Genomic DNA, 144,179 nt, shown 5'->3' with positions numbered 1-144,179 from the left:
TACACTGACACCCCTTAGGTATCTCTAAGTCCCAATACTCTCTAGACCTGCTAACACCCTTGCTGACTTAGGCATCGGAGTGTCCTTGCAGGTACCACCCCCCATTCATTCATACTCACAAGTCGGACGGAGGCCCCCAAGGCGCAGACCCTCTCAAAGGCTTCCTCCCTCAGACGATTGGGCCAACCAACGTCATCCAACCCATTAATCTCCGGTTATCTACCGTAACATTGGCGCCGTTGCCGGGGACCCGAGAGATCAACCAGTGATGGCGGACAGATCCCCGGAGGAGGGTCATGTGGAAACAGATTCTGAACAAGAGAATCTGGATACCGGAAATAATGACGCGGACCTAACCCTCCATCAGGAAACCAACGATCAACACAAAGAAGGAACCTCCGGAGTCAAAACCCCGAAGGTGAATTCCTCAGAAGGCCGCGAGTCAGAGAAGGACGGACAGTCCCACGCAACTGAGCTTATGGGATTAGTCCATGTCCACCAAAGTCGTTTGGAACAACTAGAACAGGAACGGGAGCGACAAAGGGAGATAGAAAAGCACCTAAGAGAGGAGATGGATCGACGAAAAGAATTAGAGAAAAAACTCTTAAAGTTAGAATCCTCCCTCAAAGGTCGGAACTCCCGTGACGGTAGAGAAGAGTCACCCCTAGGGGGGAAGATCCTTTTAGTGAGGACATAATGAGGGCGAAAGTTCCAAGAAACTTTAGAAGCCCCGATATGGACCTCTACGACAGAACCACTGATCCAAAGCATCATTTGAGCAATTTTAAAAGTCGGATGTATCTGGCTGACGCTTCTGATGCTACGCGATGCAAAGCTTTTCCGACAACCTTGTCGAAAGCGGCGATGAAGTGGTTCGACAGCCTCCCCCCGAGGTCGGTTACCAGTTTTGAAGACCTCTCAAGGAAGTTCTTGATGAGGTTCTCTATCCAGAAAGACAAAGTAAAACATGCACCAAGCCTCCTGGGAATAAAACAGGAGGTCAGAGAATCCTTACGAGCCTATATGGAAAGGTTCAACAAAGCATGTTTAGAGATTCAAGACCTGCCCACCGAGGCAGTCATAATGGGGTTAGTCAATGGGCTCAGAGAAGGTCCCTTCTCACAGTCCATATCCAAAAGATATCCCATCTCTCTAAGTGATGTACAGAAAATAGCTGAAAAGTACATCAACATGAAGGAAAATGCTAAGTTGAGAGACCTGAGCTGGCGACCTGGGCACCCTCCCTCAACAAAAGAGAGGGAGAGGGAAACTAAGAAGAAGGAAGAACTCGGTCTCGATAGACCAAGAAAATATCACTCTTATACTCATCTGAAAGTTTCTATAGTGGATGTATACAGAGAGATTTGTAACACCGAAAGACTGCCACCCCCCAGACCCATTAAAAATAAAAAAGAGGGAAGCCGCAGCGACTACTGTGAGTACCATAAAATATATGGTCACTCCACAAATGACTGTTACGATCTCAAAAATGTGATAGAAAAGCTGGCTAGAGAAGGTCGGTTTGACAGATATCTCATAGAAAGGTCGGACAGCCATGGGAAGAGAAAGCGAGATGATGTGGATAGAAGAGACCCACCACCACAAACCCCGGAGAGACATATCCATATGATCTCAGGAGGGTTCGCGGGAGGGGGACTCACCAAATCCTCTCGCAAAAGGCATCTCAAGAGAGTCTACCAGGTCGGAGGAGAGTCATCCGACCTCCCCACCATTTCATTCACAAAAGAAGATGGGCAAGGAATAATCCCTGGACACGATGATCCAGTGGTAATAACTATGATCCTAGCAAATGCTCATCTCCACAGAACCCTAGTAGACCAAGGAAGCTCGGCAGACATTCTTTTCAAGCCCGCTTTCGACAAACTAGGGCTGGATGAAAAAGAGTTAAGAGCCTACCCCGACACCTTGTACGGATTAGGTGACACGCCAATAAAGCCACTGGAATTTTTGCCCCTCCACACCACTTTTGGAAAAGGGGAAAAATAAAAAACTCTAAGTATAGACTTCATAGTCATCGATGTAGGGTCAGCATATAATGCTTTAATCGGCAGAGCTACCCTTAATCGACTCGGAGCGGTGGTATCCACTCCTCACCTTTGTATGAAATTCCCGACCTCAGCGGGGATAGCAACGGTAAGGGGAGACCAGAAATTGGCAAGGAAATGCTACAATGAAAGCCTAAACCTGAGAGGAAAAGGCAGAGAAGTTCACACAGTAGAGCTCGAAGGCGCAAGGGCTAAAGAAGAGCTGCGTCCACAACCGGGAGGAAAAACAGAGGAGATACAGATCGGCGAAGAGGAGGAAAAAAATACTCACATAGGGGCCAACCTAGGGGAAATCCTAAAACAAGGGTTGACTAAGCTCCTAAGAGATAACTCCGATCTCTTCGCCTGGAAGGCCTCCGACATGCCTGGGATAGACCCCGAGCTCATGTCTCATAAGCTCTCGGTTTACCCGGGGTCCTGACCTGTACAACAAAGAAGACGCAAGCTCGGTCCAGAACGAGCCCTAATAGTAGAAGAGCAAGTACAAGCGCTCCTAGAAGCCGGCTTCATCAGAGAAGTCAAGTACCCAACATGGCTAGCCAATGTAGTGCTAGTCAAAAAACAAAATGGTAAATGGAGGATGTGTGTCGACTATACCGACTTAAATAAGGCCTGTCCCAAGGACCCTTATCCACTGCCAAGTATTGACACCCTGGTAGACTCCAGCTCAGGGTATCAATACTTGTCATTCATGGACGCCTACTCGGGGTATAACCAAATCCCGATGTATGAGCCAGATCAGGAGAAAACATCATTTATCACGCCCAGAGCTAATTTTTGCTACGTGGTCATGCCGTTTGGATTGAAGAATGCAGGGGCCACATACCAGAGGCTGATGAATAAGGTGTTTGCCTCTCACCTTGGGAGCCTAATGGAAGTATACGTCGACGACATGCTGGTAAAGACCAAGAAAGAAGTCAACCTCTTGGCAGACCTCTCACAAGTCTTCGACACCATAAGGTTACACGGGATGAGACTAAATCCCTCAAAGTGTGCCTTCGCGGTAGAGGCAGGAAAATTCCTAGGGTTTATGCTAACACAAAGAGGGATTGAAGCTAATCCCGACAAGTGTAGAGCTATCCTGGAGATGAAAAGCCCGACTTGTTTAAGAGAGGTTCAACAGCTAAACGGCCGACTTGCAACCCTCTCCAGATTCTTGGCAGGATCAGCACTAAAATCCCTTCCACTGTTCTCCTTATTGAGAAAGGGATGTCAATTCGAATGGACTCCTGAATGCGAGAAGGCGTTCCAGGAGTTCAAAAGATTCTTGAGCCAACCTCCTATCCTGACCCGACCTACAGCTGGGGAGGACCTCGTCCTATACTTATCTGTAGCAGACAAGGCCGTCTCGTCGGCCCTGATAAGAGAAGACGAGGTCGGACAGCACCCAGTATATTTCATCAGTAAAGTTCTACAAGGCCCTGAGCTAAGATACCACAAACTAGAGAAGTTTGCCTACTCCTTAGTGGTAGCCTCACGAAGGCTACGACCTTACTTTCAAGCTCACACAATAAGTGTCCGCACGAACCAACCCATGAAGCAAATCCTCCAAAAGACGGATGTTGCAGGGAGAATGGTTCAATGGGCAATAGAGCTCTCCGAGTTCGACTTGAAGTATGAAACTCGGACGGCGATTAAAGCCCAGTGCCTCACCGACTTCATCGCGGAATACGCAGGAGACCAAGAGGAAAAACCAACTACATGGGAAATCTACGTAGATGGATCCTCAAACAAAACAGGAAGCGGTGCAGGCATAATATTGGTGGATGAAAGAGGAACCCAGATAGAAGTTTCCCTCAAATTTGAATTCCCAGCTTCAAATAATCAGGCAGAATATGAAGCCTTGATTGCTGGATTGAAGCTGGCGGAAGAAGTCGGTGCTACAAAAGTGATGATATATAGCGACTCGCAAGTGATGACCTCCCAGATAAGTAGAGAGTATCAGGCAAAGGACCCAAATATGAAAAGGTACTTGGAAAAAACTCTGGAACATCTTGGGCGCTTTGCAGAAACCGAGGTCAAACACATAACTCGGGATCTAAATAGCAGAGCAGACGCCCTATCCAAGTTAGCAAGTACCAAGCCAGGAGGGAATAACAGAAGCCTGATCCAGGAAACTCTCCAAAAACCATCGGTGGTAAAGGTAGAAGACAAAGAAGAGGTCCTTGAGGTAGTCGGATTAAACCTCGGATGGATGAACCCCTTGGTCGAATACATGAAATTCGACATCCTCCCCAAGGAGGAGAAAGAGGCTAAGAAGATCCGGAAGGAAGTACAACACTACACTTTGGTGAGAAATATCCTCTACAGAAGGGGGATATCAACACCATTATTAAAGTGTGTACCGACCTCAAGAACCACCAAAGTCTTGGAAGAAGTCCACAGTGGGATCTGCGGAAATCATCTCGGAGCAAGGTCACTAGCCAGGAAAGTGATCCGAGCTGGATTCTACTGGCCGACCTTGCAGAAAGATGCGACCGAATTTGTGAAAAAGTGTCAACCATGCCAGATGCATGCAAATTTCCACGTGGCTCCCCCGGAGGAGCTCATCAGCATCACTTCTCCATGGCCCTTTGCGAAATGGGGAATGGATTTATTAGGTCCTTTTCCCCAGGCGCCAGGACAAGTCAAATACCTGATAGTGGGAATAGATTACTTCACGAAATGGATAGAAGCAGAACCATTGGCCACCATCACCGCACAGAGAAGTCGGAGGTTCCTCTACAAAAATATCATCACAAGATATGGGATACCCTATTCCATTACTACAGATAATGGAACCCAGTTCACCGACTCTACCTTTAGAAGCCTGGTAGCCAGTATGAAAATCAAGCACCGGTTCACCTCGGTGGAACACCCGCAAGCCAATGGGCAAGCCGAGACAGCCAACAAGGTCATACTGGCAGGGCTAAAGAAAAGGCTACAAGATGCAAAAGGAGCCTGGGCTGAAGAGCTCCCACAAGTGCTATGGGCCTACAGGACGACCCCCCAATCCGCCACTGGAGAAACACCCTTCTGACTAGTTTATGGGGTAGAAGCCATGATCCCAACAGAAGTCAACGAGCAAAGCCCAAGAGTGATTCTCCATGACGAGATCGGAAATATACAGGGGCACAAAGAGGAGCTCGACTTGCTCCCTGAAGTCCGAGAAGAAGCCCAAATAAGAGAAGCAGCGTTGAAGCAAAGGATGGCCACAAGATACAACAAAAAAGTCATTCGAAGAGCATTTGCCCCGAACGACTTGGTCTTGATCAGAAACGACATTGGAGTCAACAAATCAGGGGAAGGAAAACTCGCTGCAAATTGGAAGGGACCGTACAAGGTCAATGAAGTCTTAGGAAAAGGTTATTATAAAGTAACCGACCTGAACGGAACCGAGTTACCGAGGTCGTGGCATGCTTGTAATATGAAAAGGTACTACAGTTAAAAGCGAACTCTACTCCCTGATGTACTCTTTTCCTAACTTCATGATTTTTTCCCCAAAATCAAAGGATTTTTTCTGGAGAAGGGTTTTTAACGAGGCATCATAGTAGGGGCTAAGGGAAATAGATTATCAAAAACCCTTAGTAGCAATGAAGTACCTCCCCAATTAATAAAGATCTTTTCATCTTACAAATATCTCTTACAAATTCCTTTTTTGTTGTTTTCTCTTCCTTTCGACGAAACGCGCCGACTTAAGCTCGACAAAACGTGAAAATCCCATGAACCGACCTAGACGGTCGTCAGGATAAAACGACGAGGTACAAGTCGGCGTAAAGAAGTTATAGAAGTTGATCATAATAAACTCGGAAACATCCCGACTCATAAGCCGGAACGGGAAACCGAGTAACACAAAAATGAATCACGAAAGTAGCCTAAGCCAGAAAAGCTCAATGAAACGAAATTGAGTACCAGGAATAACAAAAGAGAGATAGGAAAAAAACCCAAGAAAAGACTAAAAGGCTGTCCTAAAGATCCTTAAAACAAAATGGTTCAGAAAGGCAGACAAGCCAAAGAAAAGGTTTTTTCAAAAAAGATCAAGGGGAATTCGAAAAAATCGCAAATCAGAAAAGCATGCACGCATAAGGTAACTTAAACCCTTATCCAAAAAAGGGGTACTTATTTTTTAACTTAAACCCCTATTAAAAAGGGTATTACAAAGTGTTTTGTTTACGGCCTTAAAAGGCCAAAAAATTGTTCAAACATTACCAAAAATAAATAATGAGTTTAAAAAAGAGGGGACCCACAGGCCGGGCCCCCAAATAGCCAACAAATTACTTTTTTGCAAGAGGAGTAGACAGATCACCACCACCAGAGGCAGAAGAAGCGCTACCAGGACCGGGAAGAGAGGCATCCATAGGAGACGAAGAGGAAGTCGGAGGAACTGTAGAAGAACTCGAAGCATCCTTAGGGCGAGGAGGGGACTCTATAATTCTCTGCCCTCGAGTCTTCAATTCTGACTCGAAAATAATCTCGGGGACAGGGGGATCCACAATGGCACCATCAATGACAACTTTATCAGGATCTAAAGCGGAAAGGTCCAGGCCAGAAGCAATGACTCCGACCTGCTCCCTAAAGATCCTCCAAGCCTCCTCAGCCCCATCAGCAATAGAGTCCTCCAACTCGGTATAGGCCCTCTGAGAATTCAGCAGCTCATTTTTCACAGACACAAGATCGTTAAATAAACTTTGGTAGCTTTCTTGTGCTGTCTTCCTCAAGCCCACCTCCATGTTGCATTGGGCTTGCAATTTCCTCTCCTTCTTCCGGAGGCTATCCATCTCCTCCTTCAACTTGGCGACTTCCTCCTTCAACTCCCTCTCCTGCTCTTGATATAAAAGAAGCCTTCCTTCCAGCTCCTCGACCCTCGAGGTCATCCCTAAAGAGCTGAGAGGAGCCTTCTCAAAAATATCTAAGAGTTTGCCACAAACCCCCGCCGCCTTGAGGCTCTCCTCAACCAGAGTGGTAAGGTGGCGCCGAACAGAAACATCATCCATGCTTATACGAGCATGGGGATAGATGTTCTTTCGGACGAATGCAAGAGCATTCGCCTTAACCTCACCAGAAGAGCCAGATTCTAAAGCCTTGCGCTTCTTCTTCTCTGGCTCAGGAGAAGATCGAACGGAGGGGGGCGGCTGAGAGAAAGCTGAAGAAGAAATCACAATGGGCTGAGAGGGAGTCCCAACGTTCCGAGGAGGAGGAGGAGGAGGGATAACCGCCCTGGCGCGAGACCTCGCTTTAGCCTCCTGAACTCTCTGGTAAGACTCCTGAGCGTTTGTCTTCGCCATCTTTGAAAAGACAATAACTAATAGATTAGACAAGTCGGAAAGGTCAGTCAGACAAGTCGAAAATCTAACAAACAAATAAAAGCTACCTAGCTGTGCCTGGACAAAGGTCGGAGACCCCTGGAGAAACTTTTTTGTGTCCAAGTATGGGGCCCTCCCCCACACTTCTCGGAGGAACCCCACAATGGCTGCTTCTACCTCATCCAGGTCATCCAGACCATATTTCTCGTAGGGGGAGGCCTCCAGCCAGTACAAAGGAAAGCGGGGAGAAGAATTATCATCCAGGAAAAAGGGGTGGTTACCCTCTACAGCTTGAACTTTGAAAAAATAATTTTTAAAGTCATGGAAGGATTCGTCAAAAAGGCTAAAAACTCTCCGACCCTGTATGGCTCGGAAAGACACCCACTGTTGCTTATTGTTTAGCCCACTGAAGGGTTTGATCATATGGAAGAGATAGAAAAAAATCTTCAAAGAGGCCAGGAACTCCAAAGCTTGGCTAATAAATTGATAAATTTTCAAAAAACCCTAAGAGTTGGGGTGAAGCTGGGTAGGGGCAACTCGACAGTGATACAAAACAGACATCTCAAAGTCTGAAAAAGGAAGAAAAACACCCAAACGGGTGATCATACATTCATACATAAAGAAAAAATGAGGGGCCGCCTCATTGGCCCTCCCAAAGCAAACCCGGTCTTCAGGACCCGGGACTACCAACTCATACTTCGGCTCGTCCTCCTCGAAAGTACAAATTCTGTGGTGAGTACGAAGGTGGGTGATAAAATCAGTATTGACCGAGGGTTCCTCCCCTAGGACCGTGACATCAACCCACTGAGAAAGGACATCTACGGAAGCCATTTCTTTTTTCTTAAAAAGGTAACAAAAACCTACAAAGAAAAAAAAAGAAAAGAAAAATAAAAAACACGGTCTCTAAAGGGAGGAAATACGGAACTAAAATCTACAAACCAACCTATCTACAAAATAAAGGCATGCAAATAGAAAAGCATGTTCCAAAAAGAACTAACCTTTATCTGGAAATGAGGGTTGGAGGAAACGAAAGCCTTCGAAGATACAAGAATGCAGCACGAACGAATGAAGGGGAAATTTGAAAAATCGCAGAAACGAAACAATGAAAGAGAGGGAAAGTATTTATAAGTACGTTAGGGGCACTATGGTAAAAACGGGGCAGTCATTAATGAAAATGCACCGTTACCAAGACCAACAATCCCTACGCACATCCCTAACGGACACGACGCTTGATTAGACGTAACTGCCAGAACCAAAAGGTCACGAAAAGTCACGTCGGTTTCAGAGCATCACGTCGGTTCTCCAACAAGTCGGTTACATCCCCGAGTAGTATACTCGAACCCAAATCTTAAAGAGAAATTGGGCTCGAGTAGGGGCACTGTTCATACCCTGACCCAACGATTAAGGGTCCAGGGTCCAAGTAAAAAGGCCCAACCCAAAGGGTTGACCTCACCTTTCACTAGATCAGTCACTACGAAGTCGGTACTCGTCACGACTTGCTTTAAAGAAGTCGGGAACGAGGGTTAGCTGGCAGATAAGCACTCATTTGAATGAGTAACTGCCCCTAGAATCTCTCTAACCACTTCCACGAGCCATATCTTAACTTTCCTAAGATAAAGGGACGGTTAACACCCTAGAAAAGTGGCACCACTCCAACGGTGGTTATTAGTTCACCACTATAAAATACACCGACACCCCTCAGGTATCTCTAAGTCCCAATACTCTCTAGACCTGCTAACACCCTTGCTGACTTAGGCATCGGAGTGTCCTTGCAGGTACCACCCCCCATTCATTCATACTCACAAGTCGGACGGAGGCCCCCAAGGCGCAGACCCTTTCAAAGGCTTCCTCCCTCAGACGATTGGGCCAACCAACGCCATCCAACCCATTAATCTCCGGTTACCTACCGTAACACCATGTATCAGTGATAGCATGTATGTTGCAATTTTGTGAAACGGCATCGTTTTATTGTGCGAGGACTAATTAATATGTCATGTTTTAAAAAGTTACATGCTACGTGTGCTTTCGTAATGACCATGTCAGCACAACGGAAGCTACGTTAGACTTTTCCGTCGAGTCCAACAAAATCACTTTAACGGATGAATAAATTTGTCTACGTCTTAAAGAGATCAAAGACATGAATATATTTTTTAATCCTTAAAAACAAAAATTTTCGCAGAAAAAAAATTCAAAAACCTATTTATTATTTTCTCAAAAAAAAATCTCTATCTATTTATCTGTTCACATAAAACAATCTATTATGAATTTTATTTGTACCAAATTTTATAAAACTTTAACACACCAATAAGAATATATATATAAACTCATGTTTTTATACTTTTTAAACCTTCATAATATTATTAGTTACGATTTTTAAAGAATATATCAAATAATTTTGGATTGACGTAATAATTTTATAAATATGATTTATAATATACAAAGTTTTAATCGATAGTAGTTTATATAATGGCGGCCAAACATTATGTCGGCACAAATAGTGTTGAAGGAATATCATATTCATAGGGGTTACGAGCGTGACTTTGCTACAAACACAAATGTTATCTCATTCCATTGCATTTTGATTCTCTATATCTAGAAAGCATAAATATAATTAACGTATCCAATCTGATTATATATATAAACTAATAAAAGCACGCATACATACAACACAAGAACAACAAAACTTAGGATCATTAACGGCCACTAGTATAGAAAAACATTTATTTTATCAGAGTATTTTTTTTTCCGATCAATAATTATAAAAATTTGTAAAAAGGTATTTAATAATTTTCACGGTCAATAATTTTGAAAAAGGAAGTGTTCAAAATTTTTTTATGATGATTTAATTGATTGTAAAAGGTCTTTTTTTGTTGATTAAAAAAAAAAGCTTTATTGATGATACTTTTATAAATGTTTGTTTATTATTGATAATAAAAAAGCATCAATAAAAAATTGTTGAAAAATATTTCAAAAAATTAATTAAGCATATAGTAAAAAATACTTAATTGTTTTACCGTTATTAACACAATTATTGGTCATCAAAAATGCTGAACCCTTAGTCTTTAATAATTTGTACCCATTTAAAGTATATTTAGACATTTTTTTTATATAATTTTATTATTAGTTGTCAAAATTACTAATTTTTTTTGGACAATGATAGTAATTTTAAAAATTACTCTATCAAAATGATCTTTTTTTATGACCGACAAAATTGTTAATTTTATTGTATGGTATAATTAATATATTGATTTGATTATTAGAATGAATTTTAGGGTGTTATTAGAAAAAAAATAATTAATATTATTTTGACATAAGAATTTTTTATTAACAATGTATTGTTTCACACAATTTTATATATATTTTATATTCTAATATATATTTTATTTATTGATATAGTTAATTATATAGTAGTTGACTTTTTGTGTTTATATAATTTAAAAACATCAAATTCTTTGTTTTAAATAAAATAAAAATTTAAGTGCAATTAATTTTACATGAAATTAATAATTAAAAATTATTAAATAAAAATTAATTAAATTAATTAAATTATTTAATCACTTTTAAATATTAACTTTGTATAAAATTAATTGTATTTAAATTTTCACTTTTAAACAAATAATTTGAAATGAAAAAGGTTTTAAAATCGGAGCAATAAACAGTTAAACACATACTGTATGTATCCACGTGTCATTTATCCTATTGATGGATTTTTGTCATCTGTCTTAAAGTTTAGCAAAATTTGTCTATATTCAATTATTCAAGTTTCCAAAAATGAACCTATCATATAATTTATTATCCATAATAATTATTTATGATTGTTTCAGTGTGTTTGCGGCGCCCCTTAATTTGCACTTCACTATTTGTGTGCCCACATCTAAATATGACAGACATGATAATATGATGACTGTTTTAGATTATGGAAAGTGGAACCTCTCTTTGTTTATAATTTAATATTTGAATCATGTGCTTTTTTATCCCTTTCTCCCACTCCATTATTATTTCGAGCATTTGATTATGGATTGATACTCTAACTTTAATCATTTTGTTTTCAAGTCCAAGTTCATTATTTCAGATATAAATAGATTAGCACCAAATCCCCTATAGAACTGTTATATATTTTTCCGAAAATTAAGTAATTAATACAAACGTTTTTGACTTTTTAAATAAACACACAATTATTCGTCCTGCTGTCATGAAACAACAGAAACAGTCACTCATTATTTGATCGATTACTCTAGAATTAAGATATATGGTCTCAAAGTTATCTTTGTGATTGTCTTCCCCCTCAGAGTCCTAATGACTTTTGGACATGGTGGACTGCATCAACAGAAATGCTTAACCCGTTGAAGAATGCTGACCGTAATCCTCAATTGCTTGCCATCATTTGCTAGAACTGCTGGAAAGTTCGCAACCAGTTGATTTTTTAAGGTTCTACTTCAATGCCGTATGCCATTCTAGCAAGCTCTGTCAAGTTACTCCATGAAATCCAAAGAACTCCCAGTTTAGGTCGTCTTCTTCACGAGGCAAACTCTTAGTTTCATTTAATTTGATTTATTATTCTTTCTTCTTTAAGATTTTTCTTCGTTTTTCGACCATGCACCGTTGGATGAATACTTTCAGTGTAATATTTTTGGAAAATTCCATCTTTTATTATGCTGTCCTGCTTTTGGACATCTTTGTATTTCATTTTTTAATAATTAATGAAATATAACCTACTATCTTTGGAAAAAAAAAAACACACAATTATTCAACTAAAAAAAAAAATAAATGACTCTAACTAAAAATTCTAAATACTAAATAAAATATACAATATAACTCAAAATTCATAAGAATCATAATAAAAAAAAATTAGGAGCATAACTTAAACTATATATTGATTAACAATAACAGTTAAACTTAACATGTTTAAATGAATTTTCAATTGTCTACAATATAAATACAGTATAGTGTTGGTAAGCAACATACATGATGTTTTATAGGTGTATTTATTTCTGCATTATCACATTAACAAATAATTATATTTTTTATATTTATCATATAAATTATCATTTAAAAAAAATATAATTAAATAATTATATAAATATTTTATTTTATTAATACATCAAAATTAAACTATATATATTTTTCAACACAATTTTTTGTTCGATAAAACCCAAAAATTCCTATGTAATCAAGAACTTGGTTATGTTAAAGACTAGCTACTTAGTAGCAATAGACTTTGGTCAAGTGGGAGTTGATAATAAAAATAGACGGAGACCTTCAATCAATGATGATTTTTGAGCCGGATGAAATGGAAGTGGTATTTGCAAAAGATTTTAACAATCAAGTTAGTAGTTGTCCAAAAAATATAAAGATTAAAAAATATAACATATTTAATCTTTAGGTAGCTACTTCACCTTATATTTACGATGTATATATTCTCAAAGATATAAGGAGAATTTTTAGCAGATACATGTTACAAATTGGTGGGATATGATTTGAATTGAGTATCTCATATATAGCCTAGTTAAGCCAAAGAGAGATGTGTTTGGACCAAGAAAATATCTCAAATTTAGTATTCAGATCCTGGACCGTAACAAAGATAGACAAAAAAAACTTGTTTTTGTTAATCTTAATACAAGTATGGTTATATTTTTTAGATTTTTTTTCAATTTTTCTCTATGTATAACCAATTAAGGTATGTATATACATGCACAATCCGTGATCAAATCAACTTATCAAGTGTGGCGTTTCATGAATTAAAGTGTTGTATTCGTTGGCATTCACTCCTTTTGGTGAAAAAATTTAGATCAATAAACTATTGCAACCTTGTTAGTTAACCAATTGTTACTGGATTGTCAAGTTGGCTTCAAGCAGACCTTGGACCCACCCAATCACAGATTCTTCGTTTTAGTTTAAGGACGCGCTATATCTTAAATGACATAGTCTTTTCATCCTCGTTTAGAGATATCGAGTTCGAGCCTCACTCCTAACTTAAAAAAAAAAGTTAAGGCTCAAAAGTCTATACAAGAGACAATATCGGATGATCTCCCAAATATAAAAAGATACAATTTTTTTTAAAGACGGGATCCCGCAAATTAAATTTACCTATAACACCTTATATAAAGGAGAGTTCAGAATTTTTCTGGGTATAACAACAAGCCCTAACAGACTCTTATCTCTCAGATTTTTTTTGGGCATCAGAATATATTTATAGGCACTACTCCATCATTCTCAAATGTCGGATATCAACCTTAGAAAGAAGGTCGGAGACCGATTTTCCATTATAATAATCACAAGTAGATACATTTCTGTACACCAATTCATTATTTATCGACTTTCATGAAACTAACTCAACAACTACACTTACAATATATGCAACATTAGAGAATCATTATTTCATTCTTTTTAATCATTAATAATTGTCAATGACTATTGTTGAGTTTGAAGAAACAAGAACAATTATTTGATGATGACTAAACATTGTTATTAGGTTAAAAACCTAATTATGTGTGTGATTAATTTGTTTATTGTGCAGAAAATTATAGAAATTAAAACAGGCCCAATAACAAGCTGATAAGGCCCATAAGCACTCAACTCACTCATTTATGGCCCAAAGAAACAGTTACTGATCACTAACCATAACAACACATTCTCATCTGAACCAAAGCTAATGTAACCAAACTCAATCTCTTTCATCTCTATTCCCTTCCCACGTGATTACTTCTAAGAGAAAACAAAAAAAAAAGTAACTCTGATTAGGACTAAAATCAAGAAGAAAGAGTGATTACCAAAATCAAGAAACAAAAAGAAAAGAAGAAGAAAGTCAGAAGTTAGGGCACAAAAGTAAAGAATAAATCAAGAGGTGAATCAGAAAATTGTTTCTATTTCTGTGTTCATTGTTGCTTGTTGAAAATGCTTTCCTCCTACATGCACCAAACGAAAAACTTGAAGAAAATAGATGTTATGAAGCTCTGCTACAAATCAAGGGTTAAGAACCAAATTTGGAGCCAAAGTATTGATGAATGGTTCATATCCTTGAAGAAATTTGAAAAAGAAAGAAGGAGAAGTAGCTAGGTAAGAATGCATATTAAATTTAATCACTGTTGCTTAGGGGTGGCAGGAGTACCCGAACCTGCGGGTACCCGACCCGTCCCGGAGTGCATATATATATATATGTATTTAGGAATTAGGATTTTTTGGTTTGTGCCTCTATCACCTTCAGACACCATAATCTTCTTCTTTTTCTTCCTCAGAGAACCAAAGTCACCTGGCCAAAGTCTTTTTCTCCGTTGCTCAGCCCCTCAACCCCTTGCTATCGCTGCTCAGCTTCTCATCCCCTTACCGTTGTTGCCCACTCCTTGCCGTCGCCGCAACTCCATCCTGCCATCGCTACTCAGTTTTCAACTCTGTAAGACCGTAAGTTCCTCTCTCTCTCTCTCTCTCTCTCTCTCTCTCTCCCATCACATTGTGAGATCTAAGTTCTTTTCTTATTCTTCCACAAATTCATCGCTTGGTTGCCCTCGCTGTGAGCTTTGCTGTCGCTGTTACATGTGAGCCTGTCACCGGAGCCCCTTCTCTCTGATTATATGTGTTTGATTGAGAATTTTGTTGTAAATTTGTTGATTGAAAATTACTTTGTTGATTGCAATTTGTTTGTGTCTCTGATGGTAGTTTTTCATTTTGTGTTTTTGATTGAGCATTAGAGACTTTGTGATTGTAATTTTGCTTATATGTGTCTAATTGCTTTTAATTTTTTTTTATTTTGACTGAGAATAAGAGACATTGTATTTACAATTTTGTTTATATGTGTTTGATTGCAGTTCTTTATTTTTTATTTTAAATTGTTATCAGCTTTAGTTATTTTTCATGATGTTGGCATGTTGCAATTGGTTATGTATGTTGATTGAGAATGAGGCTGTCATATTCATGCTTTAGATCAATAGAACAAGAAAAATTTACTACTTCTATAGTTTATACTAGTATTTGTAATCTAATACTTACCTATACTATAATGCTTCTTTATAAAGTTTTCAAAGTGCTTCCAACTTTTACATTAGCAAAGATTCAAGAATTGAAGGATCTTGAAGAGGAAGCTAAGAGAAACCAATCTTTAAAATCTCTCTTGATATCTCCTTCTCGTGACTTTGTGATTTCTTCTTATGGAAATAAAGTAAGCTACTAATTAACTAACTTTGTAAACTAAAACATATGTAGCAGTTTCTAAATGTGATTGTGTGTATATTATTCATTCATTCAGATAGATATTTTTGAACTCGAGGGCAAGATGGTTGGGCTTTATTTCTCATCGAGTTCATATGAAAGATGCACTGACTTTACTTTCAGTTTGGTGGAGTTTTATGACAAGTTAAGGTCAGATGGGGAGAGCTTTGAGTTTGTGATGATACACCTCTTGATGAGTATGAAGAATCCTTTAAGACAGGATTGGAAAGGATGTCTTGGTTGTCATTGCCTTTTGAAGACAAGAACAGTGGAAAATGATCAAAAATAAAGATTGAATACTCTTTTATATTTAATGTTACAATTTTTTTTATTATGGTATTATATTTATAGTGATCAAACATTAGTTTTTTTTTAATTTTAAGTTATTGACATTGTATGAATCTTATGTTTGTATTTTAATTTATGCATAAATTTTAAGTTGTTACCTTAAGTTATACATGAATATGTAAAAATTAAAATATTATTTAATTTTTATAGGGGCGGGTAGGAGGCAAGTACCCGTAGGAGCGGGTAGCAGTGAAGTGAAAGGAGGGCGGGGCGGGGTCGGATAGGGTAAAAACCCACCCCTACACGCCTCACTGCCACCCGTACTGTTGCTGACCCATCTCTCTTTTGTGCTGCTACTGATGTGTTATTTGGGGAAGAAGAAGTCAAAGCTGTTTAAACCAAGTTTTAAATTTTGGAAGCTTTACTCCTCTATTAAAGGGATAAACAGCAAAAGATTGGAATAAGGAGTGAGCACATAAGTTTGGGTCTTCATAACTTTCAAGCTATCCCTTCTTCTCCTTCAAGAGTTTTCATTAAATTTTCTGTTCTTCAGTGTTCATCTTTATTTCTTTTCAATGAAAAAAGGCATTAAGTGAGGAATCAGTAAAAGCTTTTAAGAGAAAAGGCAAAGAAAGTTATAAGAAAAAACCAGAAAATTATGTCAAAACTCTTTTTTATATTTTTCTATTTTATACATATGATTCTGAGAGAATTTTCTTGCTAAGTTGGTGAGCACTTAATAGTTGCAAGTCTTAGGGAGTGAACCTACCCAAATCTAACTTGGGTAGAAGTTGGGTTTGTCCCAGATAAGATTAGGTTGAATCCTAGAAAAATTGGTGTTTGTAATCATTGTGAATAATAGTGAAAGTTCTACCATTATTGTGGGAGAGACTGGATGTAGGTCATATTATACATAGTGACTGAACCAGGATACATGGCTGTGTGATTTTTTCTTCTCTACTTTTCTTCTATTTTTCTTTGATATGAGGCAATAAAAGTGTCTCCTGCATTGCCTACCCCACATAAGTCACAGCTATTCAAAAGTAAAGAGTTACTCAGTTCCTGATCGCATCGTGAAGAGATAAACTAAAATTGTCTCCTGAAATTTTAACTTGACAAACTTAACAGCAACTAAATTCCAAATCCATTCAGAAACAAAAAGCAAAAGAAGTGCAAAAAAAAAAAAGCCATAGATTCAATCCCATTTTCTAGGCCATTCACAACGGAAAGAAGCCCATGACAGAGAAAGAACCACCCTTGTCTCCTTCTCCACGTTTTTTGTCTCGTCTACAAGGACGTTCTTCACCCTCGAGTAGAGCAACCAAAGGTAACTGTAGATTCTTTCTTAAATCTCTGAAAGAACTTGCGAACCCTGATCTTATTGGGTTCAAATCTCACTTCGGTAACCTTTCACACTTTCATTTTGATCCTCTTTGGTATGGTTTCTAACGGTTTTTTGTGCTCAACCTATGTGGCTGATTTAAAGACTCAGGTTAAAAAGGGGATAAACTTTGTTGATAACATTATTTATCTGGATTGGAAGAATCTTTTTTATATTCGAAAACCAGTTTACCTCGATTTAGTTTGAGAATTTTATGCCAATATGTACTATCATGAAGAATCTGTTCACTCGTATGTTAAAGGTTGAAAAATTCATTTGAACGAAGATTCTATTGGTGAAACCATAGATTACTAGTTGGTGTCAATGCCTGCATCACTGGTAAATAGGACAATGATCTACGTATTTTACAAAAGGATGTTTTGGCCAACATATGTGAGAATATTTCACTCATGGATGGTGTCACCCATAATCACTGAGCTTTAGGTCTTGTTAAAGTCCAGTTGCACTGTATCATTACCCACATTCTCCTGCCATGCGGTTCATATCAAAGGGTTGCTCTTTGCGACACCTTGGCTCTTTATGCCATTATCAATAAAACTAAAATTTCATTTGCATATGTGATGATGTATCATATGTATGACTGTATCCGAAGTGATAAAAATGTTTTATTACTAATGGCATATTTTTTACTTATTTTTTTTAGTACTTTGGTGTTGATCTGAATAATGAGACCCAGGAGAATAGAATTTCATCTCTTAAAGGTACAGTAAAACAAACAAAGGAAAAAAGAGACTAAGGTTGCAAAAGACATGGTTTTGGAAGAAGAAGATGATGAAAACATCCCCCTCCATTAACTGCCGGTACATCATCATCTAACAAGTACTTGGTCAATGGAATTGCGAAAAGCGTCTTATAGGAATTTGTGAACCTGACTAGGGGTGTTCAAAACCGATCCGGACCGAACTAAACCAAAGAACCGAACCGAAAAAACTGAAAATCAAATTAACCAAAAACCGAAAAAACCGAAAAAAATGATGTGTTGCTGTTTTTTTACGGTTCGGTTTGGTTTTCGGTTCTCACCACCAAAACTCTAACCGAACCGAACCGAACCGGTTCTTCCCAAAATCCTAAAAATTTAAACCTACCCCACCCCCCAGACCCAGACCCAGACGTGAGAGTGTGAGACGGCCACACCCCCACTCCCCCTGTCCCCCAAACGCGTCCTTGATCCTTCTCCTTCCCTAGACGGCAAACCCATGCGCGACAGCTTCCCTCTCCAAATCCCAGATCGAAGCCTTCCTCAGTTCCTCCAAATCCCACCGCCGAACAGAGGAGAACCCCCACCGCCGGTGCATGACCCAGCCTCCACCCAGCAGCGTTTCTGGAGCCACCTCTGACCACGCCACCTCCGACCTCGCCGCCTCCAGTCCACCCAGCAGCGTTTCTGGAGCCACCTCCGACATCGCCACGTCCGACCTCGCCGCCTCCAGTCCACCCAGCAGCGTTTCTGGAGCCCACCCACCCAGCCACCGATTGTCCGATTCAAGTGCATATGGAGCCCGAGCCATCTATTCAGGTAAACTTTGCTGATTTGTTGTTCAGTTTAGGCCTAGGGTTATAACTTATCAGTTTATTGATTTATTGTTTATTGCTTATTTATTGTTTATTGCTTATTTATTGTTTATTGTTCAGTTTATCAGTCTATTGATTTATCAGTTTAGCAGTCTATTGATTTATCAGTTATTCAGTGCTGGTTCTGTGCTTAATGATTTAAACTTCAGCTACTTGTTTATTGCTGGTTCTGTGCTTGTTTATTGATGGTTCTGTGCTTGATTTATTGCTGGTAAAAGTGCTTGTTTATTGCTGGTTTTGTGCTTGTTTAATGCTGGTAAAAGTGCTTGATTTATTGCTGGTTCTGTGCTTGATTTATTGCTGGTTCTGTGCTTGTTTATTGCTGGTAAAAGTGCTTGTTTATTGCTGGTTCTGTGCTTGTTTATTGCTGGTTTTGTGCTTGTTTAATGCTGGTAAAAGTGCTTGTTTATTGCTGGTTCTGTGCTTGATTTATTGCTGGTTCTGTGCTTGTTTATTGCTGGTAAAAGTGCTTGTTTATTGCTGGTTCTGTGCTTGTTTATTGCTGCTTAATGATCTAAACTTCAGCTGCTTGTTTCTGTGATTGATTTATTGTTAAGATTATCTGGTTTTGTTCAATTTATTGCTTGTTTATTGCTGGCTGCTGCTTAATGATTTAAACTTTTATTGCTTGTTCTGTCCTTGATTTATTGTATTTGTTTATGTAGTTTGACGCCAGTTCAAGTGAGAATATGGGCGACATTGGATTGCCTCCAGTTCCTTAATTATTATTGTTGTTGTTCTTCTTGTTCTTATTATGTAACTGTTTTTTTTTTATTTCAGGTTGGTTTGCATTAAGAAGTTTGGCTATTTTGTTGGAGAAGACACCATAACTTTACTATCAGTTTAATGACAATTTATTTTTATTTTCAGTTGTGTTGATTGTTGAACTATTAAACTTCTTTAATTGTCGTATTTGAATTCTGTTGTCGTTATATTTCATTAGATCAAGACTTTGTTACCTATTGTGTATTTCGGTTTGTCGATTTCAATGTTATGACTTTGCATAATAGTATGGTAGATTTTTTTGATTTGATTGAAAAAATCAAACAAATCGAATCAAACAAATCGAACCAAACCAAACCGATTTTAATTGGTTTGGTTTGGTTCGGATGATATTGAAAAAAACCGAACCAAACCGAATCGCAGCTTAATTAAACGATCGGATCGGATGGCTTTTCCTTCAAAAACTGAACCAAATCGCACCGCGAACACCCCTAAACCTGACCAAGCATATGATCAACTCGAGTTAACAAGTTAGGGAATTGGCTATTCAAAATAAAAATTCTTTGAGAAAATCCCAAAGACGAGTTGAGGTACTTTTAAAGTACATTAAATCCTTGGAAGATGACTAAATGATGTTTAAGCAAGAAGAAAAAGAAGATATCTTGAAAACCGAGGATGAGGGATCTAATATCTAAGTCTTTTGTTACTGCTGCCGATTATGTAAAACTATTTTCTGATGTTTAAATTATGTTACCTTGATACTTTTTAGTTTGTTTTGTATAATTGTAATAGTGATTTATAGACTTTTAACTCTGAATTGATTGAATTGATGCATTTCTTTAAAACAAACTTTTGTGCAGGAAATACTACCTTTTCTTTATAACAAGGGGGAATGAGTATGGAAAAGGAATTATTGGTTAGTTGGTGTTGCTATTTTTGTTTTAGCAGTAATGATTTTATTAGTGCTAATGACTTATTGAAGTTGCTGATAGTAATGATCATATTTGATGAAATATTTTTTGACCACTGTTTAGATTGATATATTGGTCTTATAATTGCTTGATATTGAATGATGATTTTTGAATATTGATAGCCATATTAATATTTTTCTGAAAAATGATTTATCAGACTAGTTCATTTGGTTTAATTATTACATAAGGTTGTTTGTATATTAATTTTAGATGTTTGGCATTATTTGTGAATATATTTTTCTGCATAAATTATGTTGTTGTTTTAATCACAGGATAAGAAAATGCTAACATTTAGGAAGAGCCAAAAGAATGAAAGAAAGGGAGAGTTTAACTTAAAGATTGTATCATCAAAGAAAAGTTTATTAAACTCTTCTCATTTCATTTATTTACAATTAATTGTATAATGTTTATTATCAAGGGGGAGATTGTTGAGTTTGAGAAAACAAGAACAATTATTTGATGATAACTAAACATTATTATCGAGTTAAAAACCTAATTATATGTGTGATTGATTTGTTCATTATGCAAAAAATTATAGAAACCAAAACAGGCCCAATAACAAGCTAATAAGGTCTAATAATGGTTTAGGCCCATAAGCACTCAACTCACTCATGCATGACCCAAAAGAACAGTTGTTGATCACTAAACATAACAACACATATCCATCTGAACCAAAGCTAATGTAACCAAACTCAATCTCTATCTTCTCTCTTCTTTACCCACGTGATTATTTTCAAGAGTAAGCAAGAAAAGGTAGCTCTGATTAGGGCTCAAATCAAGAAAAAAATGATTACCAAAATCAAAAAACAAAAGAGAAAGAAGAAAGTCAGAAACTAGGGTACAAAAACAATAAATCAATAGGTGAATCAGAAAATTATTTCCATTTTTGTGCTTTATTGTTGCTTGTTGAAAATGATTTCTGAAGATTTATAAATGGCCTAGAGAAAAAGGATTGAATCTATGGTCTCCTTTTGATAACCTTTTTGCTTCTGTTTTTGACTGGAATAAGAACTTAGTTGTTGTTTAGTCTGCCAAGTGAAAATTCAGAAAATAATTTTATTTTTTCCCTCCACAATGAGTTTAGGAACAGAGAAACTTTGTTGTTTGAAGATAGTTGTGACTTCAGAGATATAGATAATACAAGAGACATTTTTGTTTTGTCTCTTATCGCAGAAAATCAGAAGAGAGTCGAGAAGAGAAAATCACACAGCCATGTAACCTAGTTCATCCACCATGTGCAATATGACCTACATCTAGTCTCACGCCCCACAATAGTGGTAAAATTTTTCACTATCTTTAAAATATTACAAACACCAATTTTTTTAGGATTCAACCCAATTCTATCGGGGATAAACCCAGCCTCTACCCAAGCTAGATTTGGCTAGGTTCCCTCTCTAGCTTAGAACCACTAAGTGCTCACCCAACTTAGCAAGGGAATCCCCTCAGGATCATGTGGAGAAAACCAAAAATATATAAAAGAGTTTTGACATAATTTTTTGGTTTTTATCTGATAACTCTTTTTGTCTTTTTTCTCAATAACTTTTACTAATTCCTCACTTAATGCCATTTTTCATTGAAAAGAAACAAAGAAATAAGAACACTGAAGAAAAAAAAATTTAATGTAAACTCATTAAAGGAGAAGAAAGGATAACTTGTAAGCTATGAGAACCCAAACTGTGTGCTCACCCTTGAACCAATCTTTGGCCGTTTACCACTTTAATAGAGGATTAAGCTTTCAAAGCTTGAAACTTGGTTTGAATAGTTGACTTCTTCTTCCCCAAAATCAGCAGTAGCAGCGACGCAGAAGAGAGATGGGACTGTAGCAGTGATTTCAGCAAACATGCATCCTTACCAGCTATCTTCTCTTTCATCCTTTTTCAAATTTCTTAAAAAATCTGAGGCATTCATTTGTGCTTTGGCTCTAAATTTTTTCTTGACCTTTGATCTATAGCAAAGCTCCATAACCTCCAATTTTTTCAACTTTTTAGTTCGGTACTTGTGAGAGGAGAGCATTCTCAGCAAGTTAACAATAAAGCACAAATAAAGAAAGGATTTTCTTATTCACCTCTTGATTTTATCTTAGCTTCTGAATCCTAACGTTTAACTTGCTTGAATTTGGTAATCCCCTTTTTTGTTCATTGATTTAAATCCTAATTAGACTTTTCTTTTTCTTGCTTTCTTTTGTGATTTCATGTGGGTGAGAAAAAGAGAGAAGAGAGAAAAAAGAGAACTGATTCGGTGGCTTTGATTTGATTCAGATGAAAGTGAATTGCTTTTCTTCAATTTGGTTAGTGACTAGCAACCATACTTTGAGCCATTTGTAAGTGAAAGATTTGAATAAACTTGGGCTGATGCTTGGTTTTGGTCCATATTAATTTCTGCACACTAATCACACAAAATTGTCATTTCTTTAGGTTGTGTTAGCTTGTTTATTGGGCCATGATTGCTTTCTATAGTTCCCTGCATAATGAACAACCTAATCACACACCTAATTGAGCTTTTAACCCAATAATAATATTTAGTTATCATCAATTAATTTGTTATTAGTTCTTTAAACTCAGGACTTTCCTTTTACATGCATCGAACGAAAAACTTGAAGAAAATGGAGGTTATAAAGCTCTGCTACAAATGAAAAGTCAAGAACCAAACTTGGAGTCAAAGTATTGATGAATGGCTAAGATCCTTGAAGAAATTTAAAAAAGAAAGAAAGAGAAGCAACTAGGTAAGCATGCATATTAAATTTAATCACTTTGCTGACCTATCTCTCTTCTGTGCTGTTGCTGATGTGTTATTTGGGGGCAAAAAAGTCAAAGTTCTTCAAACCAAGTTTCAAGTTTTGGAAGCTTTACTCCTCTATTAAAGGGATAAACAGCCAAAGATTGGAGTAAGGAGTGAGCACATAAGTTTGGGTCTTCATAACTTTCAAGCTATCCCTTATTCTCCTTCATGAGTTTTCATTAAATTTTCTGTTCTTCAGTGTGCATCTTTCTTTGTTTCTTTTCAATGAAAAAAGACATTAAGTGAGGAATCAATAAAAGCCATTGAAAAAAAAAGGCAAAGAGAGTTATAAGAAAAAGGCAGAAAATTTTGTCAAAGCTCTTTTGCATATTTTTCTGTTTTATACACATGATTATGAGAGAATTTCTTTGTTAAGTTGGTGAGCACTTAGTGGTTGCAAGTTTAGGGAGTGAACCTACCCAAATCTAGTTTGGGTAGAAGTTGGGTTTTGTCCCATATAAGATTAGGTTGAATTCTAGAGAAATTAGTGTTTGTAATCATTATGAATGATAGTGAAAATTCTACCATTGTTATGGGAGAGACTAGATGTAGGTCACATTATACATAGTGACTGAACCAGGATACATGGTTGTGTGATTTTTTCTTCTCTACCTTTCTTCTGTTTTTCTTCGATATGAGACAATAAAAGTGTCTCCTGCATTGCCTACTCCATAGAAGTCACAGCTATTCAAAATCAAAGAGTTGCTCTGTTCCTGATCGTATCGTGAAGAGATAAACTAAAATTGTCTCCTAAAATTTTAATTTGACAGACTTATCAACAACTAAATTTCAAATCCTGCCAGAAGCAAAAAAGTAAAAAAAATGCAAAAAAAAAAGTTATAGATTCAACTCCTTTTTCTAGTTTATTCACAAACCTTCAACTATGATGCATCATTTAAATTTATAAAATATATATTTAGCAAATTTTGCGGACTTAAATAAGATATGTTCATATTTGATATTAGAGATATAATTATTTATGTGTTTCTATTTAACATTTTATTTTTTTAAAATTAAGTAATTTTATAATAATATTAAAAATTTTATGGTCACAAGGTTTAAAAATCGATCTTTGATATCCTAATTGTTCTAAAAATAAATAAAGAACAAATTTATGTATAAGGCAACGAAAAAGAGAAAAGGGTTATGCGTGCACAGGCTAAGTCATGCTTAAAATAAATTTTAAAAAAAATTATTTACATACGTGAAAAAGTGTATAGATATATAATTATTTGTATTTCTTTATAAAAAGATTTCATGACATATATTAGTCAAATTGCATATTATTATATCCCTCATTTAATGTAAAATTATAGAGGTGGACACGCTTTTATTTGTTCAGCTTATTAAGAAAACTTATCTTAACGGAGGATTATGTTCTTTAATCATAGGGCAAAATACCGACAAATCAAAAGTCATGCATCAATGAAATAATAAGATACGACCTGAAAAATAATTATAATGCTTTCTTAAGTTACTAACTCATCACATTATAGAACATGACATATATTATTACATAAATCAGTAGTTGTATATAAACAATCCAACATAATAGATATAGTGATACCTATTGCAAGGGTTTTACATGTTTCAAATCATAAGATGTGATTTCTCATAAATTATAATTCGTACTACATAAAGTAAACAGGTTTAAATTATTTTATATAAATTGTCCATCATCTCATAAAAGAAGACACATTATATCCTTGTCTCATTAGTTGTTGATTTTCTTAGCCCTAATCATGCAACACAATGAGATTAAGAAAACGACACAAAATGACAACACAAAATAATAAATAAATAAGAGTTACAAAAAATTCAATTAAGGTCTAGATTCCGGGGCAAGTGGCACGCCGCATATGGGATCGCTGTCCATCATGCATACGAAATGTTGCAATTTTAGATGCAAATAGAAAGGTTATTCCTCATATCATGTTGGACATATCCATGGATTTAAATTGAAGGTTACGGTCGCAATATTGCAGATGTGATCATCACTATTGCAAACGTATTTGGTCACTATTATTAGGATTCATGAATGAGAGAGAATTGAACTGATCGAATAAGACTTATTTTGTATTGTTGATCACACTACAAAAAAAAAAAAAAAAAAAAAAAAAAAAAAATTCTAAAACCGTGACCATAGATAGTGAAAAGGGTGATCATATGTTTATGGTTACGGTTTTTTATCTATGGTTACGATTTTTTTACCGTGGCCTATTCTGCTGTGGCTATAGACCTATGATCACGGTTTTTTTATTTATAGTCACGATTTCTATGGTCACGATTTTAGTGTTTAAATTCTAGCACTTTAGGCCATGTTTTTTTTACCGTGATCATAGGTTAATCTATGGTCACACATAAAAACCGTGACCATAGGTCGTTCTATGGTCACCCCACTTAAAACCGTGATCATAACCTTATATATGGTCATGATTTTCACCATGATCATAACCTTTATGGTCACCCCACATTAAACCGTGACTATAGACTTATCATTTTCCGTGACCATAGCCTCTATGGTCACCCCACCTTAAAACTGCAATCATAGTCTCTATGGTCACCCCTTCTTAAAACCGTGACCATAGTCTTATCTATGGCCACGGTTTTTTGCCGTGACCATAGTTTCATCTATAATATCTATAACATAGTTTTCCCATGCAACACTAATCACAATGCTAGAATCCAAGTTCTAATCTCGGTCATGTCTTGGCAACACTTGACATTGTTTATGATAAGAATTTTTGTTTATAATCTCAGAATTTTTGTTTATAAGTTCCGTAACAGTGTATGTTGTGTTAATTCACAGGACACTAAAGAAATAACACAAAGGCACAGTTAAAAATAAAGGCTTAATAATGTTGCTGAATATATTGCTTTGTCTAATTTACTCTAATCATCATTAAGTTTCTTAAATGATAAATATAGTAATAATAGAACCGATCATGCATTCTTTTTTAAACAAAATCTAAATTACTGTGTTATATATGAACTTTTTTTAAATTATGAATATAAACAACTTAGTATTATTATTCTAAGTGCGCACACTTTGTCCTAAATCTTCTCTTATTATTATTATTATGATATGATATTTCGTCCTTTTGCATTAGCCATCATAGAATGTCAATTCGAATTGTTGGAAACAAATGTCACTGCACTGAATAAAAGGGACATGCGCCCTCTCTCGATCTACAATGTATGTGTTGAAATGAAAACAAATTTCGCATCCGAACATTATATTAATTGAAATTTTATAAAGAATTTATTTAATTTCTTTTTTTGGTTGTTCGTGTGTTTGTAAATTGGTTTAGTGCTCATGTATGTATTTCAACAGTAATTATGTTATAAGTATGTAGGACTCATGCGGACTAAAAAGTTTGTGGTGCTAGGTACACTACACACGTTGCAGCAGATAGTAGCACTTTTGAAGTCAGATTGCGACAGTTTTTAACCGTCACAAAACAGATAACAGTAATTAACCAACTGCTCCAATATTGGGTGTCGCTAAATTATTAGCGACGGTTTCTGCAAACTGCTAGAATAACAGACACAAAGCAGGATTTTGTTGCAGATCCCCTTTTGCTGCGGTTTGTAACTGCAGCTATGTTCGAAATTAAAATTATTTATTCTTTAGTGGCAGTGTCAAACCGCCACGATATGCCAACAATGTTTAAAAATTTAGCGTTTGTATTGCGACTATTTTACAACCACTACTAAAACCAAAATATAAATATAACATTACAATGTTTTTGCAGTGGTTCTATAAATCGCCGCCAATTTCTTTTATTTTTGTTATTGGTCCTTTTTTGGGTTTAATAGACTTTTTTTTATTTCATAACCAATAATTTTTTATCTTTTATTTCGTGTATTTTTTATTTATGTTTAATTTATTAAAAAATAATTAAAATAAATAACATTCAATCAAATTAAAAAGTAAAATGCTAATAAAGTAAATAAATATATATTCAAAAATAAAATATAATAGCAATTTGTCATAAGTCTATCAATTTTAAAAAAATAGTGTATGGTAAATAAACAGTGAAGACAAAATCAAATATACATTTATAGTATCTGTTTCAGTTGAATCAAATTCATGGTTTTTTTTCAGGTCATGATTGCTGAAAAAATGACCTTGCGCGCAATAAAGTCGGCACTTCCCAAAGAATCCAATTCTATAGCAATATTAGGTGGCAAATAATTTTTTTACTGTTGAATGAAATATCTGAAAAAAATTCATCGTTTATCTTTTCATATTCTCTTCTGCTGCTTTTATCTTTAATTTGACAATCTATTTTTTGATACCCCTCTATTTACACACTAAAGCTTGTTTTAATTGTTTATATATAAATTATATATTCCAATGAGCATCTGAATTTTTCATACTCTAATAACCAATTCTTATATTTGTATTTCTCAGTTTTATTTAACTTAATAATCTTTAGTTATTTTCAGGAGTCCAAAAAAATTATATATGGCCAGTTTAATTTGTAATTATTAAGATCATGATATAGTTGGCCACTCAAATATGTGTAGAATTAAAATATGTGAGGAACACATTCTAATAAATAATACTAGCAAAATAAGTATATACGAAAGTAAAATCCATTATTTAAATGTATAAATATTATTTTCCAATTATTTGGAGTCTGAAATTAAATTTGTTGGGAGTATTTTCCATGTTTCTTTCTCCAAATTAAAATCTTCTCTATAATTTTTATTTTTATCAAAAATAATTCTTAATAGAAGATATATAATCAAAATTATGTAATTTGTATATATTTTAATAAATTTTAAATCATAAATTCTATACTTAATTGTGGATGAACAACACTTAGTCATCACATTCATCAGCAAAATGTGATGTGATGAGTAAACCAAAAAAAAAAAAAAAAGTGATGTGATGATGCCTTATCTACATTGTTTTTTCTGATTTTTTTCGTTTCCACTACTGTGTAGTGTTCAATGTATTATTGACTCTCTTTTTTATTGCAAATAGATGGTCGTGTGTGTTTGATCCTCATTAGTAGACAGTGGTTCTCTTTGATATATAATAAGAGTATTATATTTGACATAGAGGTTTTAACTTTTATTATATTTTTGTTATGCTTTTTTTTTTTTTGGTTCTGATCTTTGATACTCTCGGACTTGTCAGTTCACTTTTTTTTTTTTTTGGGGGTGTATAATAGGCTTAATTACTTTATTAATGAACCACCTTTGAATTATATATCCATGGTATGAAAATCTATCAACTAATAAAAAGGATATCTATATATCACATACATATATAATTGAAAGAAGTTTAGTATATAACTTTTTTGAAAAAAAAAAATTTCATATATAATATATGTATTGTTACTTTTATAACTTAAGCTTAAATATTTATTTAAAATATAAAATACTTAATATATTAAGAAATGTTATATTTTATTATTATTACATAAGTATGATAAGTAAAAACGTGGATTAATAATGACATTCTAATAATAAGTATTTTATAAGGACAAAATAATTAGTTGAAGTTAATATTCTATTAGCATGAGATGATATCATTTACAAAATAATGCCCTAATGTTGGATTGGGGTATAACATAAAAATAATACAGCTTAAGTAAAATTTTATTTGACGATCATCAAGTAGTTCAAAGTATTATTTGAACTATTCTTCTAATTTCATAAATAAACAAGGAGAGAGTTAAAATGCCATACATATACTTGGCTTCTGAGAATTCTTGAGTTAGTTATGTGAAGACGATGGACTACAAAACCATTCTTGTGTTGTAGTTCTTAAAGGCGTCGAATATTTTATTCTAAACGTTTAAAGGAATAGATATAAATATATAAATGATTATATATCTAACAAAATATTACTGTAATAATTATAACCACACTTAGATAAGATTTTTTTTACCCCAAAAAAAAGATCTATTTTAAATAGTTTTTAAATTATGGTTGTGGTTTCTGCAACTAGATTTTGCTTTTTGTTGTAATTATATATGTGGATTATTGCTACACATACAAGTCATTTTGGTTTACAAATTATACAAATTGGGTCAAACTTAACAAAAAGGACCCTCACTCATACGAGCGTGTCAATACGCGCGCTACTCAATGGTTTCTATAGCGCGCTTCGTGTTTTCCTCCTCCTTCCTCTTCTTCTTCCTTCTTCTTCTCCTTTTTCTTCACGTGTTTCATCTTTATCGTCGTCTTTTTACTATTGTTGTTGTTGCTGCATTTTTTTTCTTATTCTCTTTCTATTGATTTTGCAACATTATGTATTTTTTTATTTTGTCTTCCCAAGAAGAATTATGAGAATATGAAATAAGAAGATGAAGAAGAAGAAGCAGCAGAAGATGAGAAGAAGGAAGAAGAAGAGTTTTGAATTATGCAGAACTTATCGGAATAAAAATACACCCAAATATTTTCGTGTTACACCCAAATTTACTGCAAATATAGAAAAATGTTTCCTCTAATGCTGCATTTTTTTTTCTTTTTTCTAGGGGTGTTCATGGATCGGATCCGATCCGCATATCCGCGGTATTTATCCGAATCCGATCCGAAAATTGCGGATATAGATCCGATTCGCAAGACTTTCGGATCGGATCCACACACTAATCGGATCGGATTGCGGATTTTGTGTTAGTATCCGCATATCCGCGTATCCTTAAAAATAAAGAAATAAATAAGTAAATATTCTTTTTATGTTTTATTTCAACTAATAATTATCATATATGTTATATTATTTTAATTTATTATTTAAGAAAAGTATGTTTAATATTATTTTAAGAGTAAACATATTTAAAAGAATAGAAAAATGAATTTTATTGATATTTTTTTAATAAAAATAAGCCTTTAAAAATATTTTTTTTGTTTTGAGGATATATCCAATATCCGATCCGATCTGCAAATGTGCGGATTGAATCGAATCGGATCCAACCTTAAAAAATGCGGATATTGGATCCGATCCGATCTGATGATTTTAGTGCGGATCGGATCGAAATTTTGGCCATATCCGATCCGATCCGCGTTCACCCCTACTTTTTTCTTTATTTCTTTATTTCTTTTAGTTAAATGAATGTAAGTTCATCATCTTCCAAGTAATTTTATAGCATTATGTGTTTCTTCTTTTTCTTTGTTTGATTTTTTTTGTTTTTATTCTTGTTAAGAGAGTAAAACAAGAAGAAAGTTGAGAAGCTAAAACAAAAAGATAAAGATGAATAAGAAAAAAAGCAGCAGAAGATGAGAAGAAGGAAGAAGAAGAGTTTTGAATTATGTAGAACTTATCAGAATAAAAATACATCGAAATATCTTTGTGTTACACCCAAATATCTTCGTGTTACACCTAAATTTACTGTAAATATAGAAAAATATTTCCTCTAATGCTACACTTTTTTCTTCTGAATTGAACCACACCTTAGCCACTTGATTGGATTCAAAACAAGAATCAATTTCGTTCTGGTTCAATTGACAATCTGAACTTGAATTATTTATTATTTTCAACAACGAGATAACTAATGATGGAGGAGAAAGAGAAAAAGAAAGGAGGAGAAGAAATTCTAATGAAAAAAGGAGGAAGAGGAGGAGGAGGGAGAGGTGGTGTTGATGACGACGATAACGAAGAAGAAGAACGTACAGTAACGATACGAAATGCGTGAATATAAATGTCTTGTAAAGACTCATATAGAAAAAACATTTTTTTATTTTTAATATTAGGAAAGCTTGTGTGTAATACCCAAAAATGAGGCTCCGGGTGTGTTATGCATAGATATGGGATTGATAATTGGTTTTTTCAGAAATTGTTAATGTCGATTTTAAGCAAATCATTAATAGCATTCTCCATTAGGAGAGAGAGTGTTGAAAGAGAAGTAGGAGACGTTGGATCAGTTGGGAATGCTAGGACCAGTATAAAAAAATGAGAGTACCGATTTCATGGGGATGAGCACGTGGTGAGAGAGAAAGAAGGAGATGCTCCACGAAAAGAGAGGGAGACAGTGGATAGCAACCGCGCGCAGGATAGGCAATCAACAGCTGAAAAGAAGGAGATGCTCCATAGAAAGAGAGGGAGACAGTGGATAGTAACCGCGCGCAGGATGCGCAATCAACAGCTGGGACACATGAAGGAAATCGGTACTGCCGATTTGATGTTGTGTCCACGTGGCTTGCATGTGGTGAGCCCCTGTGCGGTCCGTGACTCATCTCTCCCTAGACTCCCTCAATCGTCATTCAGAAGACCAAAATACCAAAACACAAGTGTGTGTTAACTCTCTGTTCTTTGCTTCGGCTCTTTTTTTGAAGAGCCATTGTTTTCTTCCATTTGAAAGTTGCATATTTTGTGGAGCTCCAGATTTATTTTTTTCAAGATGGGAAAGAAAAAATTTCAATGGATAAACATATTGTGAAATATTTTGATCATCCTTCATATGTAAGTAATTTTTTTTGCCTATAAAATTATTTATAATGTTAACATCAATTATAAGTTGCTTAAATAAACTTAAATGGGTGTTATTATAGCATAAAAATTAGTTATAATAATATATTTGAGTGTAATAAATTAATGTGAACATGATAGTTAATCTAAATAAACGTTTGAGTACTCTGCTTTTAAGAATTTAGTGGCTATTTTATTTTTTAATTATTATTATTATTATTATTATTATTATTATTATTATTATTATTATTATTATTATTATTATTATTATTATTATTATTATTGAGATAGTTATATGTTTACATTATAGTATTATTATACTGATAGTATTATTATGAAGTAAAAATTAGTTATAATAATAGATTTGAGTGTAATAAATTAATATGAACATGATAATTTGTCTAAATAAATATGTGAGTATCTTGTTTTTAAGAGGTTAGTGGCTATTATTATTATTATTATTATTATTATTATTATTATTATTATTAGCAACCAGTTTTTTTTTAACTGATAAAATGTTATTGTAGTTAATATTTTGTTAATGTCACTATTATTACGTGCTTGTTTATGTTTACAATATTATTATTATTTTATCCTTGCTATTGTTGCATTGTGATATGTTATTACTAATATTCGTATGTATTCAAATTGTTAATTGAAAATAAAGATATTTCACTTCCAAGTGTATTTCGATACTTATTAACATTGATATTATTATTATTGTTGTTATTATCATTATTATTTGAACATTTATCACTATCTGTTGATTATTTCTGTCAGGGTTCTAGAGTAATTGGATTGGGACACTTATATGCTCCAGAACCATATGAATGGAGAATAGAACCCTATCTAAGAGTTGTTGGCTTTTACAACGTGTCTCAGATTTGAAAAATTCCAGGACAAACTGCCCTGATAAATGCTTTGGTAGAACGGTGGAATCCAGTGACTCATACGTTCCATCTCCCTATAGGTGAATGTACTATCACTTTAGAAGATGTAGCTTTGATCCTCGGACTTCAAGGAATTGGGCTACCAGTTACAGGGCCAACCAACAGTAATTACGGAGCTATGGTGCAAGAATGTCTGATGCACTTTGGAGTTGCACCAACAGCGAGTGAATGTAGAGGTAGCTTTATCAAGCTAACGTGGTTGCGTAATGTTAAACATGGAATAATGTTGACTACTCATGAGGCTATGGAGCATTATACCAGGTGCCACATTATGTCGCTATTTGGTAGGACGTTATTTGCTGACAAATCCGGTGCGAGGGTGCATTGGAAATTTCTACCCTTGCTGCGTGATATTCCCAGAATTAGGACATATAGTTGGGGATCAGCATGTGTTGCCCACTTGTACAGGTCTTTGTGTAGGGCCAGGCAATATGATTGCAAAGATTTGGATGGTCCGTTAACACTGTTGCACGTATGGGCTTGGGAGCGGATGCCTTTCCTTGCACCAATTCGCTATCCCCCGACTTTCCCGTTAGCTTGTCGGTATGAGCTTTAAGCATATTCATTATTAGTGTTTTCTTAATTGACTACGTACATGCATTTTACTGATGTAACATTATTCAATCACAGGTGGAATGAGTGGGATGCCCCTTTGATAGAGTTTACACGGTGGACACCTGCACATTTCAGGCAGATGCTTGATAACATTACAAATGCTAATATATGTCAATCAGTGCTTATGTTTAATTCCTCATCTTATTTTATACCATGTGTGATTTCCATTCTTAAGAGAGTTTTCCTATTGACACAGTTTCTGTGGGACCCATATAGTGCGCGACACCTCGGACCCGATTTTGTCCTGCATGACATGTTTGAGGATGCACGTATGTGGCTTGCACCATCTCCACTCATTTCCTTCGAGTGCATTGAGTGGTGCCCAACCGATAGGGTTAAGAGACAATTCGGGAGACGACAAGACCCACCGGAGAGTCCGAAGGTTCTTGGAGATGCACACAACATGTTGAGGGGTCCAAAAAATTTGAACTGGGCTCAGGAGTGGAGTGAATGGATAACTTTGTGGCAAGGCAGACAATGGGATGTGCTTGGTGCAGAGATAGTTGATAATTTGGACCCGTCAGATGATTACACAGATTGGCACCAAAAAGAATTTGCTGAACAGTTACAGTTGTCCGCTCGTGTGAACCAACCACAGCCGCACCCGTCACCCCAGCCACGTGCACGGTCACCATCGCCACAGCGACAACCATGTCCACTACTACCGACACCGCCACCACAGTCACATTCTGTGTCACCAGGACCACCACAGACGCAGCCACCATCGCAGCCTAGTGAAGGTGGATGGATTCCAACTCAGGGTGAAATAGCCTTACAAAACATGGCAATAGAACATCCGTATGTCCCATCATTCGATGCACCACATAGTCATTACAGTTCGCAATTGACAGAGGCAGTGGCAGAAACCACCTGGGATCAGATCATCAGGTTCATGAAAGATCGAAGTACGCCCCAAATGTTCAATGTGCTGGATTCGACCCAATATCCCATATACCAACAGGAGTTGCATCCGAAAGTGGTGCCATATCCGCCTTAGGTGGTGCCTGGTAGATTTTCATTCGATTCATGAGTACATCAACCCACCAATTCCTTATATTCAGCCACTAGAGTGTCACTTGACTCCAGCAGAAGCAATTGGGGTCAAGGTATTGGTCACGAGTACAACTCTAGAACTAGTGCATATATTCCAAGAATTGATCTTAATCTCATTGATTTATCGATTCAGGAGACAGATGAAGAAGACCAGTTTTCACAATGCAGATCCGGTCCATACCGTGATAAGATGGACTCAAGTAACGAGGATGATGAGTAAAAAGATTCAGATGAAAGTGAGGATGATGATGACAACGACGATAACAATAGGCAACCTAGGCCGACCAGAGGTAATTTAATTGTAATTATTACAGTGTGATGGTATTGTAGTGTATGTCTGTATTATTATAACTCTGATATAATTGTGATTTATGCTACCTTTATTACGTACAAGTACATTGAGATATGATGTATTCGTCTGCAGGTGTGAGTGGAACAGTAGCAAAACAAGAACGGGACAAAGGCTACAATTTGAGGATAGATCCACCCCGCCGCAGCCAAAAGAGATATACCCCATCAGCGATAAAGAAAGCTATGTCGAACAAGTACAAAAAAGTGGTGAACACAGTAAAAAAAATTTACAAAGTACGTGTGATGATTTGATTTTTGACGGTTTAGAATTTCACAAATGAAATCTCGTTGAAGTATAGTCTCTAAACCAACAATAATCCTTTCATGCAAAAATTTGTTTGTCACAAGTACAAACCCCTAAAATCTATAAACCGAAGTATTTAAACCTCGAGTCGTCTCTCAAAGGACTTGCAGGGTAGTGTTCTTGTTATTGGTTATGGACTTGTTTATTTTGGGGTTTTGGATGAGGAATGTGAATAGTAAATGGTAGGAAAACTTTATTCACAAAATGGTCTTGGCAAGGTTTGGTTGTCAAGGGTCTTCATCATTATCACTAGCCACAAGTATGGTAGTTGCAAGGATTACTCCCACTTAGTCATCCTTAAATCGATTAACAAAGGAAAGTCAAGTGAGTTATATCAATCCTAGTCCATAAGTCCTAGCTTTCCACTAATTGGATTAATGAAGGCTAGAGTTAATGGCTATCAACTATCAATCAATTGGACACTAGTGACTCAAGAAATCCTAAGTTACCTTCTCAAGCCAAGAACATAAAATTCTATTCTAACATTCTTCCAAGCATTTAATCAAACACTTAGAAGGCACAAAAGAAAAGTATAGTCAATCACAACAAGAATGAATTCTAACTAAAATTGAATGTAAAGAATTAACAACAACAATCAAGGAAATCACAATTATCATGAATTACCTCAAATTGCATTATTGAAAGAAAATAAAGAGAACAAGAATATCTCAATTACAAAACCTAGAAACAAAATAAGAGAAATTACAACAAGAGAATAGGGATAGAGAGAAGAACCAAAGTGTAGCAATCATCAATTGAAGGTAGAAGTAGAAGGAGACTTGAATTAAACCTAGAACTATGAGATCCTAATCAAACCCTAATTCCTAATCCTAATTCTAGAGAGAAGAGAGAGCTTCTCTCTCTAACTCTAACTACTTCTAAAACTAAACTATGACTAATGATTAAAGTATATCGATTCCTCTTCAATCCTTGGCTTAAATAGCATCAGAAATGAGTTGAATTGGGCCCACAAGGCTTCTAAAATCGCTGGCCACATGTTGCATTAAGTGAGTCATGTGCCACCAACGGCGCGTCCGCGTACCGTGCGTGTGCGCACCCCTATGCACGATGAAACTATGGCAAATCTTATATCGTTTCGAAGCCCCGGATGTTAGCTTTCCAACCCAACTAAAACCGCATCATTTGGACCTCTGTAGCTCAAGTTATGGTCAATTAAGTGCGAAGAGGTCAGGCTTGACAGCTTTTTGGTTCCATCATTTCTTCATGAGTTCTCAAACTTTACATGCTTTTTCTTCATTCCCTTAATCCAATCTTTGCCTCCTAAATCTGAAATCACTTAACAAACATATCAAGGCATCTAATAGAATCAAGGTGAATTAAATTTAGCTATTTTAAGTCCTAAAAAGCATGTTTTCACTCTTAAGCACAATTAAGGGAGAAGTTATAAAACCATGCTATTTCATTGAATAAATATGGGTAAAAGTTGATAAAATCCCCAAAAATCAATACAAGATAAACCCTACAAATGAGGTTTATCAACCTCCCCACACTTAATCCAAGCATGTCCTCATGCTTAAGCCAAGAGAGAAACAAAGGGTATCAACATTTATTCCATGTAAATGAACTATATGCAACCTAAACTATATGCAACTAAATGCAAAATGGTTTTACCTACTTGGTTAAAAATAAATCAATCCTCCAAGTCATACGTGCACAAGTAGGGCCAAGATCATATAACGATTCATGAATCCTACCAATTCGAATATCAAAATGAAGTTCAAGTAGACTTGCGAGAAGAACGCTCATGAAAGCCGGGAATCAAGGAATTGAGCATCGAACCTTCACCGGAAGTGTTTGCACTCTAGTCGCTCGGTGTTTGGGGTTGATTCTCTCAATTCTCCCCTAATCATGCTTTCCAAGATTTGTTTTTCTTCTAACAATCAACAATTATTCAATGCATACATACATGTATCATGAGGTCTTTTCTTTAGGTTGTAATGGGGCTAGGGTCAAGGTAGGATCATATATGGCTAGTGGACTTAGGATTTGAATCTTTGATTAACTTAAACTTTCCCACCTAACCTATATAATGACCTATACAATTAAGTACTAATCTAACTACCCATTCCTCACTTTTTCACATACTCATGCATTTTCTTTTCATTTCACAACACTTATGCATTGATTCTTATTGAGCTTCACTTTGGGACATTTTGTCCCCTTTATTGCTCTTCTTTTTTTCTTTCTTTTTCTATATACATTTTTTTCTTTTCTTTTCTTTTTTTCTTTTTCACTTTTATTTCTTTTTCTTTTCATTTTTTTTCTTTTTCTTTCAAACTATACACAAGAACATCAGTGCATAAGGTCTATATATTTAATCAATACATGAGTATGTACCAATTCCCCAATATAAAAATACAAAACACAAACACCCTTTTATCCTAACCAATGTCCCAAAGTTTTCCCACTCTTAGATGACACTCACACTCACTAGCCTAAGCCAATCAAAGATCTAAATAACGGACATTCATTGTTTTCCGCTTTAAGGCTTGTAATGTGCTAAAATAAGAACAAGTGGGTTAAGCGTAGGCTCAAAATCGGCTAACAAAGGAGAGTAAAAGGTAAGGCTATTTGGATAAGTGAGCTAATGAAATGATGGCCTCAATCATATAAATGCATGAATACAAGGAATAATGGGACATATAGATTCAAACAAATCAAAGATTACAATCATAGAAAGAGAACAATTACACGCAAGAAGGAAAATAAGTGGTTATAAGATGTAACCACACCATTAGGCTCAAATCTCACAAGCTTGTGTTCTTAGCTCAAAACCATGTTCCAAAATAAATTCTTTCAAGCAAGTTCAACAAAAATTTTCAAATTGGTAGGGTGCCCTAAAAACATAGTTTTTTTTTTTTTTGGAAAAGAAATCATCACCATAACCAAGTAGTCCTAATATGAAAGAAGTGGTAAGAATATGTACAAATTCTAACTAACATGCAACCTATCATGCAATGCAATAGCTACTCTAACAAAGAAAAAAAAATTGGTGTTGAAAAGGAAATTGTTACCCATGGAGATCGGTCGAATGACCTCCCCACACTTGAAGATTGCACCGCCCTCGGTGCATGCAAAGAAGAGCAAGGTGGACGGGTTGCTACAATTGATGAGCTTCATCAAAAGGTTGTGCGGATGACTTGTTCGTTGCCCCATTTAAAAGCTTTTCCGTTTCCTCCTTTCTTGGTGGCCAGCCTAAAAGGAGAGAAAAAGAAAGAAAATTAAGCCTACAACAAAGATATCAAAGTAAATAGAACATAGGCGGGGGCTAATGCCAAATAAGAGTATGATTCTCTATTACATGGTAGCTACAACATGTGAGTGAGAAATCAATATAAGCAAAAGGCATATCAACTGATACTTGATGCAAGAGTAAAGTTAAAGCATGGAGAGTATATTGAGCATCAAGATCAAATAAGAATTGACACAAACAAGATTAGTGATACGCATGAAAGCATTTGATTCTATTCTAACTCAATGATGAAGCAGTACAAGAAAAAAACAAAGGGTAATGAATTAGGAAGGACTAAAGCACTAATCTTGTGTGTTGACAAATATTACAATTAATGTAACAAGTCATGAAGCACCAAAACAAATGCAAGAAATTCTCAACAATTGAGTGAGAGAATTCAACACCATTATTAAAATGAGAAATTTAGAAAATAAAATGAGAACAAATAGAATTAAAATGCAAAGAATAAAAGTATGCAAATGTAATAGACAAAAGGAAATGGAAGAAGAGAAAAATTTTTTTTTTTATATTTTTAATTTTTTTAGTATTTTATTTATTTATTTATTTATTTATTATTATTTTTTTTATTATAAAAATAATTTTCCTTTTTTTTTATTTATATTAAAAGAGAAAAGAAAAAAAATCTTTCAAGAGAGGAAGAAGAAAAAAAATGAGAAAGAAAGAAGAAGAGAAGAGGAAAGAAGGAGAAAGGAGGAAGGAGAAAAGCAGGGTGCAAATCCGCGCGCGCGCGCACAGCGCGCTGACGCGTGGATGCAGCAGGGACGATCCGCGCGCGCGCACAGCGCGCTTACGCGTGGATGAGCTTGTGCTCCCAGCACAATGCTGGCACAACGCGTGCACAACTCTCTGGTTTTTGTACCAGAAGTTGCGGAAGTGCAATGTGCGCGCGCGCGCACAGCGTGCTAGCGCGCCGATGGCCTTTTTTTTTTTTTGCCCAAAAAGCAGAAAGAATGCCCAAGAGCTCTCTATAATGTCCAAAACTCTTCTTTATTCAATCAAATATCAAACAATTCACAAAAATGCAATTTGATTTTAGGATTTATTCATCTACTACTAATGAATACAACATACTAACAACCAATCTTTACAAACAAATCAATATGAAATGAAAATCTATCTACAATGGCAACTCAAATCACTTATTATACAAAACCAAAAGAGAATGGAAAGAGGTTACCATGGTGGGGTGTCTCCCACCTAGCACTTTTAGTTTAAGTCCTTAAGTTGGACATTTTGAGGGGCTCATTGTCATGGTGGCTTATGTTTGTACTCATCCTTGAATCTCCAAGGATCTTTGCCTCTCAATTGGTTGACAGAATATCCAACCGTCTTCACCAAGCTTGAGCAAAGTTCAACCCAAGATATGAGTCCCCATAGTTGGTCTTCATTCTTCGATCCGGGGTCCCATATCTTATCTTCGCACCGGTCTTCAATTTGATCTTCATACTTTTTCTTTCCGGGTGGTTGACATATAGAATTCTCTTTAGCACACCTAGCCTTCCGTCGAGACCCATGCAAAGTGGTATTCTTCCAATCATCGTTCCTATACCTTGAAGCTTTGACCTTAATGAGCCTAATTCCTAACTCGCAACCACTACACAACTCATTCTTGCTTTTAATTCCACAAAGAGCTCTAAGTTGTCCATCCGTTTCAATCAAACCATATTCAAGCGAGAAAGTAAAGCTTATGGATAAGAATTTTACCCACTTGAATGTTGTGTTAGATGGTGACTCGGGAAGGGAGACCTCCCCACACTTAGACAATGCAAGGTCTACTTCCTTGTGCTCTTCTTTGTGTATTTCCACCTCTTTGCGAGCTTCCTTGATTTCAACCTTTCCCCTTTTATCACATAGCTTGGTGTTGTCTTCAAGAACTTTGATTTCTTGCCTAATGGGAGGTGGTTCAATTTTGGATAGAAATTCATTGATGAATAAATCCATTTCTTGGTCAACCTCTTCATATTCTTCAATTTCGATATACACCATGCCAACATTTTCCTCTTGGTAGCTCTCTTTCGATTCACTCTCTTTCTCATTGCTCATCAAGGGTATGGGAGGTTGTGCACACTCTTCTATAATTTCAACTCCATGTCCAATGGGAGAGGATTCCATTGTAGAGAGGAATTCATCCATGATTGAATCCATCTCTTGATAAACCTCTTCCAAGTCTCCAACGACGGTATGCCTTAGAGGTTGCGCACCCTCTTCAACATCAATATCAAGCTTCTTGGAAGAGTGCTCCATGGTGCTACATTCCCTTGGACTTTTAACATCTCCTAAATATTCAACCACTTCTTCCTTTTCTTCAATGATTATAGCTTCCTCTAGTTGCTCCAATACAAAATGGCATTTCCCATATCCCCCACCGGAGTTTCCAATCTCTCCCTCATGCTTTGCTCTTCTTTTGCGGTTCCACATGTGGCTACGGAAGCACCTCGAATATTCAGACATTGGTGGGCTAAAGTGTGCACCACCTTGGTCAAATTGGTCACAAACTCAAGTGTATCCTGCTTCATAGCTTCTTGTCCTTGAAGTAACAAAGTGAGAGGATCGTCTATTGGGGCTTGGGATGGGTAGGAAGGTTCATCATTTTGGAGAGAGGGTTCATAGTAGGAAGGTGATTCTTCTTGGTAAAGGTATGGAGATGGTGAGTATTGAGGTGGTTCTTGGGAGTAATCTTGATATGGTTGTGGTGATTCTAGAGGTTCTTGCTCATAATGGCCATAAAAATATGGTATGGATGATTGGTTATATGATGGATATGGATCATAAGTTGGTGTTTGGAAGGCTTGTGAGTATGATTGAGGTTCATGTTGAGGATAAGAATCATAAGCATATGGTGGTGGTACTTGATCATCACAAAAGGAGTCACCATAGCCATTGAATTGACATGTATTAGGATGGTAATTATACCTATAAGTATCCGGAGGTTGTTGTCAATAGGAGTGATCAATTCCTTGAGGCTCCTCCCATCTTTGTTGGTTCCATCCATAATGAGTGTCATCATTGAAGTTCATATTTCCTACAACACAATTAGAACCAAACTCATAGCCAAGGTGAGAATTCATAGTGAAAAAGCAAAATAAAACTAACAAAAACTAGCAAATAAAGAAAAAAGCGAGATATTCACACTATTCACATATATACAATAACCAATAACACAACACCATTGCAAGTCCCCGGCAACGGCGCCATTTTGATGATTTGATTTTTGACGGTTTAGAATTTCACAAATAAAAATCTCGTTGAAGTATAGTCTCTAAACCAACAATAATCCTTTCATGCAAAAATTTGTTTGTCACAAGTACAAACCCCTAAAATCTATAAACCGAAGTATTTAAACCTCGAGTCGTCTCTCAAAGGACTTGCAGGGTAGTGTTCTTGTTATTGGTTATGGACTTGTTTATTTTGGGGTTTTGGATGAGGAATGTGAATAGTAAATGGTAGGAAAACTTTATTCACAAAATGGTCTTGGCAAGGTTTGGTTGTCAAGGGTCTTCATCATTATCACTAGCCACAAGTATGGTAGTTGCAAGGATTACTCCCACTTAGTCATCCTTAAATCGATTAACAAAGGAAAGTCAAGTGAGTTATATCAATCCTAGTCCATAAGTCCTAGCTTTCCACTAATTGGATTAATGAAGGCTAGAGTTAATGGCTATCAACTATCAATCAATTGGACACTAGTGACTCAAGAAATCCTAAGTTACCTTCTCAAGCCAAGAACATAAAATTCTAGTCTAACATTCTTCCAAGCATTTAATCAAACACTTGGAAGGCACAAAAGAAAAGTATAGTCAATCACAACAAGAATGAATTCTAACTACAATTGAATGTAAAGAATTAACAACAACAATCAAGGAAATCACAATTATCATGAATTACCTCAAATTGCATTATTGAAAGAAAATAAAGAGAACAAGAATATCTCAATTACAAAACCTAGAAACAAAATAAGAGAAATTACAACAAGAGAATAGGGATAGAGAGAAGAACCAAAGTGTAGCAATCATCAATTGAAGGTAGAAGTAGAAGGAGACTTGAATTAAATCTAGAACTATGAGATCCTAATCAAACCCTAATTCCTAATCCTAATTCTAGAGAGAAGAGAGAGCTTCTCTCTCTAACTCTAACTACTTCTAAAACTAAACTATGACTAATGATTAAAGTATATAGATTCCTCTTCAATCCTTGGCTTAAATAGCATCAGAAATGAGTTGGATTGGTCCCACAAGGCTTCTAAAATCGCTGGCCACGTGTTGCATTAAGTGAGTCATGTGCCACCAACGGCGCGTCCGCGTACCGTGTGCGTGCGCACCCCTATGCGCGATGCAACTATGGCAAATCTTATATCGTTTCGAAGCCCGGATGTTAGCTTTCCAACCCAACTGAAACCGCATCATTTGGACCTCTGTAGCTCAAGTTATGGTCAATTAAGTGCGAAGAGGTCAGGCTTGACAGCTTTTTGGTTCCATCATTTCTTCATGAGTTCTCAAACTTTACATGCTTTTTCTTCATTCCCTTAATCCAATCTTTGTCTCCTAAATCTGAAATCACTTAACAAACATATCAAGGCATCTAATAGAATCAAGGTGAATTAAATTTAGCTATTTTAAGTCCTAAAAAGCATGTTTTCACTCTTAAGCACAATTAAGGGAGAAGTTATAAAACCATGCTATTTCATTGAATAAATATGGGTAAAAGTTGATAAAATCCCCAAAAATCAATACAAGATAAACCCTACAAATGGGGTTTATCAACGTGTAGCAAATTGGTTTGTCATTTCACGATGTATTTTGTGACTACTAGATTCTAGTTTGATGTATTGGTTAATGACTAAGTCCATGATGTTAATTTTATTTATGTTCTACTAGATTCTAGTTTGATGTGCTAGGTAATGGCTATGTCCATGATTTTAAATTTATTTATGACCATGTTATGAGAAACTACTAGTTTCTAATTTGATGTGCTAGTTAATGACTATGGCCATGATGTTAATTTTATTTATGACCATGCTCTGAGAAACTACTATATTCACTAAAAATATCAATGCTTAACTTGGATGCATACTTTTTCTTCATTACTAGTACATTGTAATTGTCAATAATAGACTCGACGTCGTTTTAAACTCTTTAACGTACGCCCTCAGTCTTTCCTATAATATACACCTACGGTGGGTCTGACTCGCGTGCACTAGGTTCGGTGCGCTGGGGCACCTACTACGACTGTGACCTTCTACACCGCATAGCCTACAACGTCTTTGACCTCGCATTGATTGTGTATCCATCTCATTCAAGAAGCGAGTTTGTTTGGGACGACCTTTGGTAACTCTCTTAAGTAAAGGATTAGGTATCATCCGTGGCCCTCCGTACACGGGCCAGGTTATTGGGTTGCCCAATGGCCTAAATCTAGCTCTGTACACCTTTTGGATCTCATCCATCCGATACACCTCGTGAACGTTAACTTGCCAACCAAGACGTTGGTTTGCACAACATGCAAAAACATGATGACATGGAAAGTGATCTACTTGAAAATATCCACAGTCACAGTGCTTGCGTCGTAGGTCTACTGCATACTCTGCATCGGTGGGCATCTCCCGCACCTCGAAAACCTCATTCTGCCTATTGAAACAACTAACCATGATGTTTCCAGCCGCTATCAAATTTTGCTGAATCTTTTCGGTCACTGTTTCTGAGAATAAGTGTCCGACTCGAATACAAGTCTCAAGCATCATCCTTTTTTCTTCTAAACAACTCATTTAGTCTGTAAAAAGTCGCCTTTACAAGTGCTGTGACGGGAAGATTACATGCACCCTTCAACACCCCGTTGATGCACTCCACTAGGTTTGTCGTCATATGACCCCATCGATGGCCACCATCATATGCCAAAGAGTGTTGCTCACGGGGAATCCGATCTAGCCAGCGAGTGTATGCCTCACCCCGACTACGCAACCTCTGGTAACGGATTTCGTATTCAGCCACCATCCTAGAATAGCCTGGAAAACAAGATACAACGAAAACACACAACGATAACCACCATTGGAAACATAACCACAAGATGCATAAAATATTAAATAGAACACATTGTTAATTATCTATGTTCACAACAAGCTTTTGCATGAACGGTGCCTTGAACTTCCTCAAAAAGTTGGATGCTATGTGCTTAATGCAAAACATGTGTATGGCCCTTGGCGGCTCCCATGCTCCATCACAACGAGAAACTGCTTACCTAATAGACTTGTGTCGATCAGAGATAAGTCCCACTCCATCCTTCGTCACTACATGGGTTCGCAAATGATGAAAAAAAAGAACCATGCATCTGATGTCTCACCCTCTACAAGCGCAAAGGCAATTGGCACAATATTGTTGTTGCCATCTTGAGAAACTGCAACCAACAACGCTCTTTTATATTTTTCATACAAGTGTGTGCCATCTACCTGTACAACCGGCTTGCAGTGCCTAAATGCTCTAATACATGGGTAGAAACTCCAGAAAACTCGGTTTAGAACCCTGACATCCTGAGCCAATTCATCCCCGCAGTAGCAAGGTAACGTTTCATATTTGACGGCTACTGATGGCTATTTCTTCACCATTGCCTCAAATCATGTGGACAACGCTTCATAAGAGGCTTTCCACCCTCCAAAAATTTTTTCAACTGCCTTCTACTTAGCCAGCCATGCTTTGCAATAGCTAATCGTGTAGTTAAAGTTCGATTGGACATCTGCAATCACTGATCGTACCTTTATGGACGGATCGGCCTCTACCAATGGCTTAATTGCTTATGCAATAGTGTCTGAGTCCAACTTCAAATGATCCTGAGAAATAGTGACCCTAGTACAAGTATGGCTGCCATTGTATCGTCTAATCTCCCAACAGTACTTTCTCCACATCATGCTAACCTTGATAAGCTAATCATAGCTTTGCCCATATTGCACATATTTCGCATAAAATGTCGTAGGCTCAGACTCAAAAATCCGATAATGAACACCTCTGTGAATGGTATAATCTTTAACTGCCTTTATCATGGCCTCTCAGGAATTAAATTCCATCCCTAAGACAAATTCACCATCTACGACCACAGGTGGATCTACAATAACACCGCCAAACTATATTTACACAGTGCATAATATTAATACACAAACATAATATTTAAAGTACTAATCCAAATACGGTGTGATGCAACTACAAACCTGCATCGGCATACTCTGAAAATTCTGGAGCATTCATGGCATCAAGATCCAAAGCGCGCATGAAAGACGGTTCTTCGAATGGATGCTCACTTGCTAGTGCATTTGCGACGTCTTCTACGTCCGACTCAACGGTGCAGTCCTCTTGTTCCTCGTCTGCATTCGGATCAACGACATCGTAATTGCCTTCATATTCCTCTTCGCTGTCACTGTTATAACTTTCCCAATCGAAATCATAATCATGTTCTTCCACCATATTCGGTAATTGTTCGAACTCCACATACAACTCAATAACAGACACTTGTGATTGGGCTTGATAGTAGATTGAGAACATCTCTTGCAGACTTGTGTCATCATCGATGCACATTGCCTGAAATTGAACGAACCCACTGAATACTAATATAGGTCGTTTGTATAAAATATTTGTCACCCTCTTTGGCATATGAGGATCTATATTTTGACAAATACAACTCTTAAATTCTTCAAACGACACCATAAAAGAAAGAACAGATATACAAGGATTATTACACATAAATATCACACCTTCAGCTGTTTCAGATAAAATTTGATCATTATAATAAATTTTAAAACTAATATTATTATTCATTTTTGTGATCACGAAAATTATATTTCTATTATAATTTTTAAAACGAATTAACTAAATATCATAGTCTTAAAATGAATAAAAAAAATTTACCTGAAAATATGAAATAAAAAAATAGCTTGCACACAAGAAAGAAGAGAAATAATAATAAGAAGAATAAGAAGTAGAAGAAGAGCATTAGAACAAGGAGAATCGATCGAGAATTGCAAGACATTACATTCACGCACTCTATATATAGAGAAGTTAACAAACAAATCGTTACTCACGTTTATGAATTAAATAATTTCTAAATTTTTAGAAAAGGAAATCGGCACTAACGATTTCATGATGGTATAGATTCCAAACACATTTTTGTCCTACTTGAAATTATGAGTTCTATTTTCTATATTTTTTGTCCTATTTAAAAATCGTTAGTCTCATTTTCGTAGCAGTTTGTCCATTTTGAAATCGTTACTAACGATTTTTTTTATTGTATTTTCAATTTCCATATGGGTGCATTACACTAAATTAGCATAATATCCCTATATTACACTCATTTTTTGATAATATTTAAAAAAATTAACCTAAAAAAATGCTTATATGTAAAGAATAATTTATTTTTTTAATAGTTTCAATTTGAATTTAAATTTTTTTTTACTGTATTTTCTAACTCAACAAACAATTAACTAATTAATTACAAATCTAAATTCTATTTAATGATTGTTATTGATTAATAAATTATTACATATACAAAATAGTTAAACATACGAATAAGCTAACTATATCTCCAACCAACTTAAATTTGTTTGAATTTGAGTTCATGGGGCCAATTTAATCCGTTGCAATTTTAATTTGATGTGATATATGTTTTTAGGATACAATATAACTAAATCTATTCATTTTTAACTAATTAGCGTACAGCTTCACCTTCACATACACTCACATTATCACTGGTACTTTCCGTTCCCTTGTGATTTTACTTCAATTATTACTAGCTTTTTGTTTGCTTACTTTTGTTATTATCATCTTGTTCTTTTCCAAACTTCCGAATTTTGTGTTGTGTGAAATGATTTATTGGTGGCCCTTCACTCCACCATTTTGTCTGTGTGTTCATCAAAGCATATGAAGGGTTAAGTTCATGGGGTTCCTACTTGTCTCATTCACATTTTAATTTTATTCTGTTTAAACTCCAATAATTGAGGGAACGGTATATATAGCTTGAAGCTGGGGAATCTTGACTTGAATATTATTGGAGGTGAAAAAATGGCAAAATGCAACTATCAAATTAAACACATTCAGACACGTGACCTTATTTATTTTAATTAATTAATTTTCCATGCATTCTTGTCATTCTCCCTAGCCAAACATTATTCTTTCAATAATTTTTGTAGTAACTTTAACAAATATTATTATATGCACTATTTTTTTTGTCTCTATGTTCTCTATATATTTTTTATATTTTAGTATTGAATAAACACCAAAAATACATTCAAATAACTTTGTTGTTGACAAAAATGCACCTAAATTTTGCTATCGATAAAAATACGTTCAAATAATTTAAAAATACGACAAAAATATCCAACATTAAATATGAAAAGTGATTTAGATATTAAATTTTGATGCAATTTTTTGCAAGCATGATTAGAAAAATGAGGTATTATTATTCTTAAAATTTAGTGATTTTTCCCTAAATATATATATATATTTTTGTGATTTTTTAAAAGTATTATTGTTTGTTGACAAAAAATCACAAAAAAATATATACTTAGCGAAAAATCACCAAATTTTAAGGATAAAAATATCTCATTTTTTAAATTATGCTTGCAAAAAACTGCATCAAAGTTCAATCTCTAAAGCATTTTTTGAGAATAAATATTTAATGTTGGACATTTTTGTCACGTTTTAAAATTATTTCAGGGCATTTTTGTTGATAACAAAATTCGAGTGCATTTTTGTCAATGATAAATTTATACGAGTGCATTTTTGGCAGAATTATTTTTCATATGGAACACCCGCCGTTGGTGTTTTTACTCAGGAAGCGTGGTGACAGGGTGCGTCAACGGCGTGGCAGTTCCCTGGCAACATGCGGGGAGCGTGGTGTTGTGGTGGGTTCAGACGGATGACAGTTCCCTGGCAACACGCGGTGGGCGTATTGCCTTAGAATCCTTGAAGCGTTGTAGGGTTTTCGCGCGTTTCTGAGGAGCCTACAGCAACACAGGAGGAAGGGGCGGCCGGGGCATGTTGTAGGCGGTCTGCATGCAGGGGACAGTCCCTCTATCCCGGTAACCAGCGACGTAGGGAAGCTCTATAAATTGAGCTTCTTCGTGACTCATTCATGCATCATTTGTACCGAGAAAGAAGAAGAAGAGCGAGTTAGTAGTGTGAAAAAATATATGTACCGAGAAAGAAGAAGAAGAGAATGTTGCATCACCAACCAATCAGACTGAAACACGTGGCAACATGCTCTCACGTGTTGATTCAGCACGCCTTCCACATATTGCTTCACCAACCAACGAGATTGAGACACGTGTCAACACGCCCCCACGTGCTGACTCAGCACTCCCTCCACGTGTTGCATTACCAAGCAAGCAGACTTCGTCACGTGACAACCACGCCCTCCGCGTGCTGCTGACAACACACCCCCTGCATGTTGAAGCTTCCCTCTGTCACGTCCATCAATTTATAAATACACACACTACACCCATTTTCAACTAAAACACCAATAATATTTTCATTTTATAAAAAATTAACTCATTTTTGGTGGTTTACACTTTAGTATTTAAAGGAAAAGTTAAAAAGATCAGGGAATAAATAAAAAAAGTTATCTTTTAATATAAAAGAAGAAAAATATACATTTTAAGTAATATAGCCTTCTATAAAAACAGTATGCCAAATCTTAAATAATTAAAATTATAAACTAATATATTAATAGGGTGATGATAAAACCAACAAACAATTAGACGAATAATAAGTAATTTGGCCTCATGAAAATGAATACACAAGTTTATATAAATTCCTAAAACAACAAAAGCAATGTCTCCACTATATACTTATTATCAAGGAATATCATGTGATGACAAACATATTTATTTCCGAATATACACAAGATGAATTTCTCTTTCAAGCTTATTTTCATACAAATAAAGATAAATGATGATGACTTGTAATTTATTGGCACTCTTTCCACCGATTCCGATTGTCCTCTTCTGCATGCGTTAAGGTCCTCAACCTTCTTGTCTTTTATCATTCAGGAGACATACTATTCTTCGGTAAAATTTTAACTTAGAAAGTGATTCGACTCTCTCAATCTGAATTTTTTGATATAACATGTTTCTTTTTATTCATTTAAATTTTTAAGAGAAATAATATCATAATATAATATTAAAAGATGCTATTACACGAGAGAATATGTTAAAGATATAATCATTACTATCATGACAATCCAGAACCTCATTTTTATTATAGGATCGAGTATTATAATAATGGATATTGATTTGAATATGTTATGTATAAATCAAAGTAAACCACTAATCAAAGTAAGCCTATTTGTACGCTAGTTCATGGACACTAAACAGTTAGCTACCTTTTATCAACTCTTGGTTTTGTCCTTTAAGAAAAAAATGGAAATGCGGACTAAAATTAATTGGAGACTGGAAAAAAAAAAGGCCTGATAAGTTTGGTTACAGTTAAATTTGGGTGTCAAATTAATGAATAAAATCTTTATAAACTTTTCACTTTTTTTTTTTATTTTCTTGGATGTGTGACTAATTCTTTATATTCTTCACACTTACTAGTCAACACGTAGAGCTTTGGATTGTGGGTAGCTGCTGGTTGATGCGGTTTTGTCTCGTTGTCTTTCTTGGAGGTGTTTGGTGAGGGTTTGTTTATGGATTTGTAAGATCTTGGTGGAGTCATTATCATATCAGGAATACAAGGTAGTTTTTATTGCTGATCTGTATGGTTGGTCTAAAATGTTCCCAATCACAATTTTGCCTATTTTTTGTGTACACATATTCTTGAATTATAATGGTCCTACCAGCGACAATAATACTTATGGATTGCTTGTTATATGATTTGGACTTGGTGATTGCTTGTTTTTAGTTTGCAATTGTTTTTGTATAAACTCTATGTCTTGCACCTATGATTTATTTGTGTGTGTGTAATAAATCAAATTCAGAATAATTGAATAATAAATGAAATTACTTAAACAAATATAAGCTTTCTCAAATGCTGATAATTGAAGTATTTGTTGTCAGACTGCATCTTCAACGGGCTTCTTCTGAACAACATCACGCATGAGTTTGAGTGATTCTTCGAAATCATCACAAAGGAGATAAGGATCTGGAATTACACTTGGATCCACTGATAGAGAAATTATCATCTTATTTGCATAACTTTGGAAATGCATAGTCAGGGCCTGCAAAACAAATCCCAACTGATGAGTGGAATGATTCAATGGTCTCTGCCTATAAATAATCAAAGGAAAAACTCCTATTTTATTTTGATCTTTAAAAAAAAATTGTATCGGAAGTAACTAATTTGGTTTGAAAAATTAGAGATAATACTTAATTTAGTCCCTGAATTTACATGTAAGTTTCAATTTAGTCCCTAAAATTTCAATTGCCTTTATTTAGTCTCTAAACTTTGCGAACATAACTCATGTTAGTCCTTGAAACAATTTTCAACCTACAAACATTAACGGAACACTGTTGTGGACAGTCGGATGTTATACTAAACTTTGTAAAATGATGTCGTTTTAATTTTGGCACTCAAATAACCCAAAAACAATATCGTAAGTGGTGTTTATTGAAATTTTACCTAACAAAATAAATGATACGACGCCGTTTATGAGCTATTTGAATGTCAAAACCAAAACTGCATCATTTTACAAGTTTCAACGTGACATCTGACGGTCTATATCAGCGCTCCATTAATGTTTTTGTACTGAAAATCGTCTCAGTGACTAATGTGAGGCACGTTTATAAAGTTTGGGAATTAAATAGAGGCAATTGAAATTTTAAGAACTAAATTGAGACTCATGTAAGTTTAGGGACCAAATTGAATATTAACTCGAAAAATTATGATGACTTGTTTCAAAGCAAGTTATTTGCTTCTAACTTAAATCCAAGATTATTGAGGAGACAGAAACTTGCTTAATACTTGACTAACTAGCTATTGCTTAACAAAGAAATCAAATAAATTCTCGTTTAAAAAGGTCTATCCAAACTCAAACTTAATAGAAGGGACAACTCGAATCAAAAGTGTTGACGAATTCTTATTAATTAATGAAGCTAATCACAGACACAGATTATCATCAACTAGTGAAGCTATTACTTAGCACACAAGCAACCAATTCTGTTTCGCATGTAAACTGAATTAACAGAATCAGTTATTGCCAGTTATGCTCATCACGCGCAAATTGAGCTTTTTTTAAAATAATGTTATCTGGATTCTACTAACTAGAAGAAGTAACTAATTTGGTTCAAAAAACTGTGATGATTTCTTTCGAAGCAAATTACATACCTGTGGGTGTCCATATACACTAGGAGCAATGTATGCCACAGGATGACCATAGAAACTAACTTCCTCCACCGGCCCTGGCATGTTTGAGAATGCCAACGTTGTATTCAGCAGAACTCTTCGTATTATGAAAGCCGCCACCTATATATATACCCAACCAAATATTTTATGAGAATATATTAATTACTGCTCGAAACTCAATACCACCAATATATATGTCTTGTTATCGTGACGTACCTTAACCCCAAATAAACTGAGTACTAATTTGGCACAAGCGTAGGTGCTAACGGCTTCCAATGAGTGTTTCTTGCGGTCAATGGTAGCCTTTGCTTGGCGAATATGCTCCAATGGATCTTGTTGTGTAGCAATGGAGAAAGGGAGCATGATGTATCCAATCAAATTTCCCCATCTTACTTTGGATTTTTCAGCCATCATATCTGCTACATCCTGAGTAACGTAATTAATGTTCCACCAATCCATGGTTATTTACAACTTGCAACTTACTTTTACAACACAAAACAAAACGCTCAATCTTGCTGATCAAACAAACATGACTTAAAAAATCTATACATACACTAAAAATCAGCCACAAATTACTAATCTTATTGGAGAATATATCATAGCACACCTACAAATCTATTTATGTTAATTTGATAACAAAATTCACCTGGATTCCACCGATTGGTCGGAGGTTAACAAGAATGGCTGATCTAAGCCGAATTTTCTTCAGGACACTACTTGACCCCTTCTTTGCATTAGCACCTACAGATTATAGCAAAATAATGTTGGTAACAAATCTAGCCATTTTCTATTTCATGTGAAACTTTAATTTTTGGTAATCTAAAGAACCAAAAGAACACACTTACCGAATTCCTGTCGATTCAAGTAGCGAGTGATACCAGCTTGTGTTATTCCCAACAGAACATCATTGACGGTCTACTAATCGAAATGAGTCAAAAAAAAAAAAAAAAAAACACTTATTAAGTTGATTCCAACAAAAATCTATAAATTTGTTCATACCTGGCCCATAATTTATAAGAACTCACAATCAACCTTATACAAGTATTGTTCAGGTCTATACAATCTCATAGAGGTTGGACATGACGACATAGACTTAAACCTACTTATCTAAATAAGTAACTAACTCCTATTATCTCTGCTATTCATCTAAAAATGAGATCTCAACAATCTCCTTACCAAAAGGAAGTAACCAACCCACAATTAAATGTGGAATTACTCAAAAGATGGTTATTGGCTCCACCTCTACAATTATAAATACTCTGACACTCAGTTATTTTTCGAATGCCAATCTACTAAAAACATGTCTAAAATCCTTGCTAACTTAAGTATCGGAATCCTTTGTAGGTACCACCCCCAACCTCCTCATGAGGAACTCGGACAGCTCCATTCCTGCAGGAGAAGACATCGGATCTTTCACCTAAAGGCGTCTGGACTTCACATTCAGGTCCAAATCATCCTGGTTCTAGGTAAGCTTTGGAACATTGGCGTCGATGCCGAGGACCTGATAATTAATACCGTACGATGGCGAACGACATTCGAGAAGATGGACACATGACTTCCGATTCTGAAGCCTGAGAAGAAGAGCAATATAATAAGAACAAGCGTTAGTCATACCTCCTGGAATTGATAAAGGAAAAGGATTTGCCAGAGACACACATGAATCAAACCTAAAAGAACATAGGATAAGCTCAGAAATTCATCGATCTGAAGGATCCGGGTCAAGACATCCTACAGAAATTATGGGACTCATTCACGGACATCAAGGTCCATTGGAACAACTCGAGTAGGAGCTAGAGCGACAACGAAGATCCGAAAGAGCCCTGAGAAGGGAGGTACGACGACAAAGGGAATTAGAAGAAAAAATCTTGAAGCTAGAATCCGACCTCAGGAGTAGGAGACCCCGCATTGATTGGGAAAAAAACACCTTTAGGAGGTGAAAATCCATTTATAGAGGAAATCATGCGGGATAGAATTCTCAGAAACTTTAAAAGTCCGGACATGGACCTCTACGACAGAACATTGGCTAAAGACAACTATATCCCATTATGAGTTTTCCTTGTCGATGTCTATAGAAAGATCTGCTACACAGAAAAGATTCAACCTCTCAGACCGATTAAAAACAAAAAAGGTAAAAGTCGGTTAGAATACTGCTAATACCACAAAATCTATGACCATTCCACTAATTATTGCTATATAAAAAGAATTGGCTAGAGATCGTCGGTTGGATAGGTATTTAGTTGAAAGATTGGATGACCAGGGTAAGAGAAAAAGAGATGAAGAAGATTGGAATCGGCGAGATAGACTACAACAAACTCGTGAGAGACATATCCACATAATTGCTGGAAGATTTACAGGAGGAGGAGTAACAAAATCCTCCCGTAAAAGACATTTGAAAGAAGTCTATCAGGTCGGCGAGAAAGCTAAAACGTTTGATCTGCCCGCCATTACCTTTACAAAAGAGGATCACCAAGAGATAGCACCTGGACACGACGATCCTATCATAATCACGATGTTACTCGCCAATGCAAACCTTCACAAAAGCTTGGTAGATCAATGAATTTCGGCTGACATCCTGTTTAAAACTATTTTTGACAAGCTGGGATTAGAAGAAAAAAAATTGAGAAAATACCCAGACACTCTCTTTGGTCTAGGAGACACGCCTATCCGACTTCTAGGCTTTATCTCTCTATATACCACCATTAGTAAGAGCACAAAATCAAGGACCTTGAGCATAGACTACACTGATTGACGTAGCATCGACTTACAACGCCCTAATAGGTTGGATAACACTAAACCGACTTACAGCTGTAGTCTCCACCCTCCACCTTGGCATGAAGTTTTCCACTCCTAAGGAAATAGTCACTGTGAGAGGAGACCATAAACTGGCAAGAAGGTGCTATAATGAAAGCTTAAACCTACGAGGGTATACATGAAAAAGAGGTCAACACCGTAGAACTCGGCGGTGTCAGAGTTCGGGAGGAATTGAGACCCTAACCTAAAGGAAAGAACGAGGAGGTCCAAATTCGGGATGAGGTCGAGAAGACAACAAACGTAGGGGCTAATATAGAGAAGTAGTTAAAAGAGAAACTCGTTAAGATCCTACGGAACAATTTCGACCTCTTCGCCTGAAAAGCCTTTGACATGCCCAGAATCCATCCCAACCTTATGAGCCATAAGCTTGCTGTTTATCCGGGCTCACGACCTGTTCAGCAGAAATGACAAAAGCTTAGTCTTGAAAGAGCAAAAATTGTAGAAGAGAAAGTCTAGACGCTATTAGAAGCCGGGTTCATAAGGAAGGTAAAATACCTGTTATGGCTCGCTAATGTAGTACTTGTGAAGAAATAGAATGAAAAATGAAGGATGTGTGTCGACTATATCGACCTCAATAAGGTTTGTCCCAAGGATCCTTATCATCTTCCCATCATTGATGCTCTGGTGGATTCATCTTCAGGTTATATATACCAATCTTTCATGGATGCGTACTTAAGATATAATCCTAATGTACAAGCCGGATTAGGAGATGACATCTTTCATCACTCATAGGGCAAACTACAGCTATGTGGTGATGCCCTCGAGAAGTTGATGGAGGTCTTCGTGGACAATATGCTTGTAAAGACAAAATAAGAACCAATCTGCTGTTCAATCTTACAGTAGTGTTTAACACGATAAGGCAGCATGGGATGAGATTAAACCCCATAAAGTGTATCTTTACACTGGAAGATGGGAAGTTCCTAGAATTTATGCTCACCCAAAGAGGCATTGAAGCCAACCGAGACAAATGTAGGGTCGACCTTGAAATCCCTACCCTTGTTTTCAATCCTCAAGAATGGGTATCAATTTCAGTGGATTCAAGAATATGAATAAGCTTTTCAAGACTTCAAAAATTTCTTGAACCAACTACCTATCCTTACCCGGCCTGAAGAAAAGGAAGAGCTCGTATTGTACCTAGCTATAGCAGACAAGGCCATAGCCTCTACCCTCGTACAAGAAGATAAGGAGGGACAATGACCTGTCTACTTTACGAGTAAGGCATTATAGGGGGAAGAATTGAACTATCAAAAGATAGAAAAATTTGCTTATGCCCTCATTCTAGCATCCACAAGACTCCGACCTTACTTCCAATCCCATACCATTAGAGTCTGAACTAACCAACCCATGAAGCATATCCTCTAAAAGACAGATATTGTAGGCGGATATTACAACGGGCTATGGAATTGTCCGAATTTGACCTAAAGTATGAATTTTGTACAGACATCAAATCACAATATCTAGCCGACTTTTTAGCTGAATACACAAGTGAACCACAAAAAAGCTCTATAGCCTGACACCTATAAGTATATGGATCATCGAATAAAATTGGTAGTGAAGCAGGAATCATTCTTGAGAATAAAAAAGGGACTCGAGTAGAGCTCTCATTAAAATTCGAGTTTTCAGCTTTTAACAACCAAGCTGAATATGAAGCCATGCTCGGTAGGTTAAGGCTAGCCAAAGAAGTCGGGGCATCAAAATCACAATTTTTAGTGATTTTCAAGTGATAACCTCTCAGATAAATGGGGATTATCAAGCCAAAGATCCTAACATGAAGAGGTAATTAGAGAAAGTATTAGAATAGCTGGCCCAATTCCAGGAAGTAAAAGATAAACATATAACTCAGGAGCTCAGCAGATGGCCTCTCCAAAATGGGCAACACCAAGCCAAGGGACAATAACAATAGTCTAATCTAGGAAACTCTCCACACACCATCAGTTTTCAAAGAAGTCAACAAGTCGGATGCACTAACAATCTCCAATCTGAACCTGGGTTGGATGGCTCTCATTATCGAATATCTCAAATTCGATATTCTCCCTAAAAAAAAAGGGAAGCAATGAGACTTATAAGGGAAGCACAGAGTTATACACTAGTTCACAATGTCTTCTATAGAAGAAGAGTATCTACACCTTTACTAAAGTGCGTGCCGACCTCCAAGATTGAAGAGGTCCAAAAGGAAATCCATAGTGGCATATGTGAAAATCATCTAAGAGCAAGGTCACTAGTTAAGAAGGTGTTACGAGCTGATTTTTATTGGCTGACCTTACAAAGGAAAGCGACCGACTTCATCAAGAAGTGTCCACCCTGTCAAATGCATGCCAATTTACATGTGGCACCACCACTTCAGCGTCACTTCACCATGGCCTTTCGCAAAATGAGGTATGGATTTGCTCGGATCGTTTCTTCAAGCACCCGGCTAGGTGAAATACCTCATAGTAAGGATTAACTACTTTACTAAGTTAATAGAAACAGAACTTTTGGCCTCCATTACAGCTCAAAGAAGTCGAAAATTCCTCTACAAAAATATTATCACCCGATTGAATCCTGTTCCCCATCACCACTGACAATGGTACTCATTTCACTGACTCGACCTTCAGAAGTTTGGTGGCAAGCCTTAAGATTAAACATCAATTCACATAAGTAGAGCACCCTTAAGTCAATGGACAAGCAGAAGTTGCAAACAAAGTCATATTGACTGGGATCAAATGAAGACTACAAGATGCAAAAGGAGCATGGACTGAGGAGCTCCCCAAAGTTCTATGGGAATATCGGACAACTCCTTATTCTACAACAGGAGAATCTCTGTTTCGACTTGCTTATGGCATAGAAGCTACGATCTTTGCAGAGGTCAATGAAGAAATCCCAAGAGTAAGATTCAACAATGAAGTGGAAAATATCAAAGCTCAAAAGAAAGAACTCAAACTCCTCCTAGAAATCTTGGAGCAAGCTCGGATAAGGGAGGAAGCATTGAAACAAATGATGTCTACAGGGTACAACAAGAAAGTCATCAGAAGAAACTTCGCCACAAATGACCTCGTACTAATCAGGAATGACATCGGGGTACAAAATCGGGCTAAGAAAAGTTGGCTTCAAAGTGGAAAGGACCTTACAAGATCATTGAAGTCTTAGAAAAAGATTACTAAAAGGTATCTAACCTACAAAAGAACGAGCTTCATAGGTCGTGGCACGCATGCAACATGAAGAGATACTATAGCTAGAAAGTGAACCTTACTCCCTGGTGTACTTTTTTTCCCAACTTCATGGTTTTTTTTTGGAAAGAATTTTTTTAAAGGGATTTTAACGAGGCATCATAGCAAGAACTAGGAGTTAAGACACGAAAGCTCTTAATAGCAAACAGCATCTGTAAATCATTTTCATTAATAATAATAATTCATCATTTATTTCATTTTCTATGATTGATTGTTCTACTATACACACCAATTTAAGCTCGATAAAGCGTGAAAATCATTGTCCAACCTAGATGGTTGGCAAGATGAAGCAACAATATCCAAATTGGTGTAAGAAGTTATATAAGCAGATCGTGGTCTGACCTCACTAAACTACTCATACAAAAACAAGTTAGTAAAAGAGGCAAGCCTAAAACGAATCGCAAAAGTAACTTGATAAAACAAACATAACTGACCTCCCAAAATCGGTATTAGCCTTATTAAGTCTCTAGATTCGGAGAACAACTCATTACCAGACCTTATAAAATTTTTTAGGGTAAATAAGTGTATACCCTCACAAAACAAGTTATCCGACCTCATAGAACAACTCGACCAAAATGAGCTGAAATGAGGGTTAGCAAAATAACTTGTAAAATTTTTTTCATAAGTAACGAAAACTACCAATATCACGTACTTGGAACAACTAAAAATAATTCAAAACAACTGAGTTATGGAGAAAAAGGTTTGCAGGAAAGATAATATCTTTAAAATGTCTATTATCTAGAAAGCAAACAAAACTACTACTATGCAAATTAAAACTATAAACATTTATAACACCATAAAAATTAGTGTGAAAAGTTTTAAAAAGCTCAAACCAGGGCAAAATAGCATAAAAAAACTATGGCTATTACAAAATAAAGTGTTCAAAAGACCCATGGTCCGAGCCATCAAATACAAAAGAGTTCTAAATGAAACTAAGAGAAGGAAGGATCCTATTCAACAGTAACCATATGGGTTGCTTCGTCAACTCGAACGGAAGAGGAAGGAAGAGTTTCGGCAGTGGGAGTTGAGGTGTCCATAAGAGTTTCACCAACTCGGGCACCATAGGATTTCAAGTCCTCGGAAGGGACAATCTTAGTCTCAAAAGAAATAATCTTCCTGTCAACCACAGCCTTATCGGGATCAATGAGAGTAAGGTCGACCTCGTGTGCAAAAACCTGAAATTGAGCCTTCATATTTTCAACCATCTCATCCATCTCCAGAGCCACCGATTCCTCCAAGTACCCATGCTCCTCCTACAGCCTGGTAAGTTCTTCCTTCAAATCTAACTTCTCCCCAAACACGAGTATAACTCTCATCGGCCTTCTTCTGCAATCCCTCGGCTATAGCACAAGCCGCCTCAGACTGCTTCACCCTCTCGCGAAGTTTCAAAAGGTTGGAAGTAAGAGCCCTTTTCACAGCTTCCAATTCCGACTTGGCCTCCCGAAGAGAAGTGACCTCAACATGAAGGTCGATCAACTCTCTCTGGATAGAGCCAAGCAGAGTTTCCACTAATTGCTTTAAGAGGGTTGAACACACTCCTTCAGTCCGAATACCTTCCAGGACGAGTACCTCTAAGTGTTTTTTAAGAGAGACATCATCCATAATGAAGGATATGCTCCTCACAAAAGGCAATGGTGTTAAAACTCTTATCGTGAACGCTGCCAAATTCAAAAAATGGGGTTTTTCGTTTCCAAGAACGCAGGTCGAAGAAAGGAGGCATGGGAGGAATAGTTCGAGATAGAGGCTTCGTGTTCAAAGGTGGAGGAGAAGGAAGGACAATTCTGGCCTATTGAGAAGTAGACGAATCTGACTTAGAAGGAGAAGAAGTTTCGCCTGACTTACTAGCCTCTTTCAATTAGATAGCCCAAGCAGCAACATTCTTCTTCGCCTATTGAACTCTCTGTAAAACGTCTGAACCATTGGTCATTTTTGTTATAGAAAAACAAAAGCAAGAAAAGAGACTCAAGTTACATAATTCAGACATATGTTCACAAATGAAAAGCTAGCTACCTAGTTCCGTAGGAACATTGCTCGGCTTGCTTATTAAATTTTTTTTTGTGTCGAGATGAGGAGCTCAGCCTCAACATTCCGGAAACAGGGTTACTACACACTCTTCTACCTCATCCAGATCCTCAAGGTTATACTTAACAACATTGAACGCCTCTTCCCAATACAAAAAAAAAAAAAAAACAAGTTCATCCCTCTCATTAAAGAAAAAAGGTCGAACACCCTCTACAGGTTGGACCTTAAAGAAATAGTTCTTAAAATCATGAAAAGACTCATCAAAAGTGGAAAAAACTATCCTTCCTTAAATAACTCGAAAAGAAAACCGATGCTTTTTTGTTAGAGTTGAAAGGTTTAGTAAGCTAGAAAAGATAAAAGAAGATCTTGGAAGAAAGAGAAAGATCAAGCTCTCAGCTTATCAATTGACAAACCTTCATAAAGCCCCATGAGTTTGGGTGGAGCCGAGAATGAGCAATGATGAGCGGATAATTTATACGCTTTTTGGCATTGTTTTTAGTATGTTTTTAGTATGTTTTAGTTAGTTTTTATTATGTTTTTATTAGTTTTTAAATAAAAATCACATTTGTGGACATTACTATGAGTTTGTGTGTTTTTCTGTGATTTCAGGTATTTTCTGGCTGAAATTGAGGGACCTGAGCAAAAATCTGATTCAGAGGCTGAAAAAGGACTGCATATGCTGTTGGATTCTGACCTCCCTGCACTCGAAGTGGATTTTCTGGAGCTACAGAAGCCCAATTGGCGCGCTCTTAATTGTGTTAGAAAGTAGACATCATGGGCTTTCCAGCAATATATAATAGTTCATACTTTGTCCAAGATTTGATGGCCCAAACCGGCGTTCCAAGTCAGCTTAAGAATTTTGGCGTCAAAACGCCAGAACTGGCACAAAAGCTGGAGTTAAACGCCCAAACTGGCACAAAAGCTAGCGTTTAACTCCAAGAAAAGTCTCTACATGTGAAAGCTTCAATGCTCAGCCCAAGCACACACCAAGTGGGCCCGGAAGAAGATTTCTGCATTAATTACTTATTTCTGTAAACCCTAGGCTACTAGTTCTCTATAAATAGGACCTTTTACTATTGTATTTTCATCTTGGTTCTTCAGGTTCCCTCTCTGGGGCCGAAGCCAATGACCACCATTATCACTTTTGTATTTTCAACGGTGGAGTTTCTACACACCATAGATTAAGGTGTGGAGCTCTGCTGTTCTTCATGAATTAATGCAAAGTACTACTGTTTTTCTATTCAATTCATGCCTACTTCTTCTCTAAGATATTCATTCGCACCCAAGAACATGATGAATGTGATGATTATGTGACACTCATCACCATTCTCGCCTATGAACGTGTGTCTGACAACCACTTCCGTTCTACATGCAAACAAGCTTGAATGTGTATCTCTTGAGTTTCTAATCTAAGATTAGAACCTTCATGGTATAGGCTAGAATTATTGGCGGCCATTCCTGAGATCTGAAATGTCTAAACCTTGTCTGTGGTATTCTAAGTAGGATCTGGGAAGGGATGACTGTGACGAGCTTCAAACTCGCGAGTGTTGGGCGTGTGACAGACGCAAAAGGATCAATGGATCCTATTCCAACATGATCGAGAACCGACAGATGATTAGCCGTGCGGTGACAGCGTGCGTAGAACATTTTCACTGAAAGGACGGAAAGTAGCCATTGACAACGGTGATGCCCAACATAAAGCTTGCCATGGAAAGGAGTATGAATGATTGGAAGAAGGCAATAGAAAAGCAGAGGTTCAGGAGGAACAAAGCATCTTCATACGCTTATCTGAAATTCCTACCAATGAATTACATAAGTATCTCTATCTCTATCTTTATTTTATGTTTTATTTATCTTTAATTATCAATCCTCCATAACCATTTAAATCTGCCTGACTGAGATTTACAAGATGACCATAGCTTGCTTCAAGCCGACAGTCTCTGTGGGATCGACCCTTACTCACGTAAGGTATTACTTGGACGACCCAGTTCACTTGCTGGTTAGTTGTGCGGAATTGTGACAAAGTGTGATTCACGTTTGAGAGCTCCAATTCTTTGGCGCCATTGTTGATGATCACAATTTCGTACACCAAGTTTTTGGCGCCGTTGCCGGGGATTGTTCGAGTTTGGACAACTGACGGTTCATCTTGTTGCTTAGATTAGGTACTTTTCTTTTTATTTTTTTTCAGAATTTTTAAGAATGAATTCTAGAGTTTCAAGGTGATGTTCTTGTCATCACAAAAGCTGATTGATTCTCATCAATTTAGCTGCTGAATGTAATGTCCTGCTGAAGCTTGGCTAGCCATGTCGAATCTTTTTAGACTAAAGCTTTAGACTAACATTGCATGATTCCTGGAATTCTTATTAAAAGTTTTGAATCTCTTTATTCTCTTTTTCATATAATTTTCGAAAAGTCACAAAAAAAATTTATAAAATCATAAAATCAAAAATATTTTTATGTCTCTTGTTTGAGTCTAGTGTCTAATTTTTAAGTTTGGTGTCTTGCATCTCATTATTTATTTGATCTTAGTTGCATTTTTTATTGTTTCTCATCATTAAAAATTCAAAAATATTTTCAAAATTGTGTCTTTTCAAGTCAATAATACAGAGAATTGAAGATTCAGAACATTCAACAGAAGAATTAAACAGAAAAAGCTGGGCGTTCAAAATGCCCTGTGAAAAAGGAAAACTAGCGTTTAAACGCCAGCCAGAGTACCTGGCTGGGCGTTTAATGCCCAAAAAGGTAGCATTTTGGGCGTTAAACGCCAGAATGGATACCATTCTGGGCGTTTAACGCCAGGAGGACACTAGAGGGAAGATTTTATTTTTAATTCAAATTTTTTTTTCAAATCTTCATAATTTTTCAAAATCAAATCTTTTTCAAATCATATCTTTTCAATCATATCTTTTCAAAATCAATTTCTTTTCAATTTTTTTTATTTATTACTATTTTCGAAAATCCTTGCTACAATTAGTAATTTAATTCAAAATTTTCTAGTTGTTACTTGCCTATTAAGAAATGATCAAATTTTAAAGCTTAGAATCATATCTTTTAATTTCTTGTTAGTCAAGTAATCAACTTTAATTTTAAAACTTTTTTTTAATTTGATTTTCAATCATATCTTCTCAATCATATCTTTTCAATCACATCTTTTTCAAAATTAATTTTCAATCATATCCTTTTAATTTCTAATTTCAAAATCTTTTTCAAAATCACTTAATTTCTTTCCCAATCTTAATTTTCGAAAATCTCAATCAAATTTTCAAATTTCTTTTTATTATTTTAAAAATCTTTTACTTTAATTTCGAAAATTCTTCCCCTCTTCTCACATCCTTTTATTTAAGGGACTAACACTCCTCCTCAAGGTGCAATTCGAACTCTATCCTTCTTGACAAGTTCGAATTCTCTTCTATCTACCTTCTCCTTCTATTCTTCTTTTTCTCTGACACCTCAAGGAATCTCTATACTGTAACATAGAGAATTCCATACTTTCTTGTTCTCTTCTCTTTCATATGAGCAAGAGCAAAGACAAAGGCATCCTTGTTAAAGCTGATCCTGAACCTGAAAGGACCTTGAAGAGAAAGCTAAGAGAAGCTAAAGCACAACTCTCTCTACAGGGCCTAACAGAGCTCTTCAAGGAGAAAGAAGCCATGGCAGCCAACAATACAAGGAAGGTGCTTGGTGACTTTACTGCACCTACTCCCAACTTCTATAGGAGAAGCATCTCAATCCCTGCCATTGGAGCAAACAACTTTGAGTTTAAGCCTCAATTAGTTTCTCTAATGCAACAGAATTGTAAGTTTCATGGACTTCCATTGGAAGATCCTCATCAGTTCTTAGCTGAATTCTTGCAAATCTGTGACACTGTCAAGACCAATGGGGTTGGTCTTGAGGTCTACAGACTTATGCTCTTCCCTTTTGCTGTAAGAGACAGAGCTAGGACATGGTTGGACTCACAACCTAAAGAAAGCCTGAACTCTTGGGAAAAGCTAGTTAATGCCTTCTTGGCCAAGTTCTTTCCACCTCAAAAATTGAGTAAGCTTAGAGTGGAAGTCCAAACATTCAGACAGAAGGAAGGTGAATCCCTCTATGAAGCTTGGGAAAGATACAAGCAATTGATCAGAAGGTGCCCCTTCTGACATGCTTTCAGAATGGAGCATCATAGGTATCTTCTATGATGGTCTGTCTGAACTGTCCAAAATGTCATTGGACAGCTCTGCTGGAGGATCTCTTCATATGAAGAAGACGCCTGCAGAAGCTCAGGAACTCATTGAAATGGTTGCAAATAACCAATTCATGTACACCTCTGAAAGGAATCCTGTGAATAATGGGACAAATCAGAAGAAAGGAGTTCTTGAGATTGATACTCTGAATGCCATACTGGCTCAGAACAAAATATTGACTCAACAAGTCAATATGATTTCTCAGAGTCTGTCTGGAATGCAAGCAGCAACAGGCAGTACCAAAGAAGCTTCATTTGAAGAAGCTTATGATCCTGAGAACCCAGCAATGAAAGAGGTGAATTACATGGGAGATTCCTATGGAAACACTTACAATCCTTCATGGAGAAATCATCTAAATCTCTCATGGAAGGATCAACAGAGACCTCAACAAGGTTTCAACAACAGTAATGGTGGAAGAAACAGGTTTAGCAATAGCAAGCCTTTTCCATAATCTTCTCAGCAACAGACAGAGGATTCTAAGCAGAGCCACTCTGACTTAGCAACTATAGTCTCTGATCTAATTAAAACCACTCAAAGTTTCATGACTGAAACAAGGTCCTCCATTAGAAATTTGGAGGCATAAGTGGGTCAGCTGAGTAAGAAAATTACTGAACTCCCTCATAGTATTCTCCCAAGCAATACAGAGAATCCAAAGAGAGAGTGCAAGGCCATAAACACGTCTCACATGGCCGAACCTGGAGAGGAGGAAGAGGCAGTGATATCCACTGAGGAAGACCTCAATGGACGTCCACTGGCCTCCATGGAATTCCCTCATGAGGAACCATGGGAATCTGAGGCTCACACTGAGACCATAGAGATTCCATTGAATTTACTCCTGCCATTCATGAGCTCTGATGAGTATTCTTCCTCTGAAGAGGATGAAGATGTTACTGAAGAGCAAGTTGCTAAGTACCTTGGAGCAATTATGAAGCTAAACGCCAAGTTATTTGGTAATGAGACTTGGGAGAATGAACCTCCATTGCTCACTAAAGAACTGGATGACTTGACTAGGCAGGAATTACCTCTGAAGAGACAAGATCTTGGAAAGTTCTCAATACCTTGTACCATAGGCACCATGACCTTTGAAAAGGCTCTGTGTGACCTAGGGTCAAGCATAAACCTCATGCCTCTCTCTGTAATAGAGAAGCTAGGGATCATTGAGGTACAAGCTGCAAGAATCTTAATGGAGATGGTAGACAGTTCAAAGAAACAGGCTTATGGACTTGTAGAGGATGTCTTGGTAAAGGTTGAAGGCCACTACATCCTTGCTGATTTCATAATCCTAGAGACTGGGAAGTGTATGGATGAATCCATCATCCTTGGCAGATCCTTCCTAGCCACAACAAAAGCTGTGATTGATGTTGACAGAGGAGAATTGATCATTCAAGTGAATGAAGACTCCCTTGTGTTTAAAGCTCAAGGATATCCTTCTGTAACCATAGAGCGGAAGCATGAAGAGCTTCTCTAAATACAGAGTCAGACAAAGCCCCCACAGTTAAACTCTAATTTTGGTGTTTGGAGGTTTCAACATTGCTCTGAACATCTGTGAGGCTCCATGAGAGCCCACTGTCATGCTATTGACATTAAAGAAGCGCTTGTTGGGAGGCAACCCAATCTTTAATTATCTTTGTTAAATTTCTATTTTCTTTTGTTATTTTATGTTTCCTGTATGTTGATGATCATGTGAAGTAAAAAAAAAAACAATTGAAAAAGCAAAAACAGAAGGAAAAACAGTATTAAAAACAGAATACCCTGGAGGAGAAACTTACTGGCGTTTAAACGGCAGTAAGGGTAGCAGAATGGGCGTTAAACGCCCAGTCTGGCACCATTCTGGGCGTTTAACGCCAGAAATGGGCACCAGAATGGCGTTTAACGCCAGGAATGGGTAAGAAGTTGGCGTTAAACACCAGAAATGGACAGTAAACTGGCGTTTAACGCCAGGATTGGCAAAAAGGGACATTTTTGCACGCCACTTGGTGCAGGGATGAGATATCCTTGACACCTCAGGATCTGTGGACCCCACAGGATCTCCACCTACCCCACCTCTCTCTCTCTTCTTCACCCATTCACCAATCACCTCAATACCTCTTTCCCAAAAACCCCTCACCTATCAAATCCCACCATTCTCTTCACCACTCACATCCATCCTTCATAAAATCCCACCTACCTCACCATTCAAATTCAATCCACTTTCTCACCCAAACCCACCCATAATGGCCGAACCATACCCCCCTCTCCACTCCTATATAAACCCATCTTCACTCCTTCATTTTCACACAACATACACACTACTTCTCCCCCTTGGCCGAAACACTAAACCCCCTCCATCTCCTCTATTTCTTCTTCTTCTACTGTCTTCTTTCTTCTTTTGCTCGAGGACGAGCAAACCTTCTAAGTTTGGTATGCTAAAAGCGTTGCTTTTTGTTTTTTCATAACCATTTATGGCACCTAAGGCCGGAGAAACCTCTAGAAAGAGGAAAGGGAAGGCAAAAGCTTCCACCTCCGAGTCATGGGAGATAGAGAGATTCATCTCAAGGGTGCATCAAGACCACTTCTATGAAATTGTGGCCAAGAAGAAGGTGATCCCCGAGGTCCCTTTCAAACTCAAAAAGGGTGAATATCCGGAGATCCGACATGAGATTCGAAGAAGAGGTTGGGAAGTTCTCACCAACCCCATTCAACAAGTCAGAATCTTAATGGTTCAAGAGTTCTATGCCAATGCATGGATCACCAAGAACCATGATCAAAGTGTGAACCCGGACCCAAAGAATTGGCTTACAAGGGTTCAGGGAAAATGCTTAGATTTTAGTCCAAAGAATGTAAGGTTGGCATTCAACTTGCCCATGATGCAAGGAGATGCACACCCCTACACTAGAAGGGTCAACTTTGATCAAAGGTTGGACCAAATCCTCATAGACATCTGTGAAGAAGGCGCTCAACAGAAGAGTGATTCAAGAGGGAAGCTGGTTCAACTAAGAAGGCATGACCTCAAGCTCGTGGCTAGGGGATGGCTGGAGTTCATCCAACGCTCAATCATTCCCACTAGCAACCGGTCTGAAGTTACTATAGACGGGGCTATCATGATCCATAGCATCATGATTAGGGAGGAAGTAGAAGTTCATGAAGTTATCTCCCAAGAACTCTACAAGGTGGCGGACAAGCCCTCTACCTTGGCAAGGTTAGCCTTCCCTCACCTCATTTGTCACCTCTGCAATTCAGCTGTAATTGACATAGAGGAAGACATCCTCATTGATGAGGATAAGCCCATCACTAAGAAAAGGATGAAGCAAATAAGAGAACCTCACCACGAACATGAGAAAATTCCTCATCATGAAATTCCTGAGATGCCTCAAGGGATGCATTTTTCTCCACAAAACTATTGGGAGCAAATCAACACCTCCCTAGGAGAATTAAGTTCCAACATGGGACAACTAAGGGTGGAGCACCAAGAGCATTCTATCCTCCTCCATGAAATTAGAGAAGACCAAAGAGTCATGAGAGAGGAGCAACAAAGGCAAGGAAGAGACATTGAGGAGCTCAAGCACTCCATTAGATCTTCAAGAGGAAGAACAAGCCGCCATCACTAAGGTGGACCCGTTCTTTAATCTCCTTGTTCTTTATTTTCTGTTTTTCGAAAATTATGCTTTATGTTTATCTATGTTTGTGTCTTTATTACATGATCATTAGTGTCTTAGTGTCTATGCCTTGAAGATATGAAAATGAATCCATCACCTTTCTTAAATGAAAAATGTTTTTAATTGAAAAAGAAAAAGAAGTGCATGAATTTCAAATTTTAAAACAGTTTAGTTATTTTGATGTGGTGGCAATACTATTATTTTTCTAAATGAATGTTTGAACAGTGCATATTTTTTGAATTTGTTGATTCATAAATGTTAAAATTGTTGGCTCTTGAAAGAATGATGGAAAAGGAGAAATATTATTTGATAATCTGAAAAATCATAAAATTGATTCTTGAAGCAAGAAAAAGCAGTGAAAAGCTTGCAGAAAAAATATATATATGCGAAAAAAAATGAATGAAAAAAAATGCGAAAAAAAAGAAAAAAAAGAGAAAGAAAGAAAAAGAAAAAGCAAGCAGAAAAAGTCAATAGCCCTTTAAACCAAAAGGCAAGGGTAAAATAAAAAGGATCCAAGACTTTGAGCATCAGTGGATAGGAGGGCCCACAGGAATAAATTCCTGGCCTAAGCGGCTAAACCAAGCTGTCCCTAACCATGTGCTTGTGGCGTGAAGGTGTCAAGTGAAAACTTGAGACTGAGCGGTTAAAGTCGTGGTTCAAAGCAAAAAGAGTGTGCTTAAGAACCCTGGACACCTCTCACTGGGGACTTCAGCAAAGCTGAGTCACAATCTGAAAAGGTTCACCCAGTCATGTGTCTGTGGCATTTATGTATCCGGTGGTAATACTGGAAAACAAAATACTTAGGGTCACGGCCAAGACTCATAAAGTAGCTTTGTTCAAGAATCAACATACTTAACTAGGAGAATCAATAACACTATCTGGATTCTGAGTTCCTATAGATGCCAATCATTCTGAACTTCAAGGGATAAAGTGAGATGCCAAAACTGTTCAGAAGCAAAAAGCTAAAAGCCCCGCTCATCTAATTAATACTGATCTTCATAGATGTTTTTGGAATTCATTGTACATTCTATTCTTTTTTATCCTATATGATTTTCAGTTGCTTCGGGACAAGTAACAATTTAAGTTTGGTGTTGTAATGAGCGGATAATTTATACGCTTTTTGGCATTGTTTTTAGTATGTTTTTAGTATGTTTTAGTTAGTTTTTATTAGTTTTTAAATAAAAATCACATTTCTGGACTTTACTATGAGTTTGTGTGTTTTTCTGTGATTTCAGGTATTTTCTGGCTGAAATTGAGGGACCTTAGCAAAAATCTAATTCAGAGGCTGAAAAAGGACTGCAGATGCTGTTGGATTCTGACCTTCCTGCACTCGAAGTGGATTTTCTGGAGCTACAGAAGCCCAATTGGCACGCTCTCAATTGCGTTAGAAAGTATACATCATGGGCTTTCCAGCAATATATAATAGTCTATACTTTGTCCAAGATTTGATGGCCCAAAATGGCGTTCCAAGTCAGCTTAAGAATTCTGGCGTCAAAACGCCAGACTGGCACAAAAGCTGGAGTTAAACGCCCAAACTGGCACAAAAGCTGGAGTTAAACTCCAAGAAAAGTCTCTACATGTGAAAGCTTCAATGCTCAGCCCAAGCACACACCAAATGGGCCCGGAAGAAGATTTCTGCATTAATTACTTATTTCTGTAAACCCTAGGCTACTAGTTCTCTATAAATAGGACCTTTTACTATTGTATTTTCATCTTGGTTCTTCGGATTCCCTCTCTGGGGCCGAAGCCAATGACCACCATTATCACTTTTATATTTTCAACGGTGGAGTTTCTACACACCATAGATTAAGGTGTGGAGCTCTGCTGTTCTTCATGAATTAATGCAAAGTACTACTGTTTTTCTATTCAATTCACGCCTACTTCTTCTCTAAGATATTCATTCGCACACAAGAACATGATGAATGTGATGATTATGTGACACTCATCACCATTCTCACCTATGAACGCGTGTCTGACAACCACTTCCGTTCTACATGCAAACAAGCTTGAATGTGTATCTCTTGGGTTTCTAATCTAATATTAGAACCTTCGTGGTATAGGCTAGAATTATTGGCGGCCATTCCTGAGATCCGGAACGTCTAAACCTTGTCTGTGATATTCTGAGTAGGATCTGGAAAGGAATGACTGTGACGAGCTTCAAACTCGCGAGTGTTGGGCGTGTGACAGACGCAAAAGGATCAATGGATCCTATTCCAACATGATCGAGAACCGACAGATGATTAGCCGTGCGGTGACAGCGTGCGTAGAACATTTTCACTGAGAGGACGGGAAGTAGCCATTGACAACGGTGATGCCCAACATAAATCTTGCCATGGAAAGGAGTATGAATGATTGGAAGAAGGCAATAGGAAAGCAGAGGTTCAGGAGGAACAAAGCATCTTCATACGCTTATCTGAAATTCCTACCAATGAATTACATAAGTATCTCTATCTCTATCTTTATTTTATGTTTTATTTATCTTTAATTATCAATCCTCCATAACCATTTAAATCTGCCTGACTGAGATTTACAAGATGACCATAGCTTGCTTCAAGCCGACAGTCTCCGTGGGATCGACCCTTACTCACGTAAGGTATTATTTGGACGACCCAGTGCACTAGTTGTGCGGAATTGTAACAAAGTGTGATTCACGTTTGAGAGCTCCAAGTCTTTGGCGCCATTATTGATGATCACAATTTCGTGCACCAAGCAACCTTACAAATACGAAGAATCTCGGTCTCAAAATCGGTAAATAGAAATGTTACCTCCAGCCTAGTAAACAAACAGGCATACATGAAAAGAAAATGGCTTTCTGAGTTACTAAATCAGGGGAAGCATATTCTATCCTCAAGATCAGGAGCTACTAGCTCATACTTCCTCTCGTTCTCTTGAGTATTACAAATCCTATGCTGAAAACAAAATTTTTCTACATAATCATTGTCAACTATGGGGGAAATAGAAAAGACCGTAATATTTACCCAATCTAAACTAGGAAGAACTTTAGATGACATGCTGAAAGCTACCGAACGAGATATAAAGGATAATACCTTCAAAAAAGAAAAATAAAGCTATGTCACCACAAAAACTCACGAGCTACAAGTCGGGAACAAGAACACCAAATATTTAAAGAAGTCAAATTCTACTCAAGAAATTGGACGTGGGTCCGAAATTCCCAGGTAAAACAGGGATGAAGAATTCAACCCACTCTACTAGAACGCAAAATGACACCATTACTTAGGATGAAAATGGCATCATTTAAGGGGAAAATAAAGGCCTCAGAATTCAACACAAACCTAGAATCTAGAAATATTATAAATTCTCACAACAACGCTAAAGTGCCAAAAGATCATTGCAATGACAGCAAGCAAAAAAAAAAAATTCTACACGAAGCCATATTTATAGAAACCACATTCCTCACAAAAGCATCGACATAGTGTTTTCAAAGAGCCCCAAGGTTTTCACCCACCAAGAAACATTATCCAACCATGGCCATAAAAGAAAGAAAAACCACCCTCAAAGATGAACAGAAAACAAGGAGAAGGAGCACAACAACAAAATAAATGGATGATCCCAAACGTCTCAACAGTATGCAACAAAACTTCGAAGCAGAAATCCAAGATAGAGATCTTGGAAGAAGAGCGACAGAAAAGAACCACAGTGAATGAGATGGAAAATTGAGAAAGATGAAGTAAAATTGCAGAAGATGAAGCGAAAAAGAAGAAAGAGAGAAAGGATTACGTTTATATAGCCACTAGGGGCAAAAAAGTAATCTCACTCCTCATTTAATGACATGCACGGTTACCAAGATAACTGAAAAAGCGCGCAAATAGTTACGAAAAGACGCAATGTTTAGATTCAAAAAATACGTTGAGTACCCGACCTAACTCCAAGGAGGACGGTATACCTGACGTGAGGGAACAAAGGCTACAAGAGATCAAGACCGACTTAGAAATGCTTGAACCCGATCTAAGAAGATCAGACTCAAGCAGGGACACTGTTCATACCCTGGCTCACAACCTATAAAGGCCCAAAAGAGGTAAAGCCCAATCAACACTATACAAGTATTGTTAAGGCCTAGACAACCTCATAGAACTCAGGCACGACGATATGGGCTCAACCCTACTTATCGAAATAAGTAACTAACTAATACTATCTTTCATATTCATCTAGAAAGGAGATCTCAACAACCTCCCTACCAAAAAAAGTAACCAACCCATCACTAAAGGTGGGACTACTCAAAAGGTAGTTATTAACCAATGTTCTGAAAACTGCACTAGACTGGTCAGGTTAACCAAGAATCGGTCATCTGGTTAGTCCGGTTGACCCTTAGAACCGCTTTACCAAAAACTGATAAAAAAGTTGGTCGAACCGACGGTTAACTGGTGAATCGGCTGAACTGGCCGGGTTTCTTTAGGCTTAGGTTTTTTAATAATGTCCAAAACGGCGTCGTTTTGACGAAAAAAAAAAAAAAAACACACTACCCAGCCCTAACGTAAATGAAGTCACTCACCACCAGTCACCATGCCTCTCTCCCTCAACCCTAAATCCCTAATTTTCTTTTCCTCCAATTAGCAGAACCTTCTCCACCATCCCTACCACAGTCGACACCGACAGTGACTACCAGCTGTCGCCGCCTGCGGGGACACACGAAGGCATGTTTGGAGCTGTTGGCGTCGCCGCTGCGAAGGGCTGCTTCGCCGTTGCCTCTACTCGCCTCTCCATTCTCCACCGCGCTTGCTTCTTCGGTTTTGCTTGCTTTTTCAAGTGACGTCGCCGTTCTGCTCACCTCGATGTTCTCCACTACGCTTGTTTCTTCAGTTCTGCTTGCTTCTTCAAGTTACGTCGCCGTTCTGCTCACCTCTTTGCTATGGTTCTGCTTGCTTCACTCTGTTCTTTACCAATTTTTTCTCCCTTTTTATGAATTTATTTATTTTATTTCTAAAATTATAGGTTAAACTAAAATAATTATGTAATCTGATTTTGTGATATTGTTCATTTGATTGCTGATAAAATAAAATTAATAATCAGATTTGTGATGTTTGTTGTTGGTTGTTAATATAATAGTAAATTAGTAAGAGTAACAAAGGAGTTAAAGTGAAACAAGATAGGTTTAAGATGTTTAACAATATGAAAGTCTTGACTTTTTCTAAAAGATTTGATACTAATTCAATTTTTTATTACTCTGAGTTGCTATTTTCTGCCAATGTTATTGCTGATGAGTTAATAATATTAAACAACTGATTTTGTTAATTTTCTGCCAATGTTATTGCAGACATGTTCCTGCATTGATTTGCATATTCTTCCTTTTGTTAATTTTTCTATATGTTGTGTTCTTTCTGGCGACATAGAGTCACTCTTGGTATATAGTGAAAATTTCTAGAATTAGGTAATTGTTGAGAATATAGTTTAGAGGATTTTTTTTTATTTTGATTGGTACCATTTGCATCTAAATAATAGAGGAATCTTGTGTTAATTACTATGAATGCATTATTCCAAAATTTTTATTGAGCATCTTAGTGATTGTTTGGGCGCGCCATTAAACCAATAAAAAAGATCGTTTTTTTAATAAAAAAAGATCTTTTTATTTTTTTTAGTGTGTTTGGCTAATTTCTAATAGTAAAAGTAAAAGTACTAGAAAAAAAAAAATATATATATATATATATAATAAATGAACAAAAAAGTACTTTTATCTTATTTTATCCAAACGTAATTAATAGATAAAAAGATCTTTTTACATGAGATATCCAAATATAAAATCACTTTTACTTTTGTAAAAGATCTTTTAAAATAATATCATTTAAAAAAGACCTTTTTTAAAAATGGCACCCAAACAAGCCCTTAATGTATCCAGTGTTAATGCTTCTGATTTTATTGTAGAAGGAAATTATATTTATGCATTAAAAAAAATTTGTATCCACAGTGTTTATCTCTCTAAAATTATTTTTATATTAAAATTTTTTTGACTTAAAAATTATTGAATTCAATATTTAAAATTATATATTAAATTTGTAATAATTTTATTTAATATTTAACTAAACCGATTGAACTCCGGTTGAATTTCGGTCGAACTATTAAACTAATGAACCATTCGTCTCATCGGTTTATTGACTGGTTCGGTTCTTACAACTTTGTTATTAATTATACCTCTACACTTATAAATACTCTAACACGCTCAAGTATTCTTCAAACTCTAATCAACTAAAAATTTGTCTAAAATCTTTGCTAACTTAAGTATCGAAATCTCTTGTAGGTACCACCCCCAACCTCCTCATGAGGAACTCGGACGGTTTTATCTCTTACAGGAGAAAACGTCAAATCTTTCACTTAAAAGCATCTGAACCTCACATTTAAGCCCAAATTATCCTGGTCCTGGTTAAGCCTCAAAACAAAATTCATCTTGAAATTTTTAATAACTTATTTATTCAATTAATCTTAAATTAATAATGTGTCATTTAAATCAATTATATTTTTTAAACATAAAAAATTAACTATCAAATTAATTATTAATATAAAATATATAATAAAATATAAAATAAATATTAAAAATAAACAAAATGACAAATGTATTTATAAGTAAATAACTGATTTAGTTACTTATTTTTGGCTCATTTTTGTTTAAATATATAAATTCATGAATGCGTGGGTGAAGAATTCAGTTACCGAATTCATTTCCTTCTTGAGAAGCTTGATATCATCCATACTAACTATCCGATGCACGTAGCGCTTGGTATTAAGCTCCACCCCAGGTGCACCTTTCAAGGAAGTCCACGTGTCCTTAAGAAACAAAACAGTCAAAACAAACATCATCAAGTCCACAAAAGTGTGCCACATCAGCACCAAACCCCACCACAGCGCCATCAACGGCCCAAACAACACCATCAAGAAACCTCTCTTCTGTTTCTCCTCCTCCTTTATTGTTGCCGCTGGCACCGTTGGCAATGCATTAGGATCACTGGATTTACGAGTGCTGGCAATAAGAAGTGACATGAGGGAAACACAATCGCCCATTGAATGGTGCATCCGCAAAACCCCAACGGAATCTGCATCTGAGGTTTTGATGTTGAGCAGGTGAAGTTCCCAGAGTGGCTTTGTAATGTTCAGTGGTGTTTTTGTGCAGTTTGCTATGTAGTCTTCAACGAATCTATCTGAAAATTTTATTTCTGATGAATTGATTTCTGGAACTATGATGTGGCTGTCTAAGTCGATTGTGGTTGAGATCCATCTAGTTTTCCCTCCCTTCTTAACCTGACAACATTGAAAATTAAAGCTATATATGAATCTTTTAGAAAACGCGCCTACTAATTCACTAGTGAAAATAATGGCCTAGTTTTCGCTGAGGGAACATAAATGTTGTATCACGTTTTTATTGATACTAAACATACTTATCTAAATTAACCATTCGAGAATTAGAAATAATAAACATTTTTTCAAAATCTTAAACTGATTCTCGACTTCACCAAAAATAAAACTTTTGATTTTTTGGATCTAAAACTTTAATACCATATCATGATACTATTCATCCCAAATACTTCAGCTGTTAAAAAAGATAACACTAATAGTTATATCTCTAATATTCTCTAAATTTTCATTGTACAAATATTCGATTAGTTCCTCATATTTTTTCTAAGTAATTTGGTTATTCCATCTTATGAAGGCAATAAGAGCATAGTTGTTAAAACTAAATCAATAATTAAAGCGGTCTTCAATTGATAAGTTATTAGTTGAATTGGCAGAATTAATTTTATGTATATAAATAAATATAAAATAATTAAAATTTAAAATTAAAATTTAAAAAAATATATATTTTTATTAATATTTTTAAAAATTTTAAACATCACCACCCACGTATTTTTAGTTTTTCTCATGATCAGGCCAGGTTTTGTCCGACCTGAAATAAATTTTAATATTTTATTAAATTTATTTTAAAAATATAAATTATTAATTGAAGTATAAAAATATAATATTTTATTATTAATTTTTATATAAAATAAAATATATATTTAATTATAGAAAAAAATATTGTTTTAACTTTTAACATTTGAGTCAGGCTTAATTTTGTCTATATAACATTTTAAATATTTTATTTAAATTTCAAAGACTCTATTTCAGTTTTAAAAAATGTTAAACAAATTTAATATTGTCTTACTATTAAATTTGACATGAATAATTAGTATATTAAAGAGTCAATAACATTTGATTTTAGTATGTAAGTAAAATTAACTTACCAATAATTACTAATATAAAGTTTTTTTTTAGATTTTGGAATATTGATAATTGATTATTAGAATTTGTGGTATTTTGACTCTTTTCTATAAAAAAAAAATCAAGACGAGATATTATACGAATATTTTGATTATGTTTATCTAACACACGGAAAAAAATATGAATTAACAATAATAATATTATTAATATCCACATCACTTATTTTATTAACTATTCGTGTCAAATTAAATGATAAGACAATGTTAAATTCGTTTAAAATTTTTTAAGATAGAAATAGAACGTTTAAAACTTTAAAAATTAAATTAAGATTTATCTTAAACGTTAAAAATAAAAATAATACTTTATTAGTAATTGTTAGATAAAATCACGAAATTAAATTTACCTTATTATAATATAATTCAAACTCAACAAAAAATTCAACAAAATATATTTTAAGGGGACCAAATTTTGAACTGGGCCGGGTGTTTCACACCCATTAGAAACGAGAAGCATCCCACCCTCTTCTTAGTTAGAAGCATATAGAAGTGTTAAGAAAGAATTGTTGGTAGGGTTTAAATTCTATCTTGTGTATGCAGTAATTTATTAATTAGCGATAAATTTTTAAATGAAGTTTTGATTTACAATAAATTAGTTCTTGACTTGTGAGATTGAAGAATATCATAGACAACAAAAAAAAATAGCTGACAAACTAGTTTTACCCAATAGAATAGTCGATTGAATGTCAAAGAAAAGTTTCAAATCCACTTTAGAATCTAATTTTTGTTGATCACCCTAAACCCAAGAGAATTAAAACAATTTTTTTTTGTGATAATGCTAGAGAAGTTTCCTTATCCTAACTAATAATTTCCTAGTTCTGTTGTTTTTTTTTTATTCCGTTTAAACAAAAAAAAAATGAGCCATAACTATATATTTTTCAACAATAATGGCATTTCTTTGAGTTTTTTTCTTTTAAATAAAAAAAAAGGGTTTGGCATTACTCATATAAGCATAGATTTAGAATGATGAAACAGTAGTAAGATAAATTACACTGTGTGTACACTAAAATTAGCTACTAAAGTCAGTTACCAGAATATAAAATACATACTAGAATATAAATATACATTGAAAATAAATTAAATCACACATATATTTAAACATAAATACATTCGTGACTGATTTTAGTGTATAAATAGTATTTTTATAGTAAGATAGAAGAAATAGAGAATGACTTACGAGCTTGCTGGTGAACCTTGGATGCTTAAGAATTGTTTCACGCAATCCTTCTTTAATTACTTGAGGATTCACGCTTGTTTTGCACCCTATTACGGCCATCACATAGCAGTTGAACTTCGGCGAATGGAACAACCTCGACACCGGACTCATCGGTTCGCCGCCTCCTCCTCCTGATGATGATGATGCCATCTTTAGCTCGCTTCTTCCCCTTCTCTTTTGCACAGAGAGATGAGTGCCCAACAAATTAACAATGAACAATCATTGAGGTTTTATTGCATTAGAAAAAAAAATGTTAAGACTTTTCTACCCTCGTCAGGACCCAGTGCGTGTGAAGCAGGGGAAGATGGTTAATCAACATAATTAATAGATATATGTACTCAATTCTTCTTTTAATGTTTATTTAACCGTTGTTAGTTGCTTTTCAATCACGTTTTTCTAATTTCCCATGCATTCTTGTCGGTTGTCATTCTCCAGGCCGTAGTTATCATTAGATTAATAATTAAATTAGTCTCTAAAAAATAAAATATTTTTTAAATTTATTTTTAAATTTTTTAATTAAATTAATATTTTAAAAATTATAAATTAATCATATTTATTTTTTAGTAACTCTATTAATAATTTTTGTCAATAATCAATAATAAAAAAATTTATTAATAATACATATAATGCTTGACATGTCAAATTAAACGTTAACAAAATATATTCATCAAAATCTATTAATTTAATCTCTTTTTTCCAATTATATAATCTATATTTTTTAAATCTATTAATTGTTTGTTTTTAGTTTGCAATTGTTTTTGTATAAACTCTATATCTTGCACCTATGATTTATTTGTGTGTGTGTAATAAATCAATTTCAGAATAATTGAATAATAAATGAAATTACTTAAACAAATATAAGCTTTCTCAAATGCTGATAATTAAAGTATTTGTTGTCAGACTGCATCTTCAACGGGCTTTTTCTGAACAACATCACGCATGAGTTTGAGTGATTCTTCGAAATCATCACAAAGGAGATAAGGATCTGGAATTACACTTGGATCCACTGATAGAGAAATTATCATCTTATTAGCATAACTTTGGAAATGAATAGTCAACGCCTGCAAAACAAATCCGAACTGATGAGTGGAATGGATGATTCAATGATCACTGCCTAATAATAATCAAGGTAAAACTCTTATTCTATTTTGAGTTTTTTTCCATTTTTTTTAAATAATGTTATCTGGATTCTACTAACTAGAAGCAGTAACTAATTTGGTTCAAGAAACTATGATGAGTTGTTTCAAAGCAAGTTATTTGCTTCTAAATGAATTAAATCCAAGGTAAATTCTCGTTTAAAAAGGTCTATCCAACTCGAATAAAAGTTTTGATGAATTCGTATTAATTAACGAAGCTAATCACAGATTATCATCAACTAGTGAAGCTGTTACTTAACAGAATTAACAGAATCAGTTAGTGCCAGTTATGCTCATCACGTGCAAACTGAACTGATTATAACTAACTCTTTGTATATAAGCTAGGCTAAGTGTATCAACCATTTACTCCTCTCTGTTCTTACAACTTGTCCCACTATAGCTAGAACAATATTATCAAATGCATAACCAGATAAGAACCAATATAAAATATATACTTTCAAAAAGGGGTTATAAACTTTCTGAACAGAAGAGGTGGGGTAAAATTCACATAATAAAAATTTTAAGAACAAAAAGATATGCTTTATATAATTATTGAAGACATACCTGTGGGTGTCCATATACACTAGGAGCAATGTATGCCACAGGATGACCATAGAAACTAACTTCCTCCACCGGCCCTGGCATGTTAGAGAACGCCAACGTTGTATTCAGCAGAACTCTTCGTATTATGAAAGCCGCCACCTATATATATACCCAACCAAATATTTTATGAGAATATATTACTGCTCAAAACTCAATACCACCAATATATATGTCTTGTTATCCCGACGTACCTTAACCCCAAATAAACTGAGTACTAATTTGGCACAAGCGTAGGTGCTAACAGCTTCCAATGAGTGTTTCTTGCGGTCAATGGTAGCCTTTGCTTGGCGAATATGTTGCAATGGATCTTGTTGTGAGGAAATGGAGAAAGGAAGCATGATGTATCCAATCCAATTTCCCCATCTCACTTTCGATTTTTTAGCCATCATATCTGCTATATCCTGACTAACATAATTAATGTTCCACCAATGCATGGTTATATTACAAGTTTACAACTTACTTTTACAACACAAAGAAAAACGCGCAATCTTGCTGATTAAACAAAATGACTAAAAAAATCTTGTATATACACTAAAAACCAGCTACCAATTACTAACCGGAGAATATATCATGGCACACCTACAAATCTATTCGTGTTAATTTGATGACAAAATTCACCTGGATTCCAGAAACTGGTCGAATGTTAACAAGAATGGCTGATCTAAGCCGAATTTTCTTCAGGACACTACTTGACTCCTTCTTTCCATTAGCACCTACTGATTATAGCAAAATAATGTTGGTAACAAATCTATTCATTTTCTGTGAAACTTTAATTTCCGGTAATCAAAAGAACAAAAAGAAGACACTTACCGAATTCCGGTCGATTCAAGTAGCGACTGATACCAGCTTGTGTTATTCCCAACAGAACATCATTGACGGTCTATTAATCGAAATGTGTCCAAAAAAAAAAAACACCACTTATTAACTTGTTTCCAACAAAACCTATAAATTCATCTCGAAATTATTGTTAACAACTTATTTATTCTATTAGTCTTAAATTAATAATATTTCATGTAAGAATTAATTTTAATTTATTGTTAATATAAAATAATTTTATACATACATCATAATATATGCATCCACATGTAAATAAAACTATCTATCTTTTTCATTGAGAATAGAATAATTATCAAAAAATAAATATAATAAAAAATTATGTAAAATAGTAAATATTTGTGGTGCATCAAAATTAAACTTTAGATTTAAACATATAATTCATGAGTGCATGGGTGGAGAAGTGAGTTATTACCGCATTCATTTGATTCTTGAGAAGCTTGATATCATCCATGCTAACTATCCGATGCACGTAGCGCTTGGTATGAAGCTCCACTCCAGGTGCACCTTTCAGGGGAGTCCACGTGTCCTTGAGAAACAAAACAGTCAAAACAAACATCATCAAGTCCACAAAAGTGTGCCACATCAGCACCAAACCCCACCACAGCGCCATCAACGGCCCAAACAACACCATCAAGAAACCTCTCTTCTGTTTCTCATCCTTCTTTACTGTTGTTGCTGCTGGCATCGCTGGCAATGCATTAGGGTCACTGGATTTACGAGTGCTGGCAATAAGGAGTGACATGAGGGAAGCACCATCGCCCATTGAATGGTGCATGCGAAAAACTCCAACGGATTCTGCGTCTGAGGTTTTGATGTTGAGCAAGTGAAGTTCCCAGAGTGGCTTTGTAATGTCCAGTGGGGATTTTGTACAGTTTGATATGTAGTCTTCAACGAATCTATCTGGAAATTCAATTTCTGATGAATTGATTTCTGGAACTATGATGTGGCTGTCTAAGTCGATTGTGGTTGAGATCCATCTAGTTTTCCTTCCCTTCTTAACCTGAACCACATTGGAAATTAAAGCTATACATGAATTCTTCAGAAAACATGCCATGAATGGGCTCACTGACTATACAAAAGACAATTAGCTTAATTTTTTAATTCGAAGACACATCGATTTTTAATTAATTAAAAATATAAAAATATTTTTTATTTTTAAAGTTTTTTTTTAAATATATAAGAATAAATTAATTATTTAAAAAAAATTAGATATTTGATATTTTAAAAAATAAAAAATATTTTTATATTTTTAATTAATTAAAAATTTATTTAATTTTAAAATAAAAAATTAAAAAATGTATTTATTATTTATTCATTTTTTTAAATTAAAAAATATTATAAAAAATATAAAAATATTATTTATACACTAAAATTAATGATTTATTTATATATAAATATATATAATTTAATTTATTTTTAATATATATTTTATATTAATAACTGATTTTAATATACATCTAACCTAAAATGATAATGTAATTTTTATAACACTTTTTAAGTATGTAAGTTATATAACTACTGTAATGATAATCACTACAGACTCTGTAGTAATGGCATTTTTGTTTGACTAATATTGATCATACAATTAACTCCCGTTTTAGCATGATGGTTCCGCATGCTTGTTTGTATATAATTGTTGAATCAAATTGTGCCAAGTTTTTAAGAATTCTAGCACTAGAAAGGGCTCTAATCTAGTTCTCCCTCTGATTTTTTGTAAGACTAACTAGATGAAATCCTCATATATATTCGTTGGCTCCCTAGTTTCGTTGGAGTTTATCTTACAATGGCTAAGAAGCTAGCCACAAAACTACCATTAATCGAACTCGAAACATAACATTACGTTTAATAACCCAAACAATGAGTACCCTACGTGCCCTAGGCTTCACCGTTCTGTTTTTGGTCATCTTTATCTCCTCTGATTGAAGCAAGATCGTTGATATAAAGTATTTCAACTCCAATATCTGAACCCATTGTTTTGTTTCTTTTAGGTTCAGGCTTGGCTCAACAATATAATAGAATTTTAAGATGAATGTTGAATCTCGTTTTCGCGTGAGTTCGTCACTTCTGAGAACTCGCGCTAAGATTATCACGTGAAGGATTATGGCCTATTAGTGTAGTAAGTAGAAGTTAGTTATTCTGTTAGTTCTAAGGTGGAGTGTTGGTTAGTATTCCTGCGTGAGTAGCTGGTTCTAAGGTGTAGCTTGTCCTGCTCAATGTTTGAACTCGTTTTTTTCTTTTATGGGATGAAATATCTATTGGCTCTTTTAAGAACAGCGATCATGAACACCTGTAAAGACACTCCATCCCTCAAGTTAAAAAGAGTATAAGATGATAGAGATGATATGCAGCATGAATATCATACCTTTTACCTATTAAGAGTTTTTGTATTTACAGGGTTAACTTATTATAGGTGATTGCTAATGTTTGCGGGATTGTTTTTTGGTTTGTTTACTTGATTTCATGGTAACCGTTATTGATGGTGTTTGGATTGATTCGTTAGGAGAGGGAATCGCATCCTTTTTTTACGGCATGTGTTTGCCTTATGCCTTTTAGATTCCGAGTTATAGACGTTATTGGGCCGGACTTTAGGTAACGAATCAGTTAGTATAGTTAGAAGTTCGTTAGACGATATTTATATATTGTAGTGTAAAGATGAGTGGATAGTTTTTTTTTTTTTTTTTTTGTATTATTAAACAATAAGCTCATGTTAATTAGTTTAATTGATTTCTTTTTTAAATTATTTAAGCAAAGTCGTACCTGTAAATTTCAGTTGATTTGTTTTTCTCTAGCTAGGTTCTAAAATATAAGTAACGTAGTCATTACTCCATCTTATGATGAAGGCTTTGAGAGTGATGTTTTCAAATTATTCTAGTTGTTTTTTATTGAGTTTCATTTGGAATTTGGAGTAAGAATATCCTGTGTTTCATTTGAAAGAAAACAAAAACAACGAATTGAAAAGAAACAAACTCCTGTGTTTAAGCGGAAGGGAATGAGATTGCTATTATAATATTGTTAATAGATTTGATAGTTAATTAGTTATGTCGTGGATTTAAAAACTTATACTCCACTCTATTTCACTAATTGTTTGATGAAATCTCTTTTATGATTTAAAAATTAAGTAAATATTTACAATAAATATAAAAAAAATAATAAATATGCATTATTTTAATAATAGATAACTCTAAACCAAATATATAAACGAAACTCTTAATCTCTGCACAAAAAAGAACAATAGAACATCACCACCCACATATTTTAGTTAGGGGGAGTTATGCATGGGTCGACCGGGCTTTTGTCAGACATGGAGCCGATATTAATATTTTATAGGGTCTATTTAAAAATCTTAACTAATCTGAAGTAAATTGAAATCGGGTGAACTCGATATATAATCAGTATATATAATTTTGTAAATTTTATATAACGAAAAATATTATAAATTATCGGGATTTAATATTTTTTTGCAATCACTAAGTCATTTGAGTTTAATTTTTTTAGTCTATAATTTAATAAATTTATTTCATATTTTTAAATATTAATAACTAACTGAGGGTCATCAACAATAAATTCTAACTATTATTTAGTATTTTTTTTATATAATAAGTTAATAAAATATGACTCTTAAAAGGTAGATTTAATAAATATTATATATCTTATATTAAAATAAATTATTTTAAAGGCTAAACAACGGTATATAATATAAAAATATTAATTAAAATATAAAAATATAACACTTTGTTACTTATTTTTTTCTATAAAACAAAATATGAATTTTAATTATATAACATAATTCAGGTGGAGTTGAATCTACCTAAAGTAGTCAAACGCAATCCAAAATTGATACGAAGTAAAAAAGATAAACCAGAAATTTAGCAAAATACATTTTATTAGACGGGCCATTTTTTTAGCAAACTCACTAGGAACCTATCTCACACTATCAATGCACTATAACTAGACATTTTTCAACAATAAATGGTATTTTTTTGAGTTTTTTTCTTTTAAATAAAAAAAAAAAAGCAGGGTTCGTTTGGCATTACCCATATAAGCATAGATTTAGAATGATGAAATAGTAGTAAGATAGAAGAAATAGATAATGACTTACGGGCTTGCTAGTGAACCTTGGATGCTTAAGAATAGTTTCACGCAATCCTTCTTTAATTACTTGAGGATTCACGCTTGTTTTGCACCCCATTACGGCCATCACATAGCAGTTGAACTTCGGCGAATGGAACAACCTCGACGCCGGACTCATCGGTTCGCCTCCGCCTCCGCCGCCTCCCCCTCCTGATGACATTGATGATGCCATCTTTAATTTGCTAATTCCCTTTCTCTTCTGCACACACAGATGAGTGCCCAACAAATTAACAATGAACATTCATTGAGACTTTATTGCATTAGAAAAAGAAATATTAAGACTTATTGCTACCCTCATCAAGACCTAGTGCGTGTGAAGCAGGGGAAGATGGCTGATCAACATAATCAATAGTTTTAGGTACTCCATTCTTCTTTTAATGTTTATTTTAACGTTGGTGGTTGCTTGTGCCATTTTGCACACCGAAACCAAAAAAAATTATTACCGATGTATATCAAAATCAGTGATAAGTATAAAATATATATATTTATATATAAATATATTAATTTTTGTCACTGATTTTAAGATATAATTAATATTTTTTTTTAAGAAAATAAAAAAGGACGAAGATATAAACTATACGAATCCTTTCAATATAGTATGTCATAAAATAAATAAAACAGAACAAAACTATAATTTACTCCGCGAGGACCTTGCTTTTCTGTCTTTTATGTTGCAAATGAGAAAGCTAGATATGTTATTTGGGTTCTGAAATTTGATGTGCTTTTAGTAATGTGAAATCTATCGTTACCGAACATGGGTGGTTCCGCCTACTCAACTTAATTAATGGAGGAAAGAAACAGTTAGTTAGAAGCATTAATGTCCCTCCACCCATATAATTCCATATGCATTTAAAGAAACATAGGTTATATTTATATCAACGATTGTTTTTTTTCACAAAATATATTTATCCTTAAAATTAAAAAAAAATTATTCAAATATATTCAACGCCTTAAAATCTCAAGGGAAAAAAAAGAGATACCAAAAGCATGGAGAAGAGGAAAGTTTACTCACTTTTAAAGATGGCTGCAGAAGCAACTAACCCGTATGAGGTGAATCAAGAAGAAACTGATACTCCATGGATGAAAATGAAAAACAATAATTGAATCTTTGTCTTCTATCTCTTTTGCCCATTGTGTTTTCTTGATTTTGCTTGGCGCTTATTAAATAGTTGCCACCAAATGATGTAAACGTGAGCCAACATGTTTGACCAAACACAAATCGAGATTTAAATAATCTCATAATACAATTTCAGACTTAATTTAATAATAGTATTTATATTAGAATCGAGAAAGACAAAAAAACAGTACTCGTGTCTAAGTCTAACTTAATTATTGTCTGCAGTCTCAATTATGCTCAAGTTTTTTTGTTCAAAAAAGAGATATAATATGGTGATTGTGATTAATCACTTTAATTTATAAGTGTTTTAATTAGTAGCGGTTAAGTTTAAAAAATTAAACTATGATAAAAATGATAACATTATTAGAATATTATTTAATTGTTTGTGTAATTAGTTTTGCTAAATGTGCAAGAATTAATTTAATTAAATTTGGCTCAAAAAATATGAAAATGAGTGCAAATTGAGTCAAGCCCACATAAACACTCTATAATTCAAGAAGATATTAGCTATACTCATCCCTTTAATCATTAGAAACAAAAACAAATATCTAGCCTAAAGAACAAAAACAAATCTGGCCCAAGATCATCACAAACCCAAATGATGGTTTACACACAAATCCATTCACTTCACTTAATTACTAACAAGGTAACTCAATTTCACTTCAATTTAAAACACACCACACTTTACATCCATTAAAATCAAAACTCTATCTTCTTTTTTTTTTCACATCACATCACTCTCAAACAAGAAGAAAGAATAGGAAAATTTATAAAAGTTAGGACAAAGCAAAGTTCAGAAAGCAAGTTTTCGATTTCAAGTAAGAAGAGAAGGTCAAAAAAGCTATAACAAAAAGACAAGATCACATCCAAGAACAAATTATAAAAAGAAGATTTTTACATTTATGTTTCGTTAAGGATTGTTAAAAAAATCCTCTGTGTCACAAGCACCATTTTAAAAACTATGAAGAGTCAATAGTGCTTTGCTGCTTATCAACTATAAAAAATCAAACTTGGAGTCAAAGTAAGAACACACGACTCAAATTCAAGAAGTAAAATAAAAAAATGTGGAAAGAGAAGATTAAAGGTATGGTTGCATGTCACTACTTCTACCCTCTCTCTCCTTTGTAAACGTCGATGCAACATCTGTTTATTGCAGGACAGACTCACATTTAACCCCACAAATTTTTAAAAAAAAATAATACTATTATATATATCATTTATTATATTATATTTGTCTCAAAATAAAATATAAATAATTTTTTTATATTTTATGTTAAAAGATATTTTGTTAAACTTAACATGTAATAATAAAATTATATTATTAAATTTGATTTAGTATGAAAAATAAATAAATAAATTCAAAAAATAGCGATAATTAATTTTATTATATTAGTTAATTAATTAATAATTAAATTAAACTTAGTTTTTTAATTAATACAACTTAAATTATTAGTGATTTTCTAAAAATTGTTTAAGATAAAAAACATATTATCTATATATTAATATACTGTAATTATTTTGGTTAAAAAATTTATTTATACTATAAAGACTATAATAAGTAGATTTGACAATTAAATATGAGATAATAAAAAAATAAAATAATTGTTTAAGAACATATATAAAAAAAATAATATTTAGTCATGTTAAAAATAAAAAGAAAGTCATTATAAATAAGTAATGGAGCGCATTGGTGGTTGTGGATTGCTGATGTCAACAAAAAGAAATTCTATGTCATTGACCCTGTCAATAAGCTAAAAAAAGATATACCTGAATTAAGAGTGAAACTGAACAAATTTGTTGTAAGTTATTTTGTTGTAAATTATTCAAATTATTCAGTACATGAGAGGAGTTCGGTTCACTATTGTTACTTCTCTTTATTTACTTTGTGTATCCCTTTTAGGGTTTAATAATTTCCCAGATGAGTGTGTACGTTGGGACGGAACCCTTAATGGAGGACGGACTAGAAGAGAAAGCAGAGTATATCATGCTGAACGGTCAACGTACAGAGTAAGAATCTTTCTCTTCTATAATACTATTTTTAATGTGTTTTATTTTGAATACTATTAATCGTATTATACTCAATTATTGCTTAGCTATGATTCCTGATGCCACCACGGTCAGTTTCACCCGGCGGCGACAGCACCCTCCACCCGTTCGGCGATAAGATCTAGCGACACGAGGAGATGGGATCCAGGAGAAGAGGATCAGCGACGACGAGGCTGGATGCTGGCTAGGGAGACGAGTTCATCGGCGATGACGGCGCTGGGCACTGGGCGGTGGCTCCTGGCCTCCTGTTGCTGTTGGCTGTGAGAGAGAAAGAAAAAGGGGCTAGGGTTCCGTGGAGTGCAGAGAGAGAGAGGGGGGAAGCTGGGTTCCGTGGACTTGTGCGTGAGTGAAAGAGAGAGAAAATGGGAGAGGGTTTATATATATTTTTTATTTTTTTCATTTTTTTAAATTGAAAATCGGGAAAATGAAAAAATCAAGAGTGAAACTGAACAAATTTGTTGTAAGTTATTTTGTTGTAAATTATTCAAATTATTCAGTACATGAGAGGAGTTCGGTTCACTGTTGTTGTTTTTCTTTATTTACTTTTTGTGTCCCTTTCAAAGTTTAATAATTTCCCAGATGAGGGTGTACGTTGGAGCGAAATCCTTAATGGAAGACGGATTAGGAGAGGAAGCAGAGTATATCATGCTAAACGGTCAACGTACAGAGTAAGAATCTTTCTCTTCTATAGTGCTATTTTTAATGTGTTTTATTTTGAATACTATTAATCGTATTATACTCAATTATAGTTTAGCTATAATTGTGACATATACATCATGAAATGACTCGAAACAATTGATCCACGAAAGATCAAAAGTGGGAAAAGACATAAATATAAAGTTTGGACACAAGTAAGTACTTTCTAAATTAATAAACTTCTTTCTTTTCTTATTTCAGTTAGATTCATTTCTTATGTAACTAATTCCTTTCAATTGAAATGTAGGATGAGATTGATGACTTCAGGTACCAATATGGTCCGAATATTCTGTTGCATGAAATGAATAAAATCAGAGACCAAGTGATTTAGAAATCTGAAGCAATAAGACTCCCAAAACCATCTACTGCCATCTACTGCCCTTATTGTAAATTCACATCTGGGAATTTAAATAGTAAATAGCATATACTATGATTGACTGGTTGTAATTAATAATATTTTGATTAACTTGTTAAAAAAGCAAACAATGCTTCTTTCAATGTATATATGTCAATATTAATGTAAATGTTAATGTATATATCTATTCTTAATATCAATGTATATATCAAATGCTAATATTTATATCTGATTCAAGATGGATTACTCCTTGTCCTGTCGGTCTGAGATGTTAATTTATATATCTGTTGGAACTGTCTGTCTGCTATTTTATTCCAGATTCTCAGTAATTGCAATCAGTGTATTTACCAATACATTAGAAATACCAAAAAATACAGTGAACCGAAATTAATACACTGGTCGAATCGAAAGTTACAAATACACTGTACAAAAATCCAGAGAGCTAATTATAAAAAAAAATGTTTCTATCAGTATTCAGTTTCAGAAACACTTGAACTCTCTGACATAGCAAAATAAATTGGCTATTCAATAAAAAAAATAGATTTTTGAAATAAAGGATTTCACAAAAAAATGGCTATTCATTAAAGACTAACAACAGTCAGAAATTAACCCTCCTATAACCTTGGTGAACCAAAATTTGCTCATGGGTGAACAAAACTTTATATTAATAAAAACTAAAACTCGTATAATCCTCTTGGATAATTCATATCTGGTGCATTGTAAAGAGAGGAGCTTGACTGAATCGATGATCCGGCATCTAAAAGGTTCAACTACAAAAAACATAATGAATTATATATTAGTAAAATGCACAATTGAATTTTTACCTAATCGAAAGCAAGTAAATTTTACCTTGCTTGAAGATGTCTTTTTCTTTTTCTTCATGGCATTTGAGATCTTTTTTTTAGGTTTGATCCAAGTCTGTTCTTGGGCCGGCCTCTTGTTTTGAGACGTGACGGGCTTTGAAGGTCATTCACATCGCTTAACGTCGCTTCTTCGAGGGATAACAAACTTTTTCCTTTGTTTCTCTCTTAATATTCTTGCATCTCGGCCATGACTTTTGCAAACGTTCGGTGCAAAATTTCGATCAACTCCTCGGACTCGGATGCAAATTCGAATATATTGTGCGACCAAAACACCAACTTGTCGAATCTCTTACTTCTCGGCTCCAGTAGAGACTCATCTTGGATACTCTTAATGTATGTGTGCCTCCTCTTTATATTCTTGCTCCAGCGTTCCAATGTGTATTTCGGTGCCACGTTATTAACTCTTTTGATTTTGTCCTTCAAAAAAAATGGAAATGCGGACTAAAATTAATTGGAGACTGAAAAAAAAAAGGCTTGATAAGTTTGGTTACAGTTAAATTTGGGTGTCAAACATAGACATTAATACAAAAAATTTAACATCAAATTCGAAACCTTAAAGTATCAAATTAATAAATCTTTTATCTTTATAAACTTTTTATTTTTTTTATTTTCTTGGATGTGTGACTAATTCTTTATAGAGTAAAGTATAGTTTTTGTCCCTAACGTTTGAGGTAAGTCCCAAAGTTGTCCTTAACGTTTCAATCGTCCTATTTATGTCCCTAACGTTTCAAAATTGACTCAATGTTATCCTGCCGTTAGGGATCCGTTAATAAAATTGACGGCGGGACAAAATTGAGACGGTTTTGAAACGTTAGGGACTTAAATAGGACGAAAACGTTGGGGACAAAAATGATACATAGAAATAAATTTTAATTTTATTCTTTAATAATATCAATTTTTTACTATACATAGTATTCAATTATTTTTAATCACATTTACACTCAATCACGTTATTTTTATTCTAAATAAATTTATTTTTTTTAATTTTACACTTAAAGTAATGTAATTTTTTTGTAAATAAATAAATTTTACATTTTCATTCTAAATAAATAATGTAATATGATTAGAATGAAAGTGTAAAATTATAAAAAAATATAAATAATGTAATTAAGTAATGAAAGTAAAATTACATTATTTATTTAGAATAAAGCTATAAAATTTATTTATTTATAAAAAATTATATTACTTTAAGCGTAAAATTATAAATAAATTAATTTATTCATAATGAAAGTGTAAAATTATAAAAAAAAATATAAGTAATGTGATTAAGTAATGAAAGTAAAATTACATTATTTAGAATGAAAGTGTAAAAGTATAAAAAATTAATTTATTTTGAATGAAAGTGTAAAATTATAAAAAAAAATAAATTATAAGTAATGTGATTAAGTAATGAAAATAAAATTACATTATTTAGAATGAAAGTATAAAATTTATTTATTTATAAAAAAATTACATGACTTAAGTGTAAAATTATAAAAAAATTAATTTATTTAGAATGAAAATGTAAAATTATAAAAAAATATAAGTAATGTGATTAAGTAATGAAAGTAAAATTACATTATTTACAATGAAAATATAAAAATTATTTATTTATAGAAAAAATTATATTACTTAAATGTAAAATTATAAAAAAATTAATTTATTTAGAATGAAAGTGTAAAATTACTAAAAAAAATTACAAGTAATGTGATTAAATAATGAAAGTAAAATTACATTATTTAGAATGAAAGTGTAAAATTTATTTATTTATAAAAAAATTACATTATTTTAAGAATAAAATTATAAAAAAATTAATTTATTTAGAATGAAAGTAATGTGATTAACTGTAATTTAAAAAATAATTGAATATTATGTACACTAAAAATTAATATTATTAAAGGATAAAATTAAAATTTATTTTTATGTATCATTTTTGTCTCTAACGTTTTCGTCCTATTTAAGTCCCTAACGTTTCAAAATCGTCTCAATTTTGTCCTACCGTCAATTCTGTTAACGGATCCCTAACGGTAGGACAACATTGAGTCAATTTTGAAACGTTAGGGACTTAAATAGGACGATTGAAATGTTAGGAACAACTTTGGGACTTATCCCAAATATTGGAGACAAAAACGATACTTTACTCTCCTTTATATTCATCACACTTGCTACTCAACACGTAGATCAGAGCTTTGGATTGTGGGTAGGTGTTGGTTGATGCGGTTTTGTCTCGTTGCCTTTCTTGGAGGTGTTTGGTGAGGGTGTTTATGGATTTGTAAACCAAATATATAAACGAAACTCTTAATCTCTGCACAAAAAAGAAGAACAATAGAACATCACTACCCACATATTTTAGATAGGGGGAGTTATGCATGGGTCGACCGGGCTTTTGTTAGACATGGACCCATGCTAATATTTTACAGGGTCTATTTAAAAATCTAAACTAATCTGAAGTAAATTGAAATCGGGTAACAATCAGTAAATATTATTTTGTAAATTTTATATAATAAAAAATATTGGAGGTTATAGAATTTATTATTTTTTTGCTATCATTAACTATCAACTCAATTATTTTAATTTAGTTTTTTTTAGTCTAATATTCTAACAAATTTTATTTCATATTTTTAAATATTAATGGCTAACTAATAATAAAAAATAATAAATTCTTACTGTTCTTTAGCATTTTTCTTTGTATAATAAGTGTTCGGCTTGTCGGGTGCCGAACGGTTCGGGAATCACTTTCCAAAGCTTCGTGGTTCCTGCCTGACTGCCGGGTGTAGGTTCGGGGGAGGACAACTGATCTTCCGAATTCTTCGAGTTGGATGGGGGGTGTCACCTGCAAAGATACTCCGACGCTCAAGTCAGCGATGTGTGCAGGCGAGGAAGAGAGTAGGGTCTGTTAGTGACGTACCTTGGGGAGGGGTAGGACCCTCCCCTTATATACCCTGTCAGTAGGGCGGGTCCCACAGGAGGAGGTCTCCTTCTTGGAAGTTTCCTTTCCCCCAGCTGTCATACAGCTGGTGACGGGGGTGTGCCCGGGTCGTAGATCGGGTGGGTTGCACATGCGAACCCGACCGAAGAGGTCGGGTCGCGTACGGGTCGGGTCGGCCCTAGTGCTAGCTGGGCTGGGCCGTAACAGTGCCCCAACGCGCCAGCCGTGGTTGGCGCGTTTGACTTCATCGAGTGTGTGTTGTCGCTTTGTCGGTTCATCATGCTCGGGACGCGCCTTCTACGCGCGTTGGCTTCCTTGGTGCAGGGGTGCGCCGTTTGGTGCCTCGTTTTTCATGCTGGCCATTAATTACTCTTAATGATTATTTTGAAACCCGTGTGAGATGACCATTTTGCCCCTGCCCTTCGCACTTCTCCTCATTGGTTTTCTCCACGTTCCTCTACAGTTTCCTTTCAGTTTCATTGTTGTTGCTATCACGCTTCCCTTGCTTTCTCTCTTCTTTCTTTCAAAAATCCTTGCTGTGGGTTCTTGCTTCGCTCGGACTTCATTGATTGCTCCATTTTCTCCCATTTCTAGCTTCTATCTGGTAAGCTTCCTTATTCTCGCCTCTGGAAAAGATACAATGCCGTTTATTTTTGTAACACCCTACCACACAAAGCTTTACGTTTAAGTCGTAAAACAGAGGTGATGTGGTATTACGACCTCTAAAATAAAATAAGTACATATAATAGCAGAAGAGTTATAATATGCTAGGAGCCTTGAAGGATAGGGAAAATAAAAATCGCGAGATAAAAGCGCAACGCTCAAGGAACGAGTTAACTTGCATGCTAAGAAAACTGTAACTGTCAAACATAAGATAACAGAAGTAGGAATAGAGTGCCAAAGATACAAAATAACAAGCTCCTAACTCAGCCTGCGAAGTCAAGACTGGCCGGAGAATATTTACACATATATACATACATATCCAAAACCCAAAAGTACATACACACAATCCTGCCTCTCCATAAACCTCTAAGAGGATCAAAAAGGACAAGTTATGCGGAGAGAAAGCTAAGTACATATATATACATCACTGTACAGCAAAACTATACAACAACACTATCCAGTAACCCCTCCGCTTTAAGAGTCCAGACGCCTAACGAGATGGCTCCCGACCTGCATCTGAAAAACAACAACATAGTATGGAATGAGAACCGGAGGTTCTCAGTATGGTAAAGGTGCCACACACATAATATATAAGGTCCTGGGAATGCCAGAGGCAATCCTAGAACGCCGACACTCAGATTGTAGAGCTTAAAGTATTAAACAGAAACCATAAAAGGTGGTTTCCTAAAAATATTTAATCCTAACTTAACCTTAAATCTAAGTCCTATACTGTCATTCCTCCATACCTCCAATTCCATCATGCATTTTCACAGACAAATAAACAGATAAAGGCAAACACAAGAAAGTTACAACTACTGCAGGTAACAAATACACATTTAGCATGACAAATACAGATAGGCACACCCAATTAGAGCACAAGCAAGTAATTCAAGTAATATGCATATGATGCATGCCTGTCCTATGGCTGATGAGGCTCATCTGTCGGTTATCCAGCCAACCCGACAAGTCTGAATTGTCCTTAGACTGTCCCCCGACGTGCATCCCCAAGAGTCTATGCATAGATTTTTCTCAAATAATCAATATTGCTCAATGGGGGTAACATTCCCGGGAATTTATATAGTGCCCGGTCACACTTACGTCGTAGGGTCAACAGAGTATCGAGTTTTCAACCTGGTACACGTGGTGGCAAGCCACGGCACTTAATCCAGGGAATCTCGTATCTCAGATTATTCAAATTCATAAGCCATATAAATAATTCAATTATAGTTCCTCAACATCCACATCATTCTCAATTGCATCTCATTCATCATCATACATTAAACATATTCAATCCTTATCCTTCATTATCACACCTCCCATTCCGTCCATCAATAGTTTCAATTCAAAACATAATTCATTCTTTTCTAAGAATCAAACTTCAAACTTAAAACATACTCACTTTCTTAATAACTCAAAATCAAACCATATAACATTTAAATCTAAATCTCTTTTAAATAATCATCTAAACAAAATCTCTAATTTTTTATAAAATTTCGGCAGCATCTCCTCTAAAACTCGGACTTTGCCACCCTTTTCGGGTCCAAACCTGCTTTCTTTTCAATTCAACATACCCTTCCTCATCATCATAACAGTCACCACAATAAATCTACTTCAGATTTACAATTATATTCATACAATATTCAAATCCAACAACCAAAATTCAACTAAGGATCATAGTTCACTAACCCTAGGCTTCTAACACATAATATCTCAAATCAATAATTCACCAAATCATTAGCACTAGACCAACCATGTTCATCAACAATAACATTCACCATCCAAGATTAATAACTAATTATCCAATAAACTTCAACCAAATATATTCATCAACAAATTACTAAACATTAAACATACACCTGCATTCCAACTTATCCTATGGCCGTCTAGCCTAAGTTTTCACAGAACATTATATATTAAATGCAAGAAACCTAAACCATACCTTAGCCGATTTCCACGTAACGACCAAAGCTATTTATTCAAAACCAAGACAGCCCCTCAAAACTCAACTAATCCGCTTCCTCCAAGTTCCAGTATTCACAATTTCAAGCTCCAATTATTTATTTTCAACCTAATACACATTCATAATACATATATACCCAATTTAATACTCAAAGCTCAAATTTAATGAAATTAAAATAGAATTATCGTATCCTCACCTTACTCAAGCTTCACATAAGCAAGAGTGAACGTTTCTCTCAAGCTAATTGGATCCTAAAACATCAGAAATCAAAGAAATTCAATATTCCCACTTAAAATTCGAAAATTGGGGGAAGATGAAGCTGAGAGTGAAATATCAAGTTACCTATGAAATTGTTCCGGTAGAAATGTAGAGCTCGACGCGGTGAACGCGTGGCCGCAAACGGTGCGGCGATTGGAGCTCGGACGGAGAAGTTACGGGGATCGGAAGTTAACGTAACAATTTTGACGTTCTTCCTTTCTTCTCCCTGATGCTCTTCGACGCTGCCAAAAATGGGGAGAAGAAGAACGTGGGTTCACTTAAAGGGCTGGTCCGGTTGGGCCCGGTTCAACCGGTTCGGCCCGTTCGGTCTAATTTTGGACCGATTTCTTCGAAATTGGTGTCAAAATTCTCGTTTCGATGAGCTCTATCCTAATTTAATATAATATTCACATTTCTAATCTTCCTTATTAAAAATTAATTTATTGACTAATTATCTACTAATTTAACCGGGGTTTACATCCTACCCACCTAATAAAGAATTTTGCCCTCAAAATTCAAATCTAGTTACCTGAAAAGAGATGTGGATAGTCTTTTCGCATATCTGATTCGAGTTCCCAGGTATGTTCCTCAATACCAGCTCGACTCCAAGCTACTTTTACCAATGATACTTCCTTTCCGCGTAATCGTTTAATATTAGTATCATCAATTCTCACTGGAATTACTGGAAGTGTTAGATCTTCTCTCACTTGGATTTGTTCTGGTTCTAGAACATGACTTGCATCAGGAGTATACTTTCGAAGCTGTGATACATGAAATACATCGTGCAAATTCGAAAGGTATGGCGGTAAGGCAATTCTATAAGCCACTGGTCCAATTCTTTTCAGAATCTCAAACGGTCCAATATAACGGGGATTCAGTTTCTTGGTCTTAATAGCTCTTCCCACTCCAGTGGTTGGTGTTACTCTCAGAAAGACATGTTCTCCCTCTTCGAATTCCAAAGGCTTTTGCCTCTGATCAGCATAGCTCTTCTGGCGGCTTTGGGCTATAAGCATTCGACTACGAATCTTCTTTATCTGCTCAGTCGTTTCAGCTATCATTTCAGGCCCTAATAAACTCCTTTCTCCAGTTTCATACCAACACAACGGAGACTGACATTTTCTGCCATACAGAGCTTCATATGGAGCCATTCCGATGCTCGCATGGTAGCTATTATTATAAGCAAATTCCACTAATGGCATATATCGATCCCAGCTCGCCGGCTGGTCCAAAACACAAGCCCTTAGCATATCCTCCAAGGTCTGAATAGTTCTCTCTGACTGACCATCTGTCTTAGGGTGATATGCAGTACTCAAACTTAACTGAGTCCCGAATGCACGCTGAAAAGCTCCCCAGAACCTTGATGTGAAACGAGGATCCCTATCAGATATAATGGTAGAAGGCACGCCATGCAACCTGACAATCTCTTTAATATACATTCGAGCCAATTCCTCCATTGTGCAACTTATTCGGATAGGAAGAAAGTGAGCTGATTTCGTTAGTCGATCCACAACCACCCAAATAGCGTCACAACCAGATCGAGTTCTAGGCAAACCTATTACAAAATCCATTGCGATACTCTCCCATTTCCATTGTGGAATCTCCAAAGGCTGAAGGGTCCCTGATGGTCTCTGATGCTCAATCTTAACCTTCTGACACGTTAAACATTTAGATACATGCAATGCCACATCATTCTTCATACCTGGCCACCAGAACATCGCTTTCAGATCCTGATACATTTTAGTGCTCCCTGGGTGAATTGAAAACCCGCTCTTGTGAGCTTCCTTCAAGATACTTTGTCGTAGGTCTCCAACATCAGGCACAATAATCCGGTTCTTGAACCTCCATAAACCATCATGACCTTCTGACATTCTCCACTGTTTTCCCTGTTCAACTGCTGGTAATACCTTACGTAACGCTTCACTATCTTGATGAGCCTTCAGAAGTTCTGATTTAAAATCACTTGAAATTTGCAACTGACTCAAACACAGGATTCCAGATTCTTCTCTAACTCCCAAATTCAAACCTTGAAATGCCTTCAGTAACTCTTCCTCCCGTAGCATCATCCAAGCTGCATATAAAGACTTCCGACTTAAAGCGTCCGCCACAACGTTCGCTTTTCCTGGATGATAATTCAATTCAAAATCATAATCTTTCAGAAGCTCCATTCACCTCCTCTGACGCATATTCAACTCTTTCTGCTCAAAAAGATACTTCAAACTCTTATGGTCTGAGAAAACATGAAACTTAACGCCATAGAGGTAGTGCCTCTAAATCTTTAAAGCAAACACAACAGCAGCAAGTTCTAAATCATGTGTCGGGTAGTTCATCTCATGCGGCCTTAACTGCCGTGAGGCGTATGCTACAACATTCTGGTGCTGCATCAAAACACACCCTAACCCTTTCAGAGATGCATCACAATACACTTCAAACGGTTCACTTGATTCAGGTAATAACAATACAGGTGCAGTAGTCAACCTGTGCTTCAATGCCTGGAAACTCTCTTCACATTCCGGAGTCCAGATAAAAGGTGTATCCTTCCTAGTCAACTTAGTTAAAGGTAAGGCGAGCTGTGAAAATCCCTTAATGAATCTGCGATAATACCCCGCCAAACCTAAGAAACTCCTGATCTCTGTCACTGAAGTTGGTCGCTCCCAATTCATCACTGCTTCCACCTTAGCAGGATCCACAGCTATCCCCTGCTTACTCACCACATGGCCGAGAAACTTCACTTCACTCTTCCAGAACTCACATTTAGATATCTTAGCATATAACTTCCTGTCTCTCAGAATTTGCAGCACAGTTCGCAAATGATCAGCATGTTCCTCTCCAGTCTTAGAATAAACAAGAATGTCATCAATGAAGACAATAACAAACTTGTCCAGATACGGTCGAAAAATCCTGTTCATATAATCCATAAATACTGCCGGGGCATTAGTTAACCCGAAAGACATCACTGTATACTCATAATGACCATAACGGGTTCTGAAAGCAGTTTTCGGAATATCCTCGTCTCTAACCCTTATCTGATGATATCCGGATCGCAGGTCAATCTTAGAAAACATACCGGCACCCTGTAACTGATCCATTAGATCATCGATTCTAGGCAACGGATATTTATTCTTCACAGTGATCTTATTCAATTGCCGATAATCGACACACAGCCGCATACTCCCATCCTTCTTCTTTACCAGTAACACTGGCACTCCCCACGGAGAAACACTTGGTCGGATAAAATGCTTACCCAACAGATCTTCCAGCTGAGCCTTCAGTTCAGCCATTTCTAAAGGCGACATCCTATAAGGAGTAATTGAAATTGGACCGGATCCAGGTACCAACTCAATTGCAAATTCAACCTCTCGGTTAGGTGGGAATTCATTAATATCATCCGGAAACACATCTGGAAATTCACATACAACCGGAATTTGCTCTAAACTCTGATCATCACCTGATACTCCCGCAGTTAATAACATAATACCATGACATTCGGTTCCAGAACAGTTTACTATCATAGAGTTCAAATAGTAACTATTCACCACAACCGGTGCTTCTGACCCTTCTGGCATAAACTGTACTGACTTCTCAGAACAATCAAGCAAAACATGATTCTTGGATAACCAATCCAATCCCAAAATGAGATCAAGACCAGTCATAGGCAAACAAATCAAATCATGCACAAATTCACGCTGTTGTATTCGAAAGGGAACTTATGGACATTCTATCCTAGTCACCATAGCTTCATGAGTAGCATTATATACTTTCAAATCATAACCTAAGACCACCATTCTCAATCTTAATTCATGGGCCTTTTCAAATGCAATAAATGAATGACTTGCTCCTGAATCAAATAAAGCATTTAAGATTTTACCAGCCATTTCACAATTACCTCTAATAAGTGTCTCAGATCCCTCAGCACCAATGGTAGAAGTTGTGTATACTCTCCCCGGCTGTTGCACCCTACCAGTCTCATACTTCTTCTTCTCAGGGCAATTACTGGCTATATGCCCGGGCTGTCCACAGGAATAGCACACTTCAAGTCCTAGTCTGCACGGAACTCCAGGATGATACTTTCCGCACTTCTGACAATTCAGATCCTGCTGTGGCTGCTTTCCAAACCTTTTTCCTTGATTAACAGTAATATTCGGCCTTCTATAATTACCCTGACCCTGAGTCTGCTGCGGAACAAAGCCTCCACGCTTAAAATTCCTACCTCTCGGAGCAAAATTCCTCCCTGAAGGCCTCTGAAAAGGCATCCTCAAACTCCCTTTCTCTGCTGCCGCCTTCCTCACACAATCCTCAGCCACCCTACTCTTATTCACCAATTCAGAAAACACCCTGATCTCCATTGGGGCAACGAAGCTCAGAATATCGCTCCGAAGACCTCCCTCATATTTAATACACTTCCATTCAGCAAAATCTTCAGGCGCACCTTGACAGATACGAGAAAAACGACATAACTCCTCAAATTTACTGGTATACTCAGCAACAGTCATTTGTCCCTGCTTTAACTGCATTAATTCAAGTTCCTTGGCATTTCTAGCTGAATTAGGAAAGTATTTCTTATAGAACTCTGTCCGGAAAACCTCCCAAGGAATCGCAGCACCATCAGGCTGCAGGATACGTCGTGTTCCCTGCCACCAATACTGAGCTTCACCTTGCAACTGATAAGTTCCAAATTCAACCCATTGCTCTTCAGGAACCTGTTGTGCCTGTAACGCCCTTTCCATAGCCTGAATCCAATTATCTGCATCAGTGGGATTTGAGGTTCCCCTAAAAGTCGGAGGGCGAACTTTCAGAAATGTAGCAAGTGTCATAGGACCGTCCTCATCATTATTGTTCCCATGATTACCCTGATTTATCTGATTACCCAGTGCCTCAGCTGTTGCCTGCATAGCTGCAGCCATATTTCCCAAGGCAGCCATAAAGTCTACTGGATCAGTCCCTGTGGGTACAGGAGTAACGGTGCCTGTCCTACCTCTACCTCGCCCGCGACCGCGTCCGCGAGTCGACATCTGGTCCCTATACACACCAAACAAGTGATATTAAGTTGATCAGTCTCAATATCGCAGGTCTAATGCTTTAAGTTCCAAATGCATGCTCACAAACGTTTATGCCATATATATCAATCAGATATCCTAATAGCACATAAACACATATACAGAGAATGCACAGAAGTACAATCAGTCCGTCTTTCAGGCTCTATAGGAACGAACTGCTCTGATACCATAATGTAACACCCTACCACACAAAGCTTTACGCTTAAGTCGTAAAACAGAGGTGATGTGGTATTACGACCTCTAAAATAAAATAAGTACATATAATAGCAGAAGAGTTATAATATGCTAGGAGCCTTGAAGGATAGGGAAAATAAAAATCGCGAGATAAAAGCGCAACGCTCAAGGAACGAGTTAACTTGCATGCTAAGAAAACTGTAACTATCAAACATAAGATAACAGAAGTAGGAATAGAGTGCCAAAGATACAAAATAACAAGCTCCTAACTCAGCCTGCGAAGTCAAGACTGGCCGGAGAATATTTACACATATATACATACATATCCAAAACCCAAAAGTACATACACACAATCCTGCCTCTCCATAAACCTCTAAGAGGATCAAAAAGGACAAGTTATGCGGAGAGAAAGCTAAGTACATATATATACATCACTGTACAGCAAAACTATACAACAACACTATCCAGTAACCCCTCCGCTTTAAGAGTCCAGACGCCTAACGAGATGGCTCCCGACCTGCATCTGAAAAACAACAACATAGTATGGAATGAGAACCGGAGGTTCTCAGTATGGTAAAGGTGCCACACACATAATATATAAGGTCCTGGGAATGCCAGAGGCAATCCTAGAACGCCGACACTCAGATTGTAGAGCTTAAAGTATTAAACAGAAACCATAAAAGGTGGTTTCCTAAAAATATTTAATCCTAACTTAACCTTAAATCTAAGTCCTATACTGCCATTCCTCCATACCTCCAATTCCATCATGCATTTTCACAGACAAATAAACAGATAAAGGCAAACACAAGAAAGTTACAACTACTGCAGGTAACAAATACACATTTAGCATGACAAATACAGATAGGCACACCCAATTAGAGCACAAGCAAGTAATTCAAGTAATATGCATATGATGCATGCCTGTCCTATGGCTGATGAGGCTCATCTGTCGGTTATCCAGCCAACCCGACAAGTCTGAATTGTCCTTAGACTGTCCCCCGACGTGCATCCCCAAGAGTCTATGCATAGATTTTTCTCAAATAATCAATATTGCTCAATGGGGGTAACATTCCCGGGAATTTATATAGTGCCCGGTCACACTTACGTCATAGGGTCAACAGAGTATCGAGTTTTCAACCTGGTACACGTGGTGGCAAGCCACGGCACTTAATCCAGGGAATCTCGTATCTCAGATTATTCAAATTCATAAGCCATATAAATAATTCAATTATAGTTCCTCAACATCCACATCATTCTCAATTGCATCTCATTCATCATCATACATTAAACATATTCAATCCTTATCCTTCATTATCACACCTCCCATTCCGTCCATCAATAGTTTCAATTCAAAACATAATTCATTCTTTTCTAAGAATCAAACTTCAAACTTAAAACATACTCACTTTCTTAATAACTCAAAATCAAACCATATAACATTTAAATCTAAATCTCTTTTAAATAATCATCTAAACAAAATCTCTAATTTTTTATAAAATTTCGGCAGCATCTCCTCTAAAACTCGGACTTTGCCACCCTTTTCGGGTCCAAACCTGCTTTCTTTTCAATTCAACATACCCTTCCTCATCATCATAACAGTCACCACAATAAATCTACTTCAGATTTATAATTATATTCATACAATATTCAAATCCAACAACCAAAATTCAACTAAGGATCATAGTTCACTAACCCTAGGCTTCTAACACATAATATCTCAAATCAATAATTCACCAAATCATTAGCACTAGACCAACCATGTTCATCAACAATAACATTCACCATCCAAGATTAATAACTAATTATCCAATAAACTTCAACCAAATATATTCATCAACAAATTACTAAACATTAAACATACACCTGCATTCCAACTTATCCTATGGCCGTCTAGCCTAAGTTTTCACAGAACATTATATATTAAATGCAAGAAACCTAAACCATACCTTAGCCGATTTCCACGTAACGACCAAAGCTATTTATTCAAAACCAAGACAGCCCCTCAAAACTCAACTAATCCGCTTCCTCCAAGTTCCAGTATTCACAATTTCAAGCTCCAATTATTTATTTTCAACCTAATACACATTCATAGTACATATATACCCAATTTAATACTCAAAGCTCAAATTTAATGAAATTAAAATAGAATTATCGTATCCTCACCTTACCCAAGCTTCACATAAGCAAGAGTGAACGTTTCTCTCAAGCTAATTGGATCCTAAAACATCAGAAATCAAAGAAATTCAATATTCCCACTTAAAATTTGAAAATTGGGGGAAGATGAAGCTGAGAGTGAAATAGCAAGTTACCTATGAAATTGTTCCGGTAGAAATGTAGAGCTCGACGCGGTGAACGCGTGGCCGCAAACGGTGCGGCGATTGGAGCTCGGACGGAGAAGTTACGGGGATCGGAAGTTAACGTAACAATTTTGACGTTCTTCCTTTCTTCTCCCTGATGCTCTTCGACGCTGCCAAAAATGGGGAGAAGAAGAACGTGGGTTCACTTAAAGGGCTGGTCCGGTTGGGCCCGGTTCAACCGGTTCGGCCCGTTCGGTCTAATTTTGGACCGATTTCTTCGAAATTGGTGTCAAAATTCTCGTTTCGATGAGCTCTATCCTAATTTAATATAATATTCACATTTCTAATCTTCCTTATTAAAAATTAATTTATTGACTAATTATCTACTAATTTAACCGGGGTTTACAATTTTCTTGCCTTGGATTTGCATGTTTTTTTTTATGCGAATCCATTCTGTGTGAATGGCATGCTTGATGGCGTTAGGTAGATAGTGTAGGGGGGTTACCATTCCAATACACTGGTTTCTAGCCTTCGCTTAGGATTTTCTAGGATTCGTTTTGGTTATGTTTGGTTGTAGTTATTGGATGTGCGAGCTGTAGTTTTCTGGGTTAGTTCCGACCTACCGAGCTCTTAGACTAACTGAGTGGTGCCCCCACTGTAGGTATGCCTCGTCACGTTGCACGGGCCTCCACCTCGACCGTGGCTTACGATCGATATGCCTGGGTGACTTCCGACGTGAAGGACTCCCCAAACCAAATGGGTGAGGAGGAGCTTACCGAGTTCCGTTAAGCCGAGTACTTGTGCGACGGAACTGACGAGGAGTCTAACTACGACGTTTTCGTTCCCGCTCCTCACGAGCGGTTATAGGAAGTCAACCTCCACTCCCCCTGAGTCGCCGAATGGATCTGGTTCTACAAGGCAATGTTTACCCAATTGGGGTTCGCATTCCTTTTTCTTCTCTCCAAATGGCGCTCCTTAACCGATGCTCCGTGGCGCCGTCGCAGCTGCATCCGAACAGTTGGCATTCCATCCGCTGTTTCGAGATGGCATGTGAATATTTAGAGCTGCCGGTGTCCGTCGACGTGTTTCTTTTCCTTTTTACCCTCACGAATCCCTCCAAAGAAGGGAAAGCAAGTAAAGGATTTATGTCCTTCCGATCTGCCCAGGGTCAGAGGATTTTTGGCTTGTTCGAGGACTCTTACCACGGGTTCAAGGACAAGTACTTCAAGGTGCGGCCAGTCAAAGGTCGCCATCCCTTCTGGCTGTCGTTGGAGGGGCAGCGCCTCATCCCGACGTATTGGAGTTTCGGGAAGGGGTCCAATACCTTTATTAAGGTAACATACAAAGGAATGTCCTCTGTGGACAAAAAGATTGCCGACGTATTGTTGGCCGTGTTTGGGAAAAATCTTGTGAACCCCTATCTCCTTATGGGTGACCGGGAGGTCGCTAGAAATTATATTTGTGAGTAGCTTTAACTTGCATTTCTTGCGCTACTATCACTTTTGATTTGTTATGCGGACTTCACGACTAACCGATTTCATTATCTTGTTGTAGTGGGGATGTCTGCCGAAGTGACCGGCCTTGAAAGCCTATTCAATACTTTTCTTGGCGGTGATAGCGATGAGGAGCAGGCCAATGAGAACCAGGAAGCTCCACCTGAACACAGTGAGGGCCAAGCCGTGCCCCCCCGGATGCTAACAAGGTGCCGATCCAGGGTGCTGATGGAGCTCATGTCTCAGTCTCTCCCCTCCGAGAAGAGGCCGTTGGTGCTGGCGAGAACTCGTCCTCTAGCCCGCAATTTGAGGAGGATGACGTGAGAATCATCAGCACCCCAAAGAGGAAGAGATTGTCCTCCAGCTCTGGGGGAGTCCTTACCATGATGGAGAGGAACTTCGATGCCGGAAACTTTATAGATTCTCAGTTGCTTCCCAGCACCGAGGACTATTTCCGTGGCGCCGCCATCGCCAGGAAAGCCGAGTTTGAGCTGTCGGGAATGCAGTCGGTGCGGAGGAAGCTTGAGTCCGCTGCTAAGGCCAACAATGAATTTAAAGTTGAAGTTGAGACGCTTCGGGAGCAGTTGTCCCAGGCGAACGAGAAGCTCAGAGCTTCCAAAGAGAAGGCCATGGCGGCTGAGAAAAAATTGAAGACTTCAGATGCTGCCGTTTCCCGGTTGACCAAGCGGGAGATGACTTTGGAGAGACAGCTCAACTCTGCGCAAGGTCGGGCGGCTGCGCTGGAGAAGGATCGCGACGAGGCTGTCTCGTTGGCCAAGGCTGCTCAGGCAGAGGCTGAAGAATGGAAGGGGAAGCACAAAGAGGTCGTGAAGCAGGGAAAGAGCGCCATCCTGATGACTGAAGAGGCTCTTAAGGCTCAGGTGACGGTGGTGGCTCCCGACTTCAATACGTCGGCGATTGGAGTTTTCAAGACTATTAAGGATGGCAAAATCGTCGACATGCTGAGGAAGTGACCTTTGTAACTTGGACTTCTTTAGCCGTGTAGTTTTATATCTTTGTGGATCCTGGTTTGTAACCTCTGAATTTCTTACAAATGTTAGCCGTTTTGTTGGCTTGTAAGTGTGACTTATTTTTATGACATTTTGTAGTCGTTTCGTCGGCACTTGGATATCTGATTATGTGCGTTTTACCGTTGTGTTGGTAGTCGGCAAAGCCAGATCGTGGCTTTTATTGCTATATCCGTTTTATTGCGTTATGTTTTCTGGTTCCCGGGGTGATCAATCCCGGGATACCGTGTTGTCGTTCGCAATCGTAGTATGACGTAAAATAATAGAACAGATTTAAACGTGAAGTTAACCTTAATCGGAAATTAGACAAATATACATGATGATAACAAACATTTGAAACAAGAGTTTGGATAATGTTTTCTGGTTACCCATTAGTGATGGGGACCTTACTGATCTCGGGAGATCGTCAGGTTGTTGAGCTCGACCTAAGAGTAAAACCTTCTCAGGTTCCCCGCATTCCATGTTCTAGGAACTTCTTTGCCATCGAGTCGTTCCAGCTTATAGGCACCTCTGCCGATTACCTCTTTTACCCTATATGGGCCTTCCCAGTTTGCCGCCAGCTTTCCTTCCCCTCTGGTCGGGAGGCCTACATCGTTGCGCCTCAAGACCAGGTCGTTCTGTTCAAACTCTCTCTTGAGTACCCTGGCGTTGTAGCGTAGAGTCATTCTTTGCTTCAACGCCGTTTCTGACAAGTGGGCCATTTCTCTGGTTTCGTCAACTAGATCCTTTTCCACGGCCTCTTCGACTCCTCCCAAAAGTAGTCGCGGGCTTGGCTCACCAATTTCGATAGGTATCATTGTGTCTACCCCGTAAGTGAGACGGAAAGGGGTTTCGCCGGTGGATGACTGCTGCGTAGTTCGGTAAGACCAAAGGACTGAAGCCAACTCATCTGCCCATCCCCCTTTCTTGTGGTCAAGTCGCTTTTTGAGGCCTTGTAAAATAACTTTGTTAGCTGTCTCGACTTAACTGTTTGTTTGGGGGTGTTCTACTGACGAGAACTTTCGCTTTATCCCCAAGCCGGCTAAGAATTCTCCGAACCTCTTGTCGGCGAATTGGGTTCCGTTATCTGACACGACGACTTCCGGGATTCCGAACCTGATTATCACTTGCCTCCACATAAACTTTCTACAGTTGGCTAAGGATATGCTCGCCAGTGGTTCGGCCTCTATCCACTTGGTATAATAGTCAATAGCGACTATTAAGTACTTGACTTGTCCTAGATCGACCGGGAAGGGTCCTAGGAGGTCGACTCCCCAGTGAGAGAAAGGTCGGGAGGATGTCAACAGACATAGTTCGGCTGCTGGTGCCTTGTGAAAATTGGCGTTCTCCTGGCATTTGATGCACTTTCTCACGAAGCCTTTAGAATCATTCATCATTGACGGCCAGTAGTAGCCGGCTCTGATGAGCTTTCTTGCTAGGGCCTTCCCCCCGATGTGGTGGCCACATCATCCCTCGTGGACTTCTCGTAACACGTAGTCCGTTTGATCGGGACGCAGGCACTTCAGTAGGGGTTGGATAAGCCCTTTTTTGAACAGCTGGCCTTGTATCATGGTATATTTGGCCGCCTCCCTTCTCAGACTTCTTGCCAACTTCTCATCTTCGAGGAGCTTGCCGCTTTCTAGGAAGTCAGTGATCGGGTCTATCCAAGAGGGGTCTACCTTTGCTATGTGGAGGGTGACTATCGGCTCTCTTACCAATCCTTGGATGAGAGATCGGTTTTCCGCTCCTGGCTTTGTCCTTGCCAGCTTCAATAAGAAGTCTGCACGCGTGTTCCTCTCTCTCGGGACGTGCTGCACTAAGACTTCCTCAAATTGCCCGGTTAGCTCTCTGACCTTCTCCAGATATTTTTGTAGCAACGAGTCTCTGACCTAATATGTTCCATTTATCTGCGAAGTCACGACCTGTGAATCACTACACACTTTGAGTCTCGTGGCTCCAACTTCTTTAGCCAAGGCCAGTTTGCCCAGGAGGGCCTCGTATTCCGCTTGGTTGTTTGACACCGGGAACTTGAACTTGATTGACTACTCGTAAACGACTTCAGTGGGGATTTCCAAGATTATCCCGGCCCCGCTTGGAAGCTCCGTCTATATGAAGCTTCCACCGTGTGTTTGGTGGCTCGGTTGGGTCTCCCGTCATCTCCACCAAGAAGTCGGCCATGGCTGTGCTTTGATCGCATGCCTGGGCTCATATTGCAAGTCGTATTGGGACAGCTCGACAGCCCAGGTCATCATTCTTCCCACTAAGTCGGGCTTCTAGAGGACCTGGCGAACTGCTTGGTCTGTCCTAACGACCACTTTTGTGACTTTGGAAGTACTGTCGTAATCTACGAGAAGAGGTTAGGAGTGCAAGTGCTAGCTTCTCCAATTTGCTATGCCTATGTTCCGCTCCTTGCAATGCTTTGCTCACAAAGTAAATTAGTTGTTGGGTCTTTCCTTCTTCCCGCACCAAGACCATTGCCATTGCTTCGTCCGTTATGGCCAAGTACAAGTATAACGGTTCACCATTCTTGGGCTTCCCGAGGGTGATGCCAGTATTTTCTTGAAGTGTTCGAAAGCCTCTTTACATGCCGGGGTCCACTCGAAAGCTACCCCTTTCTTCATCAAATTGAAGAATGGTAACGCCTTAGCAGCCGACACCCCGAGGAAATGGGACATCGCTGTGAACCTTCCTGCCAACCTCTGAACGTCCTTGACACACCCCGGGATCTTCATTTGGAGTATTGCTTGACACTTTTCTGGGTTGGCCTCTACTCCCTTTTAGGTTATCATAAACCCCAAGAATTTTCTTGCTTCCATGGCAAAGGCACATTTGAGTGGGTTGAGCCTTATGCCGTGTTGTCGAAGCGAGGCGAACACGTTTTCTAGGTCGCTTGTGAGGTCATTAGGCCGGGTGGTCTTTACCAGGATATCGTCTACGTATACCTCCACCGTTTTGCCTATAAGGTCGCTGAATATCTTGTTCATCAACTTTTGGTAGGTGGCCCCCGTGTTCTTCAGCCCGAATGACATTACCTTGTAGCAGTATGTTCCCCTCAGCGTTATGGCCGGTGCATCGGTATCTGATTGTAGCCAGAGTAAGTATCCATGAAGCTCAGATACCGATATCCCGCCGCCGCGTCGACGAGCGCATCTATGTTGGGTAGGGGGTAGGAGTCATTGGGACATGCTTTGTTAAGGTCGGAATAATCCACACACATCCTCCATTTTCTATTGTGCTTTCTAACTAGGACTACGTTCGACAGCCAAGTCGAGTAGTCGAGTTCTCATATGAATCCTGCTTCAAGGAGGCTGGCCGTCTGCCTGGCCACCTCCTCGGCTCTTTCTCGTGACATTTTCCTTCTCCTTTGGGCTACTGGTTTGAACTCCGCCTTGACGGCAAAGCGATGGGACATGATCTGGGGGGTCTATCCCAGGCATGTCGGTTGGCGTCCAGGCGAAGAGATCGCCGTTAGCTCTGATCATTTCCATTAAAGGTTCTTTCAATTGGTGTGGAAGGTTTCTGTTGACGAAGGTGAACTTCTCCTCGGAATCGCCAACCCTAAACTTCTCTAAGTCTCCTTCTGGCTTGGGTCTAGGCTTGTCCTCGACCCTGACATCCAGGTCGGCGAGGAAGACTCCCGACGCCTCTTTGGATTTCTTTATTAGGGAGAGACTGGCATTGTCACAAACGACTGCCGTTTCTAAGTCCCCCTTTATGGATCCCACAGATCCGTTATCAGTGATGAACTTCATTACCAACATCTTTGTGCTGATCACTGCCCCAAGATCGTTGATGGTCTTTCTCCCAAGGATGATGTTGTAGGCCGTGGAATCTCGGAGGACCACGAACTCTACCATTACCGACCTTCTTTCTTGTCCCGACCCTATGGATACAGGTAGGGAGATTATTCCATCATGCTTGATGAAGTGGCCGCCCAAGCCTACTACACCATGCTGGTGAGTCTTTATATCGGCATCTTAGAGGCCTAAAGCATCGAACACGTTGCGGAACATAATATTCGAGTCAGCGCCAGTGTCCACGAGGATCCTTTTGACCAAGCCGGTTCCCACTATGGCCGTGATGACCATTGAAGGGTTTTCCGTGATCTCGTCAAACCATTGGTCGTCCGGACCGAATGATATGGGTGGGATCCTCTTAGAATTTGGCGTGGGGCTAGATGACGAGACCGTTAGGACTTTGGCATCCTTTTTGTGTGTTGACTTCGACCTCAGAGCCACGTCTCTTCCAATTACCACATTTACTATGGTGAGGCCGCGCTCATTGTCCTCGGGCTCTTGACGTCGTTTCACCGTGCGACTTTTGTCCTCTCCATCTCGGTTCCGGTCACGTCTCCTCGGCTCCCTGATAAGGTGGGAGAATTCGGCTAGCTTTCCATCTCGGATCACCTGCTCCAGCGCATCCTTTAAGTCAAAGCAATCCTGCGTCTTGTGTCCATAACCCTTGTGATAATCACAATAGAGGCTTTTATTTCCTCCCGTTCTGTCCTTTAGAGGTCGGGGCTTGGACGAGATCACCTTCTCGGCTATCTGCTGGTAAACTTCCACAATGGAAAATGCGAGGGGGGTATAGTTGGTAAATCTTCCTACTCAGGGGAATGTCTTGAATGTCTTGGTCGGCACTCCGTCTTTGGCGTGCTCCTTCTGCCTTTCCCTGCTACCGTGCTACCGGGCTTGGTTGTTGGCGGGCTGCCGCTTGTTGGCCGCCACCACTTGACTAACTTCTTCATCATTGATATATTCCTTGGCCACGCCTTGGATCTCTTTCATCGTCCATACCGGCTTCGTGGTGAGATGCTTCCTGAAATCTTCGTTCAAAAGTCCGTTCGTTAAGCACAAACTGGCCACCGAGTCGGTTAGGCCGTCAATCTCCAAACACTCGTCGTTGAACCGGTCCAGATATTTTCTGGTTGGCTCGCCGGGCCTTTGTGTCACCCCGAGTAAGTTGATCGGGTGTTTCGCCTTCATGATTCGGGTTGTGAATTGGGCCAAGAAAGCGCGGCTAATGTCCGAGAACTTGGCGACGGAGCCTTGCGGGAGGCTGTTAAACCACCGTATTGCAGGTCCTGCTAGGGTGACCGGGAAAGCGCGACACCTGACTTCTTCGCCTACCCCTTCCAAATTCATTCTGGCCCCGAAGGCCGTCAGATGCTCCTGTGGGTCTTGCGTTCCATCGTACCTCATGTCCGTTGGCTTATCAAAGTGCTTTGGTAGCCGGACCTCGAGGATGGAACGATGGAAAGGGGTTGCGCTCATGATAACGGGCTGTCGAGTTCTCCTCACCCTTTCTCCACCGTCCTCCCGATCCCTCTCAGCGGCTCGTGTTCTTCCAAATCGGGCATATATCAAGGGGTCATGCCGTCTTCTTGGGCGGTCTCGGTCTTCCTGACTACTTTCAGAGTCGAGAGTGACTTCTCTGAAAAGTTCTTCCACGGCTCTCGGGAGATGGGGAATAGTTTGGGTCAGAGGTTTGCTGACGATGTTTCTGATCCGCTAGCTGACGTTCCAGGTTCTGCACCTTATGGCATAGCTCCTGCATTATCCTGGCGCTGTCACTACCAGTTCCCCCAAAGGGACGTCTTTCTCCGGCTCGTGTAGACATCTCGGGTCGTCGCGGGGGGGGGGGGGGGGACCTCGTGCGTTCCCTGGAGGAAGCCACGGAGGCTGCCCCCCTGGGTTCGGCTCCATCCCCTGGCTCTATAGGTCCCAGCAAAAAGTCCATTTAGGCGGTCCCACAGACGGCGCCAATGTTCAACTTGTCGGGTGCCGGACGGTTTGGGAATCGCTTTTCAAAGCTTCGTGGTCCCTGCCTGACTGCTGGGTGTAGGTTCGGGGGAGGGCAACCGATCTTCCGAGTTCTTCGAGTTGGATGGGAGTGTCACCTGCAAAGACACTCCGACGTTCAAGTCAGCGATGTGTGCAGGCGGGGAAGAGAGTAAGGTCTGTTAGTGACGTACCTTGGGGGAGGGGTAGGACCCTCCCCTTATATACCCTGTCAGTATGGCGGGTCTCACAGGAGGAGGTCTCCTTCTTGGAAGCTTCCTTTCCCCCAGCTGTCATACAGCTGGTGACGGGGGTATGCCCGGGTCGTAGACCGGGTGGGTTACACATGCGAACCTGACCGAAGAGGTGGGTCGTCTACGGGTCGGGTCGGCCCTAGTGCTAGCTGGACTGGACCGTAACAATAAGTTAATAAAATATGACTTTTAAAAGGTAAATTTAATAAATATTATATATATTATATTAAAATAAATTATTTTAAAAGCTAAATAACATTATATAATATAAAAATATTAATTAAAATATAAAAATACAACACTTTATTACTTATTTTTTTATAAAATAAAATATAAATTTTAATTATATCACATAATTAATGTGGAGTTGAATCTATCTAAACTAGTCAAATGCAATCCAAAAATGATACGAAGTAGAAAATATATTTTTCATTCAGTTTTAAAAAAAAATTAAAAAATTAGTAATTTTTGAACAATTGATATATAAAAATGAATATTTAAATTAATTAAATAATAATAAATATTAAAAAAATTGATTAAAGACTAAATTTTAAAAGATAATTAACATTTTTCTTTGGCAAAATACATTTTATTAGACGGGCCAATTTTTTAGCACAGTCATTAGGAACCTATCTCACTCTATCAATGCACTATAACTAGACATTTTTCAACAATAAATGGTTTTTCTTTTTGAGTTTTTTCTTTTAATTAAATAAAAAAAACAGGGTATGGCATTACGCATATAAGCATAGATTTAGAAATATGAAATAGTAGTAAGATAGAAGAAATAGAGAATGACTTACGAGCTTGTTAGTGAACTTTGGATGCTTAAGAATAGTTTCAACTTTCACGCAATCCTTCTTTGATTACTTGAGGATTCACGCTTGTTTTGCACCCTATTACGGCCATCACATAGCAGTTGAACTTCGGCAAATGGAACAACCTCGACGCCGGACTCATCGGTCCGCCGCCTCCCCCTCCTCCTCCTGATGACATTGATGATGCCATCTTTTTTTTTTTTTTGGTGTGTACCAGGGTATCCATCAGGCCGGAAGCCCAATGACTAATCCCTCGGGTACTGCAGAGGCACACAAAGTGGGCGACCCTCCCAAGCAAGCAAACTCCATTCCCATCCTCCAGTGAGTATCGAACCCGGGAGAGATGGTTAAGGGACACAGACCCTCATCCATCTGTGCCAACTTGCGTTGGTTTGATGATGCCATCTTTAATTGGCTAATTTCCTTTCTCTTCTGCACAGACAGATGAGTGCCCAACAAATTAACAATGAACGTTCATTGAGGCTTTATTGCATTAGAAAAAAAAAATATTGACTTATTGCTACCCTCATCAAGACCTAGTGCGTGTGAAGCAGGGGAAGATGGCTGATCAACATAATCAATAGTTTTAGGTAGAGCTGGAAGTGGATCGAGCTAGACCAAGTACAAGTTCGACTCACAATAATTGAGCTTAACTCATGTCTCGAGCCTATTTCTTAAGCTCAAACTCGGCTCAACGAAAGCTCGTGAGTTGGCTCGAGCTTACGAGCTGTCTCAAATAATATAAACATAAATACATAATCTATAATTCTATATCAATAAATTATAACTTATATATTTTAAAAAATATTTAAAAAGATTAATTATATATATTGTTTATTTATCAATAAATTATAAATTTTTTATTTATGTCCTACATCAAAATTATATATAAAAAATAAATATAAAATTTTAAATAATTAAGATCATTAATATATATATTACTATTTCATATATATATATATAAAATATCAAAAGTATAGATTAAATGTATATAAAATATGTGTATTAATAAATTATATTTATATATGTATATATATATTCCAAGCTCAAGTTTGGCTCACTAGCTCACTAGCTCACGAACTTAGCTTATCAAACTATTAACAAGTCGAATTCGAACTTATTCATAAACTGATTTGACTCATTTCTAACCCTAGTTTTAAGTACTCTATTCTTCTTTTAATGTTTATTTTAACATTGGTGGTTGCTTGTGCTATTTTGCAGACCGAAACCTTAAAAAATTATTATTCACGATGTATATTAAAATTAATTATTAATATAAATATATATTAAAATATAGAATATATATTTAAATAAATTAAGTTACATATATTTATATATATAAATATATATGATAGCTATTTTTCGTAAATTATTTTAAGGTATAACTAATATTTTTAAGGTATTTCTGTATAACTAGTATTTTTGTTTAAAAAAAATTAAAAAGTACGAAGATATAAACTATACGAATCTTTTTAATATAGTATGCCATACAATAAATAAAACAGAACAAAACTATAATTTACTCCGCGAGGACCTTGCTTTTCTGTCTTTTATGTTGCAAATGAGAAAGCTATATATGTTATTTCGGTTCTGAAATTTGATGTGCTGCGCTTTTGGTAATGTGAAATCTACCGTTACCAAACATTGGTGGTTCCCTACTCAACTTAATTAATGCATGAAAGAAATAGTTAGAAGCATTAATGTCCCTCCATTCATATAATCCCTTATGACATAGGGTATATTTATATGAAAGATTATTTTCTTCACAAAATATATGGTTTCATGGCCTTAGCCATGGATTCACCTTGTCTACACATGATCATCATCATACAAATGACGTGCACCATCATGCTCATGATGATCACACACACCATGGTGATGAAGAGTCTGCAAAAGAGGGACATCATGGGCATAATCATGCTCACAAGGATGTTACTAAACCACTTATTGGTGAACCTGAACCGGAACCGGAGAAGAAGAAGCCATGGAACATAAATGTACAGGGGGCTTATCTCCATGTCCTTGGGACTCTATCCAAAGCGTTGGTGTAATGATCGGTGGAGCAATCATATGGTATAAGCCTGCGTGGCAGATAGTTGATTTGATCTGTACTATCAATATGCTTCAAATCATATTGGAGGTTTTGATGGAGAGCACACCGCGAGAGATGGGTGCTACTAAGCTGGAAAGTGGGCTGCTGGAGATGGAAGAAGTAGTGGCTGTATGTTCATGAGCTGCATATATGGGTCATAACCGTCGGTAAAATCTTACTAGCTTGTCATGTTAAAATCAGACCCAACGCGGATGCAGACATGGTCCTAGACAAGGTTATTGACTACATCGAAAGGGTCCATAACATCAGCCATGTTACAATACAGATAGAGCGTTACTTCTTTTTTCCGTCAGGTATTGAGATTATGAGGGAAGGATTTAGCTTAGACTTGGGGGCATTATCATGCTTCTAGAACTCAAATTTCTCTATGACAATAATGCTTGCAGGCTAAACTAAATCCTTTCGATGTTATGACACCTAAGGGAAAAAAGAAGTAACGCTCTATCTGTATTGTAACATGGCTGATGTTATGGACCCTTTCGATGTAGTCAATAACGGTGAATGCTAGCACGCGCCTCGCCAAATCAGGCGGTTCGAACGCCTCTTATTGTTTGAGTTGTTGTCAAAGCCTGGATGAGCCACGTGGTGTGTTGAGTGGGAAGAAATTGGCATGCGGTGGTACACTTTACCAGGCAACAGGTTCAGCGGGTCTTGTAAATATTTTAATTTGTAGGCCATTTAAAGGGGGAATACATGAAATATGAAATATATGTGGTAAATTTTTTAACTTTTGGTTTGAAATTATTCTTTTTGGTTAATGACTGGACCAGTTAGGTTGAACTTACTAATGGGCCATTTAGCTGGTATCCAAATAATTTTTTTCTTAAATCAACGTTCTTCATGTTTGGTATCCAAATATAAAATAATTTATTTATAAATTACTTTTAATATAAACACTTATTATTTAAACTATTTTTTAAAAAATAACTTAATTAAATTATTTATCTGAGTATTAATATTTAATAATTTTCCGAAACAACAATTACCATAATTTATTATCGGATCCGGCCTCATTTCACTAGAACCAATCCATCTTAAACAAAAAAATATTTAAATTGGGACAAATTGTATAATTATTGAGAATTAAAATGTTTAAAATGAAACCCATGTTAAGTAAGGGACCGACTACGACAAGGCATAAAAAACCCATTAACCGGGTGTCAGGCTTTGCCACGTAAGAGAGGCGTTCGAATCGCCTGATTTGGCGAGGCGCGTGCTAACATTCACCGTCAATAACCTTGTCTAGGACCATGTTTGCATCCGCGTCGGGTCTGATTTTAACATGGCAAGCTAGTAAGATTTTACCGACGGTTATGGCCCATATATGCAGCTCATGAACATACAGCCACTACTTCTTCCATCTCCAGCAGCCCACTTTCCAGCTTAGTAGCATCCATCTCTCGCGGTGTGCTCTCCATCAAAACTTTAGACTTGGGGGCATTGTCTCCGTTTCCGTGACAAGTTTTGTCATGGAACGAGTGAGTCGAACTTAGTGTGTACCTAGTTTGCAAGGCCTTCTAGTTTGATGAGTCTAGTCACAATAATGATACATACTGCTGAATAATTCTGAAAATGTATCGTGATCTTCCTTTATTTAAATTCATATTCGTACTCATTTGATCATTTTTAGTTCCACGATTCAAAGGAATTTTTATCAGGCGCAGAGCTAAGTTGGTTTTGTAAGGGGCCAAAATTAAAAAATCACGGAGAACTAAATTGAAAAATACAGATAGCATGAGATATTTGAAGGATGGGTCATCACCCCCCTTTACTTATATGAGGCTTTGTCTCTGATTTTTATGTCTCTAATGATGGCATTAGTGTTTTATTGTTTAATATCTATCGTTTATGTTCCCTTTCTTTGTCTATTCAACTGCTCAGGAAGGTCTAAATAAATAGTAGTGGCAGTTGAAAATGTAATATCCAAGGGTAGCCTATGAATTGTAGTAATTGTTTAATTAAGTCTGAAAATCACTTTTTTGTGCCGGTAGTGACTTGTTCTATACATCCAAGGGTGGTATCAAATTCAGTCATTAATTGAATTGTGACATTTGATTGAACCACAAAAGTGGAAGTTCTATTGAAAATTCATCTACATTCAATTTGTTTGAGGATTGGTTTAGAAAACTTTATTAGTCAAATATAACACAAATTCTCTTATGGATCTCTGATGCTTTTTAGTATGATGTATATAATTGCTATGACTAATAGTGGGTTATCGATGAAACAGCAGCTACTCAAAGTGATTTCATCAAGTCTTTTCATTAGAGACATAAAAAATTATTTTCTTCACAAAATATATGGTTCCTTATCCTTAAAATTTTAAAAAAAAAAGAATTATTCAAATATATTCAACGCCTTAAAATCCCAAGGGGAAAGAAAGAGAAACCAAAAGCATGGAGAAGAGGAAAGTTTACTTACTTTTAAAGATGACTGTGTTGCAGAAGCAACTAACCCATGTGAGGTGAATCAAGAAAAAACTGATACTCCATGGATGAAAATAAAAAAAGTTCTTTGTCTTCTATCTCTTTTGCCCACTGTGTTTTAATTTTTTGAATTTGCTTGGCGTTTATTAAATAATTGCCACCGAATAATGTAAAATAAATTGAGATTTGAATAACCTCATAATTGGATTTGTGACCTAATTTAATAATAGTATTTAAAATCAAGAAGGACAGATGAAAAAGACAGTAACCTCGCTTGTGTGTAAGTCTAATTTAATTGTCTGCTGCCTCAATTATATCTAAGTTTTTTTTATTTAAAAGAGGGATATAATATACTGTGATTAATCACTTTAATTTGTAAGTATTTCAATTAGTAGCTAAAAGAATTTATTTTGTAATAATCTCATATTGATTATTTTTAATAACAATTTATGATCGATTAATAGTTTATATATTTATTAAAAACACCACTAGACGTAAATTAAAATTAACTATTAAATTAATTATTTATATAAAATATATTAAAAATAAATAAAATCATATATATTTATACACAAATATTATAACTAATTTTAGTATATATAATATTTTAAATTAATTATTTTTTGTTAAAATTATTTTTTAATTTTCACTTATAAAAGATTTAAGATTTAAAGTTTAACACTTAAATTTAATATCTATAATAATAACTACATTGAAAATAAGTTGTGGTGGTGTTAAGACGAAGAAGAAAAAAAAAGAGATAAAAATAAAGATTCTGAATATAAGAATAAAAAGTATTAAGTACTTATTGATATGAAAAACAGAAAACGTTATTTTCAACTCCAAAAGTATTCATTAAATTGGTTCCTTTATAATATGGGAATTATTTCACGTATCTTATTGACTTTATTAAAATAGGGATGGACCACGTTCCAAATAAATAAATAATTTAAAAAAATTAATATAAAAAAATTTGAAAAAAGTTGCTGCACGTCTAAATATTAATTACGAAAAATATTTTTAAATAATAAAATTTTTCATTTTGTGAAATAATAATTTGAAAAAAAAAACTGTAAATTAATCATTCAATTACAAACACAAACAAATTACAATTAGATTAATATTCATAATTAAAATGTTAAAATAAAAATTTATTTTTTTATATTCATTTAAATAAAAAATCTTGATAAAAGATACACACAAGTAATTAAATGATATGAAATTATTAAAATAAAATACAAAAATGTCTTTTCCTCCAAATTATAAAATTATATTAGGTGTTATAGCTTATTCTAAAATGCATATTTTTTTAGTTATTCATTAAAAATTAAGAAAAAATATGTTTGTAGATTGGTATTAGTTATTTAGTTTTACTTTATGATTATGATATTATGATTCTGTTAATAATTTCTTTTTGTGAAAGTAATTCCAACTTAACAAAACGATTTAAAATCTCGTACTTGATAATCTTTAGTTTGGTCATGTTCTTTACCGTTTTCGTCATTTCACTATCTAACTAAAATTTTAGAAATTGCGACATATACTACCAAATAAAATTTAAACAGTTTATCAATTCGTACATGCTACACTGCTATTTTAATAACGTGAATGAAATACGTGAAAATTTTCATACATATAAAAGGAGATAATATTCATAAAATATACAGCTAATTTTCACACAATATAAAAAATTTAGAAAGCTTTGTTGTGAAATTCATCTACATTCAATTTGTTTGAGGGTTGGTTTAGAAAACTTTATTAGCCAAATATAATACGAATTCTCTTAAGGATCTCGGATGCTTTTTAATATGATGTATATAATTGCTATGACTAATAGTGGGTTATTGATGAAACAGCAACTACTCATAGTGGTTTCATCAAGCTTTTTCATCATATTGTCCATACTCTCTAAATTGTTGATGCTTGCTGTTATTGGTGACAATTCCCCTATGTCTTAGGTACCTATATTTTTTTGGGTTCTTTGAGGTTAACATTTTTGAATTATTGAGATTTTAGAAGCTTTCTTTTTCAACTAAAAATAATCCTTAATATTATGATCAAGTTTACAACATACACCATAGAAAGTTTTGTTTGTAACCTTTTTTTTTTTTTCAGCTTCTACATCAAAATATACTAACATAGTTTTCATGAAATATGGTCTTTAACCACCAAGCATCATTTCTAGACTCTTGGCATCGTTAACCATCTTTTCTAAATTGAATTCGAAAAGATTATTTGTTTTAACAAGCCCAGAAATCTCTTTCTCATGAATTTGATCTTTGTTACAATCTTATAGAATAACTTACAGGTCTTAAGTTGTCCCAAACTTACCGGTTGCTTTATCTCCATTGCCTTAGTTCTTTTTTTTTCAAATTTGGGCCAAGCCTTGTATTTCTTTTTGTTGCCTTTATTTTGCCCTCCATTTTTTTTATTTTTTGTTTGATGAAGGATTATTGGGCCTCAAATTAAAAAATAAAAGAGACCCAAACAGAAAATCTGGGCTTATCTAATTATTTCAGAAAAAGTTAAGATATTTTTTGTCTATAAAAAAATTGAACAGAAAATGCCAAAAAAAAAAAAGAACAAATGTTGATTCATCATCTCCTATGTATAAATCCCCTTCGTGTTATATATATATATATATATTCTTTAATTTTCAAATTTTAAAGTTTATAATTTTATTAGATAGCATATCTAATAGTTTTGGTATACGTTTATTATCTATCTATCTACTATATTATATTATTAAAATAAAATTTTTACATTGAGACTATAAGAAACATGTTAAAAATGGACAATAAAAGTGACGGCTCGCGCAATTCATTTTAATTTTTATTGATTTTTTTTATTAAAATTTGATAAAATCAATGTTGTCATTGTTGATAATTTTACCCGTAAAATCGAATTTCGTTGGTTTAATGTTTTTGCTAAATTGCAACAAAACTTTTTTTTTTCAATTTTGTTGATATGATTGTGAAATTAGAGTTGAATACACTGATTACAAAATTGAGAAATAATATGTAAACAATAAATAGTTATATTTGTGTATAAATAATAAATATGTACATAAAGAACATTAAAAGTGACTATTATTAAAGAGCGAAAGTATAGTACATGAGGTGAGGTATAGAATGAAAGTGTCTCTTTATTTTGTCGAATTATTTATTTTAGCACGTCGTGGCAGTTTCGTCTGCGTTCTCTCATGGCAGTTCTGTTTGTGTTCTCTTATAGTAGTTTTATCTGCATTTTTTCGTGGCAGTTCCGTCTGCGTTTTTCTGACAATTCCGTCTGCACTTCCTTCAGATAGCGGCAGTTCCGTCTGCGCTTCCTTCCGGCAGTTCCGTCTGCATTCGTTTTAGAGAATTTATGCATTTTTTCTCTTTATTTCGTTGTTTTAAATAAGTTTTACACTTGAGTTTGAGGGAGGATGTTAGAATATAATTAGAATCAATTATGATAAATTAGAATTATTTAGTATATCTGAATATTTATTATAGAATATTACGTCTTTATTATTACGATTCTCTTAGCCCCTATAAATACCCTTCTATATTGTATCATTCCAGACAACTTAAAGAGACAACTTGAATAAACAACTTGAATACACTCAATAATATACAAATTCTTCCTTCAATCTAGTCTCTTGTTTTTAACATAGCGAAAGAATATAATTTTGAAGTTAGCATTTAATCTCGTTATTAGCACCTGTATATATACATGGGAGGGAAAAAAAAAAGTATCAATTATGGAACTATTTTTCATTACCACTAATAATGAAAATTAAAAGAAACTTTCATGCATGTAATGATGATGACCTATCATCATTCTTCTAATTCAAGTGCATTCCTTGTTTGTGTGGGCAGTTTCTGTTATCCCACGTTCCAAGCTATTAGATCTACAAAACCATATACCATAGCTCTGGCGAGCATGGATCACCATGTGATGTGTTTTATTTTTTTAATTTTTAATTTTTGCGCATTTTGGTTATTAATTAAGCTGATCCGATCCATTATAAACGGCATAGTTATTGCGAAAAACGATCTATGTTACAATTATTTTTTAATTGCATGTTCTCTAGTCAATATATAGATACTTATCATTATAATTAGCCCTTGATGATTAATAATAGTTTATCTTGCATGATTTTTTTTCCTTTAATTTTTTTGATTATGTGATTTTGTATTAATAATTCATATATGTTCTTAGATTCTTCTATCTATTCATTCGGTACTATCTTTTTTTAGTTTATTATTGATGAATTATGCTCTTTTTTCCCTCCCCCTCCCCCACTAAGCATTTATGCTTTTTTTTTTTTTTTTTACATGCTTGTTAAATGCTAATAACTTTATTGGGGGACCTAATTTCTTTTTTATAATTTAAAAACATACTTTCTTTTTTAAGGAACTTTATTATCTTTTGTATTAAAATACAATAAACGTTCCGGAAATTTAAGAGTGTTTTAGATTTGTGAAAAAAACCTACTCTCATTTTGATCATCTCAATATACGTACGAAAAGTAAAATTGTGTGTATAATTTTTGCATAGAAAGGAAGAAAAAGTTAGATTTGAATATGAAAATAAAGCTTATAAATTAAACTAAACTAGACTTGATCTATTGGTAAAGTTTGTGATAATCTAAAGTGCACAATATTGAAACTTAAAACGATAAAGCAAGAAAATAATAATAAGCAACATTTAAGAATTTATAATGTGTATAAAACTTGTGTATGTATTGCATTCCTTTTATACCTGTCGATCAATATCTAACTCTAATTAAATTCTTAGTCTACTAAAACAACTGAAATTTTTCTAATCCTTTCAACTAACTAACCAACAACCTTTCTAATGAAGTAAATCCCCAAACCAACGGGGTGCTCCATATCCCCTGGCCCCATGAGACTTTTCATTCACTTCTCCAGTTGTATCATTTAATTTGTTTTATATAAATAGAATGAAATTTTATATAAACATAGAAATACACTTCTTTATTGTGTATCAAACTGTTATATATGACTGTTTTTGTTTGATGTATATATAGAATGAGATATAGATATAGAAATACAGATATTAAAAATATAAATATAAAATATTTGTGTTTATGTACTGTATTTGACAAAATTAATAAACAAAACATATAAATATTTAAAAAGATTAAATTATCTTTAATTTAACCATCATTTTTGGATTTGACAGGATTTGACAGGAAGGTCGAACATAGGAGGATGAGAAGGGAAGGAAAAAAGAGAAAATAAGTATATTAGGGTTAAAATTTTGAAGGATAAAAATGAAAATAAAAAAATATTATAAAGATAAAAATGTAAAAAAATATGTATCTATGTCTAAGATTAGTGTCTCAACTGAAAAAAAAATATACTAAATACATATATTTTATGTATATTTGTGCGCTATTATATTCATAAAAAATTTGTCTCATTATCAAGTAAATATTAGAGGTATGTTGTTATCGTGTTCATATTCTATTAGACATAAACACTAAATAAACGTTACTTATATGATTATTGCTAATTTTTTCCCTATTCTCTTAAAGGGCATTGAAACTTTATTATTTATTAGGATGTGTTTAGAACATAATAGAGTTAGAATGATTTAATTTCAAATCAAATTTTTTGATTGAAATAATGGAGAAAACATAGGAATGGAGTTGATCTGTAAATTCATAGTAATCTTGTCATTATGACTGTGTTTGTTTATATAAGTATAAGACATTGAGATAAAAAATATATTGAGACATAAAATTATATTTGACAGATAAAATATGAAAAGAGATATTGTGTTTAGAAATATTAAATTAGTATATTTTGTGTTCATCTTAATAAAAAGGACATAAAGATGACACTAATAAGAGATATAACTTATTTTTTATTTTTTATTATTCTAGTTAATTTTTTATAATTATATTTTATTATTATTATATTTTTTTACCAAAATTTTTGAATAAAAAAATAAAAATAGATTGGACTTTCATAATTTATTTTAGTTTATCACTAAACATAATACAAAAACACTAATTTTTGTGTCTTGTTCTCAATATCTTATCTTGTCCTGTTTTTAAAACCAAACGCAGCTTGCAAGTCGGCAACTATAAGCTATAATTCAGTACAAGCTATAAGTTGGAGATTATGTCAAAAGAATGTTACGATTTTCATGACTCAAACAACCACCACTCACGTTGTTGCACATAACACAGGCATTACAATCCGATCCATTCCGTATTAATCAATAATTGTCGTTTATTGCTCGAAAAACAAGTCAAACAAATAGATATTGATCCATTACCCATAATTCGACTAATGAAACCTATACCTTGGCCTGAAGAAGTTATAACTCAGCCCATTACTCAAAAACATAATAACATTCCTTAGCAAAACGACATTATGACTCTATTACAACAGCTAGTTAGAATAAGTTTTATCCTTCAATTATTTGTATATAAAACCAACCTCTCTCGTTCATTCCTTAATGAAATGAAATCATTTTTTCTATTCTCTGAAATCATTGGTTTAACATGGTATCAGAGCAAATTTTTTAACCTTTTCTTTTTCACTTTCACTCTCAACATTATTTTTTCTATCCTCTTTAAGCTTCTTTCAGAATATTTCTTTTTTTTCTCTTTTCTTATTACCAATTTCTACATCTATGGCGGACCCCTTCTTTCTTACTCCAGCTGATCAACCAAGCTTGGTGTTAGTAACATAGTAACTTACGGAGGAGAACTATCATTCTTGGAGTCGTGCCATGAAGAAAGCCCTAAATACAAAACGCAAACTCGATTTTATTACCGAAATTGTTTCTCGACCCGATCCTGCGCTCAATCCAGAGCAATTTGAGACTTGGCAATGTGTCAATAATGTAGTAAGTACCTAGATTTTGATTTTTGTGTCCAAAGATATTGCTACCTCACTAGTGCATGCTGATTCTGTTGAAGAGTTTTGGAATGATCTTAAAGAAAGATTTCAGCATGGAAATGGCCCTCGAATCTTCAAAATCAAAAGAGAATTGATGAATTTATGCCAAGGTTCCCTAACAGTCTCGCAATACTTCACGAAGGTCAAGATCCTTTGGGAGGAATTAAATTCTTATCACCCAGTCCAATGCAATTGTGGAGATGCTAAACCACTTCAAGAATTCTTACAAGCTAAGTATGTGCACTGTTTTCTCATGGGTTTGGATGATTCTTTTGCGCAAATCAAAGGTCATATCTTGTTTATAGAGCCCTTACCTGCAATCAACAAAGTCCTGTTCTTAGTTGTTCAAGAAGAGAAACACCACTCTTTGGTCCATCAATCCCGAATCAACTTGCTTTCTTAGCAAGAAACCAGAAGAAACCTAATTCCTTTGTAAAAGGAAGGGGATTCATGAAGAAGGATAGGCCCTTGTGCCAACACTGTGAATTTCTTGGACATACAATGGACAAATGTTACAAAATACATGATTATCTACCAAGCTATGGCAAAGACAGAGGAACTAGATAAGATGCGCATAATATTACTGACAACATCACTGATTTTTTACAAGAATGGGGAGTACTCCATTAATTTTTATGTCCATACGAACCTCAACAGAATGCAGTAGTGGAAAGAAAACATCAACACTTGTTGAACGTGGCCAGAGCCCTCTATTTCCAATCCCAAGTCCCCATCACCTTTTGGAGAGAATGTGTTTACACTGCTATTTTTCTAGTAAACAGAACACCAACTTCACTTTTCAACATGTAGTCCCCCATTTGAGAAACTTAAAAAAAAACCCAAATTATCAAGTTTTAAGCAAGGGTTTTTGGTTGCCTTGCATATGCTGCTATAAAATCATACTCTAAACCTAAGTTTAATCCTAAAGTAGATCCAACGGTCTTCTTGAAATACCCTATTAGCTATAGAGGTTACAGGTATACAATCTCAAAACAAAATAATTTTTCATTTCTAGAGATGTCATCTTTCATGAAGAGACACTGCCCTTCACTAAAAGTCCTCACACTTTTGTACTCCCTAAACCCTTTGATCATATTCCACTTCCAAAAACCACTGATGACATAACACTCCATAATATTCCTACCATAGAGAACACACAACGTCTTTTCACAAACTCCTCTAGCTTCCACCATAATGTTTCACCTCACACAGCTCCCTCCTCCACCAATTTTGAGCCACCCCAAACAACCACCAGAACCATTCAAACACCAAGATATCTCATTGACTATGTGTGCAATCTCAATACAACCTACCCTATTATTATTTGCATAAGTAACCACAGACTCAACCACACCTATCATGCAGCAATCTATCAAGCTAGTACTATCCCTGAACCTCAATTCTATCACTAAATAGTGTATCACTATGAGTGGTGACAAGCAATAAAGGAAGAGCTAGATGCTTTGGAATCCAATCATACTTGAAAGTTGGTTCCTCTACTTCCTAGCAAAAAGGTAATCAGTTGTAGATGGGTTTACAAAACAAAGCTTAAGGCTGATGGTAGTTTAAAGAGATACAAAGTCAGGCTTGTTGTCAAAGGTTACACACAACAAGCTGGCATTAACTTTAAAGACACATTCAATTCTAGCCAAGGTCTTGACAGTTAGAGTTTTACTCTCTATTGCAGTAGTGAAAAACTAGAATTTCGTGCAATTGAAAATAAATAATGCTTTTTTAAATGAAAATTTGGATGAAGAGGTCTACATGGAGCTTCTTTTGAGGAACCCAAAACGAAACTAAGGATTGGTATGTCGAATCACTCGATTTCTCTATGGCCTAAGATAGACATCCTGATAGTGGTTTAACAAATTCTGTTGTACTTTCAAGAAACATAGTTTTCACCAATGCAAGAGTGATTATTCTTTATTCTCTATAGAAGAAGGCTCCTCAATCACCTTTTTACTTGTCTATGTTGATAACATAATTATTGCCAGAGCAAACAATGATATGGTGCAATAATTACAGCAAAGGCTTCAATTAGTTTTCAAGTTAAAAATCTTGAAAGATCTAATTTTTTTTTTTTTTTTGGATTAGAGATTGTAAAATCTAGAAAAGAAATTTCACTTACACAGAGGAAGTATACTTCGTCTTTGCTCGAAGACACCAATTTCCTACATTGCAAGCTAGCTTTGATTCCAATGGGAGAAAATATTAAATTGAGGGCCAAAGAAAGTGACAAAGTTGAAGATGCATTAGCCTATTGAAGATTGATTGGATGACTCATGTATCTCACAATCTCCAGACCTGACATAACGTTTGCAGTGACAAAACTAGCTCAATTTATGTTTGACTTAAGAGTTCCACACTTCAATGCAGTTTACCAAATATTAATATACCTTAAGGTGGCACCGGGCCAAGGTATTCTTTTCTGAACTTCAACTTGTCAATCTACACTGATGCAGATTGGGGGAGCTGTCTCAATACTAGAAGGTCTACTACTGGCTACTGCACTTTCTTGAGAGATTTTTTAATTTCGTGGAAAAGCAAGAAGCAACCTATCGTATCAAGAAGCTCAACCGAGGTTGAGTATAGGGCTATGGCCAATGCTACTTGTGAAGTTGTTTAGCTGACCAACTTACTGAGGTTCATGGATATTACTATTGACTCTGCTATGCTTTTTTGTGACAACCTTTCAGCCATTTAATTAGCCTCTAATCCAACTTTCTATGAAAGATCTAAGCATATTGTGATAGATTGTCATTTCATTCGCGAGAAGGTTGAAACCGAGTTCATCAAGTTAGTGCACATTCCAACCAAACACCAATTAGCAGATATCTTTACCAATGCCATCTCCAAACCTCAGTTTCTTTTTCTCATATCTAAATTAGGAACATACAATTTGTATGCTCCAACTTGAGGAGAAATATTAGGCTCACTTGTATTTACCAATTAGTTATGTGTAATTAAATTAGTTACAGTAGTTACAACGGCTAGTTAGAATAAGTTTAACCCTTCAATTACTTGTATATAAAACCAACCTCTCTCATTCATTCCTTAATGAAATGAAATTATTTTTTTCATTCTCTGACATCATTGGTTTAGCACAATTTAGTGAAATAGTCAAAAGTTAAAACAGATGCTGAGAATATCACAGTAACTACATTATGGTTCTCACCACAACTATAGTTTATGGCTCACTAATCGACCATATTCAAAAATGCTTAGTTTCTATTCAGTTTATATAAAGTAATATCAGGTCAAGGTAAAAAATATCTGAAAATCTAATACTCACTTAAGTCACTTTTATTCTCTTTTTTGAATTATTACTGACTTGAGCGTTGAAATATCTTTAATTCACAGATGCTCACCTCGTTTATTGTTTTTTGAAGTTTGACGTATGTCTCATCTATAGAGAAGACAGGACGACACCTCCTTTTCTATGACAAACTATATCTTATACAAATTCTTTATTAGCAAAAATACAGAATTTACATCATAAATAAACTAAAATCCTTAATTTTCATAGAATTTGGTTGAAATAAAAATAATTCGGTGTATTAAGTTATCCTCTTAGTATTAATATAAAAGAATAGTTTGAGAAGAAAAAGACGTGGTAGAGTCTGATAGCAGTTGGCGATGGTCCAATGGTAGCTGATAGTCCGATCCTACAGTCAGGGACGGATCTAAGAAAAATAATAAGGGGGCAATTGCCCCACTGTGTTTTTATTTTTTATTTTTTAAAATTTAATTATATATAATGTGTCCCCACTTCAAATTTTAAATGATCCCACTACAAATAAACTAAATCTAATTAGCTAAAATTTCAAATTCACTTTTTTATTTTCTATCATTTTGACTATTATTTAACCTAATCAAATTTAGTTTCTGTGCCGTCACTCCTCTATTCCCTTAAATCTTATTTTTATATTTTCAACCTTCTTTTTCTATTCCTTATCTAGTGATCATCTTCTCTTCATCAAAAGATAAATTTTAAATTCTCCATTTTTTTATATAGCTCTCCATGACTCTATGTATCTTCTAATTTTATTGTTTCTCTTTTTGATATTTTCAATTGCAAATTTTAATTCAAACAATTATAATTTAGGTATTAATCTAATATTTTATTTTCTTCATGACTTTATATATTTTATTTTATTCTCAATTTATTCATCTTTATTATTTGTTTTTAATTTTTTTTATTATATGTACCTATGTTGCATATTAAATTTTAAAATGAATTGATTAATTTACTAATTTAGAATATATTTTTTATTTTTAGAAATAGTAATAAAAAAATATTTTAATTTCAATACATAATTAAATAGATGCATAAAATCTTTCATCTAACATTATATCAAAATTAAATTAAAAAATATATAACAAATTTAATTATTTTAAAAAGAAAGAAAGAAAAAATTGAAAATTATGTTTCTATTATTTTATATAAACATATTTTTTATATACAGATTTTAATTTTATTATTAAATGTGTATAAAAAAATTAGTTAGAATAATAAGTTATCTATAATTTAATTAAAATATTTTAAGTTCAAATTTTAGAAATAAAAAATATTTTTTATAAATTATATATAATGAATAGTATTTTAAGAATGGAAGTGTTCACTAATTCTTTTTAATTTTTATATCTCCATATAATTAATAATGTTTAACAAAATTTATTTTAATATATATTTTTGTCTCCACTTTTAAAATTTTCTGTGTCCATGATGAGCCAATATTTTATGGTTTATTTTATATTGAATTGAGTGGATTTTGTCAACTATTCTCATACTTATTCATGTAAATTGCATGTTTTTAAGTTTCCTTCTTAATTTTGTGCTATGATTGAAAGCATGCTTCCTAAGCCTTAAAATTGCTAATTTTTAATCCTCTTTTATTATCATTTGATGTTGTGATTCGTGTGTTAAGTGTTTTTAGAGTTTATAGGGCAGGAATGATTTAGAGGATGAGCATGCAAAAGTGGAAGAAATACAAGAAATTGAAGTTTTAAGGAGTTGGTATCCACGCGCACGCATGGCTGACGCATGACCGAGCCAACGTCCAAATGACGCGCACGTGTGGCCAGTGCCAAGTTTCAGCGACGCGTACGCGTAGCTGACGCGTACGCGTGACGAACGTCACATGCTGTAATTAACAGAAAACGTTGAGGCCGATTTTTGGGCTGTTTTTGACCTAGTTTCAGGCCCGAAATTAAAGACAAAAGGCTGGGAGTGGAGTTGATCATTCAATCATTTGAACTTTTCATTCATTCACTTTTACACACATTAGGTTTTAGATGTAGGTTTCTAGAGAGAGAGTCTTTCTCCTCTCTCTAGGTTTTAGGGTTTTTAGCCTTATTTCTTCTTAGCTTCAGATTTTTTTTATCTTGCTTTAATTTAGTTTTCTTCTACCTTTTATTGTTCTAGTATCTTAGTTTATCTTCTCTTGTTGATTTCTTTATTTTCCCAATTTAGTTTATGAACTCTTCTAGTTAGATTCAATTTCCTTTTAATGCAATTTGAGGTATTTCATGTTTATTGCTTCTTTCTTTAATTGTTGGTTATTGATTCCTTACATCTGTTAATCTTAGATTTTACTATTTCTTGTTATTTTTCTATACTTTTATTTTGTGCCTTTCAAGTGTTTAATAAAATGTTTGGTTAGATTTTAAAATAGATTTTTATGTTCTTAACTTAGATTGATCAATTAGAGACTCTTGAGTTATCAAAATTCTTTTGTTGATTGGTGATTAAAATTTGCTAGTTGGTTTAGACTTCACTAAATCTAGTCTTTGATTATGACTTGTGAAGTTAAGTTGATTTTGCTCACTTGACTTTTCTTCATTGTTAGAGGTTAACTAAGTGAGAATAAATTATTAAAAGACAATTACCATCATAATTGAGGATGATAATGAGGATAGGAATTCCAATTCTCTTTTCTTGCTAAGAGTTTTCTTAGTTATTAGTTTATTTTCTTGCCATTTTATTTTCTTGTTTCTTATTACAAAACGCCAAAAATATTTTTTTTCATAACCAATAATAAACTACACTTCCCTGCAATTCCTTTAAGAGACAACCCAAAATTTAAATATTTTGGTTAATTTTATTGGATTTGCTTAAGTGACAAACAATTTAAACGTTGATTGAGGTTTAATAATTGTCCGTTTAAAACTATACTTACAACGCGATATTTTTGTAAAAATCTTTACCGATATTTTTTCTCCATCAGTCCATCACTCTCTATAGTAAGGGAAAGTATGAGGAGCTAATAGAATATTTGTACAATGTGTACAATGGAGGTTTATGGAGTATTAGAGATATAATCATTAATGTTACCTTTTCCATCAGCTAAAACTTTTGGGATGAGTGGTATTATGATATGGTATTAGAGTTCTAGATTTGAAAGGTTAAGAGTTCAATCCTTAGTGAACCCCAAAATCAATTTAAGTTTTTGGGGAGATGTTTATTATCCCTAGTACTAAGATGGTTATTCTAGATAATATAAAAGATGTTCATTTTGTAACTCAATAATCCATTGTACACATTGTACAAATAGTCCATTGTCTCCCTAGCGAGATCCCTATAGTAATTATTGATAATGATAAAAAAGAATTTTAGTAAATAAATGATAAAAATACAAAGACGGCTTTATATATATATATATGGAACTCAATTAACACAGGTTAGAAGAAAAGAAAAACTCCAAAATGAAAGGAGCAAGGATGGTAAGCTTAGAGAGCATTGGCCACCAAACTAAGCTGCTTTTTGTGATTTCATATGTTAATTAACAATGGTATGTCTACTTGTCAATGATGCGTAGAAATTATCGATGCATCACTCACGGAAATTTACATCTTCTAAAATTTAGATTTTTATTTGAAAGAGTAAAATATAATTTTTTTTTATTTTTAAATATTTTTTATATTTTTTTAGTTTTATTTATAAAATAAATCATAAAAAGTTATACTTTATTCTTTAATTTAAAATAAAATCTAAAATTAAAGAATCCAAATCCCACTAACAGATAAGTGTAAAATTACTATATTATATGTTGATTTATTTAGAAGTATAGCTAAAATATATTAAAATATTAGAGATAAAATCAAATATTAATATTGCAATCCATATTAACATATTACTAACACTTGTTAATAAATAATTATCACATGTTAGTGATATGACAACACATAATTATTATGCTAATAATCCTATTCAACCGATCTTTCACTTAAATGATCAAGGTTTCGATTATAGACCAGCTGTTTGAATCGAAAATAGAATAATAGAGATTTAAGAGGAGGTTTAGATTTCAAGAGAGGTAGTGTGATAATGAGGTGGTTGGACATATTATAAAAGACACATGGAAGAAATATATAGAAGGCTCACTTATATTCTGTCTTTACACAAAGCTTAAGGCATCGCCTTGTTGATTGGCAACAACAGTCCAACAGCAACTCACTAAGATAGATCCAGAAGTTTAAACAAATGATAGAAGAAGAAAAAAACAAAGCGCGAAGTTTAAACAAATGATAGAAGAAGAAAAAAAACAAAGCGCAACAAGTAGACAACTTTTATATTAAGGCTTTAGAAGAAGAACTTACATAAGCCTACCTAAATGAAGAACATTATTGGAAAGAGAAAGTAAGAGAGCGGTGGCTAAAATATGGTGATCAAAACACGAAGTATTTTCACTCAAGGACACAATTGAGAAATAAGAACAACAGAATACAGAAACTTGAAGATGAAGCAGGGGAGGTGCACTCTGATCCGAAAGGAATTGAGAGGACAGCACAACAATACTTTGAGACACTGTTCAGTTCAAGGTCCCCTGCTAATCCGAATTCATTGCTCTCAACAATGAGAAAGAAGGTATCTAGACAGAACAATTAGGCCCTTACAAGACCAATTAATGAGCAGGAGATTAAGAGGGCAGTCTTTTCAATCAACTCCTTCTCAGCCTTAGGAGACGATGGTTTTACGGCGAAATTCTATCAGTTCTTTTGGGATACTATTAAAGAAGATATTATAAAAGCCGTCACTAGTTTTTTCTCAAGCGGAAGAATGCTGAGATATTTCAATCATACACTCATTTGTCTTATTCCTAAAATACATGAAGCTGCTACCATGTCACAGGTACGGCCTATCAGTTTAAGCTTAGTCTTTTATAAAATTATTTTGAAGGTCTTGATACATCGTATGCAATTTATAATGAATCAGGTGATCAGCGATAACCAGAGTGCATTCATAAAGGTGCGGTTGATTAGTGACAATGTCCTAATAGCACATGAGTACATGCATTTTTTGAAGAATAAAAAATTTGGTGACTGGGATCTAGCTTTGAAGCTCGACATGAGCAAAGCATATGATAGGATGGAATGGTGCTTCTTATGGAAGGTTATGAGTCAATTGGGATTTTGTGATCGGCGGATAGGATGGATGAAAGAGTGTGTAACTAATGTTTCCTATTTTGTTACTGTAGATGGTCAACCTAAAAGTTTCTTTAAACCTGCAAGAGGTCTCCGACAAGGGGGATCCTCTTTCACCCTATCTTTTCATTCTTTGCGCAGAGGGACTCTCCCATTTCCTACACAGAAGAGAATAGAATAATGATATTGTCAGGCTCAGATTAAACAATAGTTGTCCTACTATCACACATTTATTTTTTGCAGATGATGCTATAATTTTTAGCAAAGCAAATTCTCAGGCATGCCAAAACATAATGCAGGTGTTGAATGAATACAATAGTATAAGTGGACAGGAGGTGAACCTGAATAAATCTGCTGTGTTTTTCAGTCGGAATACACTGCAATCAGAGAGGAAAACCTTTGCAACCATTCTTCAAGTCCCGAATGTTGGCATTCAAGACAAATATCTAGGTTTACCAACAACAATCTAGAAATAAAAAAAAGTAACATTCGCTTATGTCAAAGATAAAGTTGCAAAAAAATTACAGCACTGGAAAAGATTGTTACTGTCGGTCAGTGGTCGTGAAGTTCTAATTAAATCAGTGGGTACGGCTATCACGATATACACTTTGGGTTGCTTTAAACTGCCTGAAACTTTTATAGACAAAATCCAGAGACTGCTTATGCAATTTTGGTGGGGGCAGAAACAAGGAGAAAGGAGACTTCACTTGATTAAGTAGGACATATTGTGTAGATCAAAAAATCAAGGAGGATTGGGGTTTAAGGACCTAAAAGCTTTTAATCTTGCCATGCTAGAAAAACAGGGATGGAGATTGATGACCAAACCGAATTCACTAGTGACTAAAGTATTCAGAAGCAGGTATTTTAGACATTCTTCATTCCTAAAAGTTGATGTTGGCTACAAACCTTCATGGGCTTGGAGGAGTCTATTAGAAGGGCAGAAGATTCTGAAAAAAAGGGGTTTTCTGGAAAATTGGGAGAAGATAAGCAATAAAGATTTGGGAAGATTGTTGGGTTGGAAGACAAAGACCATTGACACTGAGACAGAATCAGGAGCCTAATTCAAGCTTAATTTGGGTCTCTCAACTCATCACTGAAGAAGGTAATTCGAATCAGCCTCGTATAGGCAGCAACTTCACACTAGAAATTGCACAAAAAATACTTCAAATAAGCATTACAGAAGAAGAAACTTGATTTGGTACAAGAAAAAAGGGGGTTCTTACTCTGTAAGGTCAGGATATGAGTTATGCTTCAATTTTTTTCACCCGCTGCTCGAAAGTCTTCTACTAGTTTTCAGAGACAAAAATCTATTGAACTCGATTTGGGATCTTGACTGTCCAGCCAAAGTTAAGGTCTTTACCTGGAAAGCTCTCCATAATGGCTTTCCGGTGAGGTACCGACTGTACACCCACATTCAAGCTATCCTTGCGATATGCCCAAGATGCGAAATGGAGGATGAGACTTTGACCCATTGCTTGCTTACCTGCAACTACTCGCGACAAGTGTGGAATCACATGGGGCTCTTGTTCAGTAGTCCAAATAGAGTTGATGGGAAGATTTTTTTGCAAATGGTGGAGGGAGATGCAGTTAAAGATAAAGCAGGAGGACTCTAATAAGAAGCAAGAAAGTCTTCTTGCGATGGTGCTATGGGGGATTAGGTTATCTGATGCGGTATTTTACAACCCACACTACTAATCGGCAAGTGTACCGGGTCGTACCAAGTAATACCTTACGTGAGTAAGGGTCGATCCCACGAGGATTGATGGACTAAGCAACAATGATTGAGTGATTGACTTAGTTAGGCAAACAGAAAATAGTGTTTGGATGTTTAGAGAGCATTAAACAGTAAATTGAGAGTTTGAAGACACACAGGTGAATAGGTGAGGAATAAAATATTAGAGAAACAGTTAAGGTTTCAGAGTTATCTATTTTTCTGGATTAACTTTTCTTACTAACTATTTTAATTATGTAGGATTTAATTTATGAAAAACTATTTGTGACTAGACCCTAATTCCTTAAACCTTCCTAGTCTCCTCTAAAATTCATCAATAGCCAATTCCTTGGTCAATTAATTCCAATTAGAAGGTGATGATCAATTCCAGTTTATATGCCACAAAAAACTCTAATTACTCAAAAATAAGAGGATTATATGTCACGTATCCTATTAAATCCAAGTAATTAAAATTTAAGAGAAATTGTTTTCAAGTTGTTGTTCAAGTAAAGAGCTTTTCCAAGTTTTACAAGAACTCAAATAGAAAGTGGGTCATACTTCCGTTCCACCCAAATTCATAAAATAAAGAACGAAAACAATTCTTAAATATAAATCCAAAACATAAATTAAAATAGAAAAAGCAATAAAATCAATCCATACAAATAGACAGAGCTCCTAACCTTAATAATGGAGGATTAGTTGCTCATGGTTCAGAGTAGAAAATAAGGATTGTAAATTGGAATGGAATAATGTTGTCTGTGTGTTTTTTTTTTCCTAATGAAATCTCCTTTTTATATCTAATCCTAATAATTTAAAATTCTATTATCTAAAAATAAAATAATATCTTTTCCTAAAAGATAAGATTTGAATTTAAATTTAGAATTAATTCACAAGTCTTCAGTTGATGGGTGTAAAAACTTGACTTGTCCATTCTGCAGCTTCTAATCTGTGTTTTCTGGGCTGGAAACTGGGTCGAAACAGCCCAGAAATTGCCCAGCATTTTCTGTATTTTTGCAGATCGCATATGTGACGCGTCCGCGTCATTCACGCGTTCGCGCCATTTGTGCAGATTCCAGTCCACGCGTTCGCGTCAGGCACGCGATCGCGTCATTGCGATTTCTCCATTCCGCGCGGTCGCGTGAGCCACGCGTCCGCGTCAGTCTTAGCTGGTCATCTCTTTGGTTTCTTCTCTTTCTCTGCAGAAATTTCATCAAATCCATCCGAATGCTACCTAAAATAAATAAAATTGCACAAAACTTAAAATAGCATCTATAGTGGCTAAAATATAATTAACTCTTAATTAAACTCAATAAATTAGATGCAAATTCACTAGGAAAAGATAGATAAGATGCTCACGCATCACAACACCAAACTTAAACTGTTGCTTGTCCTCAAGCAACCAAAACTAATATAGGCTTGGGATGTGAATTTGCATGAGAATGAGAGTTCGATTAAGCTCATGTCTCTTTTTATAGTGGGGTTTATAACTGTAATCCTGAATAGGTTTGGCATCTCACTCTTCTTTGAATCAAGAATGTTATTGTCATTCGGAATTAGAATCCGGATAATATTATGAATTCTCTTATCTTTTATATTTTAGTTTAATCCTTGAACACAGCAAAATTTACTATAATTTGTTTTTTTCTTTGGTGCTTTGCACCTTGAGCCTAGCCGTGACTTTAAATGTTTTGTCTCAAGCTTTACTTGACACAGAAACACCACAAACACTTAACTGCAGAACTCTCTTTAAGTTATGATTTTTCTTTCAGTTACTCCCAGACAGTGGTGCTCAAAGCCTTTGGCATACTCTTGTTAAACGCAATTGATCTCGACTCTAAGTGTTCTGTCTCAAGAATTACTTGACACAATCACACCACAAGCATATGACTAGAAAAACAACTCTTTGAGCTTTTAATCATGTCTGACCTCCCTAGTTATTGATGCTCAGAGCCTTGGACCTTGCTTTTATTTATTTATTTATTTATTATTTTTTTTGGCTGTTTCTTTTGCTTCAAGGATTAAATTTTCCTTAATTTCAGAGAAGTCATAATAGTTCTCTAAATTTCTGTTCTTTGTACCTCAACATTCTTTGATTCAAAGTTAAATATGCACTGTTCATGTCATACATTCAGAATTACAATTAATACTACCACATTTAAGTAAATAAGACTATTCTTAAAATTAACTCAATTTCTCATGCAATACATCACTTCTCTTTTTTTTTTCTCTTTAGATTCAAGTTCAGTGAGTGGTACATGAAACATCTTTTCAGAATTAAGGCAATTAAAAGAAAACTAAACTAGTCCTAGGATTCTAACTAATAAAGGATCATGCAACAAACAAAGCAAAATAGCAGAAACCCGGAACATCACATAGAAAAAGAGGGGAGGAATAAAAAATGAAAGGAACTCAACCACCTTAGTTATCCTAGCAGTCACTTTATTCTTCAGGTTGTGCTCCTCATTGAAGATGATTCGCCTCCCTTTTGGTGCCATAGGAATAAACAGAAAACCCTTAAGCGAATCGTCAACACCAAACTTAAAGGTTTGCTTGTCCTCAAGCAAATAAGAACTGAAAATAAAAGAGACAAATATTATGAGGAAAGAAAAATAAGAGGATCAAAGAATGAGAGAGAATAAGGATTGGGAGAGAGAGAGGAAAAAAACTGGGCGGCGCAAGTGACGCATTCGCGTACGGCACGCAGTCGCGTGGGTCGCGCATTTTTCAGAATGACGCGTTAGCGTCAGGCACGCGTCCGCGTGCCCTGGAATTTGTGCGATTTGCGCGAAGCCAGCCACGCGGCCGTGCGACTTTCTGTTCGCATGGCTTGGGAGCCAAATTTTCATATGACGCGTTCGCGTACGGCATGCGATCGCGTGGATGACCATATGTGCAACTGACGCAAACGCGTCAGTCACGCATCCGCGTGACCAAATTTATGCTTTCAGCACACTTCTTGCCCCAAGCCGGTACAACTCTCTGCCCAAACACTCTTTTACGTCGATTTTGCAGGTCACGCGTCCGCGTCAGTGACGCGCCCGCGTGAATGGCGAAAATCACAAACGACACGATCGCGTGGGGTACGCGGACGCGTGGGATCGTTTGTGCGTCGCGTTCTATCTGACCAACTCTCTGTCAAATTTATTTTTCACACACTCCTGTCTGACGCGTTCGCGTCAGCGACGCTTGCGCGTCGTGTGCTTTCCCTTTTTTTATAGCTTGAGGTGTTTGGTTCCTGTGATAAAATAGCTGTATGATCAGAAAATTAGTAAGAACTCAATAAAAATCAAGTAAGAAAACTACTACTACGAAAACTAACTAAGGATACAAAATTATCGGGTTGCCTCCCGACAAGCACTTCTTTATCGTCACTAGCTTGACGGTCAGGTCTGCTAATTCAGCAGATGAGCGGACCTCTGGCGATCAATCTTGCCTCCAAGATAGTGCTTCAACTTTTGGCCATTCACTGTAAATCTCCTGTCAGAATTCTCTTCTTATATCTCCACATGGCCGTATGGTGAAGCTCTCGTAATCATAAATTGTCCTGACCACTGGGATTTCAGCTTTCCAGGAAAGAATTTGAGCCTTGAATTATACAGAAGCACTCTCTGTCCTGGCTCGAAGACTCTAATGGCTATCTTCTTGTTATGCAATAGCTTATTTCTCTCCTTATAGAGCTTGACATTCTCATAAGCTGAGTATCTGAATTCGTCAAGCTCATTCAACTGAAGCATTCACTTAATTCCTGCAGCTTCTGAATCAAGGTTCAGGTACCTGATTGCCCAGTAAGCTTTATGCTCCAGTTCGACTGGCAAGTGACAGGCTTTGCCATAGACCAACTGATAAGGGGACATGCCAATAGGAGTCTTGTACGCTGTCCGATATGCCCAGAGAGCATCATTAAGCTTCCTAGACCAGTCCTTTCTTGAAATACTGACAGTCTTCTCTAGAATCCTCTTAAGTTCCCTGTTGGAAACTTCAACCTGTCCACTTGTCTGAGGGTGATAAAGGGTGGCCACTTTATGACGGACTCCATATCTATGCAGAAGAGAGTCCAGTTGTCTGTTGCAGAAATGGCTTCCTCCATCACTAATGAGTGTCCTTGGGACACCAAATCAGCTAAAGATATATCTCTGAAGAAAGTTCATTACCACTTTGGCATCATTGGTGGGCAAAACCACAGCTTCCACCCACTTGGACACATAGTCAACTGCCACTAGAATATAGTTGTTTGAATGTGAGGGTGGGAAAGGTCCCATGAAATCAATACCCCACATATCAAACAACTCAACCTCAAGAATCCCCTGCTGTGGTATTTCATGATTGGCAGGAAGATTTGCAGCTTTTTCACATCTGCCACAATGCTGCACAAATGCTCTTGAGTCCCTAAAGAGAGTCGGCCAGTAAAACCCGCTCTGAAGGACCTTTGTAGCTGTCCTTTCACCATCAAAGTGGCCTCCATAATCAGACCCATGACAGTGCCAAAGAATCTGCTGCTTTTCCTCATCCGGGACACATATCTGAATCATTCCATCTAAGCACCTTTTGAAAAGGTACGGGTCCTCCCAAATGTAGTACTTTGCATCAGTCAATAGCTTCTTCACTTGTTGCCTACTGTACTCCTTTGGAATAAAATTCATAGCTTTGTAATTTGCAATGTCTGCAAACCATGGAGCCTGCTGATGAGGAACAATTGCTCATCAGGAAAAGTTTTAGTCACAGCTGTGGGTGGTTGTGCTCTTGCTTCAGGCTCAATTCTAGAAAGATGGTCAGCTACTTGATTCTCTGACCTCTTCCTGTCTTTTATCTCTATATCAAACTCCTGAAGGAGTAACACCCATCTGATTAATCTTGGTTTAGAATCCTGTTTGATTAGAAGGTACTTCAAAGCGACATGATCAGTATAAATAATAACCTTAGAACCAAGTAAATAGGACCTAAACTTATCAACAGCATACACAACAGCTAATAATTCCTTTTCTGTAGTTGTGTAATTCTTTTGGGCATCATTTAACACACGACTGACATAATAAATGACATGTACAAGCTTACCATGCCTCTGTCCTAAAACAGCTCCTATAGCAAAGTCGCTAGCATCACAAATTAATTCAAATGGTAGATCCTAGTCAGGGGGAGCTATAATGGGAGCAGAGGTAAGGTTTGCTTTTAGAGTTTCAAAAGCATGCAAACAATCAGAATCAAAGACAAAAGGAACATCAGCAACCAACAGGTTGCTTAGAGGTTTAGCAATTTTAGAAAAATCTTTTATAAATCTTCTATAAAATCCTGCATGACCCAAAAAACTCCTGACTGCCTTAACATTAGTTGGTGGTGGTAATTTTTCAATTACCTCCACCTTTGCTCTATCAACCTCAATTCCCTTACTTGAAATCCGGTGTCCAAGAACAATACCTTCTGTAACCATAAAATGACATTTTTTCCAATTTAAAACAAGGTTTAATTCTTGACACCGTTTCAAGACAAGAGATAAATGCTTAAGGCATGATTCAAAAGAATTACCAAAAACAGAAAAGTCATCCATGAATACCTCAATAAAATTTTCAACCATATCAGAAAAAATTAAAAGTATACACCTTTGAAAAGTTGCTGGAGCATTGCAAAGTCCGAAAGGCATTCTTCTATAGGCAAATACTCCAAAGGGGCATGTGAATGCTGTCTTCTCCTGATCTTGAGGATCCACTGCAATTTGATTATATCCAGAATATCCATCTAGAAAACAATAAAATGCATGACCAGCTAACCTCTCAAGCATCTGATCAATGAAAGGCAGGGGGAAGTGATCCTTCCTTGTAGCAGTGTTGAGCCTTCTGTAGTCTATACACATTCTCCAGCCTGTGACTGTTCTTGTAGGAATAAGCTCATTCTTTTCATTCTTGATCACTGTCATCCCTCCTTTCTTGGGAACTACCTGCACAGGACTTACCCAAGGACTGTCAGAAATAGGGTAAATAATTTCTGCTTCCCATAGTTTCATTACCTCTTTTTGGACCACCTCCTTCATGGTTGGATTAAGTCTCCTTTATGGTTGCACAACTGGTTTGGCATCATCTTCAAGGAGGATCTTGTGCATACACTTGATTGGACTAATTCCCTTCAAGTCACTAATGGTCCACCCAAGAGCTGTTTTATGGCTCCTGAGCACTGAAATAAGCGCATCTTCCTCTTCATGCTTCAGGGAAGAGTTAATAATCACTGGATATAAGTCATTCTCACCCAAGAACACATATTTCAGTGAAGGAGGTAAGGAGTTGAGCTTAAGCTTGGGGGCTTCCTCCTCTGCTTTTGGCGTGTGAACCATATCCTTCTGGGGTGGTGAATCATCAACTTCAACCAATTCATATTCAGAAGTGGGATCCAGAATGTCATCCAGCACCTCAGCTTTCAGTACCTCTTGAACAAGTGGTTCAATAACATCTATTCTCATACACCCTTTATAATCATTAGGGTGCTTGAGAGATTCAAAAACATGAAGGACCACCTGTTCTTCATCGACCCTTAGGGTTAATTCACCGTTTTGCACATCAATCAGAGCTCTACCTGTAGCTAAAAAGGGTCTACCAAGTATAATAGAGGATTTTACCTCCTCTTTCATGTCTAATATAACAAAATCAACAGGGAAAATGAATAGTCCTACTTTAACAAGTAAATCCTCAACAACACCCACAGGTAATTTAATAGAAAGATCAGCAAGTTGAAGAGAAATACGAGTGGGTTTTACCTCCTCAATTTGAAACTTTTTCATCACTGAAAGTGGCATTAAATTGATACTAGCTCCAAGGTCACATAAAGCTCTCTGAATGGTGACATCACCAATGGTGCAAGGAATTACAAAGCTCTCTGGATCTGGCATCTTCTCAGGAAGGTTGTGTTAAATAATGGCACTGTATTCCTTGGTTAATACCACTGTCTCTTGTTCCTTCCAATTCCTCTTGTGGGTCAACAATTCTTTCATAAATTTAGCATAGAGAGGCATTTGCTCAAGAGCCTCTGCAAAAGGAATGTTGATCTGTAGCTTTTTGAAGATATCTAAAAATTTAGAAAACTATTTTTCTTTGGAAGCCTTCTGAAGCCTCTGAGGATATGGAATTTTTGGCTTGTATTCAAGAGCCTTTGGCAAGGTAGGATAAGTGTCAAGAGAATCAGGGAAAGGGTTGTCTGCACGCTTAGGAGGTATGTGCTCTACTTCTTTCTTCTTCTCCTCTGGAGCTTCTTTTTCAACTAATTCTTCGTTGGCCTTGGTCTCAGAACCAGTTACTTTACCACTTCTCAGCTGTATAACCTTGCAGTCTTCTCTTGGGTTCACCACTGTATCACTCTGAAATGTGCTTGCAGACCTCTCAGATAATTACTTGCTTATTTGGCCCATTTGCATTTCCAAATTTCTAATGGAGGCTCTGGTTTCCTGCACAAAACTCATCATCATCTCCCAATTAGAATCTTCTTGGGATTTAGAGTTTGCCTGATGAGGTGGTTGTTGCTGTTGAGCCTGAAATTGGCGGTTATTGAAATTATTCTGTTGGAAGCTGCCCTGAGAATTATTGTTGAAATTCTGAGGTATCTGAGATTGGTCTCTCCACCCAAAATTTGGGTGATTCCTCCACCCTTGATTGTATGTCTTAGAATAGGGATCATTATTGGGATTTCTAGGAGCACTCCCCTTGTAATTGACCTGTTCAGAAGAAGATTGAGCATAATCATAATTATCATTCTGCACAAAATTACCTGTCATGTCATAAGAGGCTTCTTGAGGGGGATTTTGGGTGTTGATAGCTGAGACTTGCATGCCACCCATCTGTTGAGTAAGTAGATTTATATGCTGAGACATAAGCTTGTTCTGAGCAAGAAGAGCATTAACAGCTTCCACTTTCAACACGCCTCTCTTCTGGGAGGTCTCAGAGTTCACAGGATTCTTGTTAGATGAGTATAAGTATTGGTTGCTAGCGACCAATTCAATAAGCTCAATAGTCTCCTCTGGAGTTTTCTTCTTGTGCAATGAACCGCCAGCAGAATTATCTAAGCACATCTTGGACATGTCACCCAAACCTTCATAAAAGATATCCAGTTGGGTCCATTTGGAGAACATGTCTGGAGGGCATTGCCTAGTCAGTAGCTTGAATCTCTCCCATGCTTCATACAGAGTTTCACCATCCTTCTGCCTGAAGGTCTGAACCTCCACCCTAAGCTTAGTCAGCTTCTTTGGTGGAAAAAATTTAGTCAGAAACTCAGTGACTACCTTGTTCCAAGTATCCAAGCTCTCCTTGGGTTGGGAATCTAGCCATAGTTTTGCTCCATCCCTCAGAGCAAACGGGAAGAGCATTAGTTTGTACACATCTGGGTTCACTCCGTTTGTCTTCACAGTGTCACAAATCTGCAGAAAACTTGAAATAAATTGATTTGGGTCTTCGTAGGGAAGACCATGATACTGGCAGTTTTGTTGCACCAAGGTGACCAGTTGTGGCTTCAACTCAAAGTTGTTCGTAGCTATAGGAGGCACCACAATGCTTTTTCTATACAGATCTGCAGTAGGAGCAGAGTAAGAGCCAAGTACTCTCCTTTGTTGCTCATTCGCATTAGGATTTTTCACATTGGCATTATCAGCATTGTTAGGATCCATAGTGGATTCTGCAGCCTTGTAAAGTCTTGCCTGTTGTAAACGTCGCCTGAAAGTCCTTTCAGGTTCAGGATCAAAGTCTAAGAGATGTTCTTTGTCTCTGTTCCTGCGCATAAACAAGCAGAAAACAAGAAAAGATGGGAATCTCTACGTCAGAGTGTAGAGAATTCCCAATTAGGTAACCTATGTTAAAGAGATTAAAATATTTTATTTATTTATTTATTTATTTTTTTCGAAAATAATAAAAACAAATTTTAATTAAAATTAAAAATAAAACGCCTAATCTAAACAACCAAACAACTGATAGTTGTTAATCACAGTCAATCCCCGACAACGGCGCCAAAAACTTGGTGCGGTATTTTACAAGCCACACTGCTAATCGGCAAGTGCACCGGGTCGTACCAAGTAATACCTTACGTGAGTAAGGGTCGATCCCACGAGAATTGATGGACTAAGCAACAATGATTGAGTGATTGACTTAGTTAGGCAAACAGAAAATAGTGTTTGGATGTTCAGAGAGCATTAAACAGTAAATTGAGAGTTTGAAGACACTTAGGTGAATAGGTGAGGAATAAAATATTAGAGAAACAGTTAAGGTTTCAGAGTTATCTATTTTTCTGGATTAACTTTTCTTACTAACTATTTTAATTATGTAGGATTTAATTTATGGCAAACTATTTGTGACTAGACCCTAATTCCTTAGACCTTCCTAGTCTCCTCTAAAATTCATCAATAGCCAATTCCTTGGTCAATTAATTCCAATTAGAAGGTGATGATCAATTCCAGTTTATATGCCACAAAAAACTCTAATTACCCAAAAATAAGAGGATTATATGTCACGTATCCTGTTAAATCCAAGTAATTAAAATTTAAGAGAAATTGTTTTCAAGCTGTTGTTCAAGTAAAGATCTTTTCCAAGTTTTACAAGAACTCAAATAGAAAGCGGGTCATACTTCCGTTCCACCCAAATTCATAAAATAAAGAACGAAAACAATTCTTAAATATAAATCCAAAACATAAATTAAAATAGAAAAAGCAATAAAATCAATCCATACAAATAGACAGAGCTCCTAACCTTAACAATGGAGGATTAGTTGCTCATGGTTCAGAGTAAAATATAAGGATTGTAAATTGAAATGAAATAATGTTGTCTGTGTGTTTTTTTCCTAATAAAATCTCCTTTTTATATCTAATCCTAATAATTTAAAATTCTATTATCTAAAAATAAAATAATATCTTTTCCTAAAAGATAAGATTTGAATTTAAATTTAGAATTATTCACAAGTTTTCAGTTGATGGGTGTAAAAACTTGATTTGTCCATTCTGCAGCTTCTAATCTATGTTTTATGGGTTGGAAACTGGGTCAAAACAGCCCAGAAATTGCCCCCAACGTTTTCTGTATTTTTGCAGATCGCGCATGTGACGCGTCCGCGTCATTCACGCGTTCGCGCCATTTGTGCAGATTCCAGTCTACGCGTTCGCGTCAGGCACGCGATTGCGTCATTGCAATTTCTCTATTCCGCGCGGTCGCGTGAGCCACGCGTCCGCGTCGGTCTTCGCTGGTCATCTCTTTGGTTTATTCTCTTTCTCTGCAGAAACTTCATCAAATCCATCTGAATGCTACCTAAAATAAATAAAATTGCACAAAACTCAAAATAGCATCCATAGTGGCTAAAATATAATTAATTCTTAATTATACTCAATAAATTAGATGTAAATTCACTAGGAAAAGATAGATAAGATGCTCACGCATCATTATCTAGGAACAAATGGCTTTTTGATGGCAAAAGAAGTGAACCGACTGCTATTTGAAAAGAAGCACAACACATGAACGAAGAATATCAAATTAAGACAATGCATTGTTAATTTTCTTTTTTATTTCCTTCTAGATTATTCTAGTAATTTTTCTTTGGGTTAATGCCCACTTTATCCTTGTTAGAGTTCAGACCTGGACCAATATTATTTATTGCAATTTTCATTAATGAAATTTTATATCTTTAAAAAAAATTCTATTTACCATATTTTTAAAACATATTTAAAAGATTATGAAAAAAATTAAAACTAATTAAATATTAAAAATATTTTTAAAATTTTTAAAAAATTTTAAACAAGATTCTTTAACCTGCAATGTTTTTGTAAGCTATAAGACATATAATATATAAAAGAATTATGACATATAAGTTTATACAACACATTGACTGCAAACGATAAATAAAGTTATAATAGGATTTAGGGTTTAGGGTTTAGGATTTTTGTAAGCTATAAGACATATAATATATAAAAGAATTATGACATAAGTTTTTGTAAGCTATAAGCCATATAATATATAAAAGAATTATGACATATAAGTTTATACAACACATTGACTGCAAACGATAAATAAAGTTATAATAGGGTTAAGTACGATTTTGGTTCCTAAGATAGAGGTTGAAATTTTATTTCGTCCTTAACCTTTTTTCACTACAAAATGGTCCCAAACGTTTAGTTTAGTTTTAAAATCATCTCTCAGACTAAAATACCTTTCCCCTTTCCCTATCCCCTTCCCCTACCCCCTTCCCCT

At 36.0% G+C, this 144,179-nt stretch overlaps 5 protein-coding genes, 1 long non-coding RNA gene and 2 other non-coding genes across 12 annotated transcripts; 1 reads left to right on the top strand and 7 right to left on the bottom strand.

Annotated features, from left to right (window-relative positions):
• Positions 1 to 50,119: 50,119 nt before the first annotated feature.
• LOC112755334 (wax ester synthase/diacylglycerol acyltransferase 11) lies at positions 50,120 to 77,235 on the bottom strand. Its single transcript, XM_025803356.3, has 7 exons — positions 76,899 to 77,235; positions 74,124 to 74,708; positions 52,412 to 52,481; positions 52,213 to 52,307; positions 51,783 to 51,992; positions 51,549 to 51,686; positions 50,120 to 50,442 (listed from the first exon to the last, which is right to left on the bottom strand). Exons 1-7 carry the CDS (start codon positions 77,085 to 77,087, stop codon positions 50,278 to 50,280), a joined length of 1,452 nt encoding a protein of 483 aa, XP_025659141.1. The 5' UTR covers positions 77,088 to 77,235; the 3' UTR covers positions 50,120 to 50,277.
• Positions 63,643 to 63,747, bottom strand: LOC112761789 (small nucleolar RNA R71). Its single transcript, XR_003182166.1, has one exon. It is a non-coding gene; the product is annotated as a small nucleolar RNA R71 (small nucleolar RNA).
• A 457-nt stretch (positions 77,236 to 77,692) lies between the features above and the next one.
• On the bottom strand, positions 77,693 to 84,850 carry LOC112755332 (wax ester synthase/diacylglycerol acyltransferase 11). Of its 5 annotated transcripts, none has more exons than XM_025803355.3 (8): positions 84,657 to 84,850; positions 83,613 to 83,843; positions 79,926 to 80,513; positions 79,487 to 79,556; positions 79,295 to 79,392; positions 78,868 to 79,077; positions 78,638 to 78,775; positions 77,693 to 77,998 (listed from the first exon to the last, which is right to left on the bottom strand). In XM_025803355.3, the coding sequence occupies exons 2-8, from the start codon at positions 83,814 to 83,816 to the stop codon at positions 77,834 to 77,836; spliced, it is 1,473 nt and encodes a 490-aa protein (XP_025659140.1). In that variant the 5' UTR covers positions 83,817 to 83,843; positions 84,657 to 84,850; the 3' UTR covers positions 77,693 to 77,833. The 5 variants fall into 5 exon arrangements, with proteins under 5 accessions (XP_025659140.1, XP_072077436.1, XP_025659138.1 ...); XM_072221335.1 differs by having other exon boundaries at positions 79,295 to 79,389; positions 84,657 to 84,846; XM_025803353.3 differs by lacking the exon at positions 84,657 to 84,850 and adding an exon at positions 83,937 to 84,341.
• A 7,625-nt stretch (positions 84,851 to 92,475) lies between these two features.
• LOC140180392 (uncharacterized) lies at positions 92,476 to 94,762 on the bottom strand. Its single transcript, XR_011874599.1, has 4 exons — positions 94,595 to 94,762; positions 94,449 to 94,503; positions 94,232 to 94,360; positions 92,476 to 92,808 (listed from the first exon to the last, which is right to left on the bottom strand). It is a non-coding gene; the product is annotated as an uncharacterized lncRNA (long non-coding RNA).
• Positions 94,763 to 98,234: 3,472 nt separating this feature from the next.
• LOC140180285 (uncharacterized) lies at positions 98,235 to 102,209 on the bottom strand. The gene is made up of 4 exons (XM_072220743.1): positions 102,048 to 102,209; positions 101,902 to 101,956; positions 98,446 to 99,526; positions 98,235 to 98,243 (listed from the first exon to the last, which is right to left on the bottom strand). The coding sequence occupies exons 3-4, from the start codon at positions 99,517 to 99,519 to the stop codon at positions 98,235 to 98,237; spliced, it is 1,083 nt and encodes a 360-aa protein (XP_072076844.1). The 5' UTR covers positions 99,520 to 99,526; positions 101,902 to 101,956; positions 102,048 to 102,209.
• Positions 102,210 to 104,981: 2,772 nt separating this feature from the next.
• On the bottom strand, positions 104,982 to 107,210 carry LOC140180284 (uncharacterized). Its single transcript, XM_072220742.1, has 2 exons — positions 107,042 to 107,210; positions 104,982 to 105,487 (listed from the first exon to the last, which is right to left on the bottom strand). The coding sequence occupies exons 1-2, from the start codon at positions 107,208 to 107,210 to the stop codon at positions 104,982 to 104,984; spliced, it is 675 nt and encodes a 224-aa protein (XP_072076843.1).
• A 1,302-nt stretch (positions 107,211 to 108,512) lies between these two features.
• LOC112757697 (uncharacterized) lies at positions 108,513 to 109,736 on the bottom strand. Its single transcript, XM_025806252.1, has 2 exons — positions 109,275 to 109,736; positions 108,513 to 109,085 (listed from the first exon to the last, which is right to left on the bottom strand). The coding sequence occupies exons 1-2, from the start codon at positions 109,734 to 109,736 to the stop codon at positions 108,513 to 108,515; spliced, it is 1,035 nt and encodes a 344-aa protein (XP_025662037.1).
• A 31,350-nt stretch (positions 109,737 to 141,086) lies between these two features.
• On the top strand, positions 141,087 to 141,193 carry LOC112761413 (small nucleolar RNA R71). The gene has a single exon (XR_003181806.1). It is a non-coding gene; the product is annotated as a small nucleolar RNA R71 (small nucleolar RNA).
• Positions 141,194 to 144,179: the final 2,986 nt, after the last annotated feature.

Source organism: Arachis hypogaea, chromosome 16 (assembly GCF_003086295.3).
Source record: "Arachis hypogaea cultivar Tifrunner chromosome 16, arahy.Tifrunner.gnm2.J5K5, whole genome shotgun sequence".
Lineage (NCBI taxonomy): Eukaryota > Viridiplantae > Streptophyta > Magnoliopsida > Fabales > Fabaceae > Arachis > Arachis hypogaea.
The sequence above is the reverse complement of the archived record's forward strand: the minus strand, read 5'-3'. Positions and strand labels throughout refer to the sequence as shown.

Excerpts from the sequence above, each read along its gene's own strand:
- LOC112757697 (XM_025806252.1), bottom strand. The coding sequence starts at position 109,736 with ATGAGGTACGATGGAACGCAAGACCCACAGGAGCATCTGACGGCCTTC. Across the intron at positions 109,086-109,274 it reads AATATATCAATGATGAAGAA|CAGATAGCCGAGAAGGTGAT; the intron begins GTTAGTCAAGTG and ends GAAGTTTACCAG.
- LOC140180285 (XM_072220743.1), bottom strand. The coding sequence starts at position 99,519 with ATGTCGACTCGCGGACGCGGTCGCGGGCGAGGTAGAGGTAGGACAGGC.
- LOC140180284 (XM_072220742.1), bottom strand. The coding sequence starts at position 107,210 with ATGTCCCATTTCCTCGGGGTGTCGGCTGCTAAGGCGTTACCATTCTTC. Across the intron at positions 105,488-107,041 it reads AATGGTGAACCGTTATACTT|GCCTCAAAAAGCGACTTGAC; the intron begins GTACTTGGCCAT and ends TTATTTTACAAG.
- LOC112755334 (XM_025803356.3), bottom strand. The coding sequence starts at position 77,087 with ATGGCATCATCATCATCAGGAGGAGGAGGCGGCGAACCGATGAGTCCG. Across the intron at positions 51,687-51,782 it reads TCAGTTTATTTGGGGTTAAG|GTGGCGGCTTTCATAATACG; the intron begins GTACGTCACGAT and ends GTATATATATAG. Across the intron at positions 50,443-51,548 it reads GTGTATATGGACACCCACAG|GCCCTGACTATGCATTTCCA; the intron begins GTATGTAATTTG and ends TTTGTTTTGCAG.
- LOC112755332 (XM_025803353.3), bottom strand. Across the intron at positions 79,393-79,486 it reads CTTGAATCGACCGGAATTCG|TAGGTGCTAATGGAAAGAAG; the intron begins GTAAGTGTCTTC and ends TGCTATAATCAG. Across the intron at positions 78,776-78,867 it reads TCAGTTTATTTGGGGTTAAG|GTGGCGGCTTTCATAATACG; the intron begins GTACGTCGGGAT and ends GTATATATATAG.